We start from the raw sequence: 111,225 nt of genomic DNA, 5'->3' as shown, positions 1-111,225 counted from the left end.
CCATTTAAACAACAAAAAGGGGAGGAGGGGGCAAGCGGGACTTTTAAGGTACCAGAGAGTAGAATAAATAATCAATTGTAGAAAAATATTAATTTTATTTAAACAATTCTTTAAAATCGCAGTAAACATTTAAAAGAATCTTGTATCATTTCTTTGGACATATACAACCACTTCTTACTCTACACGTTTCGCTCAGAAGAGCTTCCTCAAGAGATTTTTGGAAGTGTCGCATGAAGTAATATATACTTTAAGAGAAACAACAATTGTAAATGATTATGCTTGAAAATTGCCATGAATAAAATCGCATTGGCATGTCAATAAGGCACGCCTGTATACATTGTTATAATGAGATAATCATATATTATATAGATTACATTTTATACAAAATAATGATGAACTGAGAATGAAGGTTGAGAAATGTTGGGTTAGACTACTAGAGTCCAGGGGACTCAGATGGAGGAGGGGCATGAAATGCAGGCATGTAATTGGACGTCAGATTCCATGTTCCATGTACGAGTATCTGAATTGCATCGCCTCTCTACTATATTTTACTTATTGCCAGCCTTGCCAATACTATCTCCTGAAATTGTGTTTACGACCCCGGCCTTCTAAATGATGAATGGGAACATAATTATTTTGTTGCCAAAGTGAAGTAAAGTGGTAGTTGTGTGTTCATTGCTGAAGGCCACCATTGCTTTCTCCACTGCAGTGAAGAATACATTTCAGTCACTGACTGACCCCCATTTTACCAAGTGCAGTTAGCTAACTTGCCACTAGATGGCTCTGTTTCCAACATAGGCTTGGATAAGGAAAGGTGTAATTGGGTGTTAGGTTGGCTGTAGTCGCTGTGACTCTTTTACAGTTGTTTGATGATGACTATGAGCAGGATGAAGAAGGCCTTTTAGGCCAGGATTCTGAAGTGAGTACTAGTACACCTGAGAAGGAACACATCTTCTGGGAGCATGCCCGGCTGGGCAGAGCTATGGGGACATTGTGAGAGACTGGTATACTAATGAGGGCACCTTGATTACACTCAGTGATGGAAGCTAAATTCTGTGGACTTAATATACATGGAGGAAGAGGTCCCAACTCTGTGGTGCTCCCAAGGAGAAAGGTGGTACAAAGGGAAGATGGCTTAAAGTTTGTATGCTGGCGTTCCTCACCTAAATGACAACTGCTCCTCTGTATGTGTTTCATACCAAATTCTTTTAGTATCTCAATGTAATGTTAGATGTCACAGCCATCTTTAAGAAGCTACAGCAACGTGCAGAAAGTACATTTCACATGTAGGCATTTCTTTATTCTTGAATATTAGGCTCCATCCACACTTGTGCAATTTTTCATGCCACCTTGGACATCAAAGTTGCATGACAAATTTCACCCTATTCTTTTCAATGCCACCCATTCAAATCAGTGCAACCTAAAGTCGCAGTGACTGTGAAAAGGTGCCCGCGCTACTTTGGTGCGACTTTGCATGCAACTTTGATCCATAGAATGTAAAGTCTGATCAAAATCAAACCAAAAGTTACATGAAAGTCGTACTGGAAATTGTGCAACTTTGGAGATGCGCTAATGTGAATGGAGCTTTAAGACCCATGGCCAGGGATGCCGTGAGTGGGTCTAAGGCTGCATTCACACTTGAGCATCATGTCTTTAAGCGTTTTTTTCAGGCATTTTGTCCCTCTTTTTTTTGTGTATTTGTATGCACGTTTTTGAGCGTTTCTATGGCGGTTTTTAAGTATTTTCGAGTTTTTTTATTTTTTTGGCCAATAGAGAAAAATATCATCTGTTTCATCATCAGTTGTTATGTTTTTCAGATCTTTCATCCACTTTTATTTAATATTTATTATTATTTATTAATTTCTTTACTTGTTTTCTTGGTTAGGGAGTTAGGGGCTAGAAATAGGGGTTATGGGTTATGATTAGGGGTACATTTATTTATTTATTTCATTTACTTTTTTGGGGGGGGGGTGGTAAGGTTAGAAGTTAGGATTAGGGCTGGTTTTAGGGGTGGAGATTAGGTTTAGGGGTTAATGTAAGGGTTAATATTAGGGTTAGGGGTTAGGATTAGGGTTTAATATTAGGGTTAGAAGTTGGGGTTAGGGGTTATTTTAGGGTTAGGGGTTAGGATTAGGCGTTAATATTGGGGTTAGGTGTTGGGATTAGGATTAGGGGTTAAAATTAGGGGTAGAGATTTGGATTAGGGCTGGGGTTAGTATTAGGGTTAGGGGTTAGGATTAGGGTTGGGGCTTAGTATTAGGGTTAGGGGTTAGGATTAGGGTTAGGGGTAATATTTGGGTTAGGAGTTAGGATTAGGGGTTAATATTAAGGTTAGAGGTTTGGATTAGGGTTGGGAGTTAATATTGGTGTTAGGGGTTAGGATTAGGGTTAGGGGTTAAATAAATAACCCCCATTGTCACTGAAAACACCAACTTTAAAACAAAAAAATGCTTTTGAGCATTGAAAGAAGAAGCCACACATTGTTGATTCTCAACCTTTTTAATCAAAGCACAATCACATGTGCATTTATAAAAAGGTTTTTAAACAAACCAACATGTTTGTCGTATAACAATTTTTTAGGTCATTAAAAGTACAAATTTCCTTTTGAGGTAAAACAGGCATGTTTCAAGCCAACAAGAAATAGACAACTCTGGAACTTACAAAGTTCAACTTTTATAGAAATTGAAGGCAATATCAGACATGAGTATTTATAAACTGTGTTTGATATTGCGTTCAGCAGATGGGTTGATGTCACCCCTCGAAAAGCCAAATTTTGAAGATGCACACAAACTGCTGAATGTCAACATGTGCTAGCTGCCATCATGGGGGATCAAGGGGCGTGTTTTGTGGGTGCAACCCCTTCCTCTCAGCTACTTTATTATTGAGGGAGGGGTTGCACCCTCAAAACACGTACATCGATCTCCCGTGATGGCAGATAGCACATGTTGACACACTGTGTGCATCTTCAAAATTTGGCTTTTCTAGAATATGTCAAAAAATGTTCAAAAAATTGTCTGAAAAACAAAGCAGAAATAAGTTAGGGATTTCAATGGGTTTTAAACTCTCCCTAAAACATCAATGATGTTCTTCATTTTGTTTTGAACATCATTGATGTTTTGTTTGATGTTTTCCAAGTCCCTATTACACCCCATTATCTCCCCGATCAGGATCTGGGCACTTTCACTGGTGAAATGACTTTCATCCACAACTTCACAATCACCTAAAAATATATAAAAAAAACAAAAACACCATGTATTATAAATATGCCAGCATCCATCTCTTACCTGAGCCTGTGGTCGCAGACACTCACCTGTTGTGGTGACAATTTCCACCACGTCTTCCTCCTCCTCCTCCTCCTGTTGTATTTGTGGGATTTCCACTTCTTACTGAGGTGGGGGGTCTGTTGTCTCCTCTAATGAGTGGTGTCCTCCGAGTCTTTTCTCCCCTATGTAAAAAAAAAAAGGTATACTTAGCACACAGATATTTGATGGCAGAAATAGGAATATGAAACATTGCTTGGAAGTGGGGTACCATTGTCTGTTTTGGCAGAGTTGCAAGATGAAGAAATATTTTTTTCCTTTGTCAAGCTTGAATACTTACCTAATATTAATTGGGAAAAAATGGGTAGAGGGAATTAGTGGGACTTTATATGAGGTATAGGGGTGCCGTTCAGGTCCCCCCCTCCATCCCGGTTGAATGAAGAATAATAAAAAAATAAAAAAGGTAGCGGGACTTTATATATAGACACTCGGGAGCGGGAGTAAAATTAATAATTTTTAATGGAATCAAATGATTATAGAGTTTCTGTATTCGAATAATTCAATGCATAATGCTATATATAAAATCATTCGTACAACTATTACAATTCATTGAAACCAGAAAAGATATACATACATACATGTTCCAACAAGGAATCAATACATAATACATAATGTAAAAACATTTAGAGCATGATTACATGATTAATTGGAAAAATTGGAGACCAAAAAGAAAAGGGAGGGTTACAGATCATAGGGGGCAAAAAGCAAATTATTATGGAACGGCCTGGTAGAATGCATCAATATATACACTAGGTTGATATTGGCTCTACGCGTTTCAAGGTATTTGACCTATCATCAGGAGCAAGGAACCATAGTGATAATCTAAAAAAAGGGAAAAATGTTTAATTGAAGGAAAAAAAAAAAAAAAAAAAAAAAAAAGGAAAAAACTCAGGACAGGCAGGAAGGGTCCTCCATGATGGACCCGAACCGCCTGTGCACTTACATGTGTGATCCACACAGTGGCGGTGCGGCCACGAAACGCACAGGCCAAGCCAATCATGCCATGCACGGGAGCTGAGGGGACATGTAGCAACGGGCAAGACACAGGAATGGACGACGTCCCGCAGGAGTGTCATTGTAGGTGATGGTGAAACAAAGGGACCAAATCTGTAGGGGAAAGAAAATGAAGTGGCTGTGAAGTGGATGTGAGGCAAGGTGAAGGAAATGGGTGGAGAGGGAGGAGATGTGGAACAAAGGGAGGAATGAAGGGGGTTAAAAAAGAGGTTAGTGTGATTAGAAAAAAGGTTGAGAACATGAGAGAAGTAGATGGAATAGGAATAGGAAAATGAAAATGAAAAAGAGGAAAAAAAGAGAGGGTAAGATAGGCGGGGTGATATAAGAGGGGCAAGATAAGGAGCAGAGTAGAGAAGGAAGGGCAAGAAAAAAAGGAAAGGGCAGGAGTGAGAAGGAGGAAAGGGAAAATTGCAAGGATGTGAAAGTGATGAAGGGAAAGTGGAACTCGGTTTGAAAGTCAAGAATAATGAAGAAGAAAATGTGTACCTGATAAACAAAGTGTCCAGGCAAAATTGCATTGATGCATGGGTGATAGATAGGAAGGTGGAAACAAGTGTGTACCAAACGAGGTGCGGAATCCAAGCGGGAATGAGGTCCATAGCCGCCAAGCCCCCACAGTCATGCCCCCAACGTCAGACACTGGCCCACAGATGGGGAGAGAAGGGGAGGACGCCGACAGCCCAGGAACCAAACCAGTGATGGCTCCACAGGCGGCGGCGGCAGCCAAACCACCCCCCAATGGGCCAGGAGATGATGATCACTCGGACGGCACGCCGCGCTAATAAGGCGCCAGCGTGTCCGGCCGGGATGTGTGACGTCGACGCGCAGTGAGCACAACCCCGCCCACCCTCCGTCACAACAGGGCGGAGGGGGGGTCCGCAGTGCGCGTCGCAGCTCCCGAACAAGACCGAGAGGCAGGCCCGGCAGATCAGCAGACGCATGCACCACTGCGTGCATGTAAGAAGAAACGAGATAAAAAATAAATACAAAAAATTGGAAATAAAGCTAGAATTGGAAATCAAAAAAGGGGAAATGAGAAAGAACAATAACTAAGATTATCAAAGCAAATAAAATTAGTATTGGGTTGAAAAGTGATGTTAGTGATTATACAAGCAATTAAACCTCTGGCAGGTAGAGGTGGGAGTCAAAATAATATTTTAATGTAAATTTTTGGTTAGCGCCGCCGTGTGCCTATCATCCCTAATTGGTTAATATTAATTGGGAAAAAATGGGTAGAGGGAATTAGTGGGACTTTATATGAGGTATAGGGGTGCCGTTCAGGTCCCCCCCTCCATCCCGGTTGAATGAAGAATAATAAAAAAATAAAAAAGGTAGCGGGACTTTATATATAGACACTCGGGAGCGGGAGTAAAATTAATAATTTTTAATGGAATCAAATGATTATAGAGTTTCTGTATTCGAATAATTCAATGCATAATGCTATATATAAAATCATTCGTACAACTATTACAATTCATTGAAACCAGAAAAGATATACATACATACATGTTCCAACAAGGAATCAATACATAATACATAATGTAAAAACATTTAGAGCATGGTTACATGATTAATTGGAAAAATTGGAGACCAAAAAGAAAAGGGAGGGTTACAGATCATAGGGGGCAAAAAGCAAATTATTATGGAACGGCCTGGTAGAATGCATCAATATATACACTAGGTTGATATTGGCTCTACGCGTTTCAAGGTATTTGACCTATCATCAGGAGCAAGGAACCATAGTGATAATCTAAAAAAAAGGGAAAAATGTTTAATTGAAGGAAAAAAAAAAAAAAAGGAAAAAACTCAGGACAGGCAGGAAGGGTCCTCCATGATGGACCCGAACCGCCTGTGCACTTACATGTGTGATCCACACAGTGGCGGTGCGGCCACGAAACGCACAGGCCAAGCCAATCATGCCATGCACGGGAGCTGAGGGGACATGTAGCAACGGGCAAGACACAGGAATGGACGACGTCCCGCAGGAGTGTCATTGTAGGTGATGGTGAAACAAAGGGACCAAATCTGTAGGGGAAAGAAAATGAAGTGGCTGTGAAGTGGATGTGAGGCACTCACTCCTGCCCTTTCCTTTTTTTCTTGCCCTTCCTTCTCTACTCTGCTCCTTATCTTGCCCCTCTTATATCACCCCGCCTATCTTACCCTCTCTTTTTTTCCTCTTTTTCATTTTCATTTTCCTATTCCTATTCCATCTACTTCTCTCATGTTCTCAACCTTTTTTCTAATCACACTAACCTCTTTTTTAACCCCCTTCATTCCTCCCTTTGTTCCACATCTCCTCCCTCTCCACCCATTTCCTTCACCTTGCCTCACATCCACTTCACAGCCACTTCATTTTCTTTCCCCTACAGATTTGGTCCCTTTGTTTCACCATCACCTACAATGACACTCCTGCGGGACGTCGTCCATTCCTGTGTCTTGCCCGTTGCTACATGTCCCCTCAGCTCCCGTGCATGGCATGATTGGCTTGGCCTGTGCGTTTCGTGGCCGCACCGCCACTGTGTGGATCACACATGTAAGTGCACAGGCGGTTCGGGTCCATCATGGAGGACCCTTCCTGCCTGTCCTGAGTTTTTTCCTTTTTTTTTTTTTTTTTTTTTTTTTTTTTCCTTCAATTAAACATTTTTCCCTTTTTTTAGATTATCACTATGGTTCCTTGCTCCTGATGATAGGTCAAATACCTTGAAACGCGTAGAGCCAATATCAACCTAGTGTATATATTGATGCATTCTACCAGGCCGTTCCATAATAATTTGCTTTTTGCCCCCTATGATCTGTAACCCTCCCTTTTCTTTTTGGTCTCCAATTTTTCCAATTAATCATGTAATCATGCTCTAAATGTTTTTACATTATGTATTGATTCCTTGTTGGAACATGTATGTATGTATATCTTTTCTGGTTTCAATGAATTGTAATAGTTGTACGAATGATTTTATATATAGCATTATGCATTGAATTATTCGAATACAGAAACTCTATAATCATTTGATTCCATTAAAAATTATTAATTTTACTCCCGCTCCCGAGTGTCTATATATAAAGTCCCGCTACCTTTTTTATTTTTTTATTATTCTTGAATACTTACCTGTTTAGTACAAGCTTCACATATGGAGACACCCCTATAGTATAAACTGGAGCACCTGTGTGGGCCCCCTAATAAAAAGGGTGTTCTTTTGTCCCACACTAGTGCTCCTGAGTCCAGATGTGTAAACAGCTGCTGAGTGTCCTCTCCTTACACAGAATCTAGTTTGCATTTCATTCTAGTTACTAACCCATCTAGATAACAAACTTATTTTACGAGAAGTAGGCCAGAAAAAATTTATTGAAATGCATCTGCATCATGGTGGTTTATTGGCCGAACGAACAATGTTTCCTACGAATGAATAATGTGTCCATGAACATGAAAGTTGCCATTTTAAACTGTACAACAGTAAAGAAAAGCACAACTACTTACTTTTTTGCAGCACTCCTGATCCTTCTATACTGATCATGCTCCCTTAATTTGAGGTCCGACCACCGCTTCCTGAGTTGATCCTTGGATCACCGTACCCCAAAATTACGGTGCAGACTCTTCACAACTTTCGCCATGATTTTGGCCTTTCGGACATTGGGGTTGGGGTAAGGTCCATACTTCCCGTCATAGTCGGTCCTCTTCAGGATGTCGACCATCTCCACCATCTCAACAAAGGCCATATTTGATGCCTTAAATCATCTCCTCCAGGATCGTGACGTTTCTGGCTCCGGCCTTTCCTCCTCCTCGTTGCTGTAATTAGCACGCCATGTGCTCTTCTCCACTGAGCCGAACGAAAAGGGGCGGGGAATAGACTAGAAAGAATGTCAGGGGCGGGCTGAGTTTCATGCATGCGCAGTGTATATAAAACGTAACACGCGTGCGTAGTCCGTACGATCTGTGAGCGGAGGAAGGAGTAGAGGAAGCGCTGATCGTGATAACGAAGGTAACATTTAAACTTGGGCCTATACTGCTTAGGAATTAAGGCCTATATTGGGACAAGATTAGGAGACTTTAGCCTGACATTAGGGTTTGTCTTGTGTTGTGTTTTGCAGAGAAAATGGATATATTGAATGATCAGGACTTTATCCCCATATTCATTGATATGTTCAGGGAGCTGCCACCCACATTATAAGAATCCAACAAAGAGGAAGGTAGCGCTGGATAAATTGCTGGAATTTGTGAAGCCGGTGATCCCCACGACAGACATCACCTATTTGAAGGCCCTAATTGGTGGCATGAGGAGCACTTATCTAAGGGAACACAAGAAGGTCCAGGATTCTTGAGATCAGGAGCTGCAGATGCCATTTATGTCCCTAGGCTGTGGTACTATGACAGACTGCATTTTCTGGCAGGTCAGACTGAACCCAGGCCAGCACTCTCCACTCTTCCTTCAAGGCTTCCTTCCCCCTCAGCTGAGGCTTCTGACGCCTAACCTGGGCCTTCCAGGCAGCAACATGTGGAGGAGCCCAGCTTGAGCCAGGTATAGCATTCTTCAAAATATTTCTGTTGGTCAAATTAATGATGTTAATTCTATGTTAGTCTGGAGTACTAATTTATGATTGTGATTGATGAACCAAAAACTAAAACGATGTCCCTTTTTCATACACAGGAAAGTCTCAGCCAGGAGGTGGCCGGGCCCAGTAGCCTGCCTGATACCCAGGTCCTTCCCCTCCGCCTTAAAAAAAAAAAATGACAGGAAGAGGAGTAACCTTGTGGAGGCAGCAATTGGCCTATTTTGGAAGGCTACTGAGGCCCTCAGAACCCCCCACAGTGTTCAAGAGGACTTTGCATACATAACAGCCTGAAAAATGCAGGAAATGGAGGAGGGCCAATGCCTAATATGTGAGTTTCTCATCTTCCAAGCCCTAAATAAGGGGTTGAGGGGCCTACTCACAAGCCAAAGCCACGTTTGTGAGCTCAACCATGGTCCTCCTCCTCCTCCAGGTACTCCTTTTCCTCCTCCTGCCACACCTCCAACACCAGAGCCACAGCCTGGAAGGAAGCGTCTAAGGAAGACCAGAGAGTAATGGCCCTGGGTTCATTCTGGTCTGACAAAAGATGCAGGCTCTTGTATGACCACAGCCTAGGGACAATACATGTCATCTGCTGCTGTTCATGATCTCTTGGACTTCTGGACCAGATTGTACTCCCTTATATATGGACTCCTCAGGCCACCAATTTTGCAGTAAAATAGTTGATATGTGCCCTGGGGGCCAAAGGCTTCACCAATTTCTGCAGTTTATCCAGCGTTGCCTCCCTCTTTGTTTGGTTAGGACCCCTTAATAAAGGTATTTTTTTTCTATTATACTCGCCTATGTGTGTTTTCATTCAAAAAGGACAGTTTGTTTGTGAGGAGGCAAGTACATTTCAAAAATACAATGTGAAATTAACAAGAGACACCAACACCAAACAATCTCCTTGAGATGAAATAATACAAGATAATAATCGTGTTGTGGTAACTTGACACACAAAACACACCCAAAACTATTCTGGAGTTATAAAAAAAAAAAAGAAAAAAAAACAAGATCAGGATTTTAAAAAACCTAAAGAAAAAATTTTAATCTAAAAACATTAAAAAAAAAAAAAAAATTTTGGTAGTTGTGACAAATCAAAATATTATATTGATGAAATCACGATAAATAATAAAGAAAGAAGTTTGTGAGAAGTCTGTGTGAATATGAGCAGCAAAACAACTTCATTCTTCTAGCATTATAAAGAAGAAGAGAGTGCGCTGTATTAAACAATTTAAAACATTGCAGCCTGACGAAAGTTCTATATCCATTCCGAACACTAATTTTACCAGACCGAGCGGTTCCGTCTCTGAATTTATTCTGAGCCTGCGTGGCACTTTGTGCGTCGCAATTGGCCACACACGGTCGGAATTGACGCGATCGGATTTTGTTGTCGGAAAATTTTATAGCCTGCTCTCAAACTTTGTGTGTCCAAAATCCGATGGAAAATGTCCGATGGAGCCCACACACGGTTGGAATTTCCGACAACACGCTCCGATCGCACATTTTCCGTCGGAAAATCCGACCGTGTGTACGGGGCATAAGAATCAAACAAGAATGTGACTTTTCAGAAAGCATCAGGCAGTACACGATGGCGGACTTTGGAGCCCTCCATGACTTGATGCTGTTACTGGAAGAAAACAATGAGATCCTAGATTCCACAGCCACTAGTACACAGGCTATATATCACAGGAACCATTTATAGCCACAGTACTATCCAAAACATGTACTAATCCTGTCACCCCTAAGAAATTCAAGCCCAAGTCGCAAAAAATTCCCAATTTACCTACCAATCCTTATATTTGGGCTTTTCTGGTGGGCGTAGTGAGTGACATCAAACGTATGCAGGTTACTCCCTACCACAATAACCATACATTTGCCCAGAAACAGGCCATCTCCATATTGAGCAAACACCCAGATCTGGTCATTAAGGCATCAGACAAAGGAGGCAATGTTGTCCTAATGACCAAACAAAATTATGAGACAATGTGTTTCAACATATTGTTGAATAAGGACTGGTATCAACAAATTTCCCCCTCGCATGTTCCAGCATTTAAACTCCAATACCTAGCCATCATTAATGAGGGCTATCAAAGAGGCCTCACTGATCAGGAGACATATGATTACCTCAATAATAAACATCCTAAAGAGGCAACTTTCTATTCATTACCCAAGGTGCACAAAAATTGTGCGTCTCCCCCAGGCAGACCAATTAAATCGGGAATCGGTTCACTAACCGAAAATGCTAGGAGACTACAGTAATCGACTCGGTATTGATGCCTCATGTTGTGAGCCTATCTTCCTATAATAGGGATACGCTCGATCTGTTAAAAAAGATTGAAGGAATGGTGGTCCCTCCTGACGCCCTGCTCATATTAGGGTTAAGGGTTAGAATTAGGGTTGGGGGTTAATATTAGGGATAGAAGTAAGATTACGGTTTAGGGTTATGATTAAAGGCAACTCAATTTAATCATTTTATTTGTAATTATTACTATTATTTATGTATTTATTTATGATTCGTATTATTTATTTTATTTATTATTATTATTTTTTTTTTTTTATTATTGTATTTGAGCAGAAAAATGCTCAAAAATGCATGAACGTGCTCAAAAACTTGCAAAATTAACTTTCTTAATGCATTTCTATGGGTAAAAAAATGCTTCAAAAATGCCCCAATCTGCCTGACTCAAGCAGGTGGGTTTCTGTCCTATCTAAGAAGAAGTGGGGCGGGGACTTACATGGTTTGGCACCAATCGTAGTTCTCCCTTACACCCAGCCTGCTGACTGGACTGGACTTTTTATCAGATCCATTCAGAATTTCCAATGGGAATGAATGGAAGGTTGGCCAGATTTAATTTGTTCTACTTCATCTGATTAAACTGAATGGCTGAATGTAAAATGATTTTATTTTTTCCAAAGCAGCTGAATTGCCAACAAAAAAAAGTGCGCAAAAGATTTCCAAGAAAGGAACAAACATAAAGAGAAAAAGGAGAATAAATAAAGTTAATGTTTTGTAAAATTGTTCAGCTCAGCAATTTAATAATCTGCATAGATAGCAGGAACACGTCTCTTCCTCTGTCCTGGTCACACTGGCAATGTCAGGGATAAACACTGCTGTTTGGATTACTGATCTGCAGGAATGACGCTAGAGTAAAGGTCAATGGCCCCTCTCTGCAGAAAAACAAGTTTTGTGCCTTGTACATGTCACTTCTGTAATACTGTCAAGTGAACACTAGAGGGCAGCAGAGCACTTCCCTTTATACATCACTGCACACACATGACCTAGTCATACTGCCAAGTGAGCACTAGAGGGCAACAGAGCTTCTCTCTGCACACCGCACTGTACTCATCTGATTCTTTCTTACTGTCAAGTGAACACTAGAGGGTAGCAGAGCTCCTCCTAGCACACATCAGTGATCACTTATTTGATTTTATGAAACTTCCAGGTGACCCCCTAGAGCAAAGGCAGCCACATTGTATATTTTTCCAATTTTTTGTGGACCAAAAATAAATACATTTTATAAATGAATGACTCAGAACAAAAGAGAAAGAACTTTAGTAAGAGTCCCCATCATGGTCCCCATTAGAGTCCCCCTTACACCAGGATCCTCATCAGAGCTCCCTTTACATCAGGATCCCCAGCAGAACCCCCCTTACATCAGGATCCCCAACAGAGTACCCCTTACATCAGGGTCCCTATCAGAGACCCCGTTACATCAGGGTCCCTATCAGAGACCCCGTTACATCACAGTCTCCATCAGAGTAGCACCTTACACCAGGGTCCCCAGCAGAGTCCCCCTTACATCAGGGTCCCTGTCAGAGACCCTATTTCATCACAGTCCCCATCAGAGTCATCCCTTAAATCTGAGTCCCCTTCAGAGACCACTCTCCCCTTACATTACTGTTCCCATCACAGTCCCTCTTACATTGGGTCCCTGTCATAGATCCCCTTACACAGGGTCCCCCCTTACATTTGAGTCCCCATCATAGTCCCCCTTACATCAGAGTAATCCTCATACACCAGGGTCCCTATCAGAGTTTATTTATCATCAAAATTCCCCTTACTTCAGGGTTTCCATCACAGTCCCCTTGCATCTCACCCCCCCTTTAATTAGAGTCTCCATCAGAGCCCCCCCCCCTTATATCAGGATCTTCATCAGAGTCGCTCCTTACATCAGGGCCCCCATTAGAGTCCCCTTTACATCAGGTTCCCCATCAGTGTCCTCCCTTACTTTAAGGTCCCCATTAGAGTACCCCATTACTTTGGGGTCCCCATCACAGTCCCCCCACCCCTATAACCATTCTAATCCTTATAATGTCACTATAGTAGCAGGGTGGGAGCTGGGAGGTGGAGCGGGTCTAGTCAGAGGTAGTTCTGTCCCCCTGTGAATGCTGGGGCAAGCACATCATTGGTTGCTGGGATGCTGGCAGCCCTAGTCTCCAGAACCTGCTCTGGAGCCTGTGATAAAAAGGAGGGAGGTTAGAGGGGTAAGCAGAGGCCATAGGCAACCTCTGCTGAGCTGAATCCTCATCCTGTGCACATTGAGGATTTGCCACTGACCCTAGCCACAGGCCAGATCAAATCTTGTTGCTCGTGGACCAGATGAGGACCGTGAGCCGTTATTTGGAGACACCTGCCCTAGAGGGCAGCAGAGCTCATCTCAGCACAAATCACTACACTCACCTGATTCTGCCATACGGACAAGTGAGCACTAGAGGGCAGCAGAGCTCATCTCAGCACAAATCACTGCACTCACCTGATTCTGCCATACGGACAAGTGAGCACTAGAGGGCAGCAGAGGTCATCTCAGTACAAATCACTGCACTCACCTGATTCTGCCATACTGACAAGTGAGCACTAGAGGGCAGCAGAACTCATCTCAGCAGATATCGCTGCACTCACCTGATTTTGTCATACTGTCAAACTAGCACTAGAGGACAGCAAAAAGGCCAGGGGTGCACACATGCTGCAGCCGCTGCAAGAACCCCCCCGTTGCTTGTATCACTTGCTAAAAACTACCCATTCAAGTGAAAGGAGCTACTGTGCAAGAACTCCACAACTGTGTGCAATTCGCATGGTTTTGATGCGCTTATGCAGGGATCAAGGGGTTAGGGGAACAGATTTTGGTTGGTTAGGAGACGTTTGGGGGGAGGGACTGATGTGTTACTCACCCACAACAGGACAGAATCATGTAATGAGGCCTGCAGCCTCAGAGGCACTGTGAAAAGTGTACTTAATTGGCTGTGGAGGATTATATATACAGACTGAGGTGTATAGTTTATGAATATTCCACTCTAGTTATATTACATTATAATCATTATGTTACAATGTAGACTTCTGAGCCAACATACAGGCACAATGCTCCGGAATGCTCAATATCCTTTAGACTGAACTGTGACACTGTAGCTTTATTATGGTAAAGGGTAACTTCAGCCAGATAATCCCAAATAGGAGTAAAACACAAACAATGGAAATGTAAGATCTGACAGGGTTACACGACAGCAGCTCACACTGCAAGCCTAGTTTCAGTTTTCAGCTGGTGTGTGTGTGTGTCAGTCAGATGTCAGGTCATGACCCTGCCTGGATTGTAAGTCTGTGTTTTTGGAGGAACTCTTGTATTATTGTCTGGAGCTGTGGAATTGGAATGGGGTGAGAGAGCAGTGCGGGGAAAGGTAAAGGGAAAACACTGACTTTTAGGAATCTAAGCAATCAGAGGAGAGATGAGCGTCCAGAGATCAGAGTACAGCCAGGTCAGAACAACGCGCTACAGACAGATATATACCACCCGCGTCATCACTGACTGAGAACATTCAAAATGTCCTGGAGAATTATGTACAAATCACAAACAACATGGCAGAGGGATTGTAGCCATACTACGGAAACAACACAGCAGAGATCTGGATAGATAGATAGATAGATAGCTAGATAGATAGACTGTACACACAAACATACACAGACAGCACTATGTACAGGGTAAAGAATTAAGGGGTGCCCTATGTAATGAGTACAGAATTAAGAAGTGCGTTATGTACATGGTGCAGAGTTAAAGAGTGCGCTATGTACAGGGTGCAGAGTTGAGGAGTGTTCCATGCACAGGGTGCAGAGTTAAGGAGTGTACTATGTACAGGGTGCAGCGTTAGGGGTGCGCTATGTACAGGATGCACAGTTGAGGAGTGTTCCATGTACAGGTTGCAGAGTTAAGGAGTGCGCTATATACAGGGTGCAGAGTTAAGGAGTGTGCTATGTACAGGGTACAGAGTTAAGTAGTGTTCCATGTACAGGGTGCAGAGTTAAGGCATGCGCTATGTACAGGATGCAAAGTTAAGGAGTGTGCTATGTACAGGGTGCAGAGTTAAGGAGTGCGCTATGTACAGGGTGCAGACTAAAGGCGTGCACTATGTACAGGATGCAGAGTTGAGGAGTGTTCCATGTACAGGTTGCAGAGTTAAGGAGTGCGCTATGTACAGGGTGCAGAGTTAAGGAGTGTGCTATGTACAGGGTACAGAGTTAAGGAGTGTTCCATGTACAGGGTGCAGAGTTAAGGCATGCGCTATGTACAGGATGAAAAGTTAAGGAGTGCGCTATGTACAGGGTGCAGAGTTAAGGAGTGCGCTATGTACAGGGTGCAGAGTTAAGGCGTGCGCTATGTACAGGGTGAAGAGTTAAGGATTGCACTATGTACAGGGTGCAGAGTTAAGGAGTGTGCTATGTACAGGGTACAGAGTTGAGGAGTGTTCCATGTACAGGGTGCAGAGTTGAGGAGTGTTCCATGTACAGGGTGCAGAGTTAAGGAGTGTGCTATGTACAGGGTGTAGAGTTAAGGAGTGTGCTATGTACAGGGTGCAGAGTTAAGGAGTGTGCTATGTACAGGGTACAGAGTTATGCCGCGTACACACGAACAGACTTTCCGGCAGACTTGGTCTGGCGGACCGGACTCCGTTGGACAATTCGATCATGTGTGGGCTCCAGCTGACTTTTTTCCCCAAAAGTCTGATGGACCTAGAAATAAAACATGTTTCAAATCTTTCCGATGGACTCGAGTCCGGTCAAAAAGCCACTCGTCTGTATGCTAGTCCGAAGGACTAAAACCGACACTAGGGCAGCTATTGGCTACTGGTCAACTTCCTTATTTTAGTCCGGTCGTACGTCATCATGTACAAGTCCATCGGACTTTGGTGTGATCGTGTATAGGCAAATTCGTTCATTAGGAAAGTCAGTTGGAAGTCCATCGGATAGACCGTCGGACCAGTCCAGTCGAAAAGTCGGCTTGTGTGTATGCAGCATTAAGGAGTGTTACATGTACAGGGTGCAGAGTTAAGGAGTGTTCCATGTATAGGGTGCAGAGTTAAGGAATGTGCTATGTACAGGATGCAGAGTTAAGGAGTGTGCTATGTACAGGGTGCAGAGTTAAGGAGTGTGCTATGTACAGGGTGCAGAGTTAAGGAGTGTGCTATGTACAGGATGCAGAGTTAAGGAGTGTGCTATGTACAGGGTACAGAGTTAAGGAGTGTTCCATGTACAGGGTGCAGAGTTAAGGAATGTGCTATGTACAGGATGCAGAGTTAAGGAGTATGCTATGTACAGGGTGCAGAGTTAAGGAGTGTGCTATGTACAGGATGCAGAGTTAAGGAGTGTGCTATGTACAGGGTGCAGAGTTAAGGAGTGTGCTATGTACAGGATGCAGAGTTAAGGAGTGTGCTATGTGCAGGGTGCAGAGTTAAGGAGTGTGCTATGTACAGGATGCAGAGTTAAGGAGTGTGCTATGTACAGGGTGCAGAGTTAAGGAGTGTGCTATGTACAGGATGCAGAGTTAAGGAGTGTGCTATGTACAGGGTACAGAGTTAAGGAGTGTTCCATGTACAGGGTGCAGAGTTAAGGAATGTGCTATGTACAGGGTGCAGAGTTAAGGCGTGTGCTATGTACAGGATGCAGAGTTAAGGAGTGTGCTATGTACAGGGTGCAGAGTTAAGGAGTGTGCTATGTACAGGGTACAGAGTTAAGGAGTGGTCCGTGTACAGGCTGCAGAGTTAAGGAGTGTGCTATACAGGGTGCAGAATTAAGGATTGCGCTATGTACAGGGTGCAGAGTTAAGGACTGCGCTATGTACAGGGTGCAGAGTTAAAGAGTGCGCTATGTACAGGGTGCAGAGTTAAGGAGTGCGCTATGTACAGGGTGCAAAGTTAAGGATTGCATATATTGCAGGCCAGTTTACTACCCCGCATCTGTATGTTCAAGTGAGAGTAGCAAGCGGGAGGGTAAGGGGCCAGATAGATAGATAGATAGATAGATAGATAGATAGATAGATAGATAGATAGACTGAGGCAAAAGAGGAGGCTGCTTTGGTGTTGTGACAAAGGTGGGATGTCTGGTCTGGAACTTTCTCTTACCCCCCTGTAGAATATTCCAGATCGTGAACATCTGTCCTCATACACTGGTAGTGGAGATCCCATTTCTTCAACCATTTATATTTATTTCACCTCCTTTTTTCCCTTTAGAAATGAGCCAATGGTTTGGTCCAAGCTGTGCCCCTCCAGCCCCCTGGTCAATGTGAGCCAATCATATATACTGTAGAAGGGGTATTTCTACCATATAGAACAATGTCATGCTGTCACTACTTCCCAACGACTTGCACCCTTTGTATCCCTAGGAACCACTGACATCACTGGAATCCCCACCATGTGAGCAAAGCGTTGGGGATAGAAGTGACATCACTGCCCAAATATGGTCACTGGGGCCATATTTGCTCAATGATGTCAACAATGTCCCTGCCCCTTCCATTATATAGCTGATAACAGCTCTGGGAGCTGCAATTCAGCTAGTGTAACATCTGGATCTGTCGCGTGTGGAGGGACTTCAGGCTTTTGTTTATTCGGTGAGTCCATGGGCAGCGGGCATCTTGATTGATGATGGATTTACAAGGGAAATTTTTGGGGAATTCTTTTTTAATAAAGAATTCTTTGTGGGTGAGTATGTGTACTATGTGCCTCTACTGATTCACATGGGGGTGCAGCATCAGGAGACCCTTTTTAACGGGGACTTTAAGATTCCAATAAGCCGCCTGCCTGCAGATCCCCCACAGCAACTGGCCAGTGTTGATCCCCCACAGCAACTGGCCCTTGTCCTCATCAGCATTCCTGAAGGCATGTAGCCTAGTATAGTTTTGGGGGGGTAGGGCAGACACTCATCCTTCCCCCCCTTTCCAAGCTGCATGCTTGGATTAAGGGTCTAGTGTGGATTTCCTGGGGTACCTCACACATTTTTTTTAGGCCCCCCCTTAAAGTCTATACCAGAGTCAAAGGGTCTTGTATGTAATTTGGGGGTGAATATTTATGATAAAAATATATGGTTTAAACAGCAAATGCCATTTCAATGCCTGCTTTTTTTCTTTTTCAGGAACAAAAGTTACTGTTCCTCTTCTGTGACGTCAGAAACCGGAAGCGACAAGGATTTCGTTACATCCAGTTTCAATTTTTTTTGTTGACAGGCCATTACAAGCTTTTACAGCATCTGATCAAACCAGATGCTTTGGAGGCCAGAGGAGAGATATAGGGTCTAATAGACCCCAGATATTTCCAAAATGCGAACCTGCCCATGCTACCACAAGGGATGTTGATCATCCTGTGTGATAGCAATAAAGTTGATAAAAAAGATACAGCGTAAAAAATAAAACATATAATTAAATACATGTAGCACCCTCTAGCATGGCTAGAGTGCTAGTGATAGGATTTTTTTTAGTGCAGGTAAATTCAGGCTTGACTGGCAGGCATGCCTGTGAGTTTATTTTCTGCGTCGGGGTTTTGAGAGACTCAGGAAAGGCTGGATGACTCAACAGCATCTCTGGTGACTGCTCCCTGCTTGCTAGAAACTTGGAGAAGATTCCAGAAGCAGTTGGGAGGGGTCTAGGAGGAGCTGGCTGGAGATGGGTTGGCAGGGGGCAGGCCCCCTCAAATACTCAGGGTCAGCCCAGGTGGGGCAGTGTGGAGTTTGGGTCGAAGATGGACATGGAGTGTTAGGCTGTCAGAGGCCTTTGAGGGTAGCCCCCTAGTTTGGGGGGGGGGGGGTGGAACTTAGGCCTGGGCTCGAGTGGGGAAGGGACCACTCTTCGTGACACACAGGGGGATCCTAACCAGGAGGCACGGGAGCAAGGAGAGGACAGCAGGAAGACACTGCTGGGCAAATCACTAGGGAGGAAGACAGCCAAGAGGGCTGGTAAATGGTATAGTCAGAAGACTGAGAGGCATGCCTGAAGGGACTGGGTGCAAGCAGTCTGGGATGGATGCAGAGTCAGTCTGGGAGGACTGTGGAGAAGTAGCCAGGAGGAGGGCTAGTGAAAGGGGCAGCTTCAGCCAGATGGGCTGGCAGTGCCTGAAGAGGTGGCACTGGGAGCAGTAGCCACAGGAAAAGTACAGCTAGCACTTTTTGCTACACTACCTAAGGGGCCCCTGGTCCCTGCTTGCAAAGAGCATTTGCTATGATCTGATTGCACTCTTGCCAGACGCAGTGGTGGCTGGTGTTAAGAGGGCACCCCCCTCAGGGTCGGTCAGTCGGTAGTCGGGGCCCTGCACTTACCCCATATCACGGGTAGCGCTCCAGGCGACGGGCGGTGGCGGCTTCTTTCCAGGCTGCTCCCTCACTTCCCCTGCGTCTCTTCCCTTCTGGTGGCCAATCGGGTGACGGGTCTCAGGACCCACTTCCTGATTAGTCGGGAGGAGAATCAGTGTTACAATAGTGAATATTCATTCGCTATTGGCACCCAACTGGGTGGGCTTTGGCCGCTGTGCTCTGCGTCCCGAGCCCACCCTTTTTTTAAGCCTATTAGAGCCTCTGGCTCTAATCACGTGCTTCAAAAAAAAAATAAAAAACACTGATTGGAATCCATGTGTCTGGTGTCCTGTATGTAGATAAGGGGGCCGAACACATGGATGGGGGGGCGCACCCGTGCGCCACCTATGGACGGGCCGCCACTGGTCAGACCATCCTTACAGTGCTAGCTGGTCCTAGGAGATGTAGTTCTACAAGCAAGTCTGTACTGAAGGTAGAAGAGGAGAAATGTATATACTGAATGTTAAAAGTTGCGTCCATGAGGAGTTTCTTTGCGGATCAAATGGGCATCCCATAAGAACCAAACTATTAGATAAGCACCTGAACGACCGCAATATCCAGGGATGTACAATGTAATACTGACATATAATCACACACATGGGTTGGACTTAATGGACTTGTGTCTTTTTTGAACCCCACCTACTATGTAACTATGTAACCCTTACCCCATCCAAGTTTAATCCCCCTAAAATAAAAAAATAAAAAAATAAAAAAACAAAGCTGCAGTTATAGAAGAGGAACCATTATGGAGAATAAAGAAACTCCATTATTTGTTGCCACCATCCCAAATATGCTATGTATTGAAGAAGATAAGTACCCCCGGGTACTATGGGACTTTAAGGGCAAACTTTTGAAAACACAATATTTTGAACACATAGAAAAATGTATTATTTTATAAAACAGTGTGACGGTGTGAAACAACACTATACATAAAATAGTACATAATATACATATAGTATGAGAAAGACACTTCTCCTGTAGCCCGACGCGTTTCGGGAAATTCGGTCCCTTCTTCAGGGGAAGGAAGGAGATAATAGTTGGAGATATTCAATACTATATTCATGAAATCGAATATTTATAGAAAAATTATTAGGATAGAGCTGAACAGGTGGAAAGACACATATCCAAAATGGAAAGAATGACCAGGTGGATGACGAAGCGGACGTTGCTGCTCTGGGATTCTCCTGGGAGACTAACGCTAACACCGCACACCAAGGACTGATATTCCTACAATCCCAGTCTTATGTTGGATTTTGCAAGTCGGCTGCAGAGACCTATTTTGGGGATCCTTGTGAGGGACTTCTCGAGCCCAGAGGATTTGTCATCCACCTGGTCATTCTTTCCAATTTGCATATGTGTCTTTCCACCTGTTCAGCTTTATCCGAATAGATAGATAGATAGATAGATAGATAGATAGATAGATAGATAGATAGATAGATAGATAGATCGACAGACAGACAGAGTGATGTAATGTGCCGTGGTGGAGGGTGCATGGTGTTTTCTCTCTCTCGTTGTTTTTCTTTGCAGTCAGGAAAACTTTGCTTGAAGTTTAACCAGAAAGTTTAATGATTACATTATTATCTGATAACAACGGAACAAACAAGCCCTGTGAGAGCAGAGACTGGAGGACTGTATGAGACACAGAGAGCGTGGACAGCGTGAGTATTTCTGAGGGCTGGCTGGGTATCCCTGGGGATGGGACCCATTGGGGCCCCACTGAGATGGTGGGCCAATCTGGAGTTCTTCCATTTTTGTTGTTCTTGTTATAGGTGGACATATTTTTGGTGCCCAGTCAGGATTCACAATTTAGTGACATGTAGGGATTAATTTACCAAAACTGGAGAGTGCAAAATCCAGTGCAGGTCTGCAGGGAAACCAATCAGCTTCCAGGTTTTTTGTCAAAGCTTAATTGAACAACCTGAAGATTGAAGCTGATTGGCTACCATGCAGAGCTGCATCAGATTTTGCACTCTCCAGTTTTAATAAATCAACCCCTTAGTGACTGAGTTTGTTGCATTATGACTGCACAGTAACCACATTCAGGGCTCAGGAGTTCCATTCATTACCAAGGAAACTCTCAGAGTTGGACACATTGATTCGCAGATCATTGTTTTTTGTGGCAGAATATGGTAATTTTTTCTACTCATTTATAGAACTTTGACTTTCCTGTGTAATGCTTCATATGGAGCCAAGGATGTCCAGATCAGCTTCACCTTGAGGAGCTTACTACATTCTGTCCTCATGCCCTGGGTTCTAGGGATGTCCTGGGCTATGGGGAAACTGGGATGTCCTAGGTTCTAGGGGATCTGGGAATGCTTTGGACTCTGAAGGATTGGGGGATCTGGGGATACTCTAGAGGACCATAGGTTGTCCTGTGCTCAGGGGGATTCTGGGATGCTCTAGGCTGTAGTGAAAACAAGAATGCTCTGGGATATGGGGAATTTGGCCAAGCCCTGAGCTCTGTGAGATCTGTGAGCAAGCATATACCAAGAAGGAGGAAAGGGAACCAATAAGATGGAGTACATCACAGTACCAACCGTCCACACACTCAATATGAGCAGGGCTCAGTGACCACAACAGCATATGAAAAAATAAGCACTGAGTCTAATATAATAGTCAATTTAATGAATTTATTGAAAAAAGACCAATTGTAGAAAATACAACATTTCAACATCTAACACTATAGATAGACATATAGGTCTGGGGACAAGGACAAATGACAAACACACACAAGACAAAATGATAGACACCACCCACATAAAATATAGTCACAAATAATGCACTGTATATACAGATTAGGTTAAACACATCACCAACCAAGCCTATATCTCATTAAATTGAAGGCAACGGCCCTTGCAGTATTAAAAAAATTATATATAAAAGGGTATATGCCAGTCCGTGGCTAATAGGGGATGGGGCTGTGTGACAGGGTCAGTCCAAGGAGTGAGAACAGAAAAGCCAAGGGTATCCACCGTCTGTAGGTCCACAGGTCATATGTGGTTCACTTGGCTATGAAGGGTAATCATTGCTGCAAGTCCACAGATTAATGTGATCCAAAAAGCCCCTGCAGACACAGATGATGCGTTTACCCTAATCTGTATATACAGTGCATTATTGGTGACGATATTTTATTTGGGTGGTGTCTATCATTTTGCCTTGTGTGTGTTTGTCGTTTGTCCTTGTGCTAAGATCTATATGTGTATTTATAGTGTTAGGTGTTGAAATGTTGTATTTTCTACAATTGGTCTTTTTTCAATAAATTCATTAAATTGACTATTATACAATTCTGGTAATTGTTTTCTAGGGCTCACCTATGTGGCACTTGGTACTGTGTCGTCTATCTGACTCAGTGCTTATTTTTTCATACGAGATCTGTGGGCACCCTGGACTCCAAGAGATCTGGGCATTCCTTTGTGTCTGAGAGATCTAAGGTTGGCCTGGGCTCTGAGTTATCTGAGGATGCACTGGGCTTTTGGTAATCTGAGAATGCGTTGGGCTGTCCTGGATCTGGGAATGTTCTGGGCTGTGGGGAATCTGATGATGCCCTGGGCTATGGAGGATTCAGGAATGCTCTGTGAAATTTGGGAATGCCCTAATGGAATTTGAGGATGGCCTAGATTTTAACAGCTCAGGAGATGTCCTGGTCTTTAAAAGATCTGGGGATCCTCTAGGGCTTAGGGGATCTGAGGCTGCCTTGGGCTCTGAAGAATCTGATAGTTCTCTGGGCTTTAATGATCTGGGGATGCCCTGGGCTCTGGGGGAACCTGGACATGCCCTGTGCTTAAAGAGATCTGTTGATGCTCTTGGTTCTGGAGAATTTGGGGATGCTTTGTGCTTAATGGGATCTGGGGATGCTCTGGGTTCTAGAGGAACTGGTAATGCCCTGTGCTTAATAGAATCTAGTGATGCTCTGGGCTCTAGAAGGTCTGGCGGTTCTCTGGGCTTTAAGGGGTTCTGGGGATGCACAGTGTTCTGGGGGGGGGGGGGGGGGGGCTGGAGATGCCATGAGTTATGGGAGATCTGGGGATGCACTGGATCCAGGTGGATCTGGCAGTTTTCTGGTCTACAAGGGACCTGGGGATACACTAGGCTCTGAAGCATCTGGTGGCTCTCTAAGATTAAGAGGATTTGGGGATACCCTTGGCTCTTGAGTATCTGGTGGTTTCCCAGGCTTTAGAGGATTTGGGTATGCTCTGCACTCTGAAGAATCTGGTGGTTGACCGGATTTGTGAAGTCTGGAGATGGACAGAATGTTTTGCACTATTTAGAAGTATTTGGAACATCTTTCAGCCAGTGTAGCTGCTACAATGTATGATAAGAATTTGCTGACGCAGCAGCCTGCTCCGTTCACAAACAACTTCCATCACATGTGATGTTTTCCCCAAAGTAAAATCAATATCCACATATGTTCTATAATTCAGATTTGAATGGAAGGGTGACCACTGCCTACAGGCCAGGAAATTAAAGGAAATCTTTTCAACTAGGACATAAACAGCACTACAAGCCTGACAGGTTGACTTAACCTCCGCAACATCTCCAGGATTCAACCCTTCCTGACTAACAACACCACAAAGAAACGTATTCACTCCTTGGTTATTTCCCGCCTTGACTACTGCAACTCTCTCCTTAATGGCCTACCCTTACGCAGGCTATCCCCCCTTCAGTCTATTATGAATGCTGCTGCTAGACTAATACACCTCACTAACCGATCCGTGACTGCTGCTCCTCTCTGCCAATCCCTTCACTGGCTTCCCCTACCCCATCGTATAAAATTCAAAGAGCTAACCACAACATACAAGGCCATGAGCATTATCGCCCCCAGCTACATCACCAACCTCATCTGCAGATATCGCCCAAATCATCCCCTCCGTTCCTCCAAGGACCTCCTGATCTCTAGCTCCCTTGTTACCTCCTCCCATGCTCGCCTTCAGGACTTCTCCAGAGCCTCTTCCATCCTCTCGAACTCCCTGCCCCGGTATACCAGTCAGCCCCTAACCTGTCCACCTTTAGGAGATCCCTGAAAACTCATTTATTCAGGGAAGCCTATCCCACACCCACCTAAGAACTGTACCCGAGCAACGCCTATCAAATCATCCCCTGCAGCTATTACCTTTTGTACCACCACCCCCTCCCTTTAGAATGTAAGCTCTACGAGCAAGGCCCTCCTGTCCCTTCTGTATTGAACTGTACTCTAATTGTGCTGTCCCCCCTCTACATTGTAAAGTGCTGCATAAACTGTTGGTGCTATATAAATTGTGTATAATAATATTTGTCTTGGTGCACTTTATTGGACTCCTTTATGCACAAGACGCAAACTACATTATGACTGTGCAATCTCCTTTCGACCTACCAACAACTATGTGGTGTAAGGAACTGCTTGATTAGTTATAAATTGATTGGATAGTTTAGGTAGGTTCTCATATTGCATAGTTGTAGATTGTACAGTCATATTGTAAGCTGTATGATGAGATTTAGTCCTGATCCAAGTCAAGGAAGGGCAATTCCAAACTCATGGCCAACTTGGAACTTTTCCATTGACCCCTACAGTGTCCAGAGAGGCCACACAGCCCTGAAATAGCACAGCAAAATCAAATAAGTCTGTGGTCTGTGCTGAGGAGGATGAGACAAGATAATTGAGCGCATTTACTAAAAACCACCCACCATGGTTTATAGCGAAAATCAAGGTACACCCTGCCACATGTAAAGCAAGCCTGGTGTTGGGTCCCTCACAGATTATCCAGAAGCCAACAACACAACAAATACTACAGTAGTGAAGGAAACAGGGAGAATGGATTCTACTACCAATCAAACCTCTTGTGTGAAGAAACCAGAGATGTAAACAGTTCAGTTGAGTAAAATTACTAAAAAACACCCACCTTGCTCTACCCTGACAATAAAGGTACACCCTACTAACAGTGAAGCCTGGAGGTGGATCTCTTTGGGGTTGTCTTACACAACAAATACTACACCAGTGGAGGTAGAAGAGAGGATATATTCTCCTAAACCTTAACCAAACCTTTAGGATGTCTTGTGTGAAGAAACCAAAGCTGTAAGTGAGTCAAACTGACCAGCAGAACAATCCAAAACATAACTTAAAGCACACTCTGTGTCATGGTCAGGGGTCAGGCTTGGAGACCAGTAGCTATAGCACAGACAAGCTGGATAAATACAGAAGCAGGTCACCCTGGCAGATGACAAGGGCTAACCTGAGATCTAAGCACCAGAGCTTCTGATAATGGTAAACTCCAGTTAGGCCGAGGGTGTCCAAACCTTTCCACCCAACTGTACATTTTTAAATAGCATTTTCCCTCCGCCAGTTTTTTCCTTAGTGTGTACTGACCCAATAATCATGAGAGGGTAATATAGTATATGGAATTTCCCAACAGGTTCAACTACCGACCCCCAACTATGAGAGGAAGCCGTAGATACAAGCATGTTATCGAGACCCCTGATCCTGGGAAGTGGGAGGTAAGTACACAATGAATAAGATTATGTGACATGTAATATGGATGTGATATTTGACTTCCTTATTATGGTCCTCAGTTAGCTGGATATGAGGAATCTCTCCCCATCAGTGAGAAGTCCAATCCCATTACTCGGGAACTGGATAAAGCCGACCCCAACCAGATGGTGCAACTTCTGAGAGACTGCGATGCTGAAATATTTCAAGAGGAAGACGAGGCCATTATCCACTATAAGGTGAGAGGACAATGCTTCTCCTCCAGGACTACTGGATGTACTGTAGAACAGAACACTGAGTAGGAAACATCAGCCTCTGCAACCGAGGAGTTTACACTCTAATGTCCTTCCACAGTCACACACTATTACTATACATTTATATAGCTCTGACATACAGTATACCACAGTGCTGTACAGAGAACACTTAGCCAGTCACATCAGTCTCTGTACCCAAGGAGCTTACACTCTAATGTCTCCCCCACAGTCACACACTATTACCATACATTTATAGAGCTGGCATATACCACAGTGCTATACAGAGAACACTGAGCCAGTCACATCTGTTTTTGCAACCAAGGAGCTTACTCTTTAATGTTTCCCCACAGTCACACAGTATTACTAAACATTTATATAGCTCTGATATATACCGCAGTACTGTACAGAGAGCACTTAGCCAGTCACATCAGTCTCTGTAACAGAGGGGCTTATAATCTAATGTCCCCCCACAGTCACACACTACAACCACACATTTATATAGCTCTGACATATACCACAAAGCTGTTCAGAGAACACTGAGTCAGTTGCATCAGTTTCTGCACCAGAGGAGCTTACACTCTAATGCCCTGGTCTGTTATGTACCCTCCCTGGCGGATGGGTGGCCTAGGTATGGTCAACCCGTTGTATTCTTTTCTCTGATGTTTTTTATACATAATTTTAGTAATATGCTGGCAGAGGAACCGCCTGGGTGGGTTGGTATTTTTTATCCCTGCTTTAGGCCTTTTCTACAAAGCTGGGAGAATGGTGGGCCAGTGAAACACCTGAGGGTTCAACATGGTAAGCTCCCGGCTTACGTTGCCCAATGCCTGAAAATGCTTTGGCAGTGGCGAGTGGCGAAGTCTCTTCCTAGGAAGACCTTGAAGAGGAGGGTTGTTGAATTCGCCTTTAGCGAACCACTGGCCTTGAGGGATTGCCCAGGCCCTGTTTTGGGGGAAGGTCTGCATTTGATAAATGTGGAGAGAACCCCTTTAAAGTTTTGTGGTTTGGCCTGGCTCTTGTTCCATGGCAGACTCTATGTGAAGGGCAACCTGAAGCATCGCTCTGCGGAGAATCGTGGTTGTCTAAGGGTAGAGTGTGGTGAGGTGGAGGAGACGATGGACCATTTCTTGTTTCAGTGCCCCTTCAATATAGAAGTCTATAAGCTGGTGGGTGGGGCTCTGGGTATCCCTCTCCTTTCCCGCTTGAGTTACGTGCAGTGGTCGTATGGATCTTTTGAGACTCATCGGGATTTTGATTTTGAGAGACTTTTTCTAGTTAGCTAAGTAGTCCATTACTACACGTGCAATGCACAGTGTCAGGTTTCCACTCGGAAAAAAGTCCTTCCAGTTGGGGTGGTGGTGCACAACATTCTGGGTGAGGTTAGAAAGATTTGGGGGCTTGAAAAGGACAGGTGGCAACCGGGGGCCTGGACACAGGTGTGGAGGAATGTCAGGTCCCCGTAGCTGCTGTCTGTCACTCTCTGGGTATGGGGCTTTTCTTTCTGTCCTTTCACATCCCCTAGATTTCTATAAGACCAGATTCTTGAAAAAAGGCTGCATGCATGGGATCAATGTTTAATCATTTCTTAGCCCGAGGGGGTGTTTAGGTGGATGTTAGGGTCGTGTTTTGCATAATGTTGTAGTTTGCTAGTAATACAATTATGTTTCTTTGTATATCGTTATATTTATACTTATGGGTTTGCTTTGTTATTATCTGCTGATGTAAGTCTGTTTGTGTTTGTTTATTTATGTATATGTTTGAAATTTTCCACATTTTGTCATGTTACAACCAAAAACATAAATGTATTTTATTGGGATTTTATATCAAAGACCAACACAAAATGGCACATAATTGTGAAGTGGAAGGAAAATGATAAATGGTTTTTCAAAATGTTTTACAAATAAATATGTGAAAAGTGTGGGGTGCATTTGTATTCAGCTCCCCGGAGTCAATACTTTGTAGAACCCCATTTCACTGCAATTACAGCTGCAAGTCTTTTTGGGGATGTCTCTACCAGCTTTGCACATCTAGAGATGGACATTTTTGCCCGTTCTTTGCAAAATATCTCAAGCTCTGTCAGATTGGATGGAGAGCGTCTGTGAACATCAATTTTCAAATCTTGCCACAGATTCTCAATTGGATTTAGGTCTGGACTGTGACTGGGCCATTCTAACACATGAATTTGCTTTGATCTAAACCATTCCATTGTAGCTCTGGCTGTATGTTTAGGGTCATTGTCCTGCTGGAAGGGGAACCTCCGCCCCAGTCCCAAGTCTTTTGCAGACTTTAACAGGTTTTCTTCTAATGCCGCGTACACACGGGCGGACTTTTCGATGGACTAGGTCCGGTGGACTTTCCGACGGACTTTCCGACAGACTTTTGAATGAACAGACTTGCCTACACATGATCAACCAAAGCAAGGAAGTTCATAGCCAGTAGCCAATAGCTGCCCTAGCGTTGTTTTTTGTCCGTCGGACTAGCATACAGACGAGCGGACTTTTCGACCGGACTCGAGTCCGTCGGAAAGATTTGAAACATGTTTCATTTCTAGGTCTGTCAAACTTTTAGGAAAAAAAAGTCCGCTGGAGCCCACACACGATCGAATTATCCAACGGACTCCGGTCCGCCGGACCAAGTCTGACGTAAAGTCCGCTCGTGTGTACGCGGCATTAGATTGCCCTGTATTTGGCTCCATCCATCTTCCTATCAACTCTGACCCGCTTCCCATCCCTGCTGAAGAAAAGCATCCCCACAACATGATGCTGCCACCACCATGTTTCATGGTGGTGATGGTGTGTTCAGGGTGATGTGCAGTGTTAGTTTTCTGCCACACATAGAGTTTTTTAATTTTAGGCCAAAAAGTTCAATTTTGGTCTTATCTGACCAGAGGATCTTCTTCCACATGTTTGCTGTGTCTCCCACATGGCTTCTCGCAAACTGCAAAATGGGACTTCTTATGGCTTTCTATCAATAATGACTTTCTTCTTGCCACTCTTCCATAAAGGCCAGATTTGTGGAGTGCACAACTAATAGTTGTCCTGTGGACAGATTCTCCCACCTGAGCTGTGGATCTCTGCAGCTCCTCCAGAGTTACCATGGGCTCTTCACTGCTTCTCTGATTAATGCTCTCCTTGCCCGGCCTGTCAGTTTAGGTGGACGGCCATGTCTTGGTAGGTTTGCAGTTGTGCCATACTCTTTTCAATTTCGGATGATGGATTGAGTGCTCTGTGAGATGTTCAAAGCTTGGGATATTTTATTTATAACCTAACCCTGCTTTAAACTTCTCCTCAACTTTATCCCTGACCTGTCTGGTGTGTTCCTTGGCCTTCATGATGCTGTTTGTTCATTAAGGTTTCTAACAAACCTCTGAGGGCTTCACAGAACAGCCATATTTATACTGAGATGAAATCACACACAGGTGAAATCTATTTACTAATTAGTTGACTTCTGAAGACAATTGGTTCCACTCGATTTTAGTTAGGGGTATCAGAGTAAAGGGGGCTGAATACAAATGCACGTCACACTTTTCACATATTTATTTAACCACTTACCAACCGGCCCATAGCCGAATGACAGCTGCAGGGCGGTTGGATAACTCTGGGTGGACATACTATGACGTCCTCCCAGAATTCCCCTCTCGCGCGCCCCCTGGGGCGCGCACCCGAACACATCCGTGACCGCCGGGTCCGGAGGACCCGGCGCATCACGGATCCCGGTAAATGGCCGCTGATCGCGGCCGTTTACCATGTGATCGCGCCGTCAAATGACGGCGCGATCACATGTAAACAGACCGGCGTCATCTGATGACGCCGGTTCCTCTCCTCCCCGCCTATGTACCGATCGGTACACAGTGAGCGGGGAGGGGGGTGGAGGGATGTCTGCAGCGCTGTGGGCTGTATGTGTAGTGCCCACAGCGCTGCACAGAGACATCCAGGCATCCATCCATCCATGCTCAGCCATCCCCACTACACTGCAATGCTGAGCAATACTCTGCAACACCCCCACAATACTCTGCAATGCTGTGCAATACTCTGCAACACCCCCACAATACTCTGCAATGCTGTGCAATACTCTGCAATACCCCCACAATACTCTGCAATGCTGTGCAGTACTCTGCAATACCCCCACAATACTCTGCAATACCCCCACAATACTCTGCAATACCCCCACAATACTCTGCAATGCTGTGCAATACTCTGCAATGCCCCCACAATACTCTGCAATGCCCCCGCCATACTCTGCAATTCCCCCGCAATACTCTGCAATGCCCCCGCCATACTCTGCAATGCCCCCGCCATACCCTGCCATGCCCCCGCCATACTCTGCCATGCCCCGCCATACCCCGCCATACTCCGCAATACCCCGCCATACTCCGCAATACCCCGCCATACCCCGCCATACTCTGCCATACTCTGCCATACCCTGCAATACCCTGCAATACCCCGCCATACTCCGCAATACCCCGCCATACTCCGCCATACTCCGCCATACTCTGCCATGCTCTGCAATACCCCGCCATACTCCGCAATACCCCGCCATACCCCGCCATACTCCGCAATACCCCGCCATACTCCGCAATACCCCGCCATACCCCGCCATACTCCGCAATACCCCGCCATACCGAGCCATGCTCAGCTGTACTCGGCCTCTGTATGTGGCCAGGCTGTGGAAGTCTCACACATGTGGTATCGCCGTACTCAGGAGGAGCAGGGGAATCTATTTTGGGGTGTCATTTTTGGTATGTACATGCTATGTGTTAGAAATATTGTATAAATGGACAACTTTGTGTTAAAAAAAAAATGCGTTTTAACCACTTCCCGCCCACCGGCCGTCATACAACGTCCTTGACTTTGTGCGGAGATATCTGAATGATGGTTGCAGCTACAGGCATCATTCAGATATCGGCTTTTTCAGCCGGCGATTCCCTACACCATGAGAACGATCATAGCAGCTGTTCCACTGCTTGATCATTCTTACGGGAGGCGAGAGGGGATGTCCCCCCCTCCCGCGCTTCTACCGACTCACCGCTACGATCGAAGCCAGGATCGTTTTTTTTTATTTTTTTTATTTCAGGCTTCCCAGCCTAGAGGTGAGATGTGGGGTCTTATTGACCCCATATCTCACTGTAAAGAGGACCTGTCATGCCATATTCCTATTACAAGGATGTTTATATTCCTTGTAATAGGAATAAAAGTGGTCAAAAATTTTTTTTTTTTGGAAAAAAGCATCAAACTAAAATAAATAAAGTAAAATGAACAATAAAAAAAAATAAAAAAATTTTAAAGCGCCCCTGTCCCTGCGTGCTCGCATGCAGAAGCGAACGCATACGTAAGTCCCGCCCACATATGAAAACCGTGTTCAAACCACACATGTGAGGTATCGCTGCGATCGGTAGAGCGAGAGTAATAATTTTGGCCCTAGACCTCCTCTGTAACTCAAAACATGTAACCAGTAAAAAATTTTAAAGCGTCGCCTATGGGGATTTTTGAGTAGCAGAGTTTGGCGCCATTCCACAAGCGCGTGCAATTTTGAAAGGTGACATGTTGGGTATCTATTTACTCAGTATAACTTCATCTTTCACATTATGCAAAAACATTAGGCTAACTTTACTGTTTTGGTTTTTGTAAAGCACAAAACAGTTTTTTTCTCAAAAAAAACGCGTTAAAAAAATTGCTGCGCAAATACCGTGCGAGATAAAAAGTTGCAACGACCGCCATTGTATTCTCTAGGGTCTTTGCTAAAAAAACATATATAATGTTTTGTGGTTCTATGTAATTTTCTAGCAAATAAATGATGATTTTTACATGTAGGAGAGAAATGTCAGAATTGGCCTGGGAGCTACAGAACGCCTGAAGGTGCTCCCCTGCATGTTGGGCCTCTGTATGTGGCCACGCTGTGTAAAAGTCTCACACATGTGGTATCGCCGTACTCGGGAGTAATAGCAGAATGTGTTTTGGGGTGTAATTTGTGGTATGCATATGTGGTGTGTGAGAAATAACCTGCTAATATGACAATTTTGTGGGAAAAAAAAAAGTAAAAAAAAAACCTTGATTTTGCAAAGAATTGTGGGAAAAAATGACAACTTCAAAAATCTCACCATGCATCTTTCTAAATACCTTGGAATGTCTTCTTTCCAAAAAGGTATCATTTGGGGGGTATTTGTACTTTTCTGGAATGTTAGGGTCTCAAGAAATTAGATAGGCCGTCAGTACTTCAGGTGTGATCAATTTTCAGATATTCGTACCATAGCTTTTGGACTCTATAACTTTCACAAAGACCAAATAATATCCACTGATTTGGGTTAATTTTACCAAAGATATGTAGCGGTATAAATTTTGGCCAAAATATATGAAGAAAAATTACTAATTTGCAAAATATTATAACAGAAATGAAGAAAAATGCATTTTTTTACAGATTTTTCAGTCTTTTTTCTTTTACGGCGCAAAAAATAAAGAACCCAGCGGTGATTAAATACCACCAAAAGAAAGCTCCATTTGTGTGAAAAAAAGGACAAAAATTTCATAAAGATACAGTGTTGCATGGCTGAGTAATTGTCATTTAAAATGTGAGAGCACCAAAAGCTGAAAATTGGTCTGGTTAGGAAGGGGGTTTAAGTGCCCAGTTGTCAAGTGGTTAAAAAAAAAAATGTTGAAAAGCATTTATCATTTTCCTTCCACTTCACAGTTATGTGCCACTTTATGTTGGTGTATCACATAAAATCCCAATAAAATACATTTACATTTTTGATTGTAACATTTCAAGGGGTATGAATACTTTTTCAAGGCACTGTATATAGCTCTGACATATACCATAGCGCTGTACAGAGAGCACTGAGCCAGTCACATCAGTCTCTGTGCCAGAGGAGCTTACAGTCTAATGGACCACTTCTTGCTTTAGTGCCCCTTCAATATAAAAGTCTACAAGAGGGTAGGTGGGGCTTTGGGTATCCCTTTCCTTTCCCGCTTGAGCCGTATGAAGTGGTCATACGGGGCCTTTGAGACACATCGGGATTTTGATTTTGAGACACTTTTTCTAGTTAGCTTAGTAGTCCGTTTCCTCACATGGAGTGCACAGTGTCAGGTCTCCATTCGGAAAAAAGTCCTTCCTCCTGTCGAGGTGGTGGTGCAAGACATTCTGGGTGAGGTTGGGAAGATTCGGGGTCTTGAGAAGGACAGGTGGCGGTCGGGGGGCCTGGACAAAGGCGTGGAGGAATGTCAGGTCTCCGTAGCTGCTTTTTGTTAGTTTCTGGTTGTGCGGCTTATCTTTCTGTCCTTTCACCTCCCCTAGATTTTTATATAAGATTGTATTTTTGGAAAAAAGGCTGCATGCATGGGTTAAATGTGTAATGGTTTCTTAGCCTGAGGGTGTTTTAGGTGGAGGTTATGGCTTTGTTTAGGTTGGCATATTTAGTTTTCTTTATGTTTTTGCTATGCAAGCTATTTTTGTTTATATATTTTTTTTTATTTATTTTGTATGTAAATATGTTTTTATTATGTTTGTAAGATTTTTAATAAACAAAAATTTACACTCCAATGTATTTCATAGCAGTGATATCTCACCTCTCTCCTCTCCCCCACAGAGGCTTTACAGTGAGTCCATTCTACAGACAGTAGGGGACATCGCCAAGCGGGTGCAGGACATCATAGAGGTAAGATGACGGCGGCTGGGCATTTGATACATTCTGCTTAGCACTGTGTTTGGCGAGCCTAGATGGATCTCTAATAAAGCTTGGTTCGCAATAATGTGATATGATTTTCATGCAATGTCCACAGTAAGTACTAAGTAGTGTGACTTGCTTGCGACTTTGATGTGACTTCACTGCGACTTTTCTCACAGAAGTCACATCAGCATTAGAGAAGAAGTGATTCCTGTGCGTCTTTGATAAACACAGTGTTTTTTTTTTTTTTTAACCCTCACCTCTCCTCCCTGGTCAACGCTCCAAAACAGCTAAGAACTTTTTCGGACGTGTTTTTTTCCGTGTGCGTTTTGGCGCATTTGTAGCACGTTCGGTCGTGTGACATGCCCCACAGCAAAACACGAGTCTGCTAACTGAGGTCTGGGGTGTCATTAACAATTAGGCTGCATTCAAACGTGCACTTTGCAGCTCATTTAAAAAATACACTGCAAATGAGCGCCATGGTTCTGTTCGCCATAATGGCAACCGAGGCGCAACATTGTACATTTGCAGCACGTTTCCTAAACGCAAAGCCAACATTTTCTATGCAGGTTGCCACACGTTCAGGAACGTGCCGATGTGAATGCAGCCTTGTTAACCACTTACGGAGCAACGCACGCCAATATATGTCCTAAGTTTGAAGAGGGATATCCTTGTTATGGCAGTAGCTAGCTGCCATAACCCAGGTATCTTCTTCTTCGTCCGGCGGTCCGCTTTCCAATAACGGTGGTCTTTGCAGCGGATTCGCCAGGAGATCACTTTTATCGGCGGCGGGAGAGGGCACCCCCCTCACCCTCTGTGCTCCGGTGCGCTCCACCGCTTACCGGAGCCGTCGGCAGCGGTGGAGGCGATCGGATGCTTCTCCTTTCTGGGTATGGAGACGAGTGAGGGGAAGATGGCCCCCTCCCGTCTCCATACCATTGCAGGGCGGAAGCGACGTCAAAACGTCATTTCCGCCCATAGCTCTTAAAGGGCCTTTCTTTTATGGCAATTTTTTTTTTATTATTGCATTTTAGTGTAAATGTGAGATCTGAGGTCTTTTTTTTTCTATTACAAGGGATGTTTACATTCCTTGTAATAATAATAAAAGTGACACTTTTTTTAAAAAAAAAAAAAAAGGTGTAAAAATAAAAAATAAAACATTTTTTTTTTTTTTTAACCGCACCCCGTCCCGCCGAGTTTGCGTGCAGAAGCGAACGCATACGTGAGTAGCACCACCCGCATATGAAAACGGTATTCAAACCACACATGCGAGGTATCGCCACAATCGGTAGAGCAAGAGCAATAATTCTAGCCCTAGACATCCTCTGTAACTCAAAACAATGAACCTGTAGAATTTTTTAAACGTCGCCTATGAAGATTTTTAAGGGTAAAACTTTGTCGCCATTCCACGAGTGGGCGCAATTTTGAAGCGTGACATGTTGGGTATCAATTTACTTGGCATAACTTTATCTTTCACAATATAAAAACAAATTAGGCTAACTTTACTGTTGTCTTATTTTTTAATTCAAAAAAGTGTATTTTATCCAAAAAAAATGCGCTTGTAAGACCGCTGCACAATTACGGTATGACAGAAAGTATTGCAATGACCGCCATTTTATTCTCTAGGGTGTTAGAAAAAAAAATGTATAATGTTTGGGGGTTCTAAGGAATTTTCTAGCAAAAAAAAAACGTTTTTAACTTGTAAACAACAAATCTCAGAAAGAGGCTCGGTCCTTAAGTGGTTAATGACACACCATTTACACACCATTCGTGGTAAGCATGCCATTACGGTAACGCAAAAAATGTGTGGTGCTCCACAACCAAAAAGCTTCTTGAGATACTTTGGGGCGTTTTTCACACACAGGGAAACCCATTCAGGTGATTGGGCTGCCTAATGGGCAACACACATTTAAGACAGAAACAGGAATGCGTGTTTTTGCTACGCTCAATAGAATGTGCTTGGGAGGAGAATTTGTAGGCAGCAAGGATGACCATGGAGGAGAGATGAGAGTTAAAAAAAAAAAAAGAATCACTGAGCTTACCGAAGTTGCACAAGGATGGCTGTGACTTTTGTGAGATAACATAGAGGTCTATGGGGCTCAAATCACACTGGAGTCATACTAGAGTAGCGCAGACACCGCTTCCAAAATCGCACCTTGCATTGATTAGGACCAGCATCATTGAAAACAAGGTAACTTCCCTTGTGAGATTCCGTGCAACTCAAGAAAGTAGACATGTGAACTGACAAAAAATATTTTGTTTTCATTTGTTTGTTTTTTTGCTTTTTTCGGAAATTTGGAAATTAAAAAATGCGGAAATTTGAAAATTCAGAATTTGAAAGTTCGGAAATCCGAAAATTCAGATTTTCAAATTTCCGAATTTCCGAATTTCGAATTTCCAAATTTCAAATTTCGAAATTTCAAATCTCCAATTTCCAATTTTCGGAATTTTCCGAATTTTTGAAGTTCAAATTTCCGAATGTTCGAAATTTTGAATTTTCGAATTCTGAATTTCTGAATTTTTGAATTCTGAATTTTCGGATTTTCGGAATTCGAAAATTCGGAAATTCAGAAATTCGAAAATCCAAAAATTCAAAAATCTGAAAAATAAAGAAATAAAATCAGTAAAATTTGAAATAATAACTAACTAATAATAACTAACTATTAAATAATAGGTATTGGAAATTCCTTTCAAATTTGGCTGTTTGTGAACGTAACGAATACAAATTTATCTGAAGTTATGAATTATCCAAAATAACGAATGCCACTAAACAAATGGAATGGAACAAATTAATAATAAATAATAGTAATATAAAGGTTTTATTATTATTATTGTTATTTATTATTATTAGATCGTTATGTTCCTTTCGTTTAGATACGGCATTCGTTATTTCAGATAATTCGTTCAAATACGTTCACTAACAGCCAAATTTGGAAGGAAATTCCAAACCTATTATTTAATATTTATTATTAATTAGTTATTATTTCAGATTTTCGGGTTTTCGAATTTTCAGATTTTCATTCTTTCGAATGTTCAGATTTTCATTCTTATTTTTGGATTTTCAAATTTCCAAATTTTTGAATTTTGGCATTTCCTAATTTCGAATTTTCGAATTTCCTAATTTCGAATTTCCTAATTTCGACTTTTCTAATTTCCAAAATTTCGAATTTCTGAACTTCCGAATTTCCAAACTTCCGAATTTCCGAACTTCCGAATTTCTGAAATTTTGAATTTCTGAATTTTCGAATTTCCAAAATTTAGCGAATTTATGAATTTCCAATTTCCGAAATTTCCAATTTCTGAATTTCCAATTTCCGAAATTTCGATTTTTTTACATTTTTAATTTCCGAATTTTGAATTTCCAAAATCCCGAATTTCCGAAATTCTGAAAATTCGGACATTTGAAAATTTGAAAATCAGAAATTTGGAAATTCGAAATTCGGAAATTCGGAATTCGAAATTTCGTAAATTGAAAAATTTCGGAAATTGAAAAATTCAGAAATTAACAAATTTGTCAAAATTTGTTAAAAAACGAATTCGGAACTAAACGAATTGCACATGTCTACAAGAAAGCTAAGAAAGCCCAGCACTAGCTCTGCACCTACCTCATTGCTGACCGGCCACTGTTGTTAAATTTTTTATTAAAATTTAATTCTCTTCCCAAAATCTGATATCTGGCCTTCCCTTCAGTCTTGAACAGTTGTACAGGCTCCTCTCCTGGACTGAAATGTCTTACTCTGATTTCACCGCACACTGTGAGCTTCTCACAATATGCAATAGAAGAAGCAGCAAGTCACCTCCTGGGTGGAGGACATCTAGCTCTTTCCTCCCCCAGTCTAACTGTCTCTGGCCCCGCCCCTTTCATTCATTAGATTTAAGCTCTTCGTGTCATAATATAATAATGTCAGTAAATGGACATTCTATGGAAAGAAAGAAGAAAAGACAAAGAATGAGGGAAGGTCATAGAGTCACAATTGTCATTATTGTACCCTGCAGAATCCCGATGATGGGCTCATCGTCCTGAGCGGATGCGGCACGTCTGGGCGTTTGGCGCTGCTCCTGGCGGTGAGCATTTCTACTGAAAAATTCCCATAAAGCAGCACATGGTGTCACATGGATGTCTCCTCACTGCAAGCCTACCACTATCTCTAATGCTAACCTTAACACTTACCTTTACCCTCTAACATTATTCCCAGTGCTAACCCTAACACTAACCCTAACTCTCTAACACTAGCCATAACACAAACTCTAACACTATCTTTAATGCTAACACTAACCTTAACTTTAATCATATCATTAACCCTAACACTAATCTCTAATGCTAAACCTCTAACTCTAAGCATAGCACTAACAGTAGCCCCAATGCCAACCCTAACATTAACTCTCTAAATCTAACCATAACACTAACCATCACACTATCTTTAATGCTAACTGTAACACTAACCCCAATCCTCTAACTCCAACCCTAACATTAACCCTAACCCTCTAACTTTAGCCATAATTACAACTCTAACACTATTTCTAATGATAACCCTAACACTAACCCTCTAACTCTAACCATAACCCTAATACTATTTTCCATGCTAACCCTCACACTCACCCTAGCCCTAACCCTCTAACTCTAATTATTGAAATAACCCTAACACTATCTCCAGTGTTAACCCTAATACTAACCTGAGCTCCCACACCCTAACTATACCACTAACCCTAACACTATCTCCAATACTCACCCTAACTCTCTAACTCTAACCAAAACACCAACTCTAACACTATCTCCAATACTCACCCTAACTCTCTAACTCTAACCAAGACACCAACTCTAACACTATCTCCAATGATAACCCTATCTCTAACCCTAACTCTCTAACTCTAACCATAACACTATCTTTAATGCTAACCCTAACACTATCCTTAGCTCTCTAACACTAACCATACCACTTACCCTAACACTATCTCCAATACTAACCCTAACTCTCTAACTCTAACCAAAACACCAACTCTAACACTATCTCCAATACTCACCCTAACTCTCTAACTCTAGCCAAAACACCAACTCTAACACTATCTCCAATACTCACCCTAACTCTCTAACTCTAACCAAAACACCAACTCTAACACTATCTCCAATACTCACCCTAACTCTCTAACTCTAACCAAAACACCAACTCTAACACTATCTCCAATACTCAGCCTAACTCTCTAACTCTAACCAAGAAACCGACTCTAACACTATCTCCAATGCTAACCCTATCTCTAACCCTAACTCTCTAACTCTAACCATAACACTATCTTTAATGCTAACCCTAACACTATCCTTAGCTCTCTAACACTAACCATACCGCTTACCCTAACACTATCTCCAATACTAACCCTAACTCTCTAACTCTAACCATAACACTAACCCTAACACTATCTCCAATACTCACCCTAACTCTCTAACTCTAACCAAAACACCAACTCTAATGCCCTGTACACACGGTCGGACATTGATCGGACATTCCGACAAAAAAATCCATGGATTTTTTCCGACGGATGTTGGCTCAAACTTGTCTTGCATACACACGGTCGCACAAAGTTGTCGGAAAATCCGATCATTCTGAACGCGGTGACGTAAAACAAGCACGTCAGGACTATAAACGGGGCAGTAGCCAATAGCTTTCGTCTCTTTATTTATTCTAAGCATGCGTGGCACTTTGTGCGTTGGATTTGTGTACACACAATCAGAATTTAACCGATCGGATTTTGTTGTCGGAAACTTTTATAGCCTGCTCTCAAACTTTGTGTGTCAGAAATTCCGAAGGAAAAAGTCAGATGGAGCCCACACACGATCTGAATTTCCGACAACACAATCTGATCGCACTTTTTCCGTCGGAAAATCCGACCGTGTGTACAGGGCATAACACTGTCTCCAATGATAACCCTATCACTAACCCTAACTCTCTAACTCATACCATAACACTAGCCATAACACTATCTTCAATGCTAACACTTAGCTCTCTAACCCTAACCCTACCATACCACTAACCCTACCACTACCTCCAATACTAACCCTAATCCTAACTCTCTAGCTCTAACCATAACACTAACCCTAACACTATTTCCAGTGTTAACCCTACCACTAATCTTCTAACTTTTACCACAACACTAACCCTAACACTATTTTCAATGCAAACACTAGCTCTCTAACTCTAACCTTAACACTATTTTCAATGCTAACCTATCACTAACCTTAACTCTCTAACTCTAACCATGACACTAACCCTAGCACGATCTCCAATGCGAATCATAAAACAAACCCTAACTCTCTAACTCTAGCCATAACACTATCCATACCACTATCTCCATTGTTGAACCTAACATTAACCATAACCCTCTAACTTTAACCACACTAACCCTAAGATTATCTCCAATGCTAACCCTAACACCATCTCCAATGACAGCCCTAACAGTAACCCTTACTCCCTATTTAACTCTAACTATAACACTAACACTATCTCCCATGCTAACCCCATCACTAACTAAACCTCTAACATAACACAAACCCTAACACTATTTCCAGTGAGTTAACCCTACCACTAATCCTCTAACTTTAGCCACAACCCTAACACTATTTTCAATGCAAACCCTGACTCTCTAAAACTAACCTTAACACTATCTTCAATGCTAAGCCTAACCCTAACCTCAAAGTCCAACCATATTACTAACTATAACACTCCAATGATCTCTAACCCCAACACTTTGTTGATAAATGATTTTCCCTCTATAAAAGGAAATGCTTTTCTTAAAGAAGTGCTAAAAATTCTAATTAAAAATATATATGTTTAATATAATATATAAAGCCCATTACACCCTTTGAACCCACCAAAAGACACCTTAATTTTATCTTCCCCATTGACTCCAATGAATTTCACTAAACCAAACAAATTTTATCTGAGGTGTCCTGGCATCCACTAAAATTTCATAAAAGGTGAAAACTCAGTTTTGCTCATCTGGCTTACACATTAATTTAATAACACAAAATGAGAACTTCCTGAGAACACACATCAGCTTCCCTTTAGGCTTCACTGACTGACACGCATTCTGCTGACTCCACAGAATTCCTTCAACCATCTTCTACAAGGTCTGCACAGGAAGCCATGTTACACGTACATCATAGCAGGAGGTGACAGGTGAGTGTGCGTCACTATAATTGTGTCATCACCCTCCCCCTCTGTCAGGGACACACAGAGAGGGTGACATCCAGTTTTCTATTTGCTTTGGCAGCAGTAGGGATGTTTAGTGACTTATTGTCTTTGCAGGTCCATCGTGGTGGCACAGGAGGCACCTGAGGACAGTCCAATGCTGGGAGCACAGGAGCTGGAGAGGGTGAGTCCCACCGCTGAGTGATGACCAATGAGTTTGGGTTTATTTCTGCTATAAAGATTGTTATTTGCCATAACAACTGTTTTTTTGGGCAAAGACAACCAATGAGAGTTTAAAAGTGTAGGATGACCCCAGGCTAGAGTTTTAACATCTCAGGGTGGGTCCTTGGCTTATTGTGGGGGTAAGGAAAATCATTGGGTGCCAGCCACCTTTAGTTTAAACTCCTGGAGAGAGTGTTAGGGGTACAGAATACTCAAAAACAGCTAAATCCCAGACCTTCCAGTTGCAGCAAAATTGATAGTGGTCCTTTAAAACAGCTTTCCAACAATACTTGGCTCTTTAATGCTATACTAGTCAAATGAGTGGAAGTGACATTAAGAGAGAGACATCGTGGTCTGCAGCAGTCCTTTAATAGTGGTTAGCCCACCAACCCTGTGTGAGCAGTCACGAGTACCTTAAATGTTGAATAATGAGGTCTCCATGCTATGCCAATCCAGCAGCAACTTTTAAGCTGTTCTGAAAATCTTTAGCACAGCAGACTCCTCCAAAGATGTTCCATACATGTAGCCACATTCGGATCCTATTTTCTCTGAGGAAGCTCCCTCCAGGTAGCCACTTTCTTGTGACAGCTTTTCTGAAGATACCCCCTGAGGGTAGCCACCTTCTCTGACAATGCTCCCAGGTAGCCACCTTCTTGTCCAAGTTTCTAAGAATATGCTCCTTGCAGGTTTCCACTTTCTTGTTCTGGATTCTCTGAAGATGCTCTCCCTGGGTAGACACCTTCTTGTTCTAGTTTCCCTGAAGATTATCTCTCCAGGTAGCCACCTTCTTGTTCTTTATTCTCTAAAGATGTTATCTCTGAGTAGTTTCTTTCTTGTTCAAGATTCTCTGAAGATGTTATATCGGGGTAGATTCTTTCTTGTTCAGGATTCTCTGAAGATGCTCTTTCTGGGTAGACACCTTCTTGCTCTAGATTCTTTGAAGGTGCTCTCTCTGGGTAGATACCTTCTAGTTCTAGATTCTCTAAATATTCTTTCTCTGGGTAGACAGTCGCCTTCTTGCTCTAGTTTCCCTTCAGGTGATGCCCCAGGTAGCCACCTTCTTGTTCTAGATTCTCTAAAGATGCTCTCTCCAGGTACCCCCCCACTCAGGCAGTGTGGGAAAACCCCCAAAGCAGTGTGGCAAACTAGAATTTTAAAATATCATGGTGAGTCCTTGGCTTATTTTTGGGTAAAACAAATGGTTGCATGTCAGTCACTTTTGTTTTAATCATTAGAGGTCCTTTAAAGGCGGCCTCCGAATAATACTTGGCTCTTTAATCCTATGCTAGCAGTCAAGTGAGTGGAAGTGATTTTATGAGAAAGAGACGTCATGGTCTGTAGCAGTCCTTCATTAGTGGTTGACCCTTTGACCCTATATTAGCAGTCACAGGTACCTTCAGTTTTGAGTAATGAGGTCTCCATGCAATTTCCATTTGGCGGCAATTTCCTCTAAGCTCTCCTGAACACTTTTTTAGCATAGCAGACTTCTTGGAAGATGCTCCATACCGGTAGCCATCTCATTATCCCATATTTTCTGCACCATAAGACGCACTTTTTCCCCCAGAAATATTGGGGAAAATGTCTCTGCGTCTTATGGTGAAAATATACTACAGGCACCGCCCCGCCACCAATGGCATCGCCCCCCCACCACCACCAACGGCAGCGTTCCCTGCAGTCACTGCCAGAAGAGAGACAGGAGAGAGGGGGACAGACATCCACACTCCCCGTGGGCGCCAGGCAATCTCCCGGCTGGGCCTGACACTGTTCCTGAGACAGAAGACAGAGCATTCAGCCGCTCGGGCTGCTCTGTCTTCTGTCAGGCAGATGAGATAACATCGGGTCTGTCTGCATTTATGGCAATGGTCACTCTGCATATCACTCTGCCTTTATGGCAATGGTCAGTCTGCATTTATGGCAATGGTCAGTCTGCATTTATGGTACTGGTCAGCCTGCATTTATGGCACTGGTCAGGCTGCATTTCATGGGCACTGGAAAATATTTTAGTACACCATTTGGTTCAGAATATTTTTTTGCTTGTTTTCCATCTCTAAAACCTAGGTGCATCTTATGGTCAGGTGCATCTTATGGAGTGAAAAATACGGTAATTCCTCTGAAAATGATTCCTCAGGGTTGCTACCTTCTTGTTCTAGCTTCTCAAAAGAGGGCCTTGAGTAACTATGTTCTTGTTCTAGATTTTTTGAAGATGCTTCCAAGTATCTACCTCCCTGTTCTAGTTTTTCTGAAGATGCTCCTTCCAGGTAGCTATTGTCTTGTTCTAGTTTCTCTAAGATGCTCCCAAGTAGCCACCTTCTTGTTCTAGATTCTCTGAAAATGCTCCCTGGTAGCCACCTTCTTGTTCTAATTTCTCTAAAGATGTGCAATCCAGATAGCCACCTTATTATATTAGTTTTCTCAAAAATGCTCCAGAGTAACCACCTGCTTGTTCTAGTTTCTTGAAGATGCTCCCAAGTATCCACCTTCTTTTTCTAGATTCTCTGAAGATGGTCTCCGGTAGCCACCTTCCAGTTCTAGTTTCTCTGAAGATGCTCCCAAGTATCCACCTTATTTTTTTTAGTTTCTCTGAAGATGCTCCCTCCAGGTAGCTACCCCCCCCCCCCCATCAAAGCAAGTTGGATTCTCGAAACCTTAGCTCAGGCCATTTTAAATATCTTTGGCCTTGGCACAGGCTCAGTCCCCAAGCAGGAAAGAAATCCTTGCAGAGGATTGACAAAGACCTTTTCTGGTTGCTCCCCTTAAACCAGACTGCTGGAACAGATCCCTCCATGATTGGCTGAGACAGATAAATATTAATACTATTGTTACTTCTCACATTAGCTGCTGAAGAGAACTCAACAAGAGCAGACAGAAATAATCAATGTCAGAGAGCTCATTGATCCATGCTGTCTGTAATGTCCGTTCTTCCTCCTCCACCAGAGAAGCCATACAGGCTTCATTCATCATTGGCCTCATTGGACTTTTGTATAAAGACATCTGTCTATCTCCGGCAAATACTATAAATACTATGGCAGAGCTCCAGCTCTTCCTCATAATCAAATGACCCACTGTGTGTCAGAGAACTCAGTGATCTCTCCTGTCTGTCATGTTGGTCCTTCTTCCTCCACCAGAAGTATTAATTCACATGTTGGTGTGTATCGTTCCAGGTATGCGCTGGGAAGAAGAAGGTCATCTACCTGGGCATCTCCTGCAGCTTATCGGTGAGTACCAACCCAATCACCAATCACTAATATCATGGCTTGATTATATCCACTGGATGAGCTCATGTTGAGTGCTATGGAAGATGTTGATGCTATATAAACAATGAGTCCATTGACCTTGTCTTTTGTCCATACAGGCTCCATTCATTGCTGGTCAGTTGGACTTCTGTATGAAGAATCTGGATGTCTTCCTGCCAGTCCTGGTAGGGTTTAATCCAGTTTGTACAGCCAGGTGGGTTGTGGAAAGAGGTGGACCCTGGGCTCCCCTGGCAGAGGAGCAAGGCTGACCTCTCATATTACCTTGCAGGAACGAAAGGATCAAAGGCTGGACCTCCACCTTCCGGCAAGTGGCTGAGAGGATGCAGAGCCTCCATGACACACAGCAGGGCTTTGTGCTGAACCCGGCCATCGGGGTAAGTCTGAAATGTTTATTCCTGGAAAGTCTGTGCAGAGACTAAAGATTTTCTTTTAGGCCCCAGTTAGGCCTTAGCATCCTGGCATGTTGTTTTAATCCTGTAGAACGACCACCCAAGATAAATGTCACACACCAACCAACTTTGCATTTTTGTTACAGCCAGAGGGCATCTGCTGCTCCTCACGTATGAAAGGTGGCAGTGCTACGAAGATCCTGCTGGAGACACTGTTCCTGGTGGCCCACAAAGCCAGCTCCAATGTGGAGGTGACCGAGAAGTACGTGACCACAGGCTGAACCTACCCAACATCTTGCACTAGCCACTCATGGTAGCAGCTCGTTTACACTTGCTTCCAAATGTGGCTTTGGGCGTTCTTTTTAAAAAAAAAAAAACCTGGTGGAGGATCGGCAGAGCTGTCAAACTAGTATTTTCACATGTGGTGCCCAGCATGGGAACTATATAGTGGAAGGGACGTGGAGACCAGAGAGAGAAGATCAGCAAACCAGAGGCTCAGCAGAGCTGGGGGATACTACTGAATGGGGGATCAGAAGAGCTGTGGGTTGGTACTGAGTGGGGGATCAGCAGAGCTGGGTGTTACTACTCAGTGGGCAATCAGAAGAGCTAGGGGTACTACTAAGTGGGGGCATCAGCAGAGCTGGGGTACTACTGAGCAGGGGATCTGGTGAGCGAGGGTACAAATAAGCTGGGGATCTGCTGAGTGCGGGTACTACTGAGCCGGGGTTCTACTTGGCCCCTTTAAAACAAATAGAAAATCAACACACACACAGGGCATTAGCCACGCTTCATTAAAGCTTCAAAAAAAAGCATCACTGAAGCATCAAAAACACATAAAAAGGCATGATGAATTGGTAAATGAGCCCTTAAAGTATAGAGAGAGGAGGAAAAGTATTGCTCTAAGGTTTGCAGGAACACTCAGAACCACCATCCCTCAACAGCCACTGTTGGATAAAGAGGACGGCATTGGGCATGGCTTAGCTATGAAGTCAGGGAAAGTAAGCACAATGTCACAAAGTGAAGCTAAATCAGAGAGGTGCACACAAAAGGCTTTTTTTTTTAAACTGCTCTTAAAGGAAAATGTAAAACTTGTGACCTATACAAGATCCCTGAAGATGGCCTCTGGGGCCGGGATTAAGTCTTTTTTGTGTGATTTCTTCTCAGGTGTTTGTTGGAAATCTTGCGGACCTATGAGAGGGCGCACAAGGTGACCTACGCCCACAGCAAGAAAATAGCTGCATTGCTCAAGCAGTCTGCCACCAGGTGTGTACAACAGCACTGTGCAATTCCTATATGTGGCCATGAGATGGCAGCAGAGCTCATGTGCAGCTTTCCATTCTGTCACAGAGCATTGATATCATAAAATGTGCACTTCCTATAGGTGGCCACAAGATTGTAATAGAGCTCATGGCTGTATTACAGACCAATCATATCATTACATGCACTTCTTATAGATGGCCACAAGATGATAATAGAGGGCTGTATTACAGACCAATCATATCATTACATGCACTTCTTATAGATGGCCACAAGATGATAATAGAGGGCTGTATTACAGACAAATCATATCATTACATGCACTTCTTATAGATGGCCACAAGATGATAATAGAGGGCTGTATTACAGACAAATCATATCATTACATGCACTTCTTATAGATGGCCACAAGATGGTAATAGAGCTCATGGCTGTATTACAGGCAAGTCATATCATTACATGTGCACTTAATATAAGTATTCTATTCTATCACAGAACAATGATATCATAAAATATGCACTTCTTATAGGTGGCCACATGATGGCAACAGAGCTCATGGCAGTATTACAAAGCGATGATATAATTACATATGCACTTCCCATATGTGACCACTAGATGGCAGCATAGCTCACGTGAAGTTTTCTATTATATCACAGGTCAATATCATAAAATGTGCACTTCCTATAGGTGGCCACAAGATGGTAACAGAGCTTATGGCTGTATTACAAAGAAATGATATCATTACATTTGCACTTCCTATATGTGACCACTAGATGGCAGCAGAGCTCACGTGAAGTATTCCATTCGATCACAGACCAATGATATCATTGCATGTGCACTTCCTTGTGTGGCCACAAGATGGCAATAAAGCTAATCGAATCATTCCGACAAGTTTAAGCATGACATGTTACATTCTTTAATATAATTTTAATAAATTAATATCATTATTTGGACCAATACATCCATATACAAATATATCAGTTCTGATTTTCTGCTCTCTCCCTATTGGCAGTCTACAGAAGAAGGGACATCTCTACATTCTTGGCTGGGGGACCCTGGGAATGATGGCGATCATGGAGGCGGCGGAGTGCGTGCCGGCCTTTCATTCAGGTACAGTCTGTCACTCCCCTCTCACCTAGGTATTCTCTGAGATCAGTGAGCTCTATATCTTAACCAGTTCATCAGACTTGTGCTGACACACCCCCTGAAGAGCTCTTCACTGGGAAGATCAGTGTACGGCTGTTCCTCTGCCTCCTGCTCACATGCCCCCCTGTGCAGCTCTTCACTGGGAAGATCAGTGTTCTTCTGTTTTTATGCCCCCTGCTCACATGACCCTCTGTACAGTTCATCACTGGGAAGATCAGTGCACTTATGGGGAATGATACCTAGGCACAGAGCACCTATGGGGAGCACCTATCATTCCCAATAGGTACCCTGTACCTGTGTATCATTACCCATAGGTGCTCTGTACCCAGGTATCATTCCCCATAGGTTCTCTGTGCCTAAGTACCCTTCCCACGAAATGCCCTGTACCCAGGTATCATTTACCACAGGTGCCCTGTACCCAGGTATAATTCCCCATAGCTGCCCTCTACCCAGGTATCATTCCCCATAGGTGCCCTGTGACCAGGTATTATTCTATATAGGTGCCCTGTGACCAGGTATTATTCCCTATAGGTGCCCTGTGACCAGGTATTATTCCCTATAGGTGCCCTGTGACCATGTACCATTCCCTATAGGTGCCCTGTGACCAGGTATCATTCCCAATAGGTACCCTGTGACCAGGTATCATTCCCCATAGGTGCCCTGTGACCAGGTATCATTCCCTATAGGTGCCCTGTGACCAGGTATCATTCCCTATAGGTGCCCTGTGACCAGGTATCATTCCCTATAGGTGCCCTGTGACCAGGTATCATTCCCTATAGGTGCCCTGTGACCAGGTATCATTCCCTATAGGTGCCCTGTGACCAGGTATCATTCCCTATAGGTGCCCTGTGACCAGGTATCATTCCCCATAGGTGCCCTGTGACCAGGTATCATTCCCTATAGGTGCCCTGTGACCAGGTATCATTCCCCATAGGTGCCCTGTGACCAGGTATCATTCCCTATAGGTGCCCTGTGACCAGGTATCATTCCCCATAGGTGCCCTGTGACAGGTATCATTCCCTATAGGTGCCCTGTGACCAGGTATCATTCCCTATAGGTGCCCTGTGACCAGGTATCCCTCCCCATAGGTACCCTGTATCTGTGTATGATTCCTAATAGGTGTCTTGATACCTGGGTATTATCCCCAATAGTTACCCTGTACCCGGGTATCATTTTCTAAAGATGCCCTGTACCCAGGTAACATTCTCCATAGGTGTACTGTACCCAGGTAACATTTCCCATAGGTGCCCTGTGTCCAGGTATCATTCCCTATAGGTGCCTTTTTACCACATATCCTTCCCCTTAGGTGCCCTGTACCCGGGTATCATTTCCCATCTTAGCTATGATTAAGCACTATTGAGAGTGTGAAACGTGTCAGCTATTCATTCTGTCCCCTGCTGTTGTCATGAACTTTTGTTATTTTTTACAATAAAAGCGTTTGAATTGGAGTGCGGCTGTCCAGATTTTCTTTCCTCATCATTACATGCTGAGCCTGCACCTGCTACTTCCACCTTGAGGAGGGTGTTACCTCAACACACCTACCTGGAGTGGTAATCATTTTTTCTAGCATTTCCCATAGTTGCCTTGTGCCCAGGAATCATTTCCAATAGGTGTCCTGTGACCAGGTATTATTCCCCATAGGTGCCCTGTACCCAAATATCATTTCCCATAGGTGCCTTATACCAGGTTATAAGGCACCAAAGGTGCTCTGTGCCTGGGTATCATTCCTCATAGGTGCCTTGTACTCGAGTATCATTCCCAATAGGTACCCTTTACCCGGGTATCATTTCCAATAGATGCCCTTTGTCCAGGTATCATTCCCTATAGGTGCTTTTTGACCAGGTATCATTCCCCTTACGTTCCCTGTGTCCAGGTATCATTCTCTAGGTGGCCTTTGACCAGGTATCATTCCCCTTAGGTACCCTATACCCGGCTATCATTCCTCATAGTTGCCCTGTGCCCAGGTATCATGCCCCATAGGTTCCCCAGTGACCAGGTATCATTCCCCATAGGTGCATTATACCCGGGTGTCATTCCCCATGGGTACCCTGTGACAAAGCATCATTCCCTATTGATGTTCTGTACCCAGATAGCATTACTGATAGGTGCCCTGTGCCTGGGTATCATTCCCCACAGGGGTCCTGTGCCAAGGTATTATTCCCCATGGGTACCCTGTGACAAGGCATCATTCCCTATTGATGTCCTGTACCCAGATAGCATTCCCGATAGGTGCCCTGTGCCTGGGTATCATTCCCCACAGGGGTCCTGTGCCAAGGTATTATTCCCCAAGGGTGCCCTGTGCCAGGGTTTCAATCCCCATAGGTTCCCTGTGACACTGTATCATTCCCAATGGGTTCCCTCTACCTGGTTACCATTCCCCATAGCTGCCCTGTACCCGGCCAGGTATCATTCCCTGCGGGTGCCCTGTACCCAGGTATCATTCCCTAGGTGGCCTTTGACCAGATATCATTCCCCTTAGGTACCCTATACCCAGCTATCATTCCTCATAGATATCTGGGCCCTGTGCCCAGATATCATGCCACATAGGTTCCCCAATGACCAGGCATCATTCCCCATAGGTTCCCCACTGACCAGGTATCATTCCCCATAGGTTCCCCAGTGACCAGGTATCATTCCCCATAGGTGCCCAGTGACCAGGTATCATTCCCAATAGGTGCCCTATACCTGGGTTTCATTCCCCATGGGTACCCTGTGACAAGGCATCATTCCCTATTGATGTCCTGTACCCAGATAGCATTCCCGGTAGGTGCCCTGTGTCTGGGTATCATTCCCCATAGGGGTCCTGTGCCAAGGTATTCTCCATGGGTGCCCTGTGCCAGGGTTTCATTTGCCATGGGTGCCCTGTGACAGGGTATCATTCCCAATGGGTGCCCTCTACCTGGCTACCATTCCCCATAGTTGCCCTGTACCCAGCCAGGTATCATTCTCTGTAGGTGCCCTGTGCCCAGGTATCATTCCCTAGGTGGCCTTTGACCAGGTATCATTCCCCTTAGGTACCCTATACCCAGCTATTATTCCTCATAGATATCTGGGCCCTGTGCCCAGATATCATGCCACATAGTGACCAGGTATCATTCCCCATAGGTTCCCCAGTGACCAGGTATCATTCCCCATAGGTGCCCAGTGACCAGGTATCATTACCCATAGGTTCCCCAGTGACCAGGTATCATTCCCCATAGGTTCCCCAGTGACCAGGTATCATTCCCCATAGGTTCCCCAGTGACCAGGTATCATTCCCCATAGGTTCCCCAGTGACCAGGTATCATTCCCCATAGGTTCCCCAGTGACCAGGCATCATTCCCCATAGGTTCCCCAGTGACCAGGTATCATTCTCCATAGGTTCCCCAGTGACCAGGTATCATTCTCCATAGGTGCCCAGTGACCAGGTATCATTCCCCATAGGTGCCCTATACCTGGGTGTCATTCCACATGGGTACCCAGTGACAAGGCATCATTCTATTGATGTCCTGTACCCAGATAGCATTCCAGATAGGTGCCCTGTGCCTGAGTATCACTCCCATTAGGGGTCCTGTGCCAAGGTATCATTCCCCATGGGTGCCCTGTGCCAGGGTTTCATTTGCCATGGGTGCCCTGTGACAGGGTATCATTCCCAATGGGTGCCCTCTATCTGGTTACCATTCCCCATAGTTGTCCTGTACTCAGCCGGGTATCATTCCCTATAGGTCTCCTGTGCCCAGGTTTCATTCCCCATAGGTGCCCAGGTAAAATTTCCCATAGTTACCCTGTGCCTGGGTGTCATTCCTTACAGAGTCCTAGTGCCCAGGAAGAAAGGTGGGATGGCTTATTTACATGTTGCTGTCCTCCTCTAAACATTTTAATGTGAAATCATTTCGGAGGGTGGAATGTGTAGGTTTTTTTTACTAGTCACAAGACTCTCTGCAGCACATAATAATTTTCTCTGCTGCAAAAATGCCATGGCCTCCAAGGTCCCCAGGACAACAGTACACTGGTGGTTGGAGTCTGGAACACCTCAGTGTACATTCAGAATGTTGGGAGTGGGGGGGGGGGGGGGTCTAAAACCCTCCTGACTGGTGTACCAAAGCCATAGGCAGGAGGTCTTCATTCCCTTTATACATGGTCATGACTTAGTTTTCACCAATGACTGCTATCAACCCTTTATAAAAGAAACCCCTCATATTAGATAAAGTAGACCAGGGAACTCAAAGATCTCACCAACAGAGTTCTCAAGAGACCGAAGAAAGCAAATGGGGGTAGCCATTGTCTGGCTATCATGTTGAACCTCTGGCTTCACCTAACAGGGTGAATTCTGACCTTCACTACACAGTTGCATGCTCATAATGTAAATCAAAAAATGGCAGAAAGGCAAGAGACATCTACTATATAAGAACAGGTTCCCTTTACATCAAGGCGGGGCAGAGACACGATCATTTTTTTTTTTTTTGTTGTTTTAAAAATTTTTTTGAGGTTTTACATAATGGTTACAAAAGAGGACAAAATGTATCATATCTTAATACACAGTGAGGATAATTTCTTAGATGAGTACAATGACTAGGGATGGGCTGACATTTGAAATGTCATTTAAAATTGCTCGCAGCTGTAATGTATTGCTCGACAATATAGATAAAAATCAAGGAAAAAATCGGTGTGGTTTCCCCCCCTTCAGTCCATATTAGGCCCTTCAGGTCTGGTATAGTTATTAAGGGAAACTCCATGACCCCAAAAAAAACAGCTTGGTCCCACCCAAAATTCATACCATGCCCTTATACAAGCAAGCAGCCTGGCAGGCCAGGAAAGGAGGGGGCGCCCCCCCTCCTGAACCATACCAGGCCACTTGCCCTCAACATGGGGAGGGTGCTTTGGGGTCTGCGGGCGGGGTGCTTAGCGGAATCTGGAAGCCCCCTTTAACAAGGGGGCCCCCAGATCCCAGCCCCCCCCATGTGAGTGGGTAAGGGGTACATTGTACCCCTACCCATTCACCAAAAAAATTGTCAAAAAGTAAAAACCACAATACATAGTTTTTGACAATTCCTTTATTCAAAAAAAAAAAAAAAAAAAAAGTGTCCCACAATGTCCATCCATCTTCAATCATGTCGTCTGACTGACCTGAAAAATAGAAAAAAACTCGAAAAAACTCTGCCTCCATGGATTGCCTCCCGGCGATTGCTGTCTTTTTCACTGAGACAGCTCTTATATAGCCAAGGGCGGGGCCACCCGCTGATGTAACCGGATGACTCTTTCCCCCTCTGACGGCACATGACGTCAGAAAATGCGGGGTCACTCGGTTACGTCACTGGGTAGGCCCTGCCCTTGCCTATATAACAGCTGTCACAGCCAAGAGACAGCAGTCGGCATGACGCCTCCCATCGAGGCGGAGCTTTTTGTTTTTTTTTCTTTTTTTAATAAAGGAATTGTCAAAAACTGTGTATTGTGGTTTTTACTTTTTGACACTTTTTTTGGTGACTTAGTAGGGGTACAATGTACCCCATACCCATTAACATAGGGGGGGGCCCCCTTGTTAAAGGGGGCTTCCATATTCCGATAACCCCCCGTCCGCAGACCTGTCAGGGTCTGGTATAGATTTTGGGGGGGATTTAAGTTCCCCTTAAAGATTTAAGCTTCCCTTAAAATCTATACTAGACCCAAAGGGCCTGGTATGGACTGTGCATTGTAATGCTGCAACATGAGGTGATGGTCGTGGATGAATGGCACAACAACGGGCCTCAGAATCTCATTGCAGTATCTCTGTGCACTCAAAATGCCATCAATAAAATGCACCTGTGTTCATTGTCCATAGCATAAACTAATTTGCCACGAACGCCCCATAATGTTCGGTATTCGCCGAACGGCGAACACCCGATGTTCTAATCAGACTTACATTCAGGATTGTATGGTGGAGGGTAGTGTCCACCCCCCCCCCCCAGACATCCCGACTGAGAGCAACTTGCAGAGACACAATCTTACCATATGTCTCGTGACTGGTGTAGCAAATCAGCTTATTTTCATATTTGCTCCTCATAGTTCCAGAGCCCGAGAACAACGTATTACCTGGTTACAACAACAGAGGAGGTTTTTTCTGCTCTCCCCGTATTTTGAAAATATAGAGGGTAAATGTCAGTTGCGTGTCTCAGGTCAGAGAGGGGAATTTTCTTTGAAATACATATCAAGTTACTGAATGTTCCTTACCAGAAGAGATGCAGGAAGTGCGGGCAGAATATGCAGAGAATTTCATAAATATTTATCTGGTATTTGGAGCACTATGGGTTATTTCAGGGTGAAAAACCTCACAATCTACCTCCTTCTCTGCTTCTGACCTATTTTACTAAGAGACCCCAGAGAGGTCAGTCACTGCGGGGCCAAATTAGTGACTGGGGATCAATGGCTCTCTACACAGATCCCACAGATCTTTCTGTATTAGTTCCCAAATTTCAATTAAATTGTCTCCCAGCTCCATCAGAAAAGAGCCCCCTCATGGTAGTCTTCACTTCAGATTCAGACCACTGCGCTCTGACACGCCCTCTCCCCGTGTCAGACCTACAGCTCTCCAATCAGCAATCTTACTGAGGAGAGCAAAGGTAGCTGATTGGAGAGCTGTAGGTCTGATGCAGGAGGGGGGCGTCACACAAAGCCCAGTGGTCTGAATCTGCAGAGTACTACATGGGGGCTCTTTCCTGATAGAGCTAAGTGACAATTTATAAAGAGATACAAAGGTGAGAAATACAAATAGGACTATTTTGCTGCCCAAAGATTACATCAATACAGTATAAACAGAGGCTAGCGTTTGGGAATTCCATTTCTTGAAAAGGAACCTTGTGGAAAATCGCTCTGCCAGTAATGGGTGGTTAAACCAGTATGAGTGAGAAATTCAATCTTCTTTCAGCTCTATCCTGAGAGGTATAACTGATCATAAACCGATCCTTCTGCAAATCACTTTCCCACATCTGTAGAGGAGAGCTCAGCAGTGTAATGTGATCTAAGTACTTCCATATTGTGGTCACATAGAAAATCCAACTGATGTTATCTCTGAGGTCATCTTGATTTCTTGTACACTAACCCTAACCCTAAAGCTAACTATAACACTAACCCTACCTCCCTAACCCTAATTCTAACTCTAACAACTAAACCTAACTCTAACCCTACCTTTCTATCTCTAATTCTAACCCTAACCTCTAACCCTAACTCTTACCCTACCTGCCTATCCCTAATTCTAACCCTAACCTCTAACCCTAACTTTAACCCTACCTCCCTATCCCTAATTCTAACCTTAGCTTTAACCCTACCTCCCTAGCCCTAATTCTAACCCTAACCTCTAACCCTAACTTTAACCCCACCTCCCTAACCCCTAATTCTAACCCTAACCCTACCTCCCTATCCCTAATTCTAACCCTAACCTCTAACGCTTACTTTTACACCACCTCCCTATCCCTAATTCTAATGCTAACACTAACCCTACCTCCCTATCCCTAATTCTAACCCCAAACCTCTAACCCTAACTCTAACCCTACCTCCCTATCCCTAATTCTAACCCTAACCTCTAACCCTACCTCCCTATCCCCAATTCTAACCCCAACTCTAATCCTACCTCCCTATCCCTAATTCTAACCCTAGCCTCTAACCCTACCTCCCTATCCCCAATTCTAACCCCAACTCTAATCCTACCTCCCTATCCCTAATTCTAACCCTAACCTCTAACCCTACCTCCCTATCCCTAATTCTAACCCTAACTCTAACCCTCCCTCCCTATCTCTAATTCTAATTCTAACCCTAACCTCTAACCCTAACTCTAACCCTACCTCCCTATCCCTAATTCTAACCCTAACTCTAACCCTACCTCCCTATCCCTAATTCTAACCCTAACTCTAACCCTACCTCCCTATCCCTAATGCTAACCCTAACCTCTAACCCCAACCCTCACTCTGACTCTAACCGTACCTCCCTAACCTTAATTCTAATCCTAACCTCTAACCCTAACTCAAACCCCACTTCATTACCTCCCTCTAACCCTAACATTTAACCTAACTCTAAACCTACCTCCTCAACTCTAACTCTAATCCTAACTCTAACCCTACCTCTCTAACCCTAATTCTAATCCTAACTTAACCCCGGTGCTAAGGGGTTAATTCGAACCCTATCCCTTAACCATAAAGCTAACCGTAATTCAAACCCTCAATCTAACCTCAACTCTAACCCTATTTCTAACCCTAACTCTAATCCTAACCCCTAACTCTAACTCCCTAATCCTTAATCTAACCCTAACTCTAACCGCAACCCCCAAACCTAACTCTAAGCCTAATACTAACCCCAATTCCCTAACTCTAATTCTAACTCCAACTGTTATCCTAATCTCCCAACACTAAACCTAACTTCCAAACCCTAACTCCCTAACCCAAATTATAACCTTAAATCTAACCCTAAACCCTTACTTTAACCCTAAAACTGACCCTAATTTCCTAACCCAGCTTTAACCCTAACTCCCTAACCCTAAAACTAACTCTAAGTCTAACCCTAAATTTAACTCCCTTGCTCTAACTCTAACCCTAACTCTGTTATTCTACCCAAACTCTAACACTAACCATAACTCCTTAACCCTAACTCTAACCCTACACAGAACCCTTTTATTATCACCTTGACATTTAGGTTTTGATTTAATTTAAAAGTGAAGCTCAATCGGTTTATGTTGTGACTCTGAGTCTCCATGGTTGAAAGAGCTGAAGTCCAATGAATGAAAGGGGTGGACCAGGAACAGTCAGTTTGGGGAGAAATGTGCTAGATGATGCTGGACGTCCTCCAGTGAGGAAATTAGGCCCTATCTGACTTGCTGCAGCTTGTCATGCACATTGTGAGAAACTCACAGTGTGAAGTGAAATCAGAGTAAGTCATTTCAGGCCAGGAGAGAAGCCTGTACAACCGTGCAAACCTGAAGGGAAGGCTGAAGGTCAGATTTAAGGGTTTCCCAGAATTCTGGACCATAATGTTAGTAAGTATGCTCTTCCTGACCAAATAAAGTATGAAAAAAAGCTTTTCCTTTCTGTTTAAGTTAATAGATGGTGCAGTTCTTGCACTGGGTCTCTTCCTGCGCCAGGCCCTGCACTGTGATTGGTTCATTGCTTGATTCATTGTAGCAAGGATGTTGCAAGTCAGTGGCTGACCGTGTACCATGTGACTTTTGTTGCAGATTGGAGAGATGTGCGCGGCTTTATAAATGGAGGATATCAAACAATGGAGAACAAAGAGGGGGACCTAACCTCTCTGGTGAGTGGTTGAAGGTCACTGGTAATGAAAACTTTCTGAAGTCAGACAGCTGGGCACATTTTATTTTATTATGGACAATGCAAAGCCATATTTACCCAAAACTATAATTTCACTCCCAGATGGCTTCTTATAGTATGAACTCATAGTCCTCTTTTGAGTTCCTGGCAGCAGCAAAACACTGGAGCGAGAGGCACTAGTATGAGAGCACCTAAATACCCTTCCAGCAGCCAGCAGATCCCATCTATCAGTTTCCACCTGATGCTGGCTGCTGGGAGGGTATTTAGGTCCTTCCCTACTAGTGTTTCTCACCCACTGGTGGACACTGAAACTACAACCTTCTACTCTGGGAAGTACAGTACCACCAGCAGGTGATTCAGGTCCTGACAGATGGAGCTGGGAACTCCAGCAAGACCCCCCCCCCCAAAAAAAAAAAGATCACCTAATACTGGTTTTAAGTAGAACAGCCCAAATAAATACAAATAAATACAGATCAGTACACCAAAATTATATTTTGGTTTAGTAAATGGAGCCTTCTGGGCTGATCCAGCTCCAAAAGGGAGACCTCTCTGCTATAATTCTTAGCTTACTAAGACATAGAGGAAACTGTCAAGTAGTTTCACTCTCCATCATCTTCCAAATGCTGTATATCAGTTTTGAGGTGGACATACTCTTTAAGAAAAGTTTGCATCTCTAAATGTGTAACTGTTCTTTAAAAGGAACTTTACTCTTTTATACAAACCATCACTTTAATTCACGAAGGTCTCCCATTCTGAGCACCTCCATATTGTTTTAGAGCTATGAAGTGTGGACTTTTTGGCCAATAGATGGGTACAGGGGGTGGTCCCAAGCTAAATTTCAGGACAGAGGTCATGTGATGTGTGACATTAGAGAACAATCCTTATTACAGGCAGGGGACTAGCATTTCCACAAGGGGTTCAGCCAAGATGTAGCCCATATTGCTATTGTGACAGGTACACTTTAACACTTTACTCCCCTATTTTTTTCTAATACTATTGGGTTTAAAAGAGTTCTATTGATGCGAGTGGGTCCCTTAGGTGGTGTGATGGGGTGCCCCCTTCACTGGGTGTTCCCAAGGCACAGAGCGTCCCCCCCAATTTAATGTCTCTGTTAACCACAGGGTGCTGAATTTGCCGTTTCCCATGAAGACTTTGTGAAGAGTGTCCTTCCATCCATATCTGAGACAGACACTTTCCTCTTCCTCTTTACGATTGATGGTGAGTGAATATACCATTAAAAAATGTGATCTCATGTATTGTAGAGGAGTCAGCACCATTCCGCGCTCCTATATTGAACTTTGTAGTCGTTTTAGAGGGGCTCTCCGTGATTTACACCAGGATTCTCCAAACTTTCTAAACACAGGGCCAGTCTTTACTGTCTTTAAGACTTTAGGGGGGCCAGACTTTGACCAGTGGGAGTAAACAATGCCCCATCATTGGTGTCAGTGGGAGAAATTGTGCCCCATTGTTGAAAACAGTGTGAGGAATAGTGCCCATCATTGGTATCAGTGTGAGGAATAGTGTCCCCTCATTGGTATCAGTGAGAGGAATAGGAATAGTGCCTCATCATTGGTATCAGTGGAAGGAGTTGTGCCCCATTGTTGGTGTCAATGAAAGGAATTGTGCCCAATTGTTGGTGTCAGTGGATGGATTAGGGCCTCAAAAGCTGGATGAAGGCAAGCAAAGACATTGTTTCCAACAAGGCACCAAAGTGATGTTTCCAAAGCAATGCCATGTCAATATTTTAAGTATTTGAGTTGATATTAAAGGATTTATTGTTCAGCGGTATACACACAACATGATCATTGAAACCTTTTTATATAAACCCCTAAACAGGTTTTTTTTTTTTTCTCAGACTGTAGGTGCAGGTACTGCCCCTCCACTGAGTCAACCCTTGCCTCTGTCCTTATCCACCTCTGAGCACTGAACCTTAGTTACACCCCTAACCACCTCCTAGGACACCCCCTTTTAGCGAATACAGAACCAAGTGTTATTTTTGTGGTGTTAAGTAATTTGTATGAAATGTGTTAATGATAAGATGAAAAGCAGTGAAATAGATCCCCTACAGCCAGCAGCCAGCAACCGTAGACCCCAACAGCAACGATAGAACCCCTTTAACAATGCACTCCTTAGCAACAACAGATCCCCCCAAGCAAGAATAGAACCAATGTAACAACATAGTACCCCCCAGCAACAATAGACCCTTCGCTAGCAACAATATATCCTCCCGAACAAAAATAGAACCCCTGTAACAAAATACTCCCCAGAAACAATAGAGCCCCGCTAGCAACAAGAGATCCCCCCCGGCAACAATTGAACCCCTTCAACAAAATACTCCTCAGCAGGCCTGGACTGGGACAAAAACAGACTTGGGCATTCCAGACCAAGCAGCCAATTCCTCGCTGGGTGACCAGTGATGGGACACCCACAAAGCCAGTCCACCGTACTGCAATGCAAAGGGGCACTGCGACACAAAGGGAGCTGCATTGCATAGAGGCACCGCAATGATTACAGTGCCCCCCCACAGTGCAGCCCCCCTACATCCCAGTGCCCCCCAACACTGCAGTGCCCCCAGCAATCACAGCCCACCACCACAGTGTCCCCTACAGCCATGTTCCCTCCGTCTCCAACCACAGTGCCCCCCCCACTCTCTGCCTCCCCTGCACAGTCCCACCTCCAGGCAGGGCAGAGGCAGGACTCAGCTGCCATATCCCCTCCAGGAGGAGCTGCAGACCTGGAACACATCAAGAAGCTGGTGACCACCTGCTTGTCAATATGAAGACTCCGGCTCTCTGTGTCGATCTCCATCTCCCCCCCGCCACGCCAACAGGATCACACAAAAGTGTTGCGCCGTGTCGAAAAGTGGGTGTGGTTTCCAGGAAATAATGAGCGTGGTTCAAAGTGGGGTGTGGTTAGAGTCTGAGATGAATGAGAGATGGAGAAAGAAAGGGGAAAAGAGGGAGGGAGGGAAAGAGAAAGAAGGAAAGAAGGAAAGGAGAGAGAAGGGAGGAAAGAGGGATGGAGGGACAGCAGGCCCAGATCCTACACCACAGTAGAAATGTGTATTCCAGAGTTCAACAAATCAGCAGATAAAGATACTCCAAACACCTAATGTTAGCGCTTCAATCATCCCAGCACCATGGTTGTTGTGGTGTCAGGATGATTGAAGCGCATTATTAGTATTATTACATTGTAATATAAAATGAAATCATTCACCTCACCATAATCCAGAATCAATGGGACCCCTGAGCGTGTCAACTGCCACATCGCCTGCCACTAGATGCCATCATGTGCCCCGAGCAGAGTCCGTCCTTGCATCAGGTGCCCCCAGCAGCGTCTGTCCTTACATCAAGTGCCCCCAGCAGAGTCCGTCCTTACATTAGGTGCCCCCAGCAGAGTTCGTCCTTACATCAGGTGCCCCCAACAGAGTCTTTCCTTACATCAGGTGCCCCCAACAGAGTCCGTCCTTACCTCAGGTGCCCCCAGAAGCAGAGGCCCTCCTTACAGATCTGTGTCCCTGGCAGTGGAGCCCCTCCTTACATGTGTGTCCCCAGGCAGCAGAGCCCCTCCTTACATGTGTGTTCCCAGGCAGCAGAGCCCCTCATTACATGTGTGCCCCTAGCGTAGTGGAGCCCTCCTCACATTTGGTGTCCCCAGCGCAATGGAGCTCCTCCTTACATGTGTGTCCCCAAAACAGCGGAGCCCCTCCTTACATGTGTATCCCCAGCGCAGCGGAGCCCCTCCTTACATGTGTGTCCGCAGGCAGCTGAGCCCTTCCTAAATGTGTGTCCCCAGGCAGCGGAGCCCATCCTTTCATGTGTGTCCCCAGTGCAGCAGAGTCCCTCCTTACATGTGTGTCCCCAGAGCAGCGGAGCCCCTCCTTACATGTGTGTCCCCAGCGTAGCAGAGCCCCTCCTTACATGTGTGTCCCCAGCACAGCAAAGCCCCTCCTTACATGTGTGTGCCCAGTGCAGCGGAGCCCCTCCTTACATGTGTGTCCCCAGGCAGCAGAGCCCCTCCTTACATGTGTGTCCCCAGGCAGCAGAGCCACTCCTTACATGTGTGTCCCCAGGCAGCAGAGCCCTCCTCACATCAGCGTCCCCAGCGGTGATCGCCTTCACGGTGTATGTCTCCAGCAGCAGCAGCTACAGTTCCTTTCACGTGTGTTCAGTGGAGAGGGGAGGGAGGGTGGTCCATTGGGGTAGCCAATCCCATGAACTTCCTGATTTAAGCCATGCCTTTGCACTTCCTGTTTGCCAGATTTTTGTGCTCTCTCCAGTCGATATCTTGCTCTGTTGCATACCTGCAGCTGTCCTTATCTACACCACTACTCATTACCGATCTTGACTATGCTTCTGCTTCATCCTAACCTGTAACCACTTGTTACTGACCTTTGGCTTATTTACTGACTATGCTTCTGCTTGATCCCTACCTTCTATACTTACTACTGGACCCTGGATGCTCACCTCCTGTTGGGGCTATCCTAAGGACTGTGACCTGGCACTAACATGCAGAAAAACCCATCTTCACCATCAGGATCTCTGGTGGACACCAGTTTGTGCTGGTTAGGTTGTGAGGAATGGGAAGCAGCCACACATTCCAGCCTATGCAGTTACCTATCCCTGTGTTTCCCAGTTGTCTCCACTGCAGCTAGCTTCTCAGTAAGGACCAGCAGATTATATTTAAGGTCCGGTATGGCCACGGAGAAGGTGGATTTTATGTCGGCTGCAAAGTCTGACATGTCAGCATAGGTTAGGGGCTGATCCGCCTGTTTATATCCCCTACCTGTGTCCTCTGCTGCCGATTGTGAATCCTCGCTGAAGTCCTCCTTCTCACTCTGTGTCCGCGCCATTTTGTTCCCCGTCATGCTGCCACGGGAGACCGACTGGGAACAAATCCGATATGTTCCTGGCCATGGGTAGTTGCTGTGCTGCACCGGGAATGAGATTGCGGGGTCTGGTGAAGCCATTTGCCCATTTCCAGGGTGATTGAACTGGGTGTCAGGCTGCAGGCCAGGTTTCTTCATGGAGCTCTGCTAGTGTGCGTCCATCTCCGCCGCATGCCAAGCCACGCCCCCTGGGTGGGTGCCTTTCTACTGCTATAGCTACTAGTCTCCGAGCCTGACCCCTGACCATGACACCCCCTCAGTCCCATACCCTCCTCTTATCTCGCAGCCCTGTTTTTGTCTTTCCATTTACTAATCCAAATGCTGCTTTTTTCCATTGCTGAGTCCTTGATTGTCTGTAGTAGATACAGTGACGAAACCTCTTCAATTTCAAAGCGATTAAATGCAAACAATTCAGCCTTGATGAATAAATATGGACTACTTTTATGACAATCTATACATACAGACAGTACCAGTTCACCTTTAGTTACATAGTTACATAGTTGGTGAGGTTGGAAAAAGAAACCATCAAGTCCAACCTATGTGTGTGATTATATGTCAGTATTACATTGTATTTCCCTGTATGTTGTGGTCGTTCAGGTGCTTATCTAATAGTTTTTTGAAACTATCGATGCTCCCTGCTGAGACCACCGCCTGTGGAAGGGAATTCCACATCCTTGCCGCTCCTACAGTAAAGAACCCTCTACGTATTTTAAGGTTAAAACTCTTTTATTCTAATTTTTATGAGAGGCCACGTGTCTTGTTAAACTACCTTCTGCGAAAAAGTTTTATCCCTATTGTGGGGTCACCAGTCCGGTATTTGTAAATTAAAATCATATCCCCTCTCAAGCGTCTCTTCTTCAGAGAGTATAAGTTCAGTGCTCGCAACCTTTCCTCATAACTAAGATCCTCCAGACCCTTTATTAGCTTTGTTGTTAGTGATCTTTGGTGCATTTTGACAAAGACTGGGTACACATCCACCAGATCACAAATTCTGATTTCACAGCTTTTCCGCTTGGGTGCCATGTCATTAATACAAGGAAACATTGAGTGAATGCTCTCAAAAGTTCCTCCACTCCAAGCTCGCTCAACCAAGTCTTTATGAACCTTGCTTTGTGCACTGGTCCAAATCATCTGGTGGAGGAGAGATTATGGTGTGGGGTTGTTTTTCAGGGGCTGAGCTTGGCCTCTTAGTTCCAGTGAAGGGAACTCTTAAGGCGTCAGCATACCAAGACATTTTGCAAAATGTTATGCTCCCAACTTTGTGGGAACAGTTTGGGGATAGTCACTTCCTGTTTCAACATCACTGCGCACCAGTACACAAATAAGGTCCATAAAGACATGTATGAGCGAGTTTTGGGTGGAGGAACCTGACTGGCCTGCCCTCAACCAGTCCTGACCTCAACCTGATAGAACACCTTTGGGATAAATTAGAGCAGAGACTGCGAGCCAGGCCTTCTCGTCCACATCAGTGCCTGACCTCATAAATGCGCTTTTGGAGGAATGGTCCACCATCCCCACAGACACACTCCTAAACCTTGTGGACAGCCTTCCCAGAACAGTTGAAGCTGTTATAGCTGCAAAGGGTTGGCCAACTTAACATTGAACCCTACGAACTAAAACTGGGATGCCATTAAAGATCATGTAAAGGCAGGTGTTCCAATACTTTTTGTAATATAGTGTATTATATACATAATAATCTAATTTTTATGATGAGTCCTCTCTGGTCTACAGTTTTAACTGTATTTAACTTTTTTGTAAGTTTTAGCTTAAAAAAAAAGTCAAATTTGTAATGGAGTGAATAATCTGCTATGGTTGTAATATTTATATAATTGACACCTAAACAAAGGTTCTTCCTCCATTTATTGTTTGTTATATTCATTGTTCATTGAAATACATTGTATCTGCATCGCACACCAAACCACCATTGGACCTTGCCTGCAAGGTGATGTGGCAACCGATAGATAGCCACGTGTTCTACAGATATAGCAAATGTCACCAGCACACCTTCTATCTTCATGAGCTCAACACTTTTATTTGTGCATACTGAAAAAAAGTTACACGACGGTCAGCAAACAAACCCTAGCTAACGCCTGAAAATCCCCCTCTCTCAATTTAGTGAGACTAAAATCATTGCAGTTTTTACAGGATAGAGTCACAAATAATGCAAAAGTCTGGCAGCCATGAATAGACCACTTGTTTGTGCTGAAGGCAACGCTGGACTGACTGGGTAAATGGGTGGGTGATTAAGTGGGTGAGTAGGGAGATGTCCCTCAGGTGGGGTGTGCCCAATGGTTGATACTGGTGGTGAACCCTCTTAGGGCTTGGGCTGCTGCCTTTTTGGTACGACCTTAAAGTCGTTTCCACATGCAAACTTGGAATAATAAAAAAGGAGTGCCCGTTGTCCAAAAGAATACATGTTTGATGATGGATTAAGAGATGTTTATTGGAGAGTGGTGACAAGTACATCAAGTCAACTCATTTCGGGAGAGAGGCTCTCCCTTCTTCAGGGTTATTGAATAAGTTTGAGAAATATACAGAAAACAGATATCTAAAAACGAGAACATAATATGTCGAATATACAAAAGCAAAAATGCAAAAGAGAAAAAACAAGAAGGTATTCCCAAGGTAAAAATATGTTATAAAATTATAAAAAGGGTAAAGAGCTAAAGATCACAATAAAAATGATCACGATAGGAATAACGATAATATTAATGCTACCTCAATAATGATGGTAGCTTGTTGATTACTATTATTATTTTTCATTATCATTATTATTAGCACCATAATGTGTGACTACAGTTTTGGGAACCCAGCTGCTCAACAAGTAGTGAGCCATATGAGTATTGGACTCTGTTAGTAATCCCATTGGGAAACTTATGTAAAACTCCAGGGCCGTTGGTATCAATGTGTTCTTGCTGAGGCATCAAGATACTTTCCAGCTGGGGGGGGGGGTGAAGGTACAAAACCGCCCCTACATTGCAGGAGTGAGCACTATGAAGCAAGGCTTTCCATGATTGGTCAGAACAGAGACTAGGGGACCATGTTGGGTAGGCTAAATGGGGCCCCACAATTTCTAATGGCGGCTCTGCCCCCACTTTTAGTTAGTCCTGCCCTAAAAGTCTACATGTAATTGATCACTGTAGGTAAAGATTTGTAGTTCATTGTGATGATGCTTTGATATATAAGACTCTACGTGTACTGCCCACTTACTGCCTCTTACAAACTGTTGGCATGTGTCAACACAAAGCCAAGAGCATGAGCTACTGTATATACATTGTCTATCACATAATAATGTTGTTATAGGATATAGAAAGATGGACAACAGGCCAGGGAACAGGTGCTAAGATTGGAAATTTGCCCCTCCTCCCCAGGGAATGGTATCCTCTGTGATCACGCCCATCTAACAATATCCATGCAGGCACCATGGGACCTCCCTCAAGGATCAGAATCGCACTACTGTCACCTAAAAACATATATAGAGAAGGAAACTCATAGACACCTCCTATCCTGGCTTATCTGAGAGGGACAAGGTTTTGTTGCATCTTCTTTGTTTGCTCAAGGAGCACTGGTAGCAGCATATTTCAGGCAATTTTTGGGGAGTTCTATGGGTACATGGATCCTGGATCCTGCCCAGTGCTCCCCTTCTGTTTAGGGATCAATGTGCTGATGACTCTGTTCTGCCTGCAGATGAGCTCAGTGAGGTAGAGAAGCTGGTGGATCTGGTGAAGGAGAAGACTTCAAACATCTTTGCTGTTTCTCATGCTACAGCAGGACAATACCTGCCGGTAAGTGAGCTGTGAGATTCTATGATTCTCTTTTCTCAATTCTACTTTGTGTCCAAAATGTCTGTTATCTCCGCTTCCATCTAGTGCTTCTCACTCCTCTCTAACTGTTATCTAAAAATTATATTAATGTAACCTTTATTTCCATTAGAATTCTACCAAAAAGCTCATCCCAAACATCATCAGTATTACGTGGCCCATCCTGTTCCTGGAGTACGAGGGAGCCTTCATCCAGGTACACTTCATTCCTCACTCAATGTCGATTCTCATGACCAGTCAATGTGGTAAAAGCTGGAGATATGATAATGTCATGTGATCATTCAGAGCCAATGTAGTGAAAGCTGGCGGTATGATGATGTCAGGTGGTCATTTAGAGCCAATGTAGCCAAAGCTGGAGATGTGATAATGTCACGTGATTATGCAGAGCCAATGTGGAGAAAGCTGGCAGTGTGATGATATCATGTGATCATTTAGAGCCAATGTAGTAAAAGCTGGCAGTGTAGCGGGTGGCATGTTGTTGATGTGATAGCTCTTTCATTATTCTGTGTAGGTAGTACATTTTTTTTTCTTCCATCCCTAACAGAAGTTTCAGAGGGAACTGAGCAGTAAGTGGATCCTGAACACAGTCACCAGCGGGGCCCATGTTCTTAAAGGCCAAGTATACCGTAACTTCCCGGTGGATTTTAGAATCAGTAATAATAAACACTTTCATAGGGCAGTCTCCATCCTACAGGTAAGTCTCTGCAGCCACCTTCCAAATATAAGCTTAATTTTATATTGTTCAGCCTCATAACACAAATCTACGTCATCTACAGCGACTGACAGGACACTCCCAGACCCGGTGCAGAGAGGCTCTTCTCCAGTCCATCCATGGAGAGCAGATCTTGAGTGACCAGACTAAGAACACAGAGATATCCAGACATGTAGAGGTGGCTTCATTGAAGAACAATGTAAGTAACATGACTCAGGGTGACCACTGAACTTGAAATGTAACCAGTAAAGGATAGGCATCAATCTACACAAGGTTTCAGCAAACAATAAATGTCACAGAGATTTCCAGTATTGATATGTTTTCACCTTCACAGAGCTTCAGTGGAAATCTGTTGTCATCTTCTCAGAGTTCAAATGGAAGGAGGATAGATTCCCCCACACTAAATTCCAAAAGAGATAGATGTCACCTTCATAGATATCCAGTTGAAGGAACCTGCAGCAGTTCCAGTGGAACATACAGTAGGTGTCATACAGAGTTCCAAAACAAATAGGTGTCACCACAATGGATTTCTGGTGGAAGGTAAGGTCACCTATTGGTGGTTTCAATGGAAGATAGGCATCAATCATACAGAGTTCCAAAACAGATAGGTGGTACTTTCATTGATCTCTAATGGAAGGAATGGTCACCTATGGGGGTTCCAGTGGAAGATAAGTGTCACCCATACAGAGTTCCAAAACAGATAGGTGTCATCTTCATAGACTTCCAGTTGAAGCAAAGGTCACCTACTAAGGGTTCCAATGGAAGATAGGTGTCAAGCATACAGAGTTCCACAACAAATAAGTGTCACCTTCATAGATTTCTAGTGGAAGGAAAGGTCACCTACTGGAGGTTCTAAAGTCACTCTTACAGAGTTCCAAAACAGATAGGTGTTACCTTCATAGATCTCTAATGAAAGGAATTGTCATCTTTGGGGTTTCTATTGGAAGACATGTGTCACCCATAGAGAGTTCCTATACAGATAGGTGTCATCTTCATAGAGTTCCAGTGGAAGGAAAGGTCACCTACGGGATAATCCAGTAACAGATAGGTGGCACCTCTACATAGCTCCAAAACAGATAGGTGTCACCTTCATAAATTCCAAGTTGAAGGAAAGGTCACCTACAGAAATTCAGTGAAAGATAGGTGTCAACCATACAGAATTCCAAAACAGAGATAGGTGTTAACTTTATAGAACTCCAGATGAAGGAAAGGTAACCTATGGGGGCTTTCTGTGGAAGATACTGTAGAGGTCACCCATACAAAGTTCCAAAACAGATAGGTGTCATCCTTACAAGTCTTTAGTGGAAGGAAAGGTCATCCATATGATGTTCCAACAGAACCCACCACAATGCACAAAAACATGTACAGTGCATTTAGGAGTGAATGGGTCCTCGGATTAAATCAGTACATCCCCCGCAGAGTCAGAGCTGGAGCTCTTCAATCAGTGAGGAGCATGAGCTTTGATGATTGGAGATCTCCATTGCTGCAGAACTTACCTGTCTCCTCCATGCCTCCTGTGGCTCAGTGTTCTCCAGAGCTATCCTGCATCCTCCATGCATACCCACCTGCTTGAGTCTATTGCCGCGTACACACGGTCGGACTGTCCGGCGGACCAGAGTGTGCCGGACAATCCGCCCGTGTGTAGGCGCCAGCTGACTTTTCCGGCGGACTTTTTCCCCAAAGTCCGCCGGACCTAGATTTGAAACAAGTTTTAAATCTTCCCGTCAGACCCAGTTTTGGGCGGAAAGTCCGCTCGTCTGTGTGCTGGTCCGACGGAAAGCCCGCTCGTGTGTATGCTGGTCCGACGGACCAGATACAACACGAGGGCAGGGTATTGCATCTCGCGCTCGCTGCAATAGGAAAAACAAATTTTCCTATTGCGGCGAGCGCGGGGCATACCAGGCCCTTAGGTCTGGTAAGGATTTTAAAGGGTAGCCCCTACGCCGAAAAACCGGCGTGGGGTCCCCCCTAAAATCCATACCAGACCCCGATCAGAGCACGCAGCCTGGCCGGTCAGGAAAGGGGGTGGGGACGAGCGAGCGCCCCCCCCCTCCTGAACCGTACCAGGCCGCATGCCCTCAACATGGGGGGTGGGTGCTTTGGGGGAGGGGGGCGCCCTGCGGGGCCCCCCACCCCAAAGCACCTTGTCCCCATGTTGATGAGGACAAGGGCCTCTTCCCGACAACCCTGGCCGTTGGTTGTCGGGGTCTGCGGGCGGGGGCTTATCGGAATCCGGGAGCCCCCTTTAATAAGAGGGCCCCCAGATCCCGCGCCCCCACCCTATGTGAATGAGTATGGGGTACATGGTACCCCTACCCATTCACCTAGGGAAAAAGTGTCAATAATAAAACACACTACACAGGTTTTTAAAATAATTTATTAAACAGCTCCGGGGGTCTTCCTCCGGCTTCGGGGGTTCCTCCGGTTCCTCTTCTCCCGGCGTCCGGTTGGTTCTTCTCCGCTCTCTTCTCCCGGTGTTCCAGTTCTTCGGCCGGCTCCTCTGCTGTCTTCAGGTAGCTCTCTTGCCAGCAGAGGTCCGGGCTTCTGGGCTTCTGGGCTTCTTCCCTCTTCTCTTCTCCAGATGTTGACACGACGCTCTCTCCGGCTGGACTGCTCCCTGAGGGCTCCGTTGTGACTTATATAGGCTACCTGAAGACAGCAGAGGAGCCGGCCGAAGAACTGGAACACCGGGAGAAGAGAGCGGAGAAGAACCAACCGGACGCCGGGAGAAGAGGAACCGGAGGAACCACCGAAGCCGGAGGAAGACCCCCGGAGCTGTTTAATAAATTATTTTAAAAACCTGTGTAGTGTGTTTTATTATTGACACTTTTTCCCTAGGTGAATGGGTAGGGGTACCATGTACCCCATACTCATTCACATAGGGTGGGGGCGCGGGATCTGGGGGCCCTCTTATTAAAGGGGGCTCCCGGATTCCGATAAGCCCCCGCCCGCAGACCCCGACAACCAACAGCCAGGGTTGTCGGGAAGAGGCCCTTGTCCTCATCAACATGGGGACAAGGTGCTTTGGGGTGGGGGGCCCCGCAGGGCGCCCCCCTCCCCCAAAGCACCCACCCCCCATGTTGAGGGCATGCGGCCTGGTACGGTTCGGGGGGGGGGGGCGCTCGCTCGTCCCCACCCCCTTTCCTGACCGGCCAGGCTGCGTGCTCAGATTGGGGTCTGGTATGGATTTTGGGGGGACCCCCACGCCGGTTTTTTGGCGTAGGGGGTTCCCCTTAAAGTTCCATACCAGACCTAAGGGCCTGCGATGGGGCTCGCAAGGTTTCAATCTCGCCAAAAAAAGCGGCGAGATTGAATTCCTTTTCTAGTCCCGTCGTACCCGAGTCACGTTCAAAATGAACGGACTTGTCCGTGTGTGGACAAGTCCGTTCATTCTGAAAGTCCGCCGTAACTCCGGCGAAAGTCCGTCGGAAAGACGGGCGGACTTAGCCCGCCGGAAAAGTCCGGTCGTGTGTGGGCAAGTCCGTCCATTTTAAAGTCCGGCGCCCCTGGCGGACAAAGTCCGTCAGAAAGTGTGCCGGACCAAGTCCGCCCGTGTGTACGCGGCATATGAGTACCTCGGCCCCTGGGTCCTTCAGTGTCTCCATGCCCCCTGTGCCTCTGTATGTCTTCCCCCATGCCTCCAAGTGTGCCTCTGTGCCATAAGCTTGTCTGGGTAAACCTCCACCTCCAAGGGAGGTGTTTATAGGTAAATAATACTCCTAAAATATTTTAAATGCACATATAATCTTATGGGAAGATTGTTGATATGAATGGTCTGGGGACAGGGTCTTTTTCAAGCCCAATTCAACTATTAATTTTAAATTAGCAAAATGCAGGTGTAACAGAACAAAATGTGTATCACAGTTGGTTATCTTTAGAAAGCTTCCACAGCCTGAGTAGAAAAGCCTATCCTCTGCCAGGATGCTGCAGATTAGGACCCTTGTTCTCTCCGTGGAAGCAGTGGACTCTCTACAGAAGTCTGACACCTCCCCCTGCTGAATCAGAGCTCTCCAATCATCCAAGCTCATGCTCCTCACTGATTGAAAAGCTCTAGCTCTGACTCAGTAGGGTCGTACTGATTTAACCACTCGCTGGTTGCATTACGTATATATAAGTTGCGGTCTGCAAGTGGTGTACTGAGATTATGGCTGAAGCTAGCAGCCATAACCCTGGTACCGTTTTTTTCAATAGGTAGCCGGCTTTCTCATGAAACTCAGTGGCTCATGAGCAGGTGTTTCTCGGGTTTACGGTTTCCGCTGCTCCCATAGGCAATCAAAGAGTTAATACTTTTTGATCAACTCTTTGGCGTTGGAGGACTGGAGCGACGTCATGACATCACGTCTGGTCCAAGCTGGAAGAAATTTTTTTTTTTTTTAAATCGAAAGATCAAAAAAAATTTCTTATTATTTTGCTTTTTGACCCCGAATCTTTCCATAAAGAGGACCTGTCATCCTTATTTGTATTACAAGGGAAGGTGGATTTCCTTGTAATAGGAATAAAAGTGATAACAAAAAATAAAAATTAAAGGAACAGTGTAAAAATAAGAAGTAAAATAAATAATAATAATTAAAAAAAAAATGAAAGCGCCCCTGTCCCTTCGTGCTTGCATGCAGAAGCAAATGCATACTTAAGTCACGCACGCATATGTAAATGATATTCAAGCCACACATGTGAAGTATTGCTGCAAACATTAGCGCGAAAGCAATAATTCTAGTGCTAGACTTCCTCTGTAACTCTAAACAAATAACCTGTAAAAGTGTTTAAAGCCTTGCCTATGGATTTTTAAGTCCCGTAGTTTGTCGCCATTCCACGAGCGTGCAAAATTTTAAAGCGTGACATTTTATTTATCTATTTACTCAGCATAACATCATTTTTCACATTATACAAAAAATTGGGGCAACTATTGCATTTTTTTAATTCATTTGTGTATTTTTGCAAAACCGCTGCGCAAATACCGTGTGACATAAAAAATTGCAACAGTCGACATTTTATTCCCTAGGGTCATTGCTAAAAAAAAAAAAAATATAATGTTTGAGAGTTATTAGTAATTCTCTAGTAGGGATGAGCCGAACACCCCGCCCGGTTTGGTTCACACCAGAACATGCGAACAGACAAAAAATTTCCCCTTAGTCTGCCTGTAAAGTAGAGCACCTTTCCCATGTTTATAACAGTACCACAGCAAAATTAAATTTCTAAAATTGCTCGCGGCTGTAATGTATTGCCGGGATACATAAAAAATCATTGAAAAAAAAGGGCGTGGGTTCCCCCCCCCCCCCCAGGCCATTACAAAGCCCTTCGGGTCTGGTATGGATATTAGGGGAACTTCAAGCCAAAATGTGGAAAAAAAAAAAAATGGCGTGGAGGTCCCCCCAAAATCCATACCAGGCCCTTCAGGTCTGGTATGGATTTTAAGGGGAACCCGGCACCAAAATGAAAAAAAAAAAAAAAAAGCCGTGGAGGTCCCCCCCAAAATCCATACCAGACCCTTATCCGAGCATGTAAACTGGCAGGCCACAGAAAAAGGGGGGGGGAAGATAGCGCCCCGAGCCGTATCACTCTACATGCGAGGCATTTGTCCCCATCAACATGGGAACTAGGTGCTTTGATGGGGGACAAATGCCTCGTCCCCACATCCCTTGCCTGGTGGTTATGGGGGTCTGTGGGCAGTGGGGCTTATCGGAATCTTGAAGCCCCAGATCCTGCCCCCCCCCATGTGAATAGGTATCGGGTACATTGTACCCCTACCCAAACACCAAAAAAGTGTCAAAAAAGTAAAAACGACAGGAGACAGTTTTTGACAATCCCTTTATTAAAAAACAAAAAAGTGTCCTGCAATGAAAATCCATCGTCCATTACTGCGCCGACGGTCCTGAGGAAAAAAAACGGAAAATCTCAGCCTCTGCCGTCTTTTTGCTTTGACAGCTGTTATATACGTCACTGGGTGGCCCCACCCTTTGCTATATAACAGCTGTCACCATGAAAAGAATGCAGTCGGCGGGACGCCTCCCATGGAGGCAGAGTTTTTCCTTTTTTTTTTTTCTTTTTTTTTCTCGGGCCCGTCGGGGCCGTGATAGAAGAAGGGTGGACATTGTGGGACACTTTTTTTTTTTAAAGGAATTTGTCTGTCTGCTGTCATTTTTACTTTTTTGACACATTTTTGGTGAATGGGTAGGGGTACAACACCCCTACCCATTCACATTGGGGGGGCAGGATCTGGGGGCCCCCTTGGTAATGGGGGCTTCCAGATTCCGATAAGCCCCCTGCCCACAGACCCCCACAACCACCAGGTAAGGGTTATGGGGATGAGGCCCTTGTCACCATCAACATGGGGACAAGGTGCTTTGAGGGGGGAAGCGCTCTGAGCAGAGCGCGCTGTGATTGGCCAAACCATGCAGGTCAGGTGCATGCTTTGGCCAATCATCATACAGCAATGCACTGCGATCTCACAGTGCATTATGGGGCGTTCCACGGTGCTCGAATTTCCCGCGAATGCCCCATATGTTCGATTCATTTTAATACAAACAAATACCCAATGTACTAGGACAGCAACCAATCAGTGGACAGCCCCTCCTGTTTTGCTGCCCCCCTTAAATTGCGAAGCAACGCATGGCTCAGCATTCAACCAACACATTGCAATCCTTTAGCTGCCCGCAGTTTAACCACTTGCCGGCAAGGCTTTTATTGGCACTTTTTTGTTAACAAGTTTAAAGGAGTATTTTTTGCTAGAGAATAGGGATAAGCCCGCGGGCTTATCCCTATCCTCTGGAAATAATACTGCTTTAAACTTGTAAATAAAAAAGTGCCAAAAAAAATGGTTGGGAAGTGATTAAACTGAGGGCAGCTAAAGGATTGCAATGTGTTGGTTGAATGCTAAGCCATGCGTTGCTTCGCAATTTAAGGGGGGCAGCAAAACAGGAGGGCTGTCCACTGATTGGTTGCTGTCCCAGTACTCCTAGATCAAGTAGGATCGGTGGGAGCACGTCAGAGAGGAAACTTGATGTTGGATCTCAAAAGAGGTGGGTGCTACAGTGAGTCTTGGGATAAGGGTATCATTTCAGGTAAAAGCAAAACTTTCAATTGTATCATCTGGATAGAATTTTTTTTTTTTTTATTTTTTTTTTTCCTTGTCAAAAGAAGTTTATTGAGTATACAATGTTATAAAGATACATAAAGATACATAAAGTAAGTTTACAAGGATCTATAAAGTAAGCTCATTGTTTTACAGTAGGGTTTATATAGGTAAATATCATGAAATTTCAAATATTAAACATTGGGTTCACGTAAACCTAAATTAAAGATATATATCATTTCCTTAGTTACTTTTGTAGGTATTTAAATGATTTATACCTACTATACATATTGTTTACAAGTAGAGTGTATATAGGTCAAATAAATTCTGATAATGAGCTTTAATCGTAAGGTGGAGAAAAGGAAAGAGAAAGAAGAAAAAGGGTTGAAAGTCATACGTCACTGGGTGGCCCCACCCTTTGCTATAGAGGTATGGTCCACAAGGTTGTCCCGCTCGTCAGTTTATTATTCTTTTTAGTTCTCTTTGAAGCCTTAGAATGGGTGTCTCCGTAAGTCATTCAATCTGTTACCATGGCAACAGGACAGAGTCATTGAAATTTGACAGGAACTGTTGTTTTATCCAAGGATGCCAAAGTTTTTCAAATTTTGGAATTTGATTTTGATCGATGGCTACCATCTTAGCATGGGACATTGTATTATTCATTCTGTGAATTGTTTCTGCTAGTACCAATGTAGGAGATTTCCATGCCTTGGCCACTGTTTGTTTTGCAGCCGTTATTAGTTGGATCATAAGTTTGAATTCAGAGAGTGTTAACCATTCCGGTTTTAGATTAAGTAAAGTTAAATATGGATCTGGTTGTATTATTTTTTTAAATATTTTAGATGCAATCACGAAGACTTCCTTCCAGAAGGTTTGGATTACTGGGCACGTCCACCATATGTGTAAATATGTGCCTATTTCTGGGCATCCTCGAAAACAAAGAGTTGAGGTATTAGGTGAATATTTTGCCACTCTAGCGGGTACAAGGTACCAGCGAGTTAGGACTTTATAATTTGTCTCCAGTGCCAAGATGTTGGGTGAAGATGACTTAGATGTGAGCCATACGTTAGACCAGTCCGTGTCTTCTAAAGTTCGTCCCAGGTCCTCCTCCCACCTCTGAACGTAAGAGGGTCTATTAAGATTTGCTACTCCATATAATTGATTATAAAGTGATGAAATTGTACCTTTAGCAAATGGATCTTTTGTACAGATTGATTCAAAAATGGATAATTGGGAAAATGGTGTATCCCCCTTTAGGAATGGTGTATAGAAATTTTTGATTTGGAGATATCTAAATATCTCAGAGTTTGGTAGATCATATTTTTCTCTAAGCGATGGGAATGAAAGGAATGATTTAGATGCTATGAAGTCATTTAGTGTCTGAATGCCTGATGTTGTCCAAGCTTTAAAAGAATTTGGGTAGATCCATGCCGGATAAAAGGCCGGATTTCTGATAAAAGAAAGGAGAGGATTGTGTGGAGATTGTAACTGATATTTGGTTTTTAGTTTATCCCAGAGAGATAAGAAGTGTTTAGTTATGGGATTATGAATTTTAAAGCGGTCTTTAGGATCAAGCCATAATAAATTTGATATTAATAGAGGGTCATTTTCTGAAGCCTCTATAAATACCCATAATGGGATTTCCTGTTTTGCATGGTATTTGGACAGACTGGCCAAATGTGCTGCTCTGTAGTAGTTAGTAAAATTAGGGTATCCCAGGCCTCCTTTATTTTTGGGAAGATGTAGTGTGTGTATAGGTATACGTGGTTTAGAAGAGCCCATATAAACGAAGTTGCTCTTTTTTGTACTATTCTCAAAAAATAGGAAGGAATTGGAATAGGGAGGACTCTGAATAGATAAAGCAATTTGGGTAGAATAGTCATTTTGATTGCATTAATCTTCCCTATCCAGGATAAAGGAAGTTGCGACCATTGTTTTATTAGATTTGTGATCTGTCTTAATACAGGAGGATAATTGGTTGAGAATAAGTCAGAATGAGATGCTGTTAAATGAATTCCAAGATATGGGATTGATTTTTCTGCCCATGTGAATGGGAGTGCAGCCCTAGCCGGGATCAATTCCATGTTTGTGAGTGAAATATTAAGCACTAGGCATTTCTTAGGATTAATCATAAGGCCGGATAGGGCTGCAAATCCATCAAGAGCTGGTATTAAGTTAGGACCAGAGACCTGTGGTGATGATAGAAAAAGTAATATATCGTCTGCAAATATACATAGTTTGTGTGTAATACCTCCTACTTCAATGCCAGTTATAGTTTGGTTTGTTCTGATGTATTGGGCCATGGGTTCGAGTATAAGGGCAAATAATAAGGGAGATAATGGGCAACCCTGTCGGGTACCTCTTTCGATATTAAAGGCTTCAGATTTGTATCCAGCATATTTTATATAGGCTTTGGGTTTATTATATAATGCTTTGATCCATGTTAAAAAGTGGGGTCCAAAACCCCATTTTTGTAATGAATATTGCATATATTGCCAGGATACTGTGTCAAATGCCCTCTTAATATCGAGAGATAGAAAACATAAAGGGATTTTCCGTTTTTTAGCAATATGTGCCAATAACACTGCCCTGCGTATATTATCGCCTGCCTGTCTATTTGGCATGAAGCCTACTTGATCTCTATGTATTAATTTTCCTATAAAGCTATTGAGGCGTTTTGCTATTATTTTTGCTAATAATTTAATATCGAGGTTTAACAGAGAGATAGGCCGATAATTCACACAGGAAGTATCATCAGAAAGGGGTTTTGGGATCATACAAACAATTGCCATTAGTGTTTCTTGCCGAAAAGAATGTCCATCTAGAAGTTTGTTAAAAGTTTCAGTGAGAATGGGAGAGTGTATTTCTGAGAATGTTTTATAGTATAAAGCCGAGTAGCCGTCTGGGCCTGGTCTTTTGTTAAGTTTTAGGTCTTTTATGGCGTTAGCAACTTCATCTATAGTTATAGGCTCATCCAAACTGCTTTTTTGATTCTGAGATAACTCAGGTAAGGTTATTTTTGAGAAGAAGGATTCAGCTTCTGTAGGATTAAATTCATTGTTTGTCTTGTATAAATTTGCGAGATGTGAGTGAAATTTATGGACTATTTTAACTGGATTACAAGTGTAAACATTTTTTGATAATTTCAAACGTATTGGTTTGAAAGATTTGTTAGTTGAATTTAATGCCCGAGCCAAATATGTACCTGGTTTGTTTGTATTCATGTAGAAATTGTGTTTGGAGCGTATGAGGGATTTATCAACTGACTCAGTGAGAAATAGATCGTATTCCAATCTAGATTTTTCCAGATGAGATTTTGTACTCTGAGATGGATTATCTTGGAATGATATGTAGGCTGCATTAAAATTGAGTTCTAGTTTTTTTGCTAGATTTTTGCGTTCCCGTTTAAATAGTGCCATTTGTCTTTGTATTGTACCACGCAAGACAGGTTTATGAGCTTCCCACAGTGTTATTGGGGAGATGTCTGTTGTATTATTAATTGATATGTATTCCTTTAAAGCTTGTTCAATGGCCATCTGATGTAGTGGGTGTTTGAGCATTATGTCCGGTAAGTACCACGTTGGGTCATGCGCTTTTGGTATGGCTGAGGCTATAGTAGTGTATACTGCATTATGGTCAGACCACGGAATCGGAATTATATCTGATGCAATAATTTCTGGTATCATTCCTATTGTTAGAAAAATATGATCTATTCTGGTGAAGGTTTGATGAGGGTACGAGAAATAAGTGAATTTCTTTTTCATTGGGTTACTTTCTCTCCATGAATCTACCAGATTGTATTTGGAAAGAAGTTGAGAAAAAGGTAATCTAGAGGTTATTTTGGATGGTGTAAAAGGTGATTTATCTAGAAATGGGAGGAGGACCTGGTTCGAATCCCCACACATTATCACTGTTCCTATTTTGTGTGTATTAATCACTTGTAATATATATGTGAGAGGAATGGTGTAGGTTGTTTGTTAGGAGCGTAGTAGGAAATCACCGTGATTGCTGTATCCATTATATAACCCATGAGTATCAGGTATCTACCTTCTGGGTCTTTAATTTCTGATGATAAGGTGAATGGTGTGGATCGGTGAAATGCAATTAGAGTTCCCCTTTGCTTGGTACAGGCAGAAGCCGTGTAAATTTGTTGATAAAAAGGAGAAATATATTTTGAAGTAGAATCTTTGGTGAAGTGTGTTTCTTGGAGGCATACTATGTGAGCCTTCTTGTTATGGAAAGTACGGAAGGCTTTGGTCCTTTTTTGAGGGACATTTATTCCCTGAACATTCAGGGAAAGTATATTCAGTGGTGCCATGGCAATAGATCAAATAGTTTTGACTTACTTTTTGTTATGCAGAGCTGACTGCGCAGATCAACCTGTGTGGACTGAAGAGATGAATAGATAGAAAAGAAACCAGTGAATTCTGGAGTAAAGAGTAAACAAAAAACATATGAGATTAGATGATACATTGTATAAATTATTTTTTGCAAGTAATCACAATTTACCCGTGAAAGAGAATAAATATCTCTCTCAGGGGAATAAGTGCCTTCGTCACACTCCCACATAATATGGTTGGGAGAATGAGGAGGGCTAATGGGGGTACACGGATCTTCCGCTTACAGGAGAGAAGTGCTATGTCAAAAGACATCAAAATGATGATTCATTAATTGGAGTGCAGAATATAGTTTTTGTTGAAATTATTTATTCCAGGGTGGTTGTATATGGTTAGTCTTGCCCTAGGCTAAATAATTCAGTTAGAAAGGTACTGTTAATAACTTTGGTGTTGATGAAGATAGTTTGAATTATTTTGGGATTTTAACCCTTTTAGAGTAAATAATTACATATTTTATTCATATGTAACTGTTTAGATATGTTAACTCATAAAATTGAGGTTGTATTGCTTCAGATTAGAATAAACAAAAACATAATTCTAGGAACTAGTTAGGTAATAATATATTTGTTTTAAGAAAAGAAAGAAAAAGCTTCCATTACTTCTGGATTATTGAACATATTTGTCCTAAAAAGTAATAAATCTATTATTATTACCTGATAATATATAACTGAACAAGAATTTCCTTATTTCACTTATATATTCAAAGGCTATATGAATCAGAAGTAATAAGAAATATAACTGGAATGTAACATGATCCCACACAGTGTGTGACTATCAGAATGCAGTTACATTCAGTTATAAATATAGGTTTTTTATAGAGAACCATCTCTTAATATAATAAATGAAGAGATATCAGGAATTAGGATGTCAGTCCATTGAATCTTCTTGGTCCATGGATGATGTGGCATAACGGCCTCTTTTGTGAGAATGATGATTCCCATTTTGTTCTGAAATTTTCTGGGTGCTGCCTGAAGGTGAAGATGATGCCATTCTTCTGCGTGTGGGAGAGTTGCTGCTTGTGGGTTCTGTCAGATTTAATTTTAAAAGGGTTTGTTGTAGTTCATCTGCTGATCTGCTTCTGTAAATTGTACCTTGGTAGTTAAATCTGACTGAAAAGGGGAAGCCCCATTGATACATAATGTTGTGGCGTTGCAGTTCCATTAGTTGGGGTTTCATGGATCGTCTTTTAGTAATAGTAAGTTGGGATAGGTCAGCAAAAATTTGATAATTGTGTCCTTGAAAATTAAGTTCCTTTTTTTCTCTTGCAGCAATTAGTATTTGTTCTTTCGTTCTGTAATAATGAAATTTTGTGATTATATCACGTGGGGGTCCATCTTTCTTTTTGGCTGTGAGGGCTCTGTGTACTCTGTCCAGTTCTAAACGTTCAATAGGGATATCTGGCTTTAGTTCTTGTAATAGAGCAGTAATAGTAGATTGCAGGTCTGTCACAGTTTCAGGTATTCCCCTTATGCGCAAGTTTGAACGTCTGGCTCTATTTTCGTAATCTTCGAGCTTAGTTTGAAGTATTAAATTCTCTTTTTTTAATTGTTCCAATTCTGTTATATTTTCTTGGGTTGTAATTTCAATTTCATCCATTTTTATTTCTAAGGCTGCGGTGCGGTTTCCCAGCTCTCTTATTTCTTTGGTTAGGCTTTTTGTTATTTGGTCTGAGGTTTGTTTTAAAGCCTTATGAAGCATCTTTTCAAATTGTAATAATATTACTGGGGATACTGAGGAGGCTTGTGGAGAAGTTTGTGAGAGGATTTGTTCTGTATCTGACTCAAATGGAGAGTCTTGCTGTGACATTTTCTGTCTGTGAGAGCGCCCTGATGCTGTATATTGTGAGGTGACTGGAGCTGCTTCAGCTGCAGTGAGTGCCTGTGAGCTCTTTGTGAGGTGATTTTTATTTCTGCCACGGTTTCCTCCCAGTACCATATTTCCTGCCCAAACTTTCACAGTTTGTTCCCGGGGGCAAAAAGGTTCAAATGGATACCTTTTGAGCCTGCAGGCTCCGCTTTGTCCTTCTCTTCTCTCCTCAGCGGTGTGGAGCTCTAACAATGCATGTCTGCTCTCGGATAGAAATTTTTTATGCGATTACTGGTAGCAGCAGATGATCCTAAACCCAAAAAATACTGCACCTAACCATCAAAAAATAACTCAAGGCCAATAGAAGTTCAGCCCCAGTTTTCATCACCTTCACTGCTATAACTGAACTCTGATTCAACCTCTCCCGAGTGCACAGTGTAGGGTTGACATCTTCTAACATTTGTATATGGATTTCCTATAACAGTTTCCAGAGTCTTTGCCAAATCACAAACCTAAACAATCTGCAACCGGTAGCTGGTGAATCATACATTACTCATAAGAGGAATGCCCTTCCTGGCTGTATTGTATAATATTTACAGAGATATATTTTGGGTGTGATGCTTTAGTGGTCATAATCTAAAGAAATTCTGCACATTGTTAGCACGTTTTCCAGTTAGGTGATAATGGCAAACCTTTGATCTTCCCATCAGGTTCTTCCCATGGCCATCGTGAGTTCGTTACGGAATTGCTCTGTTCAGGAGGCCAAGACCCGCTTAGACTCCTCGGTGACCGTTCGAGCAGCCATAGAAGCATCTTTCAACGTTCCTGGAAGGAAAAGGGGGGCCGAGAGCACAGAGGAGGAGGGGCGCAGCCGATAGGTGCCCTGGAAGCCGCATAGTTATTTTTTTATTTCTATTGTCATTTTTTTTTTATGTGATCTTGTTTTTTACACAATGAATATTCACCATATTTCAACCCACCAAAATGATAATGAACTGTGATAAACTCAATGACTGGAAGAAAATTTAGTTTTCTTAAAGGACCCTTAGGACCCTTTGGCTTGGTTCACACTGCAGCACGGAGCGGCTCACAGCAGGGGTCCAGTGTGTCCCCATTCATCGTTTCAGGTCCAAATTCTGTCAGAATTTTTGGCTGAATTCGGACCTGAAATGGACCAGAAGATGCACAGGACTCCTGTCCAATTTGCACTGGAGCCACTCCGGAGATGCGTGAGACTCTCAATGGAGACGGTCACAATATCCTGACATGCGGATTGGATGCGGGGCAACAATAGTGTGAACCCAGCCTCAATGTTTTGTTTTTCCGCTGATAGCACAGCTTATTTTTCTAAATAGACCAACCTATGGTAAGGCCTTCTCACTTAGAGCGCAACTGCAACTTTCCCAATAAAAGTATTGTTGTATTTGTAATTAACGCAATAACGGTGCCTTGGTTTTTATTTACCTCACACATTCCTATCCACAATTCATAGGGGTTTCAATCAATGTTGTACTTTCGGCTATGCAACACTAACCTTGCTTTACCACTTTCTGTCCTCTGCCAAGTCCAGTAAGGCAGCTACTGGCTGTGGGCGGTGATGAAATAAAACACAGCTTCACACTTACCTACCCTTAACACCCAGATAACTGCCCATCATCGTGCACAGAACCACCCATCACCACACATAAAACATCCCGTCACCTCCACCATGCCACCATCCTGTCCAGAAATGACACTTAAGTACATCCTTGGGAACCATGGAACCCATAGTTTCCAGAAGTCCAGTAAGACAGATAGTGACTTTGGGCGCTGATGAAATAATACAGCTTCACTGTCACTGCCTTCAACACAGCCCCTCAACACAGAACCACCTATTACCCTTAGTCACTGTCCAAAAATTACACTTGGATCCCTAGGAACCATGGGACACGTAACTTCTAGAAGTCCAGTAAGGCAGCTACCAGCTGTGGGAGGTGATGAAAATAATACACCACTTTACTGTCACCACCCCTCAACACTCACATAACTACCCATCTCCAAGTGCACAGAACCATCCATTACCACCCATAGAACATCCTGTCACCTCCCACAGAACCACCTGTTACCCTCAGTCACTGTCCAAAAACTACTCTTAGATCCCTAGGAACCATGGGACTCCAATGGGTTTCCAAAAGGTACCTGCTGTGGGTGGTGATGGAATAATACACCGCTTTACTGTCAATGACTTCAACACAGCCATTCAACACATAACAACCCGTTACCCTCTATCACTGTCCAGAAACTACACTTGGATCCCTGAGAACCAAGAGACACGTTGTTTCCAGAAATAATAGAGGATCCCCCTGGTGCTCTGAACTTTCAGAAAGCCATTGTGTCTACATAATACATCACAGGCGTTTGTAAGATCTTTTTATGGTGATAGCGGCAGATATTATAAAATTTATTGTGCAGGAGCAACAGCGGTGGTGAGAGCCAACAAACTTGGGGGAGTTGACTCGTTCCTGGAGTTGAGCTTTGAATAACTTTGAACATAGAACTTTGAATTTCAAAGCGAATAGAATGCTGGGAAGTTGGCTATTTTTCCCTGACTTTACTGAATTTTCTACTTGTTCTGTCTTCCTGTGTTCTGGTGAATTTATGATAGCAAAATAATTCAATCATAAAGCAGGATATTTAGAGCAGTTCATTTCTGTTCTGCAATAATCTCATATATATCTTGCTTGTAAAAGAGCATCAGATAGATATAGCCAACATGTTTTAGGGGAAGGGATCCCCTTCTTCAGGGCTGTTTTGCAATAGGCATTGATTGGTTAAGAGCATCATACACAGCCAACACATTTCGGGGGAAAGGGAGCCCCTTCTTAAGGGGTTGAACAATGCATATTGAGTGGTGGAAATATCTTCCTAAATCTTTGGTAGGTGTATGATAGCACTGGACCAATGAGAATGGGAAATAGTTCTAATGAAAATAGAATAAAGTGCTTTCTTCTTGAAGGAGGTAAGTCCTCAGTGCGTATGAACCTGGTTCTGGTCCTGAGCAGCTACCTCTCTGTTCACGTTAGTCAAATCAGTCAACAGAATAAATTGCACTGTGGGGCCATAATTCATTTTTGGTAGCACAATATTCTAATTTAGACTGGTTCCATCTAACAGTTGTGTTAAGGCTGGGATTCATTTGTTTAGGACTTGAATAATGCATACTGGGTGGTAGAGAAATCTTCCAGTCTTAAATCTCTGGTAGGTTTTTGATAGCACTGGACCAATGAATATGGGAGTTTATTCTAGAAAACATAGCATGAAGTGCATTCTCCTTGCAGGGGGGGTAAGTCCATTATGATAGTAAGATGTTATAAACCTGATTCTGGTCCTAGGCTGCTACTTCTCTGATCACGAAAGTCAAAAAAGGTCAACAGACAGTAAACATCTGGATGTGTGGTTAGGAAAACCTAGTACAAATGTTTTCTTTCCTTGGAAAACATTTATTAGTTGTATCCTAATCAAAGCATATCCTAATGAAAATATGGATAGCTAGATGAATCCATTTGCCGCTAGGACATGCTAGCCCTAATCCAGCCTTAAAGGGTTGTAAGGTTTTTTATCTTAATGCATTAAGATAAAAAGCCTTCTGTGTGCCTCAGCCCCTCTCAGCCCCCTAACACCTACCTGAGGTCCCTCTCCGTCCAGTAATGTCCACAAGTGTCTCAGCCATCGAAGATTCTCCCTCCCTGATTAACTGAGACACAGCAGTGGCGCCATTGTAACCCTTCCAGACATCACAGTACTCCTCTTGACAATGCCTGCATCTGCTTTTCTCTCCAGAAGGATGGTGTCATCTTTGTTCAGCCATCATTCAAGGTCACCATCTATATCAAGGTACAAGCTTGTTAGCAGGGCAATTGGTTGGCACCCAAGGTGGAGAAAAGGTCCACTAAGACAAAGTAGAATTGGCACAGGTACAGAAACTCTCAGCAATGTTATTGGCACGGCGGAATAGCCCCTACATTTATAGTGTCACCTTGATGAGGCTTCCATTACTGGAATAGCATCTGGTTGAAGAGGTGCAGCTGTTGGGTGGTATGAGTGGCACTTAGTAGACCGATGGCCGATCCTTATCCAGCAAAGGTGTCCTTATTTTGTCCTTCCTCCTCAGGAACCTTTCCCTAGGACTACAATGCACTATTCCCAAAGCACATGTTTCTGTAAAAGTGGCTGTATGTAAAAGTGGGTGCTGAAGCAACAACCGGCTGGAACCATGATCAGAGCGAGAGATGTCACCAGCAGACCATGGGTCTCCAAAATGGGTCCAAAACTTTATTTAGCGATCACATCGTTACAGCCAACAGCAACAGTCTTTTCCCTAGGACTAGATGCTCTGTCCCTAGCCAATGTGGATCCCTGCCTATCCACTCTGCAAATGCATGCCAACTGTAGTTAAGCAGTGCTATTTATTACCAATGCCCTCACAAAAGATGGCCGCAGAGATCATCTAGTGTTGTAGAGTCCAGTCGGACCACTACTACCCTGGTGACACCTACAGAGGCTTCAGAGGAACAAAGTTCCTCTCATCCTCCATTCCCTCAGCAACACAGCGCCACCTACAGAGGGGTATAATGAACCTGCCTACATGCTGGCTCACAATAATGTAAACCTGAGTAGTTCTTGGCCGTGTTCACAAATGTCTGACACGGGTCAGCTCCCGGTGTTACTTCACACCTTGTGACTTGCTACAAACATACAATGTTGCAGTCTGACCACTGGGGAAGGGGAGACCAAGGAATTGCTTCCTCCTGCCTGCAGCAGAGCAATGACATCATCCCAGCCTAGACACAGTTCTCGGCAAATGCTGTAAGAATTATTTAGATCTGTAGCTATTTAAGAAGCCAGAGGAGGCTTTGAGTCCTGGGCCATATGGTGGCCCAGACAACCTAGCAAGTGGCAGTTTCCTTCTGAGGGATCACACAGGTATTTTTCTTGGCATCCAAATTCCACTGAAGTGGCTGAAAGCCCTCCATTGGCATATTATGGACATTTATAACAAAGAATGGGTCCATGGAAGGAATCCTCATTAAACAGTGGTCACAGGTGTGTAGAGTCACATAGTACACACAGTGCAGCCTCACCCTCTGCAGGGACGCCACAGCACTTTCTATGGCCTGATAAGCACCCCTCTTATCTGAATACAGAGTCTGCCTGTCTGGGCGGCCCAGAATTTCAACTATTTCACTGTAAGCAGCTTCACTTCTTGTTATGCATCATGGCTGTTCACAGTCTATGCCATAGGCTGGCAACGGGCAAGGTGTAAATCTGACCTCTGGCCTTCACTTCAGTCTTGCACAGTTGTACCGGCTCCTCTCCTGGACTAAAATGGCTTACTCTGATTTCACTGCACACTGTGAACTTCTCACAATGTGCATTAGAAGCTGCAGCAAGTCAGATAGAGCCTGCATCATTTCCTGGCTAGAAGATGGAGAACCGAGTACCAAGCTTCTGCAACCAGAAATAAAAATAAATTCCACTGCAAGCACTAACATTTTCCCACATCCCCCTCATCTATTCCTAACAGGTATCTGAACCTTTCCCCTCTCCTTACCTTAACACTTATTCCGACCAGGTGACCACACTAGAGCTTGGTAACATGAATTGTCCAATTACATCCCGAAATGGATCCATAGCACTTACCCAGGGCCAAGGCAATTGGTGGGCAGGAGGGGCAGCTGCCCTGGGCACTGTGATATCATGAGAGGTGTGGGGGGGGGCACCACAAGTAGATTGGGGGGGAATTGTGTTGGGAGGGGGAATTTGGAGGGTGGCAGGGGATAAGAGTTGTTCTAGGTAGGGAAATTAGAGGGGTGTGTTAGAAATGGTGATTTGGGGGGATTTGTGTTGGGAGGGGGGAATGGGGGGGGGGAGAGGATTGGTGCTAGGAGGGGGGATTTGGGGGGTTTGTGCTAGAAGAGGTAATATGGTAGAGGGTAGAAGGGATTTGTGCTAGGAGGGGAAATTTGGAGGGCTATTTGTGCTAGGAGGGGAGAGTGGGGGAATATTTGTGCTGGCAGGGGGGATTTGGAGTAAAGTTTTGCAAGTTATTGCCTAATCAGAATTTTTTTTTCAAACTAATTCTTTAATTCCGGGTGATCCTGCCATGAACATCCTTGGGTGGTCATTTCCTTTTATAGGGTGACAACTAGGGATGGGCCGAACACCCCCCCCCCCCCCAGGTTCGGATTGCACCAGAACATGCGAACAGGAAAAAAAAAAATCGGTGCAAACATACAAACCCTGTTAAAGTCTATGGAACACGAACATGAAAAATCAAAAGCGCTAATTTTAAAGGCTTATATGCAAGTAGATGAAAAGGTTGTGTGCGATTCCGCGCAGAGGAATGTACAAGGCAGATGAGAGATATGAGAGAGAACTGCTGCCCCTACAAAAAATACTACCACCTGAGTGAAGTACAGATAAATTGATTGGGAAGGGTGTATGTGTGGCGCTATTCCTCTTATGCCCTGTACACACGGTCAGATTTTCCGATGGAAAATGTGTGATAGGACCTTGTTGTCGGAAATTCCGACCGTGTGTAGGCTCCATCACACATTTTCCATCGGATTTTCTGACACACAAAGTTTGAGAGCAGGCTATAAAATTTTCCGACAACAAAATCCGTTGTCGGAATTTCCAATCGTGTGTACACAAATCCGACACACAAAGTGCCACGCATGCTCAGAATAAATAAAGAGATGAAAGCTATTGGCTCCCCCTGTACCCCCTGTCATCATCACCCCTCTGTACCCCCTGCCATATGCATCCCCCTGTACCCCCTGTCATCATCACCCCCCCTGTACCCCCTGCTATATGCATCCCCCATTCATCATCATCCCACTGTACCCCCTGCCATATACATCCCCCAGTCATCTTCCTGTACCCCCTGTCATCATCATCCCCCTGTACCCCCTGCCATATGCATCCCCCAGTCGTCATCATCCCCCCTGTACCCCCTGCCAAAAGCACCCCCGTCATCATCCCCCCTGTACCCCCTGTCATCATCACCCCCCCTGTACCCCCTGTCATTTGCACCCCCTGTACCCCCTGTCATCGTCATCCCCCTGTATTCCCTGCCATATGCACCCCACATCCTCATCCCCCTGTACTCCCTGTTATCATCCCCCTGTACCCCCTGTTATCATCATCCCCCTGTACCCCCTGCCATATGCACCCCCCTGTCATCCCCCTGTACCCCCAGTACCTCACTGCCAGCTTCCTACCACCCCACCCCCTTAAATTTACTGGTGCACATCACATGATGGACGCAGGGATAATTTTTTTCTTCCAGACACCTTCAATGGGCAGGGACTTTTTGACTTTTTTTTCTTTTAGTGACACCAAGGATGTAGGTGCATTTCTACCTAAGTCCCTGCTTACTCATAGTGCAGTGACCTGTGTTTTAAAAAAGCCAGCGCCCACCCACAACCTCCCCCCCCCATTGCCGGCCATGGACTTTGGGCTGAAGCCCCCGGTCTTTTTGCCACCTAGCAACGCCCCTGACCAGCACCAAACACAACTAGCAACAAAATCACTTTTTTTTCAAGTCAAACATAGAGACATCATCTTAAGAGTGCAAGGAAGGTGGAAGAGTCCGAAGCTGGCCTATCAGAAGGGGACAATGGACCACCATGATGGATGTAGGTTCACAAAGGCTGAGACACAACAATAATCCGGCTTAAATGGAAAAATAACGTTGGTATTCTTTTACTTTGACATTTTCTATCTGTAATGCCCTGTACGACGGGACAACATGTGTCATTTTTGGTACGTCGGAACAGCATACAGACGAGCGGTTTTCCTGATAGGAATTTTTTCCGACGGAACAAATTCCTAACATGTTCTAAGCCCGTCTGAATTTTGGACGTAAAAAGTCCAATGGGGCATACACATGGTCGGAATATACGATGAAAAGCTCCCATCTGACTTTTTCTGTCGGAAATTCCAACCGTGTGTACAGGGCATATATCTCACTTGTTCACATTGTGTAGAAGATGCAGAAAAAGCTGCAAAATCAACAGGAAATGTCTAAAACAAGAGAAAAACAAACAATGAGGTCAAGTTCCTTGGGGAAATTCCAACATCAGGTTAAATGTATAATAATAATAGTGTATGTCTGCAGGGGGGGGGGGTTAGAGTATAAGCTCCTCTGGTGCAGAGACTGGCTCAGTGTTCTCTGTACACCACTGTAGTATATGCCAGCGCAATATACATGTATAATAATAATTCTGTGTGACTGCAGTGTTTCATTGGAGTATCAATTTTTTTTATTAAAAAATCATACAAACATACAGCTCATTAATAAAAACATATTTACACAAAAATAAACAACAGCTAAACAAAAACAAGCATGCTTACATCAGCAAGTAAAGGAAACCGAATCCTGAGGAGATAACATATGAAGAAACATTGTTTAATGACAACAAAAAAGAGACTACAAACCCCGAACCTCAACTTAAACACAATCCAGGCTAAGAAACCTTTTGAGATTTAATCGCCATCAGGATGCGATTCCAAAACCACCCCATTATCCCCTCCCCCCCACATCATTCACCCTGTGGGGCCACTCATAGTTTAGTGTTAGAACCACAGATATCAGGGTGCCGTGACGAGGCTCTGTGGCTCACGCATGCGTTTGCAAATGCGTGTGGACTAAACCCCTGTTTTTAACGTTTTTAACGCATACTGTTAGACAGGTCAATTTGGTTGTCTGCAAGCTGGTGGTAAGTAGGCTTGGGTTTTTTCCTGGGTATTCCCCGGACTTTGTTGTTAACATAACTCCTAACTGGGACAGATGACACATTAACTGATTACATAGGAATATTAACTGGCTGCATAGAAACCTTTGAAATCTGGTTTGGTAAATTACCTACCACTTGATCCTCCCTCCTCCCCTCCAGCACAACAGCCCCGCTCACCATAGTCCCAGAAGTGCCACAGTTACCAGCAGTCCCATCATCAAGTAAAGTTTTCTGTTTAGAAAAAAAGCCAGCTGTTTCAGCGTTCATACGGCCCCCCTGCTCTGCAGTTTCAATGTTCATACGACATTCCTGCTCTGCACTGTTAGTGTCCATGTGGGACGCCTCACAGCCAGCAGAAAATTCTCTATCTGGATACATGCCATCTCTTCCTGCGTTCCCATGATCTTCATCTGATGAGTCGGTGCCACTCAAGGGAGATTCCATCTCTGTAATGGCCTGTAGCAATCTGCCATTTTCCTCAACCTCCTCCTGAGATGACCCAGGCCGCTGGGGAGGGAGGGGGGCAGATACTGACTCAGGTGCAGCAGATCTTGAGACAGGGGTAGTACTGGGGCCACCATGTGAAGCCACTTCCTTACCCCCCATCCATACTGTCACCGTTGCTCTGGTATCCACCCTCTGGGTGGAACTGGCACAGGCACGCTCCATCATCTGTTGGCATCTCTCCTCATTCTCACACTTTTCTCTGAACACACCGCTGCTCTCCTTAAGAGAGGCGGCCAACTTCTGCTTTTTTAATGCCTCCTCCTGAGACTTCAGCATGGATACTTCCCTCTTACTGTTTCCAGACTTACTTTGCAGAGATTTCTTTTTCCTGAGATCTTCTGTCATGACAGAAAGTTTCTGTTCCTCTTTAGCAATGCGGCAAAGTCTGTTCACCACTTTATCCTGGAAGACTGGTAAGGACTCCTGTTGCATAGGGACAGGCCCAGGATCCATTGCAGCTTGAGCACATGGAGTAGGCCTCAGTGCCTCTGGAGAGCCTCCACCTTTGTCTTACCCAATATGGTCCATGCTTGCCTGGGAAAAGCTTGCATGAGAGGCCCCAGGCTTTGCTGCTTCTCTCAGCTGAGATCACAATGAAGTGAGCCAACAGCACCCTGCAGAACAGCACCACCTGGTGGAGAAGCTCCTCTGGTGCAGAGACTGATGTGACTGGCTCAGCGTTCTCTGTACAACACTGTATTATATGCCAGCGCTATATACATGTATATTAATAATTCTGTGTGACTGTAGTGTTTCTTTGGAGTGTAAGCTCTTCTGGTAAAGAGACTGATGTGGCTGGCTCAGTGTTCTCTGTACAGCACTGTGGTATATGTCAGAGCTATATATATATATAGCTATATATATGTATAATAATAACAGTGTGTGACTGTGGGGGGACATTAGAGTGTAAGCTCCTCTGGTGAAGAAACTAATGGTACTGGCTTACTGTTCTCTTTACAACCCTGTGGTATAGGTTAGTGCTATATAATCGTATGAGTGGACTACAGAGAATGTAAGGAATGTAATTTCCCAGCCAGTATAAATACAATCATCCCACTTCAGCCATTGTGATTTCAGTAGAACCAGTTTTTCCAGCAAATAAGCCATCACTCCTATGCTGAGCAGAGAGAATACAATGTAGTATCTTCGAAACTGACAGCTCTCCCCCTTTCTCACTGAAGACATACCTCACCTGATTAAAAGATTAGTGAAAACACAATAATACAAAGAAAGGGTTCCTTAATCCCATACAACTGTATCCACTCCTATGACTATACAGGAGAGAACACATGTCGCTCCCCTGTGATTAACCATTTTTAGGCTAAAAGAGGCTAGGCTGAGGTTGTATTGAAGGATGGGGATGACTGGAAAGCTGAGGATGAAGATAAGTAGAAATCAAGTTAATCAATGGAACTACTACAAGGGAGAAGAAAATGATTAATGATTTTAAGTTATTATTTTAACCCTTTTGGTTCTCTTTTTTTTTTTTTTTTTTTTACTCTTTTACTATGTTTTACTATATAAAAAAAACACGTTAAAAAAGGTATCTGTTATAAAACATTGCAAATAAATCATCTCTCATAAACTAAGGCCAAAATATATTCTGATACAAAAAAAAAAAAGAAACAAAAACAAATCACTGTATGTTATTTTGTTTGTGTGAAATTTTTAGTCTACAAACTATGGAATATATTGTTATATATACACTCACTGGCCACTTTATTAGGTGAATAGGTGAACGATTTAGCATGAGTTCGGGCCGAACATTTGCCTGTTGGCCGAACACCCGAACCTGCAGGGTGTTCGCCAGGTGTTTGCCCTGACGAACACCCTGCAATGCACTGAGCACTGCATAGTGCATTCTGCGCCCTGATTGGACAAAGTATTGCCCAATTAGGGCGCAGTGTAAGCTGGCTATTAAGGAGCAGGGCCGGGAAGCCAGCCACGACATCCTTAACAACCGGCAGCTGTCAATGGATTTCCCTGCTAACAGCTGAATAAAAAAAAAAAGTGTCGGTAAAAAAATAAAGAAAAAAATGGCATGGAGTCCCCTCTCCTGTCCATACCAGGCCCCAAAGCACCCATGTTGAGGGCATGTGGTCTAGTATGATTCAGGAAGGGGGGCACTCGCTTGCCACCCCCCCTTTCCTGACCTGCCAGGCTGCATGCCCGGATAAGGATCTGGTATGGATTTTGGGGGGCCCCACACCGATTTTTTTCTTTCTTTTGTAACCGCCAAACTTTTTTTTTTTTTCATCTGTCAGCATTGAAACCCATTGACAGCTGATGACTTATCGGTTGTTAAGAACCAGCTTATACTGCCCAATCAGGGCGCAAAATGCACCAATCAGGGCGTTTGGTGGGGCGAATACCTGCCGAACACCCTGGCAAAATTCAGGTGTTGGACGAACAGGCCGAACAGCCAATGTTTGGCCAAAACTCATGCTCGGGTTGAACTGTTCGCCCAACACTACCTACCTGGCAGTCATCTGCATCAGCTCTGCTCAACACAGTGTGTTCCTGCCTGAAGCCTGCTGGGACATGTGGAGTACCCCTTTAACCTCAGCTGGATCTCCATGCACAGCTACTGTTCTTGACCCGATGTTCCGCTAGCCTGCCAGGGACCGCATCTCCTGCTGCAAGCGCTCCTATCAACACCTGCTGGCACGGTGTTCCTCCTGTCCCTCTGTACCCTCTGTTCCACCTTCAGTAGGACCTGGGCTGGAGATAGAGGATAGAGGCCAGCCTCATAATTTCAGTCTTTGACCAGGTACGTGACAATACCACACGTGTGAGACTTTTTCACTGTCGAGATGCATAGAGAGACCCAAAATCCAAGGAGCACCTTCCAGATTTTAAGGGGCATAAATAATGCATCTGATTTCCTGGACACCTATCACATTTATTGAGGCCCTGAAGTGCCAGGAAAGGAGAAACACCAACAAAATGACCGCATTTTGCAAAGTAGACCCTCCAATTTATTACAATAGAGGCATGGTGAGTCTTTTGAAGATCACATTTTTGCCACAGGTTTTTGGAAAATGAAGAAGAAAAATGGGGGGGCGTGGCCTGGCTGCACAGGAAGATGGCTGCTTGAGTGCTTAGCTCCCGCCGTTGCCATTCTTTTATCATCATCACGGGAGGAAAACCAACTCCAAATATCTTTAATCATACTCCTGAAGATGGGGACAGCATCCCGGAACTCATCTACATCGAGGTCCCGCTCTCCCCGCGAACATACAGGGAGTATAAGCCAGAACATCCCAGAGATGTTTAGAATGCAGCGGAGCAACATGGCGCCGTCCCGCCACAGTACCTCACAGACATCTGGAACACAAATGTCGGGACCCAAACTAGCACCGCTCCCATCACCTTCTGTGGTAACAGGAGTCCAGGACAACCCTCCGCAATCCCATCTCAGCATACAAGACCTGAGAACGATTGCAGATGACATCAAAGACACTCTGTCGGCCGCCATTGCGGACCTACGTCTTGATATACATTCACTAAGTAACAGGGTACATGAAGTGGAAAAGACAACAGCTCAACACGACACGGTCCTCCGCAAGGTAACGAGAAAACTCGACACCCACACCTTGCAACTGAGAGAAGTACAACGGCACCTAGAAGACCTCGATAATCGCGGTCGCCGCCATAACCTCAGGATCAGAGGCATACCTGAGGCCATCGACTCTGAACATTTGCTGCCAGCAGTCACTGACCTCTTTAATGGCCTATTGAATAGACCTCGTCAAAAGCAGATCGAGATGGAGAGAATACACAGGGCACTGCGCCCTAAGGGAAGAGAAACAGATCCACCTAGAGACAGTATCTGCTACATTGTAGACTATAAATTAAAGGAAGAAATCCTGCGACAGGCAAGAGACAAGTCACAACTTCAACACGACGGACAACGGATTCATATCTTTCAGGATTTATCCGGCATCGCTCTTCAGCACCGAAGAGATCTGAAACCCCTTCTTGAGGAACTACGAGCTAACGGAATAAGATATCGATGGAAATTCCCATTCTGTTTGTCCGCTACACATCTTGGACGGAAGGCCATGCTGAGAGTGCCTGAAGATATGCCAGAATTTTGTCATACCCTGGACATCCCTTTAGTAGAGGTCCCCAACTGGTATGCTGAATTCCGACAGGCCACTGTCAGAAGACACCAACCTTCAGAAGAACAGATGGAAGCACAGGCTGTGCGATACAGCAGGAGACGATCGCCATCAGGTACTAGGTCGCATGCTGCACGCCGCGACTCACAGTACGGACACAACCTGACAAGCTCTCCACGCTCTCGAAGAGCCAGAAGGGATTTCTAACACTCTCACCATAACAGACCACCACACAGATGGTTTATCGCCCAGGATAGGCTAAGAATCCGGCTTTCAAAAGCCTGCTACGGCTTTACCGGTTACCTCACATTGGTTGGTTTTAGACTGAGTTTACAATCTCTCTTCTAGAGACTATGTTACCTCTAAATTTTGAAACATGTCTAGTTTCTACCAAGATCTGCCGAAGTTATATGTTCCCCTACAGACGTACATATCCAGCCTTCTGTTCTACCGATAAGAACATTCCAGGATGCAACTATTTTTTAAGTTACCTACAACACCTAGCACAATACAGGGTCACAAATTTCTTCACTGCTACCCACAGACTCATTGCAAGTTTGATATATGCCCTACTCCGCTAATCAGAATCAAGAGTTAACACGCAAACAAACACCGGCAGTATGCAATATGACACTGTATGGAAGTTCTACGCGAGCATTCTCCCCTCTACACTTGCACTTCATAATGCCGCCACGCATAATCCATATGCATGAAGATCTGTCCGACTCATCGAATAAATGATAGACTCTAGTTCTTTGATGCCTACCTAATATCGACTCAACGTCCTCGGCGGTCTCATCCACCTTAAGACCAACCCGGATGGTGTCAAGAGCGTCTGCCGTTAACCCTACCAGGACAATGCAGTTTCAACATTAGATATAATGCACTGTCTTTAAGCGGATTAGTTTTATACTGGACTTCGGTAATGTATAATTAATGCACATGTACACAGACCACTGAATGTGTTCATATAGGAGACGCCCAGCTAACATCTCATTAGACCACGAGTGTTCTCTAAGGTATCACATAACAGTAGATCAGTCCTTGTGCACCATAGGTTATCCCCACATGGTTGTTCACACTAAGGATATTAGCATACAACGGCTATAGCTTAATGTTTTCGTTTAATACAGAAAGACAGTACTCCACATTTTTACCTCGCAATATCTTACGAACTCTTATACACCCTACCTGTCATTCAATGCAATCAGTCTTAAAACACACCAACATACATACTCTTACAAATCCTACTTTTCTGACCTTCAATAAACATATATACACAAGACTGTGACCTGCACCTTACAAGCATTCTGCAATAAGAGATGTGGTCACGTAGCACCATAGGAGACACATGAAGGACATTTACATAGCTGATTCAATTATCAATTCACAGAACATCCCCCTTCCCACATCCACATACATACAAGTTCCCAGACATCACTGGTGATATCAGTGTGAATGATACACATGCTGTCCCGGAGGGGTACTGCTTTCACTCTGTCATATTATAGTTTTTAACAGACAAGGATAGTTTACATGTATTACAAGGAAGTGCTTACACACCTTACATCTTGGACTCTCGAACGTCCATCAGACCACTAGAATCCTATGATACACAACAAATCTATTTAGAACCACTCTTTCAAATAGATCTGCATCTAACATAAACAGTAGGCATACACACACATACACATATGAAAAAGTTCCCTACTACACACCTTGCAGTGCACGTTAGGGTAGGCAAAGACAGCAAACTGGGCAGCCGGCTTATATGCAAAGGAATATTACTATACACGGTTTCATTTTAGATACTGTTAGAACTGATGTCCAGTAAGCGGCAACTCTACAGACATCAACTTCGTTTGCACTGTTATAACGGTTTCCAATTGTTTTATTTTGTTTTTCGTTTTCATTGTTCATATTACCATATAAGTTTAGTTTGATACTCTGCTTTTCTGGACTTAGTGGATTAAAATATCTCTTTTAGGCTCACCTATAACATGGATCTTGACGTACATAGGTAACCCCTAATCGTTACCTGACCAGTAATCATAACACCTTTGCCCCCGTACGCAAATTTTACTAAAAACACAAATTCTACTACAATCACTTAGTATATTTTGAATGATATATTTTTCACCCATCACTGTAGTATTACTTCTTGGGTGTTCATTTGGTCCCACACCCGGGTCTTGGGGACGGAAGACAGGATGAAGGTCTCCTGATCACTATTTTTTTTTTTTTTTTTTTTTTTTACACATGATCTCCCATAAGTTTTAGATTTCACATATCTTATGTCCTATTTCTCATAAGGAATTATCCTTAAATTATGTTCATAAGCAATACCCTCCACTGATACACCTCTAGAATTGGCAACGGCGGGCCTACCCACGATCGAAAGTATCTACTGTGCTAGACAGTTACCAACCCCCAAACGGTGCAGTAAAGAAGTATTGACCTGACTCCAGGTCAAACTCCACTACCCCTACACCGTACATATCACCCCCTCTATAAAGTAGAGGAGGTTAATTAAATACCCCCCTCCCCTTCCCTTCTACTTCAACTCCTCTTTATAGACGGCCAACACACCCCTGCTCACCTACATTAAAGTTGCTAACAACTGCTATCTCCGCAAGCTCACTCGGACTCTCACATCCCTCCCATATTGATGGACACTCGAACTCCTAACATGCAAACTCACACCACGTCCTCACCTGCCACCCGGGTGAAACTTTGCTCCCTAAATATTCGCGGACTTAACTTACCTGAAAAAAGATCTCAACTGACACACACATTAAAAATTTGTAAAACTCAGATAGCTTTCATTCAGGAAACTCACTTCCGTTCCGACAACATCCCAAAACTCTCCAACCATCATTACCCTACTGTATATCATGCATCCAACAAAGAAGCTAAAACAAAAGGTGTATCGATTTTGATAGCAAAAAATTGTCCCTTACAAGTTTCGGAGGTTAAAAGATACACATGCTGCAGATACCTATTCCTCAAGGGAACCCTTCATAACAAACCCATTACCTTGGCTAACTTATACGTACCAAACAAAAATCAGGTCCTATTTTTCCGTGAAAGCCTTCATTTACTAACCGAATTCTGCTCTGGAATCCTCATTGTTGGAGGAGATTTTAACGTGGCACTCTCGCCCTCTCAAGATTCGTCCACAGGGATTTCCTCCATGCCTTACAGAGCCCTAAAATCCATTAAAAAACATCTCCAGGAACTGACCTTACACGACACCTGGAGAACACTGCACCCAAACGGAAGGGACTTCACATTTTATTCATCACCGCACAACAAATACACGAGAATTGACCATTTCTTTATATCACAGAATGACCTACAGTTGCTATCAAAGGCGTCCATTGAATTGATGGTTATTTCTGATCATAGCCCAATATCCATTACCCTAGACTTTCCAACAATCCGAACTAGAAACAGAATTTGGCGCCTTGACAACTCAACCCTAACAGACATTGACATCACCCAAAAACTGAACACTTGCCTTACACAATATTTTGTGCAAAATGTTCCTGGGGAATCGCAACAATCCAGCATTTGGGCTGCACATAAATGTGTAATACGTGGAGAAATAATTTCTCTAAATGCTAACAAATACAAACTCAAACAGGACCGCCTTACGGCCCTATATATAAAAATCCACACTCTGGAAAAAGCTCATAAACTCTCTCTAGCTACAAAATCACTGATCGACCTAATTAAAGCTAGAGGAGAGCTACTAGAAGAATTAGGTAAAACCCTGAAACGCAAATATGTTTTAACACAAAAACTGTTCTATGAATTCGGAAATAAATCTGGAAAATTATTAGCCAGAGCACTACAATCTAAGAAGGCATCGAATACCATACACACAATTAGAGATTCCTCAGGGGCACATTTCACCGGTCCAGCAGATATTGCCAACCAATTTGTCCGATATTTTTCGGATTTATACAATTTACCCCCCTCTAGGGAGACAGGTCCTAATACAGAAAAACAGATAGCAATAAGAGATTTTCTATCACATTATTGCACAACATCTATCACCCCGGAGGATGTAGAGCACCTAGACCGCCCCATTAGTCCAGACGAAATTACAACTGTGCTGAAACAACTTAAACCAGGCAAAAGCCCAGGCCCGGATGGCCTGACTGTGGGTTATTACAAAACTTTCCAAGAGATACTGATTCCCCACCTCACCAAGACTTTTAATGACATTTCATCTTCTTCCCAAGTAAATAAAGACTTGCTAGAAGCGCACATCACACTCATACCAAAGCCAGGCAAAGATGAGATATTAGTATCCAATTACCAGCCTATTTCTCTCCTCAATGTCGACATGAAAATTTGTGCCAAAATTCTAGCAAACCAAATTCTCCCGCTCCTTCCCAACTTGATTTCTTTAGAGCAGGTCGGATTCATCCCTGGCAGGGAGGCTAGGGATAACACTATAAAAGCTATCAATGTCCATCATTGGCTATCAACATCCTCCACACAAGGCTTTTTCCTGTCCCTTGATGTGGAGAAGGCGTTCGACAGGGTGGCATGGGACTACATGACTGCAGTACTACAGGCTATGGGATTTCCGGCGCTTTTCATTCAAAGAATCCTAACACTGTATGCCTCACCCACGGCCAGAATTAGAGTTAATGGTCACCTGTCGGACGCTTTTTCTGTCTCCAATGGCACTAGGTAGGGATGTCCGCTATCCCCAATCATCTTTGTACTCTCCCTGGAACCCATACTACACAAAATTAGGACCAACCCAGATATAAATGGCATCGAAATCAAACACAAACAATACAAACTAGCGGCTTATGCAGACGACATTCTCCTTTTCCTTTCCAACCCTTTAATCTCGATACCTAATCTACTGAAAGACTTTGCCCTTTTTCACAAACTGTCCAATTTGAAAATAAATTTTTTTAAATCCAAGGCCCTCAACATTTCTCTACCACCAGCGATAGTCTCTCAATGCCAAGTTAACTTCCCTTTTGGCTGGGCACCTCACTCTCCTACGTACCTAGGCATCCAAATTCCATCCAAGCTATCTGATTTATATGACAAAAACTACTCTCCAATACTCCAAACCATGAGAACTGATCTTAACAAATGGTCTTCGGGGCAATTCTCTTGGTTTGGGCGCATAGCCATTTTAAAAATGAATATATTACCCCATATATTATACATTTTGCAAACAGTCCCAATCAATCTACCTCCAACATTCTTTAAAACTTATAAAAAAACTTTGCAGAAACTTTATATGGGCCCACAAACCTCCTGGGTTCAGCTGGGATAGAATGATTCTTCCGAAACTTAAAGGTGGACTAGGTTTACCAGATTCACATAAGTATTATGAGGCGTGTCATCTCACTAGACTAATTGACTGGCATATACATACTCACACTAAAGATTGGATCGCTCTGGAAGACTCATATGCCAATATTCCTTTATCCAATGTCCCGTGGACTAACAGCAAGGTCATTCCAAAAGAATACTTAAGTCATCCTCTCATAGGACCTACGCTAAATAGTTTCAGAAACGCGTGTCACTCCCTAAAAATAATTCCCACACCAGGACCAATGACCCCTCTGACTAACAACCCTGACTTTCCACCGGGTGTCTTGAGAAATAAAGCAACGAACGATAACACGGAACGCCCGATGAGAGCTCATCACTTCTTTGACAAAGGCTCCATCATCCCATTCGTGGCTCTACCTTCACACAAACCAGATAACAACATCTCATTTTTTCATTTCTTATAAATAAGACACTATCTGAGTAGCATCAAACCCAACTCACAATGGTTCAGAGAACTGCATCCTATCAAATCAATATGCTCTATGACAAACCCCCAAAGCCATCTAATTTCAGCTGTATACTCAATGCTTTCTGGAGAAATCAATCACAAAGATAACCCGACCAACCAGAAATGGGAAAGAGAACTTCAAATTGACCTCTCCCCAGAAGATTGGGATAATATCTATGAGCATACCCACAAAGGCTCGATCAACATCTCCACACAAGAAAACAATTACAAACTGTACTCAAGGTTTTACCGCACCCCGGAAAGAATTCACATCTTTAATCCTCATATATCACCATTGTGCTGGAGATGTAACTCTGAAGTAGGTTCTCTTCTACATATCTGGTGGGAATGCTCTCTTATTAAACCATTCTGGGAACAGGTACACAGCTTGATATTCCGCATAACCACATACACACTGGACCTGTCTGCTGCTCAGTTTTTATTACATCACACAACGCTACCACAATCCACATACAGGAAGTCTCTAGCACTTCACCTCATAAACGCAGCTAAACAATGTATCCCATTATTTTGGAGAAAAATAAACCCACCAAAAATTTCAGATTGGTTAAAGCGTGTTGATAAGGTAGCGGAGATGGAAGACTTAGACCAAGCTAAAGACAACCCCACAAAATTCCGTAATACATGGGCATGTTGGATACACTTTCGAGAATCCTCGGAGTTTCAGACACTTCTCCTTGATTCACACGCTAGATACACACTGGGCTCCAACTGTCCCAACCCATAGAAGGGCTAAACTGAGATACAGTTCGAGTGTCCATCAGATCCACCCTAGTCCTATCCATATTCGTTCCGATCCACTCATTCCGGTTTCTACACCCACCTGGCAATTATCACCCCTCTCTCCTCCCCTATTGAAGCCCCCTCCATACAAGGTAGAAGAGGCAAACACCCCACTACCATCTACCTTTAGAAATTTCTTCACAACTTAGAATGCAAACCTGTACACTGATAGCTTCCCCCCTCCCACTTACTATCCATATTTCTTAGCAACTATGGAAATTAAAAATATAGAACAATATCCTCGAGAGTTCTCAGGGCAGCCTGTGGTACCAACACTGACAGTGCCTCACAATTGGCAATCACCGTCTTCCCCCCCTCGCACAGTTTGTTCTCAATAGGCGTATATATACACAAAATAATTCTGCGCTGCCAAGAAAAGAAAAAATAAGCAGCTAACACAACCAGCAAGTGTAAACAAAATCAAAAAATAAAATAGGTGTAGCGCTAAGAAGATGGGTCAAAATTAGAGTCTATGGACTGACAGTTCAAAATTCATGTGTCAAAAGGAACATCCTTGGGGAAAAGATGAAAAGTCCTCCGGAACAGATCTCATCAAGAGTGTAAATCATCTGTGGAGGAAGCCCACACACCACCAATAAAAGTGAAAAGGCTTACCGGACTCGGTGGACCCAACAAGGCATACGCCAGGTGGAGTCAAACAGGCTTTATATTTTCCATTGTTTACTTAGACACAAATATGGATAGCATTATTCTACACAGCGATATGTTTTATTGTCAAATTTATGATTTAATGAGATTGCTTCATTTCTGTAAGACATACCACTTTGTACTGCCTGTTATTTTGTACAACTTAATCTTCTTAAATAAAAAAATGTTATGAGAAAAAAAATGAAGAAAAAAAATAAATTGCATTTTTTGCACACATTTGTCAATTAATAAGCTGTTTCTCACGCAGCATAGGCATACTTAGAATTACACCCCAAAAGATATTCTGCTATTCCTGCTGACTATGGGGATCCCCAATGTGTAAGACTTTTGCTGTTGAGAAACATAGAGGGTCCCAAAATCCAAAGAGCACCTTTAGGCTTTCAAGAGGTATAAATTACATATCTGATTTCCAGATTACGAATTACATTTTTCCCCAGGAAGTACCGCACTGCTGGTGCTTGCCTGCTGCAGTTGAATAATTTATTATGTGCTTGGTGACATGGTATATCTGACCCTTTTAGCAGTGACCCCTTCAACCTCTGAATCTGAGGTGGCCATTGCTGCTTTCCTCCTGTCTCCTCCCCACTGCTGTCATCAGTCATATTCAGAAACTCAAAGGCATCCTCATTAGTGTACATTTTTTTGGATAATTTTGGCCAATGACTACTGGTACCTGATCACAATGGTGTTGTCCATAAATAAATAAAAAATATAAAATGTATGATTATGGAAAGAGAAAGTGGGTTTGTGGAACGCAACCTTCTTCCAGCAAGTTCCAGACAACCTTGTCTCTTGTCCAGAGTGTATAGCATTCATTGGATCCCAGCAACCTATAACACGTCAAACATAGAATATACATACGAAAGAAGATGATATTAATTATATGAATAGTAATAATTCTAATAAAAAAAAATAATTCCTATGAATACTACGAATAATATTAACTATAATAATCTTATAAATAATAATAATCCTATGAATCCACTTCAGAATACTACATTCCACGCTCAACACATCCAGCATATTGTATATGCACTTACTGTATGTGTCTTTTATGTATGTGTATACATCCCTTTGTTGTCTCCCCTAAGCCACCCCTTCCTTTATTTAGCAGTTAAATCTTCCCTTTTGTATACAGGATTATGTTATTTACTAACACTAATAGGGCGTACACACGGTCGGACTTTGTTCGGACATTCCGACAACAAAATCCTAGGATTTTTTCCGACGGATGTTGGCTCAAACTTGTCTTGCATACACACGGTCACACAAAGTTGTCGGAAAATCCGATCGTTCTGAATGCGGTGACGTAAAACACGTACGTCGGGACTATAAACGGGGCAGTGGCCAATAGCTTTCATCTCTTTATTTATTCTGAGCATGCGTGGCACTTTGTCCGTCGGATTTGTGTACACATGATCGGAATTTCCGACAACGAATTTTGTTGTCGGAAAATTTTATCTCCTGCTCTCCAACTTTGTGTGTCGGAAAATCCGATGGAAAATGTCCGATGGAGCCCACACACGGTCGGAATTTCCGACAACACGCTCCGATCGGACATTTTCCATCGGAAATTCCGACCGTGTGTACACGGTCGGACTTTCCGGCGGACTTGGTCCGGCGGACCAGAGTGTGCCGGACAATCCGCCCGTGTGTAGGCGCCAGCGGACTTTTCCGGCGGACTTTTTCCCCAAAGTCCGCCGGACCAAGATTTGAAACATGTTTTAAATTTATCCGACGGACTCAGTTTCTGTGTGCTGGTCCGACGGAAAGTCCGCTCGTGTGTATGCTGGTCCGGACCGACCAGATACGAGGCGAGGGCAGGTTATTGCATCTCGCGCTCGCTGCATTAGGAAAAACAGATTTTCCTATTGCGGTGAGCGCGGGGCATACCAGGCCCTTAGGTCTGGTATGGATTATAAAGGGGAACCCCCTACGCCGAAAAAACGGCGTGGGGTCCCCCCTAAAATCCATACCAGACCCCAATCCGAGCACGCAGCCCGGCCGGTCAGGAAAGGGGGTGGGGACGAGCGAGCGCCCCCCCTCCTAAACCATACCAGGCCGCATGCCCTCAACATGGGGGGGTGCTTTGGGGGAGGGGGGCGCCCTGCGGGGCCCCCCACCCCAAAGCACCTTGTCCCCATGTTGATGAGGACAAGGGCCTCTTCCCGACAACCCTGGCCGTTGGTTGTCGGGGTCTGCGGGCGGGGGGCTTATCGGAATCCGGGAGCCCCCTTTAATAAGAGGGCCCCCAGATCCCGCCCCCCCACACTATGTGAATGAGTATGGGGTACATGGTACCCCTACCCATTCACCTAGGGAAAAAGCGTCAATAATAAAACACACTACACAGGTTTTTAAAATAATTTATTAAACAGCTCCGGGGGGGTCTTCCTCCGGCTTCGGGTGTTCCTCTGGTTCCTCTTCTCCCGGCGTCCGGTTGGTTCTTCTCCACTCTCTTCTCCCGGTGTTCCAGTTCTTCGGCCGGCTCCTCTGCTGTCTTCAGGTAGCTCTCTTGCCAGCAGAGGTCCGGGCTTCTGGGCTTCTTCCCTCTTCTCCAGATGTTGACACGACGCTCTCTCCGGCTGGACTGCTCTCTGAGGGCTCCGTTGTGACTTATATAGGCGGAGACCCCGCCCCCTAATGATGTCACAGTCCCTGGGCATGCTGGGACTGTGACGTTTTAGGGGGCGTTGTCACCGGGCGATGTTGACCACGCCCCCTAAAACGTCACAGTCCCAGCATGCCCAGGGACTGTGACATCATTAGGGGGCGGGGTCTCCGCCTATATAAGTCACAACGGAGCCCTCAGAGAGCAGTCCAGCCGGAGAGAGCGTCGTGTCAACATCTGGAGAAGAGAAGAGGGAAGAAGCCAAGAAGCCCAGAAGCCCGGACCTCTGCTGGCAAGAGAGCTACCTGAAGACAGTAGAGGAGCCGGCCGAAGAACTGGAACACCGGGAGAAGAGAGCGGAGAAGAACCAACCGGACGCCGGGAGAAGAGGAACGGGAAGAGCCCCCGAAGCCGGAGGAAGACCCCCCGGAGCTGTTTAATAAATTATTTTAAAAACCTGTGTAGTGTGTTTTATTATTGACGCTTTTTCCCTAGGTGAATGGGTAGGGGTACCATGTGCCCCATACTCATTCACATAGGGTGGGGGGGCGGGATCTGGGGGCCCTCTTATTAAAGGGGGCCCCGGATTCTGATAAGCCCCCCGCCCGCAGACCCCAACAACCAACGGCCAGGGTTGTCGGGAAGAGGCCCTTGTCCTCATCAACATGGGGACAAGGTGCTTTGGGGTGGGGGGCCCGCAGGGCGCCCCCCTCCCCCAAAGCACCCCCCCATGTTGAGGGCATGCGGCCTGGTACGGTTTAAGAGGGGGGGCGCTAGCTCGTCCCCACCCCCTTTCCTGACTGGATCGGGGTCTGGTATGGATCTTTGGGGGGACCCACGCCGTTTTTTCGGCATAGGGGGTTCCCCTTTATAATCTATACCAGACCTAAGGGCCAGACCTAAGGGCTCGCAAGGTGTCAATCTTGCCGATAAAAGCGGCAAGATTGATTTCCTTTTCTAGTCCCGTCGCACATGAGTCACGTTCAAAATGAACGGACTTGTCCGTGTGTGGGCAAGTCCGTTCATTCTGAAAGTCCGCCGTAACTCAGGCGAAAGTCCGTCGGAAAGACGGGCGGACTTAGCCCGCCGGAAAAGTCCGGTTGTGTGTGGGCAAGTCCATCCGTTTTAAAGTCCGGCGCACCTGGCAGACAAAGTCCGTCAGAAAGTGTGCCGGACCAAGTCCGCCGGAAAGTCCGACCGTGTGTACGTAGCATAAGAGTTTCTGATTAGCTGATCTGATGATTGCTTTGATGTCACATAAATTTAATAATAAAATGTGTACATCATCCATCATGGGTATTCTTTTCTACAGTGGATTCGTAGGGGTTCTTATCATTATATTATTTTGTATATCTCCTGTTGGATGTGTCATCTTTTACTGAAATCCAGATACTGGTTCTGGCTAACAATGGTACTATACAACACTGTACTAGTGTGGCTGGTGATCAGAAATGCTGCTACTGGCTGCACTGGTCTGGTGTCACTGGGACTGGTGTAGCAGCAATAAAGAACACTGTTGTAGGCTTATACTGGTCTTGTGACACTGGGACTGGTTAGTCTGCCATCAGGTTGCACTGGTCTGGTGACACTGAGGCTGGCATAGCTAGCAATCCGGAGCACTGTGGATGGCTCTGGTGGCAAACTGTGGATGGCTCTGGTGGCACTGGGATTGGTGTGGCCATTGATAAGGAACACTCTTGCTGGCTTTCTCTGATCTGATGACACTGGAACTGGTTTGTTGGCCATCAAGAACATTGTCGTTGGCTTACACTGGTCTGGTAACACTGGGACTGGTGGGGTGGTGATCAGGAACACTGTTGCTGGCTCACACTGGGACTGGTATGGCAGCCATTAGGATCACTGTTTATGGGTACGCTGGTCTGGTGACACTGGGACTGGTGTGGCAGCAATAAAGAACACTGTTGTAGGCTTTTACTGGTCTTGTGACACTGGGACTGGTTAGTCTGCCATCAGGTTGCACTGGACTGGTGACACTGAGGCTGGTATAGCTAGCAATCCGGAGCACTGTTGATGGCTCTGGTGGCAAACTGTGGATGGCTCTGGTGGCACTGGGATTGGTGTGGCCATTAATAAGGAACACTCTTGCTGGCTTTCTCTGATAATGTTGTAAAGTGCTGTGTAAACTGTCGGCGCTATATAAATCCTATATAATAATAATAATAAATAATAATCTGATGAAACTGGGACTGGTTGGGCTGCCATCAGGTTGCATTGGTCAGTTGACACTGAGGCTGGCATTGCTAGCAATCCGGAAAACACTGTTGATGGCATTGGTGGCACTGGGATTGGTGTGGCCATTGATAAGGAACACTCTTGCTGGCTTACTCTGATCTGATGACACTGGAACTGGTTTGTTGGCCATCAAGAACACTGTTGTTGGCTTACACTGGTCTGGTAACACTGGGACTGGTGGGGTGGTGATCAGGAACACTGTTGCTGGCTCACACTGGGACTGGTATGGCAGCCATTAGGATCACTGTTTATGGGTACACTGGTCTGGTGACACTGGGACTGGTGTGGCAGCAATAAAGAACACTGTTGTAGGCTTATACTGGTCTTGTGACACAGGGACTGATTGAGCTGCCATCAGGTTGCATTGGTCTGATGACACTGAGGCTGGCATGGCTAGCAATCTGGAACACTGTTGATAGCTATGGTGGCACTGGGATTTTTTGTGGCCATTGATAAGAAACACTCTTGTTGGCAAATGGCCTGTACACACGATAGGATTTTCTGACAACAAAATCCACGTACGACGAGCCTAGAAAAATGAAGTTCAATAGCCAGTGCGGCTCTTCTGCTTGATTCTGAGCACGTGTGGAACTTTGTGCGTCGGAATTGTGTACACACAATCGAAATTTACGACAATGGATTTTGTTGTTGGAAAATTTGAGAACCAGCTCTCAAATTTTGTGTGACGGAAATTCCGATGGAAAATGTCTGATGGAGCCTAGACACGGTCGGATTTTCTGACAACAAGCTCCCATAGAACATTTTCCGTCGGAAAATCCTATCGTGTGTACGGGGCATTACTCTAATCTGATGACACTGGGACTGGTTTGCAGGCCATTAGGAACACTGTTGTTGGCTTACACTGGTCTGGTAACACTCGAACTGGTGTGGCTGGTGGCTAGGAACATTGTTTTGGGTCACACTAGTCTGGTGACACTGGGACTGGTATGGCAGTCATTAGGAACACTGTTTCTGGGTACACTGGTCTGGTGATACTGGGACTGGTGTGGCAGCAATAAAGAACACTGTTGTAGGCTTATATTGGTCTTGTTACACTGACACTGGTTGGGCTGCCATCAGGTTGCATTTGTCTGGTGACACTGAGGCTGGCATGGCTAGCAGTCCGGAACACTGTTGATGGCTATGGTGGCACTGGGATTGGTGGGGCCATTGATCAGGAACACTCTTGCTGGCTTACTCTGATCTGATGACACTGGGAATGGTTTGCTGGCCATCAGGAACACTGTTGCTGATTTACACTGGTCTTGTAAAACTGGAACTGGTGTGGTTGCTGGCTAGGAACACTGTTGCTGGCTCACACTAGTCTGGTGACACTGAGACTGGTATGGCAGCCATTAGGATCACTGTTTCTGGGTACACTGGTCTGGTGACATTAGACACTGATCAGGAACACGGTTTCCTGCTTACATGGCTTCTGTTGACACAGGGACTGCTGCATCTAGTGATTGGAAACACAGGTATGGCAATACTGGGACTGGTGCGATGGTCATCAGAAACACTGTTGCTGTTTGAACTCATCTGATGACGCTGGAACTGTCTTGGTGGTGATCAGCAACTCTGTTATTGGCTGTACTGGTCTGGGGACACTGGGACTGGGAGTAATTAGAAACACTGTTACATTGGTTTGGTCATGCCAGGACTGGTGAGGTAGCCATTAACACTGAGGCTGGCTTACACTGCCCTGGTGACACTGGTACTTTCATAGAAGTGATCAGGAACACTGTTTCTGGCTGCAATGGTCTGGTGATGCTGAGACTGAAGTGGTGGCAATCATTAACATTGTTACTGACCTACACTGGTCTGGCGATACTGGGACTGGTATGACTGCCGTCAAAAGCACTGTTTATTGTTTACACTGGACTGTTGACACTGAGACTGGTGTGGTGATGACCAGGAAAATTATGATAAGGATTACATACAACAATATCAAGTTGGGTTTTTTTTCCACTTTTTTCAAAATTTTAAATATGAAAATAAAGAAAACCAAAAAAAAGAACAAAATAAAAATAACATCAAAAAGTGAATCAAAGTTAAAGGAGAAAGGAGGAAGAAGAAATTAGTAACGGATGATAAGGGAAACTACTGTAGGTTTAAATAAGGTATTATACAAGAACAAAAATATAGATAATAAATATTAAAAAAAAAAGTTTTTCTTAGTTTGTCAGGTTGCTAGAAATGACATCCTATGTATAAACAGTAGAAGGTCATTCCTATGATCTGCAGATGGATGAAACACAGAAGATACAAAATAAAAATGTTACTTTGTATCTCTCTAGCTCTGTCCTAACAATGTTTATAAACAATGTTACTTTGTATCTTTCCATTTCCTGTCTGATCAATGTTTATATACAATGTTACCTTGCATCTCTCCATTTCCTGTCTGATCAATGTTTATAAACAATGTTACTTTGTATCTCTTTATCTTCTGTCTGATCAATGTTTATAAACATTGTTACTTTGTATCTCTTTATCTTCTGTCTGATCAATGTTTATAAACAATGTTACTTTGTATCTCTCTATCTCCCATCTCATCAATGTTTATAAACAATGTTACTTGGTATCTCTCTGTCTCCCGTCTGATACCGAGAATCACACCCAACACACAGAACAAGAGAAGGTTATTAATACAGCATACAAACGAATACTGAGAATTACACCTAGCATACAGGACAAGAGAAGTGATACTGTGCAGAGCCCATTAACCACCTCCACCCACCATCGTTTTACGTCGGCTGTTTGAAGAGGAGTATCGTTGTTATGGCAGCAGCGAGCTGCCATAACCCCGGTATCCTCTTCTTCAGTGAGCGGTCCAGTTTAAGATAAAAGTGGTCTCTGCAGCGGATTCGCCGCAAGATCACTTATATCGGTGGCGGGAGAGGGGCCCCCCTTCCTGCTGCACCCCGGTTTCCTCCGCCGCTTACCGGAGCCGTCGGCAGCAGCGGATGCGATCGGCCATTTTTTTTTTAATATATTTTTTAAATGACATTTTTTTTTATTGCATTTTAGTGTAAATATGAGATGTGAGGTCTTTTTAACCCCAGATCTCATATTTAAGAGGGCCTGTCATGCTTTTTTCTATTACAAGGGATGTTTACATTCGTTGTAATAGGAATAAAAGTGACAAAAAAACTGCATAAAAATAAGTCTTGAGGGAGGAGTCTGATAATGGCGCCGGAAGGCTGCACGCCGTGAGGAGTCCATGATCTCTCCCCCCTGCCTCCAGGATGATTGATTGCTAACACCGTTATCCCCCCCCCACCGTCCCTGCCGTCCCAGCTTGCTTGTACTTTCCACACAGACATCGCCCCCCCCACCCCCTGCTTAGAGAGGAGAAGACGAGGAATTGTTTGTTACCGGCATGAAAGAAGGGAACGCTCAGAGCTTCTAAACCATCCCTCCTACGGGTCCCTAGCTGCTGTGCTCTAGTGCTGCTCATGGTGAACTGCGCTCGGCGTTCGGCTGTCGGGGGAGCAGACAGGGAGCGATGGGAGATAACGAGTAGCGCTGAGAGGAGCCGAAAAGGACCCCGAAAAGACCCGAACGAGCGCGCGGACAGAGACCGCGGGATTGCGGAAAACAGATGCCGGTGGAATGCGCTCTCCTATCCTCCCCTCCACCACAGATAAGTGCATTTTGTTTTTTTAAATAAAGATTAAAAGTGGGAAAGGAAGAAAAACAATTAAATAACTAAATAATTAATGAATTAAAATGTGTTTGTATTAGAAGGAAGGGAAGGAAGAGAGAAAAGAGAAGAGAAAAACAGGGAAAAGAGAGAAGGAGGAGGAGAGAGAGGGAAGGAGGAGAGAAGAAAAGAAAAACATAAAATAGCAGAGTCTGTGATACTGAAGGAATGAGTCAATAGAGGAAATACTGAGAAAGAAGCTTGTGTATTAATGTAATATATTAAAACAAAATCAGATGGTACAAAATGATGTAATATAGATGTATACATACTAGCACATTTGCACGTATGCTAAGGGTATGCCGTGGTATATTTGCATGAGTATTGGTTACCAGCAACAGAGTAACCCAACGAATATTCAGAGACTGTTAGACAAACAATACATGACTAAACGATCGATTAAGGATTGGAAGGACATAAGAACGGTTAACTGCAAAATTTGTTCTATATATTGGTGGTCTTATGGAGTTGTGTGTATAAGGGGAAGAGAAAAAAGGAAAAGGATCTTGGTGACATAACTCAAGATATATTCTGAGAGGTTGTCTTTTTTTTTTCCTTCCCTTCTTCTTTCCCTACATTAAATGAGGGGTAAAATGGCAAGAAGTGCCGGAGCGGTGGCTAAATCACCTCAGACTAGCTTAGGCCCCAGTCCCGGTCCCATGAACAGATATTTATCACAAGGAAATGGGGAGGGAGAAAGACAACAGGGTACAAAGGGCCGACAAATAGACACTAAGGAGAAGAAGGAGAAAAGAGAGAAAAAGGGTCAGAGCAAGACAGCAGTTGAAACCAGCTTATTCTCATAATGCAGAATTGAACAATATTTGGAAGTGGATGGTGAGGGAGAACGTGGAAGGGAGGAAGATCAACATGCAGCACAATTATCAACAAAATCTGATATGAAAAAAATGTTTGCAGCCTTGGAAAACTCTTTGAAGACAGAAATGACAACAATACATAAGGATTGGGGCCATATCCTCTCAAGAGTTGAAGAAGTAGAGATAAAAGCAGATTCCCACTTAAGAATGATAAAAGAGCTGAGGGGTGAAATAAATATATTAAAAAAGGAACAACAGGAACAAAAATTTATGAAATAGAGGATCAAGAAAATAGAGAACGAAGGAAAAGTCTGAGAATCCGAGGCCTTCCTGAGCCTACACAAACAGAAAATTTAATAGAAATAAATAAGATATTTAACCCTATTTTGGGAAAAGAATAAACCAACATAATAAAAATAGAAAGAGTACACTGAATAAGAAGACCCCAAGGGCTCTCAATGGAGAAACCAAGAGACATAATCATTCGATTTTAAAACTGGGAAGAAAAAAATCAAATCTGGACGAACTTGAAGAGAAAACCACCAATTGAATATGCAGGAAATACGATACAAATTTTTCAAGACTTATCTCAAGAAACGTTAAGAAGAAGAAGGATGCTAAGACCTTTATTGAAAATCCTTCAAGAACAGGAAATACAATACAACTGGGGTTTTCCTGCATTCCTGATCGCAAGGAGAAATGGAAGAAGTGCTAGACTAAGGCCCCTTTCACACGATCGGACTGTTCAGGTCCGCCTGTCAGTTTTGACGGCGGACCTGAACGGGCGCTCCATGTTAGTCTATGGAGCGTCGGATGTCAGCAGAGACATGTCCGCTGACATCCGACCCGGTCCGATCCGCTGAAAAGCAGACGGATGGCCCTACGTCCAGGTCCGTCGCTGGCAGATCGGATCGGGTGAGATCTGACTAAAACGGACACGCTGTCCGTTTTCGTCCTATCCCTCCATAGGCGGCAGCGGCGCCTGACAAGCCCCTCCCCGCTCAGTGAGCAGAGAGGGACCTGTCATCCGCCGGCTCAGCGGAGATCAACGGACTGATCTCCCGCTGAGCCGGCGGACCGAGGCGGGCTCCGTTGAAACGGAGTCCGCCTCGTGTGAAAGGGGCCTAGGATTTACAGAAGAGATCCTGGACTTTTGTAATAAACTAGAAATCCCATTACCAGAAAATTCTAAAGACTTAAGTACTAGACAAGAACAACTAACAACACAAGATGAAACACAATGGCAATTGAGCTCAAGAAACAGAGTACATGAAATAGCGTCATAAATTGAAGCTGAATGGAACTTGAGCTTAAGAAAACAAAGTTATAGCTTTATAATGATAAGATTTCCTATTATTTAGGGGGGGGGGGGAGTGGGGTGGAGTGGGATGGGGGGGAAAGGGGAGTGAAAAGAGAAAAGAAAGAGAGAAAAAGAAGAAAACGAAAACATGATGGAGGCAGGGAGGAGAGGTAGGGACCTACGGTGTTTTCAGGTGGTTACTTTTTTTAAATACAAGAGAGAAGGGACCAGTGCGCTTTATAGATTTCCACCTCGATCAAAGGAGAGCAGAGAGGGCAAGGATGTGCCCCACAAAATGAAATTGTTCTCTGCTCTAGAGATCACGAGGTCAAACTATCAACAACAAAGAGGGGGTGGGGGATGAGGAGGGGTAAGGGAGGGAGGAGGTTTGTTTGTATAAATGGATATAGTGCCCTATTGTCCTGGAATAAAATTAAGGTACTCACGCGGGTCAACCCGGTGAGCCCCCCTCCCGGTCCTCTGGTCGGACGGGTGGGAAGACACGTGGGGATTAGAAAGGAATGAAAAATACGAACAGTGTAAAAATGTTGTCATATAATATCCGAGGATT

General features: G+C 44.0%; 1 protein-coding gene across 3 annotated transcripts; it reads left to right on the top strand.

Annotated features, from left to right (window-relative positions):
• The first annotated feature begins 21,017 nt into the window (after positions 1-21,017).
• On the top strand, positions 21,018-80,703 carry GCKR (glucokinase regulator). Of its 3 annotated transcripts, none has more exons than XM_073624784.1 (21): positions 21,018-21,137; positions 25,866-25,947; positions 26,023-26,178; positions 33,773-33,841; positions 37,847-37,915; positions 40,946-41,019; positions 41,149-41,215; positions 44,415-44,468; positions 44,606-44,700; positions 44,776-44,881; positions 45,043-45,158; positions 46,061-46,159; positions 47,166-47,263; positions 56,475-56,551; positions 57,690-57,786; positions 65,144-65,241; positions 65,390-65,473; positions 65,822-65,971; positions 66,054-66,188; positions 66,324-66,468; positions 79,972-80,703. In XM_073624784.1, exons 2-21 carry the CDS (start codon positions 25,888-25,890, stop codon positions 80,157-80,159), a joined length of 2,037 nt encoding a protein of 678 aa, XP_073480885.1. In that variant the 5' UTR covers positions 21,018-21,137; positions 25,866-25,887; the 3' UTR covers positions 80,160-80,703. The 3 variants fall into 3 exon arrangements, with proteins under 3 accessions (XP_073480885.1, XP_073480887.1, XP_073480886.1); XM_073624785.1 differs by lacking the exon at positions 21,018-21,137 and adding an exon at positions 21,465-21,608; XM_073624786.1 differs by lacking the exon at positions 66,324-66,468 and having other exon boundaries at positions 21,062-21,137.
• Positions 80,704-111,225: the final 30,522 nt, after the last annotated feature.

The sequence above is a fragment of the Aquarana catesbeiana genome, linkage group LG04, assembly GCF_042186555.1.
Source record: "Aquarana catesbeiana isolate 2022-GZ linkage group LG04, ASM4218655v1, whole genome shotgun sequence".
Lineage (NCBI taxonomy): Eukaryota > Metazoa > Chordata > Amphibia > Anura > Ranidae > Aquarana > Aquarana catesbeiana.
This window is presented reverse-complemented; position numbering and strand designations above follow the sequence as displayed.

Excerpts from the sequence above, each read along its gene's own strand:
- GCKR (XM_073624784.1), top strand. The coding sequence starts at position 25,888 with ATGAGAGGAAGCCGTAGATACAAGCATGTTATCGAGACCCCTGATCCT. Across the intron at positions 65,474-65,821 it reads ACGAGGGAGCCTTCATCCAG|AAGTTTCAGAGGGAACTGAG; the intron begins GTACACTTCATT and ends CATCCCTAACAG. Across the intron at positions 66,189-66,323 it reads TGGCTTCATTGAAGAACAAT|AGCTTCAGTGGAAATCTGTT; the intron begins GTAAGTAACATG and ends TCACCTTCACAG.